We start from the raw sequence: 131810 nt of genomic DNA, 5'->3' as shown, positions 1-131810 counted from the left end.
TCGGTGTCAGCGGGCCAAGGGTGCGGGGGCAAATAGCTGGCAGGTGGTCAGGCTGCGGGGGCCAGTCCCTTTGAGCGGGTCAGGGCTGAGGGGGCAAATCGCTGTGAGCGGGTCAGGGGTGCGGGGGACAGTCGCGGTGAGTGGGTCAGGGCTGCGGGGGCCAGTCCCCGTGAGCGGGTCAGGGCTGCGGGGCCTAGTCCCTACGAGCGGGTCAGGGCCCCGGGGGCCAGTCCCCGTGAGCGGGTCAGGGCTGCGGGTGCCAGACCCTGTGAGCGCGATACGGCCGCGCGGGGCAGCACGCTGTCAGCGGGACAGGGCTGTGGGGCCCAGTCCCTGTGAGCGGGTCAGGGCTGCGGGGGACAGTCCCTGTGAGCGGGTCAGGGCTGCGGGGGACAGTCCCTGTGAGCGGGTCAGGGCTGCGGGGGACAGTCCCTACGAGCCGGTCAGGGCTGCGGGGCCTAGTCCCTACGAGCCGGTCAGGGCTGCGGGGCCTAGTCCCTACGAGCGGGTCTGGGCTGCGGGGGACAGTCCCTACGAGCGGGTCTGGGCTGCGGGGGACAGTCCCTACGAGCGGGTATGGGCTGTGGGGGACGGTCCCCGCGAGCGGGTCTGGGCTGCGGGGGACGGTCCCCGCGAGCGGGTCGGGGCTGCGGGGACCGGTCCCCGCGAGCGGGTTGGGGCTGCGGGGGCCGGTCCCCGCGAGCGGGTCGGGGCTGCGGGGGCCGGTCCCCGCGAGCGGGTCGGGGCTGCGGGGGCCGGTCCCAGCGAGCGGGTCGGGGCTGCGGGGGACAGTCCCTGTGAGCGGGTCTGGGCTGCGGGGGACAGCCCCTGTGAGCGGGTCTGGGCTGCGGGGGACAGTCCCTGTGAGCGGGTCTGGGCTGCGGGGGACGGTCCCCGTGAGCGGGTCGGGGCTGCGGGGGCCGGTCCCCGTGAGCAGGTCGGGGCTGCGGGGGCCGGTCCCCGTGAGCGGGTCGGGGCTGCGGGGGACGGTCCCCGTGAGCGGGTCGGGGCTGCGGGGGCAATTAGCCGTCAGCGGGACGGGGCTGCGAGGGCCGGTCCCCGTGAGCGGGTCGGGGCTGCGGGGGCCGGTCCCCGTGAGCGGGTCGGGGCTGCGGGGGACGGTCCCCGTGAGCGGGTCGGGGCTGCGGGGGCAATTAGCCGTGAGCGGGACGGGGCTGCGGGGGCCGGTCCCCGTGAGCGGGTCGGGGCTGCGGGGGACGGTCCCCGTGAGCGGGTCTAGGCTGCGGGGGCAATTAGCCGTGAGCGGGACGGGGCTGCGGGGGCCGGTCCCCGTGAGCGGGTCGGGGCTGCGGGGGCCGGTCCCCGTGAGCGGGTCTGGGCTGCGGGGGACAGTCCCCGTGAGCGGGTCTGGGCTGCGGGGGACAGTCCCCGTGAGCGGGTCAGGGCTGCGGGGGCCAGACCCTGTGAGCGCGATACGGCCGCGCGGGGCAGCACGCTGTCAGCGGGACAGGGCTGTGGGGCCCAGTCCCTGTGAGCGGGTCAGGGCTGCGGGGGACAGTCCCTACGAGCGGGTCAGGGCTGCGGGGCCTCGTCCCTACGAGCGGGTCAGGGCTGCGGGGCCTAGTCCCTACGAGCGGGTCAGGGCTGCGGGGCCTAGTCCCTACGAGCGGGTCAGGGCTGCGGGGCCTAGTTCCTACGAGCGGGTCAGGGCTGCGGGGCCTAGTCCCTACGAGCGGGTCAGGGCTGCGGGGGACAGTCCCTGTGAGCGGGTCAGGGCTGCGGGGGACAGTCCCTACGAGCGGGTCAGGGCTGCGGGGCCTAGTCCCTACGAGCGGGTCAGGGCTGCGGGGCCTAGTCCCTACGAGCGGGTCAGGGCTGCGGGGCCTAGTCCCTACGAGCGGGTCAGGGCTGCGGGGGACAGTCCCTACGAGCGGGTATGGGCTGTGGGGGACGGTCCCTGTGAGCGGGTCTGGGCTGCGGGGGACGGCCCCTGTGAGCGGGTCTGGGCTGCGTGGGACAGTCCCTGTGAGCGGGTCTGGGCTGCGGGGGACAGTCCCTGTGAGCGGGTCTGGGCTGCGGGGGACAGTCCCTGTGAGCGGGTCTGGGCTGCGGGGGACAGTCCCTGTGAGCGGGTCTGCGCTGCGGGGGACAGTCCCTGTGAGCGGGTCTTGGCTGCGGGGGACAGTCCCTGTGAGCGGGTCTGGGCTGCGGGGGACAGTCCCTGTGAGCGGGTCTGGGCTGCGGGTGACAGTCCCTGTGAGCGGGTCTCGGCTGCGGGGGACAGTCCCTGTGAGCGGGTCTGGGCTGCGGGGGACAGTCCCTGTGAGCGGGTCTGCGCTGCGGGGGACAGTCCCTGTGAGCGGGTCTGGGCTGCGGGGGACAGTCCCTGTGAGCGGGTCTGGGCTGCGGGGGACAGTCCCTGTGAGCGGGTCTGGGCTGCGGGTGACAGTCCCTGTGAGCGGGTCTGGGCTGCGGGGGACAGTCCCTGTGAGCGGGTCTGGGCTGCGGGGGACAGTCCCTGTGAGCGGGTCTGGGCTGCGGGGGACAGTCCCTGTGACCGGGTCTGGGCTGCGGGGGACAGTCCCTGTGAGCGGGTCTGGGCTGCGGGAGACAGTCCCTGTGAGCGGGTCTGGGCTGCGGGGGACAGTCCCTGTGAGCGGGTCTGGGCTGCGGGGGACAGTCCCTGTGAGCGGGTCTGGGCTGCGGGGGACAGTCCCTGTGAGCGGGTCTGGGCTGCGGGGGACAGTCCCTGTGAGCGGGTCTGGGCTGCGGGGGACAGTCCCTGTGAGCGGGTCTGGGCTGCGGGGGACAGTCCCTGTGAGCGGGTCTGGGCTGCGGGGGAGAGTCCCTGTGAGCGGGTCTGAGCTGCGGGGGACAGTCCCTGTGAGCGGGTCTGGGCTGCGGGGGACAGTCCCTGTGAGCGGGTCTGGGCTGCGGGGGACAGTCCCTGTGAGCGGGTCTGGGCTGCGGGGGACAGTCACAGTGAGCGGGTCAGGGCTGCGGGGGCCAGTCACTGTGAGCGGGTCAGGGCCGAGGTGGCAAATCGGTGTCAGCGGGCCAAGGGTGCGGGGGCAAATAGCTGGCAGGTGGTCAGGCTGCGGGGGCCAGTCCCTTTGAGCGGGTCAGGGCTGAGGGGGCAAATCGCTGTGAGCGGGTCAGGGGTGCGGGGGACAGTCGCGGTGAGTGGGTCAGGGCTGCGGGGGCCAGTCCCCGTGAGCGGGTCAGGGCTGCTGGGCCTAGTCCCTACGAGCGGGTCAGGGCCCCGGGGGCCAGTCCCCGTGAGCGGGTCAGGGCTGCGGGTGCCAGACCCTGTGAGCGCGATACGGCCGCGCGGGGCAGCACGCTGTCAGCGGGACAGGGCTGTGGGGCCCAGTCCCTGTGAGCGGGTCAGGGCTGCGGGGGACAGTCCCTGTGAGCGGGTCAGGGCTGCGGGGGACAGTCCCTGTGAGCGGGTCAGGGCTGCGGGGGACAGTCCCTACGAGCCGGTCAGGGCTGCGGGGCCTAGTCCCTACGAGCCGGTCAGGGCTGCGGGGCCTAGTCCCTACGAGCGGGTCTGGGCTGCGGGGGACAGTCCCTACGAGCGGGTCTGGGCTGCGGGGGACAGTCCCTACGAGCGGGTATGGGCTGTGGGGGACGGTCCCCGCGAGCGGGTCTGGGCTGCGGGGGACGGTCCCCGCGAGCGGGTCGGGGCTGCGGGGACCGGTCCCCGCGAGCGGGTTGGGGCTGCGGGGGCCGGTCCCCGCGAGCGGGTCGGGGCTGCGGGGGCCGGTCCCCGCGAGCGGGTCGGGGCTGCGGGGGCCGGTCCCAGCGAGCGGGTCGGGGCTGCGGGGGACAGTCCCTGTGAGCGGGTCTGGGCTGCGGGGGACAGCCCCTGTGAGCGGGTCTGGGCTGCGGGGGACAGTCCCTGTGAGCGGGTCTGGGCTGCGGGGGACGGTCCCCGTGAGCGGGTCGGGGCTGCGGGGGCCGGTCCCCGTGAGCAGGTCGGGGCTGCGGGGGCCGGTCCCCGTGAGCGGGTCGGGGCTGCGGGGGACGGTCCCCGTGAGCGGGTCGGGGCTGCGGGGGCAATTAGCCGTCAGCGGGACGGGGCTGCGAGGGCCGGTCCCCGTGAGCGGGTCGGGGCTGCGGGGGCCGGTCCCCGTGAGCGGGTCGGGGCTGCGGGGGACGGTCCCCGTGAGCGGGTCGGGGCTGCGGGGGCAATTAGCCGTGAGCGGGACGGGGCTGCGGGGGCCGGTCCCCGTGAGCGGGTCGGGGCTGCGGGGGACGGTCCCCGTGAGCGGGTCTAGGCTGCGGGGGCAATTAGCCGTGAGCGGGACGGGGCTGCGGGGGCCGGTCCCCGTGAGCGGGTCGGGGCTGCGGGGGCCGGTCCCCGTGAGCGGGTCTGGGCTGCGGGGGACAGTCCCCGTGAGCGGGTCTGGGCTGCGGGGGACAGTCCCCGTGAGCGGGTCAGGGCTGCGGGGGCCAGACCCTGTGAGCGCGATACGGCCGCGCGGGGCAGCACGCTGTCAGCGGGACAGGGCTGTGGGGCCCAGTCCCTGTGAGCGGGTCAGGGCTGCGGGGGACAGTCCCTACGAGCGGGTCAGGGCTGCGGGGCCTCGTCCCTACGAGCGGGTCAGGGCTGCGGGGCCTAGTCCCTACGAGCGGGTCAGGGCTGCGGGGCCTAGTCCCTACGAGCGGGTCAGGGCTGCGGGGCCTAGTTCCTACGAGCGGGTCAGGGCTGCGGGGCCTAGTCCCTACGAGCGGGTCAGGGCTGCGGGGGACAGTCCCTGTGAGCGGGTCAGGGCTGCGGGGGACAGTCCCTACGAGCGGGTCAGGGCTGCGGGGCCTAGTCCCTACGAGCGGGTCAGGGCTGCGGGGCCTAGTCCCTACGAGCGGGTCAGGGCTGCGGGGCCTAGTCCCTACGAGCGGGTCAGGGCTGCGGGGGACAGTCCCTACGAGCGGGTATGGGCTGTGGGGGACGGTCCCTGTGAGCGGGTCTGGGCTGCGGGGGACGGCCCCTGTGAGCGGGTCTGGGCTGCGGGGGACAGTCCCTGTGAGCGGGTCTGGGCTGCGGGGGACAGTCCCTGTGAGCGGGTCTGGGCTGCGGGGGACAGTCCCTGTGAGCGGGTCTGGGCTGCGGGGGACAGTCCCTGTGAGCGGGTCTGCGCTGCGGGGGACAGTCCCTGTGAGCGGGTCTTGGCTGCGGGGGACAGTCCCTGTGAGCGGGTCTGGGCTGCGGGGGACAGTCCCTGTGAGCGGGTCTGGGCTGCGGGTGACAGTCCCTGTGAGCGGGTCTGGGCTGCGGGGGACAGTCCCTGTGAGCGGGTCTGGGCTGCGGGGGACAGTCCCTGTGAGCGGGTCTGGGCTGCGGGGGACAGTCCCTGTGAGCGGGTCTGGGCTGCGGGGGACAGTCCCTGTGAGCGGGTCTGGTCTGCGGGGGCCAGTCACTGTGAGCGGGTCAGGGCCGAGGTGGCAAATCGGTGTCAGCGGGCCAAGGGTGCGGGGGCAAATAGCTGGCAGGTGGTCAGGCTGCGGGGGCCAGTCCCTTTGAGCGGGTCAGGGCTGAGGGGGCAAATCGCTGTGAGCGGGTCAGGGGTGCGGGGGACAGTCGCGGTGAGTGGGTCAGGGCTGCGGGGGCCAGTCCCCGTGAGCGGGTCAGGGCTGCGGGGCCTAGTCCCTACGAGCGGGTCAGGGCCCCGGGGGCCAGTCCCCGTGAGCGGGTCAGGGCTGCGGGTGCCAGACCCTGTGAGCGCGATACGGCCGCGCGGGGCAGCACGCTGTCAGCGGGACAGGGCTGTGGGGCCCAGTCCCTGTGAGCGGGTCAGGGCTGCGGGGGACAGTCCCTGTGAGCGGGTCAGGGCTGCGGGGGACAGTCCCTGTGAGCGGGTCAGGGCTGCGGGGGACAGTCCCTACGAGCCGGTCAGGGCTGCGGGGCCTAGTCCCTACGAGCCGGTCAGGGCTGCGGGGCCTAGTCCCTACGAGCGGGTCTGGGCTGCGGGGGACAGTCCCTACGAGCGGGTCTGGGCTGCGGGGGACAGTCCCTACGAGCGGGTATGGGCTGTGGGGGACGGTCCCCGCGAGCGGGTCTGGGCTGCGGGGGACGGTCCCCGCGAGCGGGTCGGGGCTGCGGGGACCGGTCCCCGCGAGCGGGTCGGGGCTGCGGGGGCCGGTCCCCGCGAGCGGGTCGGGGCTGCGGGGGCCGGTCCCCGCGAGCGGGTCGGGGCTGCGGGGGCCGGTCCCAGCGAGCGGGTCAGGGCTGCGGGGGACAGTCCCTGCGAGCGGGTCTGGGCTGCGGGGGACAGCCCCTGTGAGCGGGTCTGGGCTGCGGGGGACAGTCCCTGTGAGCGGGTCTGGGCTGCGGGGGACAGTCCCTGTGAGCGGGTCTGGGCTGCGGGGGACAGTCCCTGTGAGCGGGTCTGGGCTGCGGGGGACAGTCCCTGTGAGCGGGTCTGGGCTGCGGGGGACAGTCCCCGTGAGCGGGTCTGGGCTGCGGGTGACAGTCCCCGTGAGCGGGTCTGGGCTGCGGGGGACAGTCCCCGTGAGCGGGTCTGGGCTGCGGGGGACAGTCCCCGTGAGCGGGTCTGGGCTGCGGGGGACAGTCCCCGTGAGCGGGTCTGGGCTGCGGGGGACAGTCCCCGTGAGCGGGTCTGGGCTGCGGGGGACAGTCCCCGTGAGCGGGTCTGGGCTGCGGGGGACAGTCCCCGTGAGCGGGTCTGGGCTGCGGGGGACAGTCCCCGTGAGCGGGTCTGAGCTGCGGGGGACAGTCCCCGTGAGCGGGTCTGGGCTGCGGGGGACAGTCCCCGTGAGCGGGTCTGGGCTGCGGGGGACAGTCCCTGTGAGCGGGTCTGGGCTGCGGGGGACAGTCCCTGTGAGCAGGTCTGGGATGCGGGGGACAGTCACTGTGAGCGGGTCAGGGCTGCGGGGGCCAGTCACTGTGAGCGGGTCAGGGCCGAGGTGGCAAATCGGTGTCAGCGGGCCAAGGGTGCGGGGGCAAATAGCTGGCACGTGGTCAGGGCTGCGGGGGCCAGTCCCTTTGAGCGGGTCAGGGCTGAGGGGGCAAATCGCTGTGAGCGGGTCAGGGGTGCGGGGGACAGTCGCGGTGAGCGGGTCAGGGCTGCGGGGGCCAGTCCCCGTGAGCGGGTCAGGGCTGCGGGGCCTAGTCCCTACGAGCGGGTCAGGGCCCCGGGGGCCAGTCCCCGTGAGCGGGTCAGGGCTGCGGGTGCCAGACCCTGTGAGCGCGATACGGCCGCGCGGGGCAGCACGCTGTCAGCGGGACAGGGCTGTGGGGCCCAGTCCCTGTGAGCGGGTCAGGGCTGCAGGGGACAGTCCCTGTGAGCGGGTCAGGGCTGCGGGGGACAGTCGCTGTGAGCGGGTCAGGGCTGCGGGGCCTAGTCCCTACGAGGCGGTCAGGGCTGCGGGGCCTAGTCCCTACGAGCGGGTCTGGGCTGCGGGGGACAGTCCCTACGAGCGGGTCTGGGCTGCGGGGGACAGTCCCCGCGAGCGGGTCGGGGCTGCGGGGGACGGTCCCCGCGAGCGGGTCGGGGCTGCAGGGGACGGTCCCCGCGAGCGGGTCGGGGCTGCGGGGGCAATTAGCCGTGAGCGGGTCGGGGCTGCGGGGGCCGGTCCCCGTGAGCGGGTCGGGGCTGCGGGGGACGGTCCCCGTGAGCGGGTCGGGGCTGCGGGGGCAATTAGCCGTGAGCGGGACGGGGCTGCGGAGGCCGGTCCCCGTGAGCGGGTCGGTCTGGGCTGCGGGGGACGGTCCCCGTGAGCGGGTCGGGGCTGCGGGGGACGGTCCCCGTGAGCGGGTCGGGGCTGCGGGGGCCGGTCCCCGTGAGCGGGTCGGGGCTGCGGGGGCCGGTCCCCGTGAGCGGGTCGGGGCTGCGGGGGCCGGTCCCCGTGAGCGGGTAGGGGCTGCGGGGGCCGGTCCCCGTGAGCGGGTCGGGGCTGCGGGGGCCAGTCCCCGTGAGCGGGTCGGGGCTGCGGGGGCCGGTCCCCGTGAGCGGGTCGGGGCTGCGGGGGACGGTCCCCGTGAGCGGGTCGGGACTGCGGGGGACGGTCCCCGTGAGCGGGTCGGGGCTGCGGGGGCAATTAGCCGTGAGCGGGACGGGGCTGCGGGGGCCGGTCCCCGTGAGCGGGTCGGGGCTGCGGGGGCCGGTCCCCGTGAGCGGGTCGGGGCTGCGGGGGACGGTCCCCGTGAGCGGGTCGGGGCTGCGGGGGCAATTAGCCGTCAGCGGGACGGGGCTGCGGGGGCCGGTCCCCGTGAGCGGGTCGGGGCTGCGGGGGCCGGTCCCCGTGAGCGGGTCGGGGCTGCGGGGGCCGGTCCCCGTGAGCGGGTCGGGGCTGCGGGGGCCGGTCCCCGTGAGCGGGTCGGGGCTGCGGGGGCCGGTCCCCGTGAGCGGGTCGGGGCTGCGGGGGCCGGTCCCCGTGAGCGGGTCGGGGCTGCGGGGGACGGTCCCCGTGAGCGGGTCGGGGCTGCGGGGGACGGTCCCCGTGAGCGGGTCGGGGCTGCGGGGGCAATTAGCCGTGAGCGGGACGGGGCTGCGGGGGCCGGTCCCCGTGAGCGGGTCGGGGCTGCGGGGGCCGGTCCCCGTGAGCGGGTCGGGGCTGCGGGGGACGGTCCCCGTGAGCGGGTCGGGGCTGCGGGGGCAATTAGCCGTCAGCGGGACGGGGCTGCGGGGGCCGGGCCCCGTGAGCGGGTCGGGGCTGCGGGGGACGGTCCCCGTGAGCGGGACGGGGCTGCGGGGGCCGGTCCCTGTGAGCGGGTCGGGGCTGCGGGGGACGGTCCCCGTGAGCGGGACGGGGCTGCGGGGGCCGGTCCCCGTGAGCGGGTCGGGGCTGCGGGGGACGGTCCCCGTGAGCGGGTCGGGGCTGCGGGGGACGGTCCCCGTGAGCGGGTCGGGGCTGCGGGGGAACGGTCCCCGTGAACGGGTCTAGGCTGCGGGGGACGGTCCCCGTGAGCGGGTCTGGGCTGCGGGGGACGGTCCCCGTGAGCGGGTCGGGGCTGCGGGGGCCGGTCCCCGTGAGCGGGTCGGGGCTGCGGGGGACGGTCCCCGTGAGCGGGTCGGGGCTGCGGGGGCAATTAGCCGTGAGCGGGACGGGGCTGCGGGGGCCGGTCCCCGTGAGCGGGTCGGGGCTGCGGGGGACGGTCCCCGTGAGCGGGTCTGGGCTGCGGGGGACGGTCCCCGTGAGCGGGTCGGGGCTGCGGGGGCAATTAGCCGTGAGCGGGACGGGGCTGCGGGGGCCGGACCCCGTGAGCGGGTCGGGGCTGCGGGGGCCGGTCCCCGTGAGCGGGTCGGGGCTGCGGGGGCCGGTCCCCGTGAGCGGGTCGGGGCTGCGGGGGACGGTCCCCGTGAGCGGGTCGGGGCTGCGGGGGCAATTAGCCGTGAGCGGGTCGAGGCTGCGGGGGACGGTCCCCGTGAGCGGGTCGGGGCTGCGGGGGACGGTCCCCGTGAGCGGGTCGGGGCTGCGGGGGCCGGTCCCCGTGAGCGGGTCGGGGCTGCGGGGGACGGTCCCCGTGAGCGGGTCGGGGCTGCGGGGGCAATAGGCCGTGAGCGGGACGGGGCTGCGGGGGCCGGTCCCCGTGAGCGGGTCGGGGCTGCGGGGGACGGTCCCCGTGAGCGGGTCTGGGCTGCGGGGGACAGTCCGCGTGAGCGGGTCGGGGCTGCGGGGGCCGGTCCCCGTGAGCGGGTCGGGCCTGCGGGGGCAATTAGCCGTGAGCGGGACGGGGCTGCGGGGGCCGGACCCCGTGAGCGGGTCGGGGCTGCGGGGGCCGGTCCCCGTGAGCGGGTCGGGGCTGCGGGGGCCGGTCCCCGTGAGCGGGACGGGGCTGCGGGGGCAATTAGCCGTGAGCGGGACGGGGCAGCGGGGGCAATTAGCCGTGAGCGGGACGGGGCTGCGGGGGCCGGACCCCGTGAGCGGGTCGGGGCTGCGGGGGCCGGTCCCCGTGAGCGGGTCGGGGCTTCGGGGGCCGGTCCCCGTGAGCGGTTCTGGCCTGCGGGGGACGGTCCCCGTGAGCGGGTCGGGGCTGCGGGGGACGGTCCCCGTGAGCGGGTCGGGGCTGCGGGGGCCGGTCCCCGTGAGCGGGTCGGGGCTGCGGGGGCCGGTCCCCGTGAGCGGGTCGGGGCTGCGGGGGCAATAAGCCGTGAGCGGGACGGGGCTGCGGGGGCCGGTCCCCGTGAGCGGGTCGGGGCTGCGGGGGCCGGTACCCGTGAGCGGGTCGGGGCTGCGGGGGCAATTAGCCGTGAGCGGGACGGGGCTGCGGGGGCCGGTCCCCGTGAGCGGGTCTGGGCTGCGGGGGACAGTCCCCGTGAGCGGGTCAGGGCTGCGGGGGCCAGACCCTGTGAGCGCGATACGGCCGCGCGGGGCAGCACGCTGTCAGCGGGCCAGGGCTGTGGGGCCCAGTCCCTGTGAGCGGGTCAGGGCTGCGGGGGACAGTCCCTACGAGCGGGTCAGGGCTGCGGGGCCTCGTCCCTACGAGCGGTTCAGGGCTGCGGGGCCTAGTCCCTACGAGCGGGTCAGGGCTGCGGGGGCCGGTCCCCGTGAGCGGGTCGGGGCTGCGGGGGCCGGTCCCCGTGAGCGGGTCGGGGCTGCGGGGGCCGGTCCCCGTGATCGGGTCGGGGGTGCGGGTGACGGTCCCCGTGAGCGGGTCTGGGCTGCGGGGGACGGTCCCCGTGAGCGGGTCTGGGCTGCGGGGGCCGGTCCCCGTGAGCGGGTCTGGGCTGCGGGGGACGGTCCCCGTGAGCGGGTCGGGGCTGCGGGGGCCGGTCCCCGTGAGCGGGTCGGGGCTGCGGGGGCCGGTCCCCGTGAGCGGGTCGGGGCTGCGGGGGCCGGTCCCCGTGAGCGGGTCGGGGCTGCCGGGGACGGTCCCCGTGAGCGGGTCGGGGCTGCGGGGGCCGGTCCCCGTGAGCGGGTCGGGGCTGCGGGGGCCGGTCCCCGTGAGCGGGTCGGGGCTGCGGGGGCCGGTCCCCGTGAGCGGGTCGGGGCTGCGGGGGACGGTCCCCGTGAGCGGGTCGGGGCTGCGGGGGACGGTCCCCGTGAGCGGGTCGGGGCTGCGGGGGCAATTAGCCGTGAGCGGGACGGGGCTGCGGGGGCCGGTCCCCGTGAGCGGGTCGGGGCTGCGGGGGCCGGTCCCCGTGAGCGGGTCGGGGCTGCGGGGGACGGTCCCCGTGAGCGGGTCGGGGCTGCGGGGGCAATTAGCCGTCAGCGGGACGGGGCTGCGGGGGCCGGTCCCCGTGAGCGGGTCGGGGCTGCGGGGGCCGGTCCCCGTGAGCGGGTCGGGGCTGCGGGGGACGGTCCCCGTGAGCGGGTCGGGGCTGCGGGGGCAATTAGCCGTGAGCGGGACGGGGCTGCGGGGGCCGGTCCCCGTGAGCGGGTCGGGGCTGCGGGGGCCGGTCCCCGTGAGCGGGTCGGGGCTGCGGGGGACGGTCCCCGTGAGCGGGTCGGGGCTGCGGGGGCAATTAGCCGTCAGCGGGACGGGGCTGCGGGGGCCGGTCCCCGTGAGCGGGTCGGGGCTGCGGGGGACGGTCCCCGTGAGCGGGACGGGGCTGCGGGGGCCGGTCCCCGTGAGCGGGTCGGGGCTGCGGGAGACGGTCCCCGTGAGCGGGTCGGGGCTGCGGGGGACGGTCCCCGTGAGCGGGTCGGGGCTGCGGGGGACGGTCCCCGTGAACGGGTCTGGGCTGCGGGGGACGATCCCCGTGAGCGGGTCTGGGCTGCGGGGGACGGTCCCCGTGAGCGGGTCGGGGCTGCGGGGGCCGGTCCCCGTGAGCGGGACGGGGCTGCGGGGGACGGTCCCCGTGAGCGGGTCGGGGCTGCGGGGGCAATTAGCCGTGAGCGGGACGGGGCTGCGGGGGCCGGTCCCCGTGAGCGGGTCGGGGCTGCGGGGGACGGTCCCCGTGAGCGGGTCTGGGCTGCGGGGGACGGTCCCCGTGAGCGGGTCGGGGCTGCGGGGGCCGGTCCCCGTGAGCGGGTCGGGGCTGCGGGGGCAATTAGCCGTGAGCGGGATGGGGCTGCGGGGGCCGGACCCCGTGAGAGGGTCGGGGCTGCGGGGGCCGGTCCCCGTGAGCGGGTCGGGGCTGCGGGGGCCGGTCCCCGTGAGCGGGTCGGGGCTGCGGGGGACGGTCCCCGTGAGCGGGTCGGGGCTGCGGGGGCAATTAGCCGTGAGCGGGACGGGGCTGCGGGGGCCGGACCCCGTGAGCGGGTCGGGGCTGCGGGGGCCGGTCCCCGTGAGCGGGTCGGGGCTGCGGGGGCCGGTCCCCGTGAGCGGGTCGGGGCTGCGGGGGACGGTCCCCGTGAGCGGGTCGGGGCTGCGGGGGCCGGTCCCCGTGAGCGGGTCGGGGCTGCGGGGGACGGTCCCCGTGAGCGGGTCGGGGCTGCGGGGGCAATTAGCCGTCAGCGGGACGGGGCTGCGGGGGCCGGTCCCCGTGAGCGGGTCGGGGCTGCGGGGGCCGGTCCCCGTGAGCGGGTCGGGGCTGCGGGGGACGGTCCCCGTGAGCGGGTCGGGGCTGCGGGGGCAATTAGCCGTGAGCGGGACGGGGCTGCGGGGGCCGGTCCCCGTGAGCGGGTCGGGGCTGCGGGGGCCGGTCCCCGTGAGCGGGTCGGGGCTGCGGGGGACGGTCCCCGTGAGCGGGTCGGGGCTGCGGGGGCAATTAGCCGTCAGCGGGACGGGGCTGCGGGGGCCGGTCCCCGTGAGCGGGTCGGGGCTGCGGGGGACGGTCCCCGTGAGCGGGACGGGGCTGCGGGGGCCGGTCCCCGTGAGCGGGTCGGGGCTGCGGGAGACGGTCCCCGTGAGCGGGTCGGGGCTGCGGGGGACGGTCCCCGTGAGCGGGTCGGGGCTGCGGGGGACGGTCCCCGTGAACGGGTCTGGGCTGCGGGGGACGATCCCGTGAGCGGGTCTGGGCTGCGGGGGACGGTCCCCGTGAACGGGTCGGGGCTGCGGGGGCCGGTCCCCGTGAGCGGGTCGGGGCTGCGGGGGACGGTCCCCGTGAGCGGGTCGGGGCTGCGGGGGCAATTAGCCGTGAGCGGGACGGGGCTGCGGGGGCCGGTCCCCGTGAGCGGGTCGGGGCTGCGGGGGACGGTCCCCGTGAGCGGGTCTGGGCTGCGGGGGACGGTCCCCGTGAGCGGGTCGGGGCTGCGGGGGCCGGTCCCCGTGAGCGGGTCGGGGCTGCGGGGGCAATTAGCCGTGAGCGGGATGGGGCTGCGGGGGCCGGACCCCGTGAGAGGGTCGGGGCTGCGGGGGCCGGTCCCCGTGAGCGGGTCGGGGCTGCGGGGGCCGGTCCCCGTGAGCGGGTCGGGGCTGCGGGGGACGGTCCCCGTGAGCGGGTCGGGGCTGCGGGGGCAATTAGCCGTGAGCGGGACGGGGCTGCGGGGGCCGGACCCCGTGAGCGGGTCGGGGCTGCGGGGGCCGGTCCCCGTGAGCGGGTCGGGGCTGCGGGGGCCGGTCCCCGTGAGCGGGTCGGGGCTGCGGGGGACGGTCCCCGTGAGCGGGTCGGGGCTGCGGGGGCAATTAGCCGTGAGCGGGTCTGGGCTGCGGGGGACGGTCCCCGTGAGCGGGTCTGGGCTGCGGGGGACGGTCCCCGTGAGCGGGTCGGGGCTGCGGGGGCCGGTCCCCGTGAGCGGGTCGGGGCTGCGGGGGACGGTCCCCGTGAGCGGGTCGGGGCTGCGGGGGCAATTAGCCGTGAGCGGGACGGGACTGCGGGGGCCGGTCCCCGTGAGCGGGTCGGGGCTGCGGGGGACGGTCCCCGTGAGCGGGTCTGGGCTGCGGGGGCGGTCCGCGTGAGCGGGTCGGGGCTGCGGGGGCCGGTCCCCGTGAGCGGGTCGGGGCTGCGGGGGCAATTAGCCGTGAGCGGGACGGGGCTGCGGGGGCCGGACCCCGTGAGCGGGTCGGGGCTGCGGGGGCCGGTCCCCGTGAGCGGGTCGGGGCTGCGGGGGCCGGTCCCCGTGAGCGGGACGGGCTGCGGGGGCAATTAGCCGTGAGCGGGACGGGGCTGCGGGGGCCGGACCCCGTGAGCGGGTCGGGGCTGCGGGGGCCGGTCCCCGTGAGCGGGTCGGGGCTGCGGGGGCCGGTCCCCGTGAGCGGTTCTGGCCTGCGGGGGACGGTCCCCGTGAGCGGGTCGGGGCTGCGGGGGACGGTCCCCGTGAGCGGGTCGGGGCTGCGGGGGCCGGTCCCCGTGAGCGGGTCGGGGCTGCGGGGGCCGGTCCCCGTGAGCGGGTCGGGGCTGCGGGGGCAATAAGCCGTGAGCGGGACGGGGCTGCGGGGGCCGGTCCCCGTGAGCGGGTCGGGGCTGCGGGGGCCGGTACCCGTGAGCGGGTCGGGGCTGCGGGGGCAATTAGCCGTGAGCGGGACGGGGCTGCGGGGGCCGGTACCCGTGAGCGGGTCTGGGCTGCGGGGGACAGTCCCCGTGAGCGGGTCAGGGCTGCGGGGGCCAGACCCTGTGAGCGCGATACGGCCGCGCGGGGCAGCACGCTGTCAGCGGGCCAGGGCTGTGGGGCCCAGTCCCTGTGAGCGGGTCAGGGCTGCGGGGGACAGTCCCTACGAGCGGGTCAGGGCTGCGGGGCCTCGTCCCTACGAGCGGGTCAGGGCTGCGGGGCCTAGTCCCTACGAGCGGGTCAGGGCTGCGGGGGCCGGTCCCCGTGAGCGGGTCGGGGCTGCGGGGGCCGGTCCCCGTGAGCGGGTCGGGGCTGCGGGGGCCGGTCCCCGTGAGCGGGTCGGGGCTGCGGGGGACGGTCCCCGTGAGCGGGGTCTTGGCTGCGGGGGACGGTCCCCGTGAGCGGGTCTGGGCTGCGGGGGCCGGTCCCCGTGAGCGGGTCGGGGCTGCGGGGGCCGGTCCCCGTGAGCGGGTCGGGGCTGCGGGGGCCGGTCCCGTGAGCGGGTCGGGGCTGCGGGGGACGGTCCCCGTGAGCGGGTCGGGGCTGCGGGGGCCGCTCCCCGTGAGCGGGTCGGGGCTGCGGGGGCCGGTCCCCGTGAGCGGGTCGGGGCTGCGGGGGCCGGTCCCCGTGAGCGGGTCGGGGCTGCGGGGGACGGTCCCCGTGAGCGGGTCGGGGCTGCGGGGGACGGTCCCGTGAGCGGGTCGGGGCTGCGGGGGCAATTAGCCGTGAGCGGGACGGGGCTGCGGGGGCCGGTCCCCGTGAGCGGGTCGGGGCTGCGGGGGCCGGTCCCCGTGAGCGGGTCGGGGCTGCGGGGGACGGTCCCCGTGAGCGGGTCGGGGCTGCGGGGGCAATTAGCCGTCAGCGGGACGGGGCTGCGGGGGCCGGTCCCCGTGAGCGGGTCGGGGCTGCGGGGGCCGGTCCCCGTGAGCGGGTCGGGGCTGCGGGGGCCGGTCCCGGTGAGCGGGTCGGGGCTGCGGGGGACGGTCCCCGTGAGCGGGTTGGGGCTGCGGGGGACGGTCCCCGTGAGCGGGTCGGGGCTGCGGGGGCAATTAGCCGTGAGCGGGACGGGGCTGCGGGGGCCGGTCCCCGTGAGCGGGTCGGGGCTGCGGGGGCCGGTCCCCGTGAGCGGGTCGGGGCTGCGGGGGACGGTCCCCGTGAGCGGGACGGGGCTGCGGGGGCAATTAGCCGTCAGCGGGACGGGGCTGCGGGGGCCGGTCCCCGTGAGCGGGTCGGGGCTGCGGGGGACGGTCCCCGTGAGCGGGACGGGGCTGCGGGGGGCCGGTCCCCGTGAGCGGGTCGGGGCTGCGGGGACGGTCCCCGTGAGCGGGTCGGGGCTGCGGGGGACGGTCCCCGTGAGCGGGTCGGGGCTGCGGGGGACGGTCCCCGTGAGCGGGTCGGGGCTGCGGGGGCAATTAGCCGTGAGCGGGACGGGGCTGCGGGGGCCGGTCCCCGTGAGCGGGTCGGGGCTGCGGGGGACGGTCCCCGTGAGCGGGTCTGGGCTGCGGGGGACGGTCCCCGTGAGCGGGTCGGGGCTGCGGGGGCCGGTCCCCGTGAGCGGGTCGGGCTGCGGGGGCAATTAGCCGTGAGCGGGACGGGGCTGCGGGGGCCGGACCCCGTGAGCGGGTCGGGGCTGCGGGGGCCGGTCCCCGTGAGCGGGTCGGGGCTGCGGGGGCCGGTCCCCGTGAGCGGGTCGGGGCTGCGGGGGACGGTCCCCGTGAGCGGGTCGGGGCTGCGGGGGCAATTAGCCGTGAGCGGGTCTAGGCTGCAGGGGACGGTCCCCGTGAGCGGGTCTGGGTTGCGGGGGACGGTCCCCGTGAGCGGGACGGGGCAGCGGGGGCCGGTCCCCGTGAGCGGGTCGGGGATGCGGGGGACGGTCCCCGTGAGCGGGTCTGGGCTGCGGGGGACGGTCCCCGTGAGCGGGTCGGGGCTGCAGGGGCCGGTCCCCGTGAGCGGGTCGGGGCTGCGGGGGCAATTAGCCGTGAGCGGAACGGGGCTGCGGGGGCCGGACCCCGTGAGCGGGTCGGGGCTGCGGGGGGCCGGTCCCCGTGAGCGGGTCGGGGCTGCGGGGGCCGGTCCCCGTGAGCGGGAAGGGGCTGCGGGGGCAATTAGCCGTGAGCGGGACGGGGCTGCGGGGGCAATTAGCCGTGAGCGGGACGGGGCTGCGGGGGCCGGACCCCGTGAGCGGGTCGGGGCTGCGGGGGCCGGTCCCCGTGAGCGGGTCGGGGCTGCGGGGGCCGGTCCCCGTGAGCGGTTCTGGCCTGCGGGGGACGGTCCCCAGTGAGCGGGTTGGGGCTGCTGGGAACGGTCCCCGTGAGCGGGTCGGGGCTGCGGGGGCCGGTCCCCGTGAGCGGGTCGGGGCTGCGGGGGCCGGTCCCCGTGAGCGGGTCGGGGCTGCGGGGGCAATAAGCCGTGAGCGGGACGGGGCTGCGGGGGGCCGGTCCCCGTGAGCGGGTCGGGGCTGCGGGGGCCGGTCCCCGTGAGCGGGTCGGGGCTGCGGGAGCAATTAGCCGTGAGCGGGACGGGGCTGCGGGGGCCGGTCCCCGTGAGCGGGTCTGGGCTGCGGGGGACAGTCCCCGTGAGCCGGTCAGGGCTGCGGGGGCCAGACCCTGTGAGCGCGATACGGCCGCGCGGGGCAGCACGCTGTCAGCGGGCCAGGGCTGTGGGGCCCAGTCCCTGTGAGTGGGTCAGGGCTGCCGGGGACAGTCCCTACGAGCGGGTCAGGGCTGCGGGGCCTCGTCCCTACGAGCGGGTCAGGGCTGCGGGGCCTAGTCCCTACGAGCGGTCAGAGCTGCGGGGGCCGGTCCCCGTGAGCGGGTCGGGGCTGCGGGGGCCGGTCCCCGTGAGCGGGTCGGGGCTGCGGGGGCCGGTCCCCGTGAGCGGGTCGGGGCTGCGGGGGACGGTCCCCGTGAGCGGGTCTGGGCTGCGGGGGACGGTCCCCGTGAGCGGGTCTGGGCTGCGGGGGACGGTCCCCGTGAGCGGGGTCGGGGCTGCGGGGGCCGGTCCCCGTGAGGGGTCGGGGCTGCGGGGGCCGGTCCCCGTGAGCGGGTCGGGGCTGCGGGGGCCGGTCCCCGTGAGCGGGTCGGGGCTGCGGGGGACGGTCCCCGTGAGCGGGTCGGGGCTGCGGGGGCCGGTCCCCGTGAGCGGGTCGGGGCTGCGGCGGGGGGCCGGTCCCCGTGAGCGGGTCGGGGCTGCGGGGGCCGGTCCCCGTGAGCGGGTCGGGGCTGCGGGGGACGGTCCCCGTGAGCGGGTCGGGGCTGCGGGGGCAATTAGCCGTGAGCGGGACGGGGCTGCGGGGGGCCGGTCCCGTGAGCGGGTCGGGGCTGCGGGGGCCGGTCCCCGTGAGCGGGTCGGGGCTGCGGGGGACGGTCCCCGTGAGCGGGTCGGGGCTGCGGGGGCAATTAGCCGTCAGCGGGACGGGGCTGCGGGGGCCGGTCCCCGTGAGCGGGTCGGGGCTGCGGGGGCCGGTCCCCGTGAGCGGGTCGGGGCTGCGGGGGACGGTCCCCGTGAGCGGGTCGGGGCTGCGGGGGACGGTCCCCGTGAGCGGGTCGGGGCTGCGGGGGCAATTAGCCGTGAGCGGGACGGGGCTGCGGGGGCCGGTCCCCGTGAGCGGGTCGGGGCTGCGGGGGCCGGTCCCCGTGAGCGGGTCGGGGCTGCGGGGGACGGTCCCCGTGAGCGGGTCGGGCTGCGGGGGCAATTAGCCGTCAGCGGGACGGGGCTGCGGGGGCCGGTCCCCGTGAGCGGGTCGGGGCTGCGGGGGACGGTCCCCGTGAGCGGGACGGGGCTGCGGGGGCCGGTCCCCGTGAGCGGGTTGGGGCTGCGGGAGACGGTCCCCGTGAGCGGGTCGGGGCTGCGGGGGACGGTCCCCGTGAGCGGGTCGGGGCTGCGGGGGACGGTCCCCGTGAACGGTCTGGGCTGCGGGGGACGATCCCCGTGAGCGGGTCTGGGCTGCGGGGGACGGTCCCCGTGAGCGGGTCGGGGCTGCGGGGGCCGGTCCCCGTGAGCGGGTCGGGGCTGCGGGGGACGGTCCCCGTGAGCGGGTCGGGGCTGCGGGGGCAATTAGCCGTGAGCGGGACGGGGCTGCGGGGGCCGGTCCCCGTGAGCGGGTCGGGGCTGCGGGGGACGGTCCCCGTGAGCGGGTCTGGGCTGCGGGGGACGGTCCCCGTGAGCGGGTCGGGGCTGCGGGGGCCGGTCCCCGTGAGCGGGTCGGGGCTGCGGGGGCAATTAGCCGTGAGCGGGATGGGGCTGCGGGGGCCGGACCCCGTGAGCGGGTCGGGGCTGCGGGGGCCGGTCCCCGTGAGCGGGTCGGGGCTGCGGGGCCGGTCCCCGTGAGCGGGTCGGGGGCTGCGGGGGACGGTCCCCGTGAGCGGGTCGGGGGGCTGCGGGGGCAATTAGCCGTGAGCGGGACGGGGCTGCGGGGGCCGGACCCCGTGAGCGGGTCGGGGCTGCGGGGGCCGGTCCCCGTGAGCGGGTCGGGGCTGCGGGGGCCGGTCCCCGTGAGCGGGTCGGGGCTGCGGGGGACGGTCCCCGTGAGCGGGTCGGGGCTGCGGGGGGCCGGACACCGTGAGCGGGTCGGGGCTGCGGGGGCCGGTCCCCGTGAGCGGGTCAGGACTGCGGGGGCCGGTCCCCGTGAGCGGTTCTGGCCTGCGGGGGACGGTCCCCGTGAGCGGGTCGGGGCTGCGGGGAACGGTCCCCGTGAGCGGGTCGGGGCTGCGGGGGCCGGTCCCCGTGAGCGGGTCGGGGCTGCGGGGGCCGGTCCCCGTGAGCGGGTCGGGGCTGCGGGGGCAATAAGCCGTGAGCGGGACGGGGCTGCGGGGGCCGGTCCCCGTGAGCGGGTCGGGGCTGCGGGGGCCGGTCCCCGTGAGCGGGTCGGGGCTGCGGGGGCAATTAGCCGTGAGCGGGACGGGGCTGCGGGGCCGGTCCCCGTGAGCGGGTCTGGGCTGCGGGGGACAGTCCCCGTGAGCCGGTCAGGGCTGCGGGGGCCAGACCCTGTGAGCGCGATACGGCCGCGCGGGGCAGCACGCTGTCAGCGGGCCAGGGCTGTGGGGCCCAGTCCTGTGAGTGGGTCAGGGCTGCCGGGGACAGTCCCTACGAGCGGGTCAGGGCTGCGGGGCCTCGTCCCTACGAGCGGGTCAGGGCTGCGGGGCCTAGTCCCTACGAGCGGGTCAGAGCTGCGGGGGCCGATCCCCGTGAGCGGGTCGGGGCTGCGGGGGCCGGTCCCCGTGAGCGGGTTGGGGCTGCGGGGGCCGGTCCCCGTGAGCGGGTCGGGGCTGCGGGGGACGGTCCCCGTGAGCGGGTCTGGGCTGCGGGGGACGGTCCCCGTGAGCGGGTCTGGGCTGCGGGGGACGGTCCCCGTGAGCGGGTCTGGGCTGCGGGGGCCGGTCCCCGTGAGCGGGTCGGGGCTGCGGGGGCCGGTCCCCGTGAGCGGGTCGGGGCTGCGGGGGCCGGTCCCCGTGAGCGGGTCGGGGCTGCGGGGGCCGGTCCCGTGAGCGGGTCGGGGCTGCGGGGGACGGTCCCCGTGAGCGGGTCGGGGCTGCGGGGGCCGGTCCCCGTGAGCGGGTCGGGGCTGCGGGGGCCGGTCCCCGTGAGCGGGTCGGGGCTGCGGGGGCCGGTCCCCGTGAGCGGGTCGGGGCTGCGGGGGTCGGTCCCCGTGAGCGGGTCGGGGCTGCGGGGGACGGTCCCCGTGAGCGGGTCGGGGCTGCGGGGGACGGTCCCCGTGAGCGGGTCGGGGCTGCGGGGGCAATTAGCCGTGAGCGGGACGGGGCTGCGGGGGCCGGTCCCCGTGAGCGGGTCGGGGCTGCGGGGGCCGGTCCCCGTGAGCGGGTCGGGGCTGCGGGGGACGGTTCCCGTGAGCGGGTCGGGGCTGCTGGTGACGGTCCCCGTGAGAGGGTCGGGGCTGCGGGGGCAATTAGCCGTGAGCGGGGACGGGGCTGCGGGGGCCGGTTCCCGTGAGCGGGTCGGGGCTGCGGGGGCCGGTCCCCGTGAGCGGGGTCGGGGCTGCGGCGGACGGTCCCCGTGAGCGGGTCGGGGCTGCGGGGGCAATTAGCCATGAGCGGGACAGGGCTGCGGGGGCCGGTCCCCGTGAGCGGGTCGGGGCTGCGGGGGACGGTCCCCGTGAGCGGGTCGGGGCTGCGGGGGACGGTCCCCGTGAGCGGGTCGGGGCTGCGGGGGACGGTCCCCGTGAGCGGGTCGGGGATGCGGGGGACGGTCCCCGTGAGCGGGACGGGGCTGCGGGGGCCGGTCCCCGTGAGCGGGTCGGGGCTGCGGGGGACGGTCCCCGTGAGCGGGTCGGGGCTGCGGGGGACGGTCCCCGTGAGCGGGTCGGGGCTGCGGGGGACGGTCCCCGTGAGCGGGTCGGGGCTGCGGGGGCAATTAGCCGTGAGCGGGACGGGGCTGCGGGGGCCGATCCCCGTGAGCGGGTCGGGGCTGCGGGGGACGGTCCCCGTGAGCGGGTCGGGGCTGCGGGGGCAATTAGCCGTGAGCGGGACGGGGCTGCGGGGGCCGGTCCCCGTGAGCGGGTCGGGGCTGCGGGGGCCGGTCCCCGTGAGCGGGTCGGGGCTGCGGGGGCCGGTCCCCGTGAGCGGGTCTGGGCTGCGGGGGACGGTCCCCGTGAGCGGGTCTGGGCTGCGGGGGACGGTCCCCGTGAGCGGGTCGGGGCTGCGGGGGCCGGTCCCCGTGAGCGGGTCGCGGCTGCGGGGGCCGGTCCCCGTGAGCGGGTCGGGGCTGCGGGGGCCGGTCCCCGTGAGCGGGTCGGGGCTGCGGGGGCCGGTCCCCGTGAGCGGGTCGGGGCTGCGGGGGCCGGTCCCCGTGAGCGGGTCGGGGCTGCGGGGGCCGGTCCCCGTGAGCGGGTCGGGGCTGCGGGGGCCGGTCCCCGTGAGCGGGTCGGGGCTGCGGGGGACGGTCCCCGTGAGCGGGTCGGGGCTGCGGGGGACGGTCCCCGTGAGCGGGTCGGGGCTGCGGGGGACGGTCCCCGTGAGCGGGTCTGGGCTGCGGGGGACGGTCCCCGTGAGCGGGTCGGGGCTGCGGGGGCCGGTCCCCGTGAGCGGGTCGGGGCTGCGGGGGCCGGTCCCCGTGAGCGGGTCGGGGCTGCGGGGGCCGGTCCCCGTGAGCGGGTCGGGGCTGCGGGGGCCGGTCCCCGTGAGCGGGTCGGGGCTGCGGGGGCCGGTCCCCGTGAGCGGGTCGGGGCTGCGGGGGCCGGTCCCCGTGAGCGGGTCGGGGCTGCGGGGGCCGGTCCCCGTGAGCGGGTCGGGGCTGCGGGGGACGGTCCCCGTGAGCGGGTCGGGGCTGCGGGGGCAATTAGCCGTCAGCGGGACGGGGCTGCGGGGGCCGGTCCCCGTGAGCGGGTCGGGGCTGCGGGGGACGGTCCCCGTGAGCGGGACGGGGCTGGGGGGGCCGGTCCCCGTGAGCGGGTCGGGGCTGCGGGGGACGGTCCCCGTGAGCGGGTCGGGGCTGCGGGGGACGGTCCCCGTGAGCTGGTCGGGGCTGCGGGGGACGGTCCCCGTGAGCGGGTGTGGGCTGCGGGGGACGGTCCCCGTGAGCGGGTCTGGGCTGCGGGGGACGGTCCCCCGTGAGCGGGTCGGGGCTGCGGGGGATGGTCCCCGTGAGCGGGTCTGGGCTGCGGGGGACGGTCCCCGTGAGCGGGTCTGGGCTGCGGGGGACGGGCCCCGTGAGCGGGTCGGGGCGGCGGGGGCAATTAGCCGTGAGCGGGACGGGGCTGCGGGGGCCGGTCCCCGTGAGCGGGACGGGGCTGCGGGGGCCGGACCCCGTGAGCGGGTCGGGGCTGCGGGGGCCGGTCCCCGTGAGCAGGTCGGGGCTGCGGGGGCCGGTCCCCGTGAGCGGGTCGGGGCTGCGGGGGCAATTAGCCGTGAGCGGGACGGGGCTGCGGGGGCCGGACCCCGTGAGCGGGTCGGGGCTGCGGGGGCCGGTCCCCGTGAGCGGGTCGGGGCTGCGGGGGACGGTCCCCGTGAGCGGGTCGGGGCTGCGGGGGACGGTCCCCGTGAGCGGGTCGGGGCTGCGGGGGACGGTCCCCGTGAGCGGGTCGGGGCTGCGGGGGACGGTCCCCGTGAGCGGGTCGGGGCTGCGGGGGACGGTCCCCGTGAGCGGGTCGGGGCTGCGGGGGACGGTCCCCGTGAGCGGGTCGGGGCTCCGGGGGCCGGTCCCTGTGAGCGGGCCAGGGCCGCGGGGGCCGGTCCCTGTGTGCGGGCCAGGGCCGCGGGGGCCGGTCCCTGTGAGCGGGCCAGGGCCGCGGGGGCCGGTCCCTGTGAGCGTGCCAGGTCCGCGGGGGCCGGTCCCTGTGAGCGGGCCAGGGCCGCGGGGGCCGGTCCCTGTGAGTGGGTCAGGGCCGCGGGAGGCGGTCCCAGTGAGCGGGTCAGGGCCGCGGGGGCCGGTCCCTGTGAGCGGGTCAGGGCTGTGGGGGCCGGTCCCCGTGAGCGGGTCGGGGCTGCGGGGGACGGTCCCCGTGAGCGGGTCGGGGCTGCGGGGGACGGTCCCCGTGAGCGGGTCGGGGCTGCGGGGGACGGTCCCCGTGAGCGGGTCGGGGCTGCGGGGGACGGTCCCCGTGAGCGGGTCGGGGCTGCGGGGGACGGTCCCCGTGAGCGGGTCGGGGCTCCGGGGGCCGGTCCCTGTGAGCGGGCCAGGGCCGCGGGGGCCGGTCCCTGTGTGCGGGCCAGGGCCGCGGGGGCCGGTCCCTGTGAGCGGGCCAGGGCCGCGGGGGCCGGTCCCTGTGAGCGTGCCAGGTCCGTGGGGGCCGGTCCCTGTGAGCGGGCCAGGGCCGCGGGGGCCGGTCCCTGTGAGCGGGTCAGGGCCGCGGGAGCCGGTCCCAGTGAGCGGGTCAGGGCCGCGGGGGCCGGTCCCTGTGAGCGGGTCAGGGCTGCGGGGGCCGGTCCCTGTGAGCGGGTCAGGGCTGCGGGGGCCGGTCCCTGTGAGCGGGTCAGGGCTGCGGGGGCCGGTCCCTGTGAGCGGGTCAGGGCTGCGGGGGCCAGTCCCTGTGAGCGGGTCAGGGCTGCGGGGGCCAGTCCCTGTGAGCGGGCGAGGGCTGCGGGAGACAGTCGCTGTGAGCGGGTCAGGGCTGCGGGGACCAGTCCCTGTGAGCGGGCCAGGGCCGCGGGGGCCGGTCCCTGTGAGCGGGCGAGGGCTGCGGTGGCAAATAGCTGTCAGGGGGTCAGGGCTGCGGCGGCCAGTCCATGTCAGCAGGACAGGGCTGCGGGGGACAGTGCCTGTGATCAGGTCATGGCTGCGGTGGCAAATAGCTGAGAGTATGTCAGGGCTGCGGGGGCCAGTCCCTGTGAGCAGGCCAGGGCCGCGGGGAGCGGTCCCTGTGAGCGGTTCAGGCCGCGGGGGCCGGTCCCTGTGAGCGGGACAGGGCCGCGGGGGCCGGTCCTAGTGAGCGATCCAGGGCCGCGGGGGCCGGTCCATGTGAGCGGGACAGGGCTGCGGGGGCCGGTCCCTGTGAGCGGGTCAGGGCTGCGGGGGCCGGTCCCTGTGAGCGGGTCAGGGCTGCGGGGGCCGGTCCCTGTGAGCGGGTCAGGGCTGCGGGAGCCGGTCCCTGTGAGCGGGTCAGGGCTGCGGGGGCCGGTCCCTGTGAGCGGGCCAGGGCCGCGGGGGCCGGTCCCTGGGAGCGGGCCAGGGCCGCGGGGGCCGGTCCCTGTGAGCGGGCCAGGGCCGCGGGGGCCGGTCCCTGTGAGCGGGCCAGGGCCGCGGGGGCCGGTCCCTGTGAGCGGGTCAGGGCGGTGGGGGCCAGTCCCTGTGAGCGGGCGAGGGCTGCGGTGGCAAATCGCTGTCAGGGGGTCAGGGCTGCGGCGGCCAGTCCATGTCAGCGGGACAGGGCTGCGGGGGACAGTGCCTGTGATCGGGTCACGGCTGCGGTGGCAAATAGCTGTGAGCAGGTCAGGGCTGCGGGGGCCAGTCCGTGTGAGCGGGCCAGGGCTGCGGGGACCAGTCCCTGTGAGCGGGTCAGGGCTGCGGGGGCCGGTCCCTGTGAGCGGGCCAGGGCTGCGGGGGCCGGTCGCTGTGAGCGGGCGAGGGCTGCGGTGGCAAATAGCTGTCAGGGGGTCAGGGCTGCGGCGGCCAGTCCATGTCAGCGGGACAGGGCTGCGGGGGACAGTGCCTGTGATCGGGTCATGGCTGCGGTGGCAAATAGCTGTGAGCAGGTCAGGGCTGCGGGGGCCAGTCCCTGTGAGCGGGCCAGGGCCACGGGGACCAGTCCCAGTGAGCGGGCCAGGGCCGCGGGGGCCGGTCCCTGTGAGCGGGCCAGGGCCGCGGGGGCCGGTCCCTGTGAGCGGGCCAAGGCCGCGGGGGCCGGTCCCTGTGAGCGGGCCAGGGCCGCGGGGGCCGGTCCCTGTGAGCGGGCCAGGGCCGCCGGGGCCGGTCCCTGTGAGCGGGACAGGGCCGCGGGGGCCGGTCCCTGTGAGCAAGCCAGGGCTGCGGGGACCAGTCCCTGTGAGCGGGCTAGGGCTGCGGGGGCCAGTCCCTGTGAGCGGGTCAGGGCTGCGGGGGCCAGTCCCTGTGAGCGGGTCAGGGCTGCGGTGGCAAATAGCTGTCAGGGGGTCAGGGCTGCGGCGGCCAGTCCATGTCAGCGGGACAGGGCTGCGGGGGACAGTGCCTGTGATCGGGTTATGGCTGCGGTGGCAAATAGCTGTGAGCAGGTCAGGGCTGCGGGGGCCAGTCCCTGTGAGCGGGCCAGGGCTGCGGGGACCAGTCCCTGTGAGCGGGTCAGGGCTGCGGGGGCCGGTCCCTGTGAGCGGGCCAGGGCTGCGGGGGCCAGTCCCTGTGAGCGGGTCAGGGCTGCGGGGGCCAGTCCCTGTGAGCGGGTCAGGGCTGCGGGGGCCAGTCCCTGTGAGCGGGCGAGGGCTGCGGTGGCAAATAGCTGTCAGGGGGTCAGGGCTGCGGCGGCCAGTCCATGTCAGCGGGACAGGGCTGCGGGGGACAGTGCCTGTGATCGGGTCATGGCTGCGGTGGCAAATAGCTGTGAGCAGGTCAGGGCTGCAGGGGCCAGTCCCTGTGAGCGGGTCAGGGCTGCGGGGGCCAGTCCCTGTGAGCGGGCGAGGGCTGCGGTGGCTAATAGCTGTCAGGGGGTCAGGGCTGCGGCGGACAGTCCATGTCAGCGGGACAGGGCTGCTGGGAACAGTGCCTGTGATCGGGTCATGGCTGCGTGGGCCAGTCCCTGTGAGCGGGTCAGGGCTGCGGGGGCCAGTCCCTGTTAGCGGGCCAGGGCTGCGTGGGCCAGTCCCTGTGAGCGGGTCAGGGCAGCGGGGGCCAGTCCCTGTGAGCGGGTCAGGGCTGCGGGGGCCAGTCCCTGTGAGCGGGTCAGGGCTGCGGGGGCCAGTCCCTGTGAGCGGGTCAGGGCTGCGGGGGCCAGTCCCTGTGAGCAGGCGAGGGCTGCGGTGGCAAATAGCTGTCAGGGGGTCAGGGCTGCGGCGGCCAGTCCATGTCAGCAGGACAGGGCTGCGGGGGACAGTGCTGTGATCAGGTCATGGCTGCGGTGGCAAATAGCTGAGAGTAGGTCAGGGCTGCGGGGGCCAGTCCCTGTGAGCAGGCCAGGGCCGCGGGGAGCGGTCCCTGTGAGCGGTTCAGGCCGCGGGGTCCGGTCCCTGTGAGCGGGACAGGGCCGCGGGGGCCGGTCCCTGTGAGCGGGCCAGGGCCGCGGGGGCCGGTCCATGTGAGCGGGACAGGGCTGCGGGGGCCGGTCCCTGTGAGCGGGTCAGGGCTGCGGGGGCCGGTCCCTGTGAGCGGGTCAGGGCTGCGGGGGCCGGTCCCTGTGAGCGGGTCAGGGCTGCGGGGGCCGGTCCCTGTGAGCGGGTCAGGGCTGCGGGGGCCGGTCCCTGTGAGCGGGTCAGGGCTGCGGGGGCCGGTCCCTGTGAGCGGGCGAGGGCTGCGGTGGCAAATAGCTGTCAGGGGGTCAGGGCTGCGGCGGCCAGTCCATGTCAGCGGGACAGGGCTGCGGGGGACAGTGCCTGTGATCGGGTCATGGCTGCGGTGGCAAATAGCTGTGAGCAGGTCAGGGCTGCGGGGGCCAGTCCCTGTGAGCGGGCCAGGGCCGCGGGGACCGGTCCCTGTGAGCGGGCCAGGGCCGCGGGGGCCGGTCCCTGTGAGCGGGCCAGGGCCGCGGGGGCCGGTCCCTGTGAGCGGGCCAGGGCCGCGGGGGCCGGTCCCTGTGAGCGGGCCAGGGCCGCGGGGGCCGGTCCCTGTGAGCGGGCCAGGGCCGCGGGGGCCGGTCCCTGTGAGCGGGCCAGGGCCGCGGGGGCCGGTCCCTGTGAGCGGGTCAGGGCGGTGGGGGCCAGTCCCTGTGAGCGGGCGAGGGCTGCGGTGGCAAATAGCTGTCAGGGGGTCAGGGCTGCGGCGGCCAGTCCATGTCAGCGGGACAGGGCTGCGGGGGACAGTGCCTGTGATCGGGTCATGGCTGCGGTGGCAAATAGCTGTGAGCAGGTCAGGGCTGCGGGGGCCAGTCCCTGTGAGAGGGCCAGGGCTGCGGGGACCAGTCCCTGTGAGCGGGTTAGGGCTGCGGGGGCCGGTCCCTGTGAGCGGGCCAGGGTTGCGGGGGCCGGTCGCTGTGAGCGGGCGAGGGCTGCGGTGGCAAATAGCTGTCAGGGGGTCAGGGCTGCGGCGGCCAGTCCATGTCAGCGGGACAGGGCTGCGGGGGACAGTGCCTGTGATCGGGTCATGGCTGCGGTGGCAAATAGCTGTGAGCAGGTCAGGGCTGCCGGGGCCAGTCCCTGTGAGCGGGCCAGGGCCGCGGGGACCAGTCCCTGTGAGCGGGCCAGGGCCGCGGGGGCCGTTCCCTGTGAGCGGGCCAGGGCCGCGGGGGCCGGTCCCTGTGAGCGGGCCAGGGCCGCGGGGGCCGGTCCCTGTGAGCGGGCCAGGGCCGCGGGGGCCGGTCCCTGTGAGCGGGCCAGGGCCGCGGGGGCCGGTCCCTGTGAGCGGGCCAGGGCCGCCGGGGCCGGTCCCTGTGAGCGGGACAGGGCCGCGGGGGCCGGTCCCTGTGAGCAAGCCAGGGCTGCGGGGACCAGTCCCTGTGAGCGGGCTAGGGCTGCGGGGGCCAGTCCCTGTGAGCGGGTCAGGGCTGCGGGGGCCAGTCCCTGTGAGCGGGTCAGGGCTGCGGTGGCAAATAGCTGTCAGGGGGTCAGGGCTGCGGCGGCCAGTCCATGTCAGCGGGACAGGGCTGCGGGGGACAGTGCCTGTGATCGGGTTATGGCTGCGGTGGCAAATAGCTGTGAGCAGGTCAGGGCTGCGGGGGCCAGTCCCTGTGAGCGGGCCAGGGCTGCGGGGACCAGTCCCTGTGAGCGGGTCAGGGCTGCGGGGGCCGGTCCCTGTGAGCGGGCCAGGGCTGCGGGGGCCAGTCCCTGTGAGCGGGTCAGGGCTGCGGGGGCCAGTCCCTGTGAGCGGGTCAGGGCTGCGGGGGCCAGTCCCTGTGAGCGGGCGAGGGCTGCGGTGGCAAATAGCTGTCAGGGGGTCAGGGCTGCGGCGGCCAGTCCAAGTCAGCGGGACAGGGCTGCGGGGGACAGGGCCTGTGATCGGGTCATGGCTGCGGTGGCAAATAGCTGTGAGCAGGTCAAGGCTGCAGGGGCCAGTCCCTGTGAGCGGGTCAGGGCTGCGGGGGCCAGTCCCTGTGAGCAGGCGAGGGCTGCGGTGGCTAATAGCTGTCAGGGGGTCAGGGCTGCGGCGGACAGTCCATGTCAGCGGGACAGGGCTGCTGGGGACAGTGCCTGTGATCGGGTCATGGCTGCGTGGGCCAGTCCCTGTGAGCGGGTCAGGGCTGCGGGGGCCAGTCCCTGTGAGCGGGCCAGGGCTGCGGGGACCAGTCCCTGTGAGCGGGTCAGGGCTGCGGGGGCCGGTCCCTGTGAGCGGGCCAGGGCTGCGGGGGCCGGTCGCTGTGAGCGGGCGAGGGCTGCGGGGGCAAATAGCTGTCAGGGGGTCAGGGCTGCGGCGGCCAGTCCATGTCAGCGGGACAGGGCTGCGGGAGACAGTCGCTGTGAGCGGGTCAGGGCCGCGGGGGCCGGTCCCTGTGAGCGGGCCAGGGCCGCGGGGGCCGGTCCCTGTGAGCGGGCCAGGGCCGCGGGGGCCGGTCCCTGTGAGCGGGCCAGGGCCGCGGGTGCCGGTACCTGTGTGCGGGCCAGGGCCGCGGGGGCCGGTCCCTGTGAGCGGGCCAGGGCCGCGGGGGCCGGTCCCTGTGAGCGGGCCAGGGCCGGGGGGGCCGGTCCCTGTGAGCGGGCCAGGGCCGCGGGGGCCGGTCCCTGTGTGCGGGCCAGGGCCGCGGGGGCCGGTCCCTGTGAGCGGGCCAGGGCCGCGGGGGCCGGTCCCTGTGAGCGGGCCAGGGCCGCGGGGGCCGGTCCCTGTGAGCGTGCCAGGTCCGCGGGGGCCGGTCCCTGTGAGCGGGCCAGGGCCGCGGGGGCCGGTCCCTGTGAGCGGGTCAGGGCCGCGGGGGCCGGTCCCAGTGAGCGGGTCAGGGCCGCGGGGGCCGGTCCCTGTGAGCGGGTCAGGGCCGCGGGGGCCGGTCCCTGTGAGCGGGTCAGGGCCGCGGGGTCCGGTCCCTGTGAGCGGGTCAGGGCCGCGGGGGCCGGTCCCTGTGAGCGGGTCAGGGCCGCGGGGGCCGGTCCCTGTGAGCGGGTCACGGCTGCGGGGGCCGGTCCCTGTGAGCGGGTCAGGGCTGCGGGGGCCAGTCCCTGTGAGCGGGTCAGGGCTGCGGGGTCCAGTCCCTGTGAGCGGGTCAGGGCTGCGGGGGCCAGTCCCTGTGAGCGGGCGAGGGCTGCGGGAGACAGTCGCTGTGAGCGGGTCAGGGCTGCGGGGACCAGTCCCTGTGAGCGGGCCAGGGCCGCGGGGTCCGGTCCCTGTGAGCGGGCGAGGGCCGCGGGGGCCGGTCCCTGTGAGCGGGCCAGGGCCGCGGGGGCCGGTCCCTGTGAGCGGGCGAGGGCTGCGGTGGCAAATAGCTGTCAGGGGGTCAGGGCTGCGGCGGCCAGTCCATGTAAGCAGGACAGGGCTGCGGGGGACAGTGCCTGTGATCGGGTCATGGCTGCGGTGGCAAATAGCTGTGAGCCGGTCAGGGCTTCGGGGGCCAGTCCATGTGAGCGGGCCAGGGCTGCGGGGACCAGTCCCTCTGAGCGGGTCAGGGATGCGGGGGCCAGTCCCTGTGAGCAGGCCAGGGCTGCGGGGACAAGTCCCTGTGAGCGGGCCAGGTCTGCGGGGGCCAGCCCCTGTGAGCAGGCCAGGGCTGCGGGGGCCAGTCCCTGTGAGCGGGCCAGGGCTGCAGGGGCCAGTCCCTGTGAGCGGGCCAGGGCTGCGGGGACCAGTCCCTGTGAGCGGGCTAGGGCTGCGGGGGCCAGTCCCTGTGAGCGGGCCAGGGCTGCGGGGGCCATTCCCTGTGAGCGGGTCAGAGCTGCGGGGGTCAGGGCTGCGGGGGCCAGTCCCTGTGAGCGGGTCAGGGCTGCGGGGGCCAGTCCCTGTGAGCGGATCAGGGCTGCGGGGGCCAGTCCCTGTGAGCGGGTCAGGGCTGCGTGGGCCAGTCCCTGTGAGCGGGTCAGGGCTGCGGGGGCCAGTCCCTGTGAGCAGGTCAGGGCTGCGGGGGCCAGTCCCTGTGAGCGGGTCAGGGCTGCGGGGGCCAGTCCCTGTGAGCGGGTCAGGGCTGCGGGGGCCAGTCCCTGTGAGCGGGCGAGGGCTGCGGTGGCAAATAGCTGTCAGGGGGTCAGGGCTGCGGGGGACAGTGCCTGTGATCGGGTCATGGCTGCGGTGGCAAATAGCTGAGAGTAGGTCAGGGCTGCGGGGGCCAGTCCCTGTGAGCAGGCCAGGGCCGCGGGGACCGGTCCCTGTGAGCGGGTCAGGGCCGCGGGGGCCGGTCCCTGTGAGCTGGACAGGGCCGCGGGGGCCGGTCCCTGTGAGCGGGCCAGGGCCGCGGGGGGCCGGTCCCTGTGAGCGGGACAGGGCCGCGGGGGCCGGTCCCTGTGAGCGGGCCAGGGCCGCGGGGGCCGGTCCCTGTGAGCGGGCCAGGGCCGCGGGGGCCGGTCCATGTGAGCGGGTCAGGGCCGCGGGGGCCGGTCCCTGTGAGCGGGTCAGGGCCGCGGGGGCCGGTCCATGTGAGCGGGTCAGGGCCGCGGGGGCCGGTCCCTGTGAGCGGGTCAGGGCTGCGGGGGCCGGTCCCTGTGAGCGGGTCAGGGCTGCGGGGACCGGTCCCTGTGAGCGGGTCAGGGCTGCGGGGGCCAGTCCCTGTGAGCGGGCGAGGGCTGCGGTGGCAAATAGCTGTCAGGGGGTCAGGGCTGCGGCGGCCAGTCCCTGTGAGCGGGCGAGGGCTGCGGGAGACCGTCGCTGTGAGCGGGTCAGGGCCGCGGGGGCCGGTCCCTGTGAGCGGGCCAGGGCCGCGGGGGCCGGTCCCTGTGAGCGGGCCAGGGCCGCGGGGGCCGGTCCCTGTGAGCGGGCCAGGGCCGCGGGTGCCGGTACCTGTGTGCGGGCCAGGGCCGCGGGGGCCGGTCGCTGTGAGCGGGCGAGGGCTGCGGTGGCAAATAGCTGTCAGGGGGTCAGGGCTGCGGCGGCCAGTCCATGTCAGCGGGACAGGGCTGCGGGGGACAGTGCCTGTGATCGGGTCATGGCTGCGGTGGCAAATAGCTGAGAGTAGGCCAGGGCCGCGGGGACCGGTCCCTGTGAGCGGGTCAGGGCCGCGGGGGCCGGTCCCTGTGAGCGGGACAGGGCCGCGGGGGCCGGTCCCTGTGAGCGGGCCAGGGCCGCGGGGGCCGGTCCATGTGAGCGGGACAGGGCCGCGGGGGCCGGTCCCTGTGAGCGGGCCAGGGCCGCGGGGGCCGGTCCATGTGAGCGGGACAGGGCTGCGGGGGCCGGTCCCTGTGAGCGGGTCAGGGCGGCGGGGGCCAGTCCCTGTGAGCGGGCGAGGGCTGCGGTGGCAAATAGCTGTCAGGGGGTCAGGGCTGCGGCGGCCAGTCCATGTCAGCGGGACAGGGCTGCGGGGGACAGTGCCTGTGATCGGGTCATGGCTGCGGTGGCAAATAGCTGTGAGCAGGTCAGGGCTGCGGGGGCCAGTCCCTGTGAGCGGGTCAGGGCTGCGGGGGCCAGTCCCTGTGAGCGGGCGAGGGCTGCGGTGGCAAATAGCTGTCAGGGGGTCAGGGCTGCGGCGGCCTGTCCATGTCAGCGGGACAGGGCTGCTGGGGACAGTGCCTGTGATCGGGTCATGGCTGCGTGGGCCAGTCCCTGTGAGCGGGTCAGGGCTGCGGGGGCCAGTCCCTGTGAGCGGGCCAGGGCTGCGGGGACCAGTCCCTGTGAGCGGGTCAGGGCTGCGGGGGCCGGTCCCTGTGAGCGGGTCAGGGCTGCGGGGGCCGGTCGCTGTGAGCGGGCGAGGGCTGCGGTGGCAAATAGCTGTCAGGGGGTCAGGGCTGCGGCGGCCAGTCCATGTCAGCGGGACAGGGCTGCGGGGGACAGTGCCTGTGATCGGGTCATGGCTGCGGTGGCAAATAGCTGAGAGTAGGTCAGGGCTGCGGGGGCCAGTCCCTGTGAGCAGGCCAGGGCCGCGGGGACCGGTCCCTGTGAGCGGGTCAGGGCCGCGGGGGCCGGTCCCTGTGAGCGGGACAGGGCCGCGGGGGCCGGTCCCTGTGAGCGGGCCAGGGCCGCGGGGGCCGGTCCCTGTGAGCGGGCCAGGGCCGCGGGGGCCGGTCCATGTGAGCGGGTCAGGGCCGCGGGGGCCGGTCCCTGTGAGCTGGTCAGGGCTGCGGGGGCCGGTCCCTGTGAGCGGGTCAGGGCTGCGGGGGCCGGTCCCTGTAAGCGGGTCAGGGCTGCGGGGGCCGGTCCCTGTGAGCGGGTCAGGGCTGCGGGGACCGGTCCCTGTGAGCGGGTCAGGGCTGCGGGGGCCAGTCCCTGTGAGCGGGCGAGGGCTGCGGTGGCAAATAGCTGTCAGGGGGTCAGGGCTGCGGCGGCCAGTCCCTGTGAGCGGGCGAGGGCTGCGGGAGACAGTCGCTGTGAGCGGGTCAGGGCTGCGGGGGCCAGTCCCTGTGAGCGGGCGAGGGCTGCGGTGGCAAATAGCTGTCAGGGGGTCAGGGCTGCGGCGGCCAGTCCCTGTGAGCGGGCGAGGGCTGCGGGAGACAGTCGCTGTGAGCGGGTCAGGGCCGCGGGGGCCGGTCCCTGTGAGCGGGCCAGGGCCGCGGGGGCCGGTCCCTGTGAGCGGGCCAGGGCCGCGGGGGCCGGTCCCTGTGAGCGGGCCAGGGCCGCGGGGGCCGGTCCCTGTGAGCGGGCCAGGGCCGCGGGTGCCGGTACCTGTGTGCGGGCCAGGGCCGCGGGGGCCGGTCCCTGTGAGCGGGCCAGGGCCGCGGGGGCCGGTCCCTGTGAGCGGGCCAGGGCCGCGGGGGCCGGTCCCTGTGAGCGGGCCAGGGCCGCGGGGGCCGGTCCCTGTGTGCGGGCCAGGGCCGCGGGGGCCGGTCCCTGTGAGCGGGCCAGGGCCGCGGGGGCCGGTCCCTGTGAGCGTGCCAGGTCCGCGGGGGCCGGTCCCTGTGAGCGGGTCAGGGCTGCGGGGGCCGGTCCCTGTGAGCGGGTCAGGGCTGCGGGGGCCAGTCCCTGTGAGCGGGCGAGGGCTGCGGTGGCAAATAGCTGTCAGGGGGTCAGGGCTGCGGCGGCCAGTCCCTGTTAGCGGGCGAGGGCTGCGGGAGACAGTCGCTGTGAGCGGGTCAGGGCTGCGGGGGCCGGACCCTGTGAGCGGGCCAGGGCCGCGGGGGCCGGTACCTGTGTGCGGGCCAGGGCCGCGGGGGCCGGTCCCTGTGAGCGGGCCAGGGCCGCGGGGGCCGGTCCCTGTGAGCGGGCCAGGGCCGCGGGGGCCGGTCCCTGTGAGCGGGCAAGGGCCGCGGGGGCCGGTCCCTGTGTGCGGGCCAGGGCCGCGGGGGCCGGTCCCTGTGAGCGGGCCAGGGCCGCGGGGGCCGGTCCCTGTGAGCGTGCCAGGTCCGCGGGGGCCGGTCCCTGTGAGCGGGACAGGGCTGCGGGGACCAGTCCCTGTGAGCGGGCTAGGGCTGCGGGGGCCAGTCCCTGTGAGCGGGTCAGGGCTGCGGGGGCCAGTCCCTGTGAGCGGGTCAGGGCTGCGGTGGCAAATAGCTGTCAGGGGGTCAGGGCTGCGGCGGCCAGTCCATGTCAGCGGGACAGGGCTGCGGGGGACAGTGCCTGTGATCGGGTTATGGCAGCGGTGGCAAATAGCTGTGAGCAGGTCAGGGCTGCGGGGACCAGTCCCTGTGAGCGGGTCAGGGCTGCGGGGGCCGGTCCCTGTGAGCGGGCCAGGGCTGCGGGGGCCAGTCCCTGTGAGCGGGTCAGGGCTGCGGGGGCCAGTCCCTGTGAGCGGGTCAGGGCTGCGGGGGCCAGTCCCTGTGAGCGGGTCAGGGCTGCGGGGGCCAGTCCCTGTGAGCGGGCGAGGGCTGCGGTGTCAAATAGCTGTCAGGGGGTCAGGGCTGCGGCGGCCAGTCCATGTCAGCGGGACAGGGCTGCGGGGGACAGTGCCTGTGATCGGGTCATGGCTGCGGTGGCAAATAGCTGTGAGCAGGTCAGGGCTGCAGGGGCCAGTCCCTGTGAGCGGGTCAGGGCTGCGGGGGCCAGTCCCTGTGAGCGGGCGAGGGCTGCGGTGGCTAATAGCTGTCAGGGGGTCAGGGCTGCGGCGGACAGTCCATGTCAGCGGGACAGGGCTGCTGGGGACAGTGCCTGTGATCGGGTCATGGCTGCGTGGGCCAGTCCCTGTGAGCGGGTCAGGGCTGCGGGGGCCAGTCCCTGTGAGCGGGCCAGGGCTGCGGGGACCAGTCCCTGTGAGCGGGTCAGGGCTGCGGGGGCCGGTCCCTGTGAGCGGGCCAGGGCTGCGGGGGCCGGTCGCTGTGAGCGGGCGAGGGCTGCGGGGGCAAATAGCTGTCAGGGGGTCAGGGCTGCGGCGGCCAGTCCATGTCAGCGGGACAGGGCTGCGGGAGACAGTCGCTGTGAGCGGGTCAGGGCCGCGGGGGCCGGTCCCTGTGAGCGGGCCAGGGCCGCGGGGGCCGGTGCCTGTGAGCGGGCCAGGGCCGCGGGGGCCGGTCCCTGTGAGCGGGCCAGGGCCGCGGGTGCCGGTACCTGTGTGCGGGCCAGGGCCGCGGGGGCCGGTCCCTGTGAGCGGGCCAGGGCCGCGGGGGCCGGTCCCTGTGAGCGGGCCAGGGCCGCGGGGGCCGGTCCCTGTGAGCGGGCCAGGGCCGCGGGGGCCGGTCCCTGTGTGCGGGCCAGTGCCGTGGGGGCCGGTCCCTGTGAGCGGGCCAGGGCCGCGGGGGCCGGTCCCTGTGAGCGGGCCAGGGCCGCGGGGGCCGGTCCCTGTGAGCGTGCCAGGTCCGCGGGGGCCGGTCCCTGTGAGCGGGCCAGGGCCGCGGGGGCCGGTCCCTGTGAGCGGGTCAGGGCCGCGGGGGCCGGTCCCAGTGAGCGGGTCAGGGCCGCGGGGGCCGGTCCCTGTGAGCGGGTCAGGGCCGCGGGGGCCGGTCCCTGTGAGCGGGTCAGGGCCGCGGGGGCCGGTCCCTGTGAGCGGGTCAGGGCCGCGGGGGCCGGTCCCTGTGAGCGTGCCAGGTCCGCGGGGGCCGGTCCCTGTGAGCGGGCCAGGGCCGCGGGGGCCGGTCCCTGTGAGCGGGTCAGGGCTGCGGGGGCCGGTCCCAGTGAGCGGGTCAGGGCCGCGGGGGCCGGTCCCTGTGAGCGGGTCAGGGCTGCGGGGGCCTGTCCCTGTGAGCGGGTCAGGGCTGCGGGGGCCAGTCCCTGTGAGCGGGTCAGGGCTGCGGGGGCCAGTCCCTGTGAGCGGGCGAGGGCTGCGGGAGACAGTCGCTGTGAGCGGGTCAGGGCTGCGGGGACCAGTCCCTGTGAGCGGGCCAGGGCCGCGGGGACCGGTCCCTGTGAGCGGGTCAGGGATGCGGGGGCCAGTCCCTGTGAGCAGGCCAGGGCTGCGGGGACAAGTCCCTGTGAGCGGGCCAGGTCTGCGGGGGCCAGCCCCTGTGAGCAGGCCAGGGCTGCGGGGGCCAGTCCCTGTGAGCGGGCCAGGGCTGCAGGGGCCAGTCCCTGTGAGCGGGCCAGGGCTGCGGGGACCAGTCCCTGTGAGCGGGCTAGGGCTGCGGGGGCCAGTCCCTGTGAGCGGGCCAGGGCTGCGGGGGCCATTCCCTGTGAGCGGGTCAGAGCTGCGGGGGTCAGGGCTGCGGGGGCCAGTCCCTGTGAGCGGGTCAGGGCTGCGGGGGCCAGTCCCTGTGAGCGGATCAGGGCTGCGGGGGCCAGTCCCTGTGAGCGGGTCAGGGCTGCGTGGGCCAGTCCCTGTGAGCGGGTCAGGGCTGCGGGGGCCAGTCCCTGTGAGCAGGTCAGGGCTGCGGGGGCCAGTCCCTGTGAGCGGGTCAGGGCTGCGGGGGCCAGTCCCTGTGAGCGGGTCAGGGCTGCGGGGGCCAGTCCCTGTGAGCGGGCGAGGGCTGCGGTGGCAAATAGCTGTCAGGGGGTCAGGGCTGCGGGGGACAGTGCCTGTGATCGGGTCATGGCTGCGGTGGCAAATAGCTGAGAGTAGGTCAGGGCTGCGGGGGCCAGTCCCTGTGAGCAGGCCAGGGCCGCGGGGACCGGTCCCTGTGAGCGGGTCAGGGCCGCGGGGGCCGGTCCCTGTGAGCTGGACAGGGCCGCGGGGGCCGGTCCCTGTGAGCGGGCCAGGGCCGCGGGGGGCCGGTCACTGTGAGCGGGACAGGGCCGCGGGGGCCGGTCCCTGTGAGCGGGCCAGGGCCGCGGGGGCCGGTCCCTGTGAGCGGGCCAGGGCCGCGGGGGCCGGTCCATGTGAGCGGGTCAGGGCCGCGGGGGCCGGTCCCTGTGAGCGGGTCAGGGCCGCGGGGGCCGGTCCATGTGAGCGGGTCAGGGCCGCGGGGGCCGGTCCCTGTGAGCGGGTCAGGGCTGCGGGGGCCGGTCCCTGTGAGCGGGTCAGGGCTGCGGGGACCGGTCCCTGTGAGCGGGTCAGGGCTGCGGGGGCCAGTCCCTGTGAGCGGGCGAGGGCTGCGGTGGCAAATAGCTGTCAGGGGGTCAGGGCTGCGGCGGCCAGTCCCTGTGAGCGGGCGAGGGCTGCGGGAGACCGTCGCTGTGAGCGGGTCAGGGCCGCGGGGGCCGGTCCCTGTGAGCGGGCCAGGGCCGCGGGGGCCGGTCCCTGTGAGCGGGCCAGGGCCGCGGGGGCCGGTCCCTGTGAGCGGGCCAGGGCCGCGGGTGCCGGTACCTGTGTGCGGGCCAGGGCCGCGGGGGCCGGTCGCTGTGAGCGGGCGAGGGCTGCGGTGGCAAATAGCTGTCAGGGGGTCAGGGCTGCGGCGGCCAGTCCATGTCAGCGGGACAGGGCTGCGGGGGACAGTGCCTGTGATCGGGTCATGGCTGCGGTGGCAAATAGCTGAGAGTAGGCCAGGGCCGCGGGGACCGGTCCCTGTGAGCGGGTCAGGGCCGCGGGGGCCGGTCCCTGTGAGCGGGACAGGGCCGCGGGGGCCGGTCCCTGTGAGCGGGCCAGGGCCGCGGGGGCCGGTCCATGTGAGCGGGACAGGGCCGCGGGGGCCGGTCCCTGTGAGCGGGCCAGGGCCGCGGGGGCCGGTCCATGTGAGCGGGACAGGGCTGCGGGGGCCGGTCCCTGTGAGCGGGTCAGGGCGGCGGGGGCCAGTCCCTGTGAGCGGGCGAGGGCTGCGGTGGCAAATAGCTGTCAGGGGGTCAGGGCTGCGGCGGCCAGTCCATGTCAGCGGGACAGGGCTGCGGGGGACAGTGCCTGTGATCGGGTCATGGCTGCGGTGGCAAATAGCTGTGAGCAGGTCAGGGCTGCGGGGGCCAGTCCCTGTGAGCGGGTCAGGGCTGCGGGGGCCAGTCCCTGTGAGCGGGCGAGGGCTGCGGTGGCAAATAGCTGTCAGGGGGTCAGGGCTGCGGCGGCCTGTCCATGTCAGCGGGACAGGGCTGCTGGGGACAGTGCCTGTGATCGGGTCATGGCTGCGTGGGCCAGTCCCTGTGAGCGGGTCAGGGCTGCGGGGGCCAGTCCCTGTGAGCGGGCCAGGGCTGCGGGGACCAGTCCCTGTGAGCGGGTCAGGGCTGCGGGGGCCGGTCCCTGTGAGCGGGTCAGGGCTGCGGGGGCCGGTCGCTGTGAGCGGGCGAGGGCTGCGGTGGCAAATAGCTGTCAGGGGGTCAGGGCTGCGGCGGCCAGTCCATGTCAGCGGGACAGGGCTGCGGGGGACAGTGCCTGTGATCGGGTCATGGCTGCGGTGGCAAATAGCTGAGAGTAGGTCAGGGCTGCGGGGGCCAGTCCCTGTGAGCAGGCCAGGGCCGCGGGGACCGGTCCCTGTGAGCGGGTCAGGGCCGCGGGGGCCGGTCCCTGTGAGCGGGACAGGGCCGCGGGGGCCGGTCCCTGTGAGCGGGCCAGGGCCGCGGGGGCCGGTCCCTGTGAGCGGGCCAGGGCCGCGGGGGCCGGTCCATGTGAGCGGGTCAGGGCCGCGGGGGCCGGTCCCTGTGAGCTGGTCAGGGCTGCGGGGGCCGGTCCCTGTGAGCGGGTCAGGGCTGCGGGGGCCGGTCCCTGTAAGCGGGTCAGGGCTGCGGGGGCCGGTCCCTGTGAGCGGGTCAGGGCTGCGGGGACCGGTCCCTGTGAGCGGGTCAGGGCTGCGGGGGCCAGTCCCTGTGAGCGGGCGAGGGCTGCGGTGGCAAATAGCTGTCAGGGGGTCAGGGCTGCGGCGGCCAGTCCCTGTGAGCGGGCGAGGGCTGCGGGAGACAGTCGCTGTGAGCGGGTCAGGGCCGCGGGGGCCGGTCCCTGTGAGCGGGCCAGGGCCGCGGGGGCCGGTCCCTGTGAGCGGGCCAGGGCCGCGGGGGCCGGTCCCTGTGAGCGGGCCAGGGCCGCGGGGGCCGGTCCCTGTGAGCGGGCCAGGGCCGCGGGTGCCGGTACCTGTGTGCGGGCCAGGGCCGCGGGGGCCGGTCCCTGTGAGCGGGCCAGGGCCGCGGGGGCCGGTCCCTGTGAGCGGGCCAGGGCCGCGGGGGCCGGTCCCTGTGAGCGGGCCAGGGCCGCGGGGGCCGGTCCCTGTGTGCGGGCCAGGGCCGCGGGGGCCGGTCCCTGTGAGCGGGCCAGGGCCGCGGGGGCCGGTCCCTGTGAGCGTGCCAGGTCCGCGGGGGCCGGTCCCTGTGAGCGGGTCAGGGCTGCGGGGGCCGGTCCCTGTGAGCGGGTCAGGGCTGCGGGGGCCAGTCCCTGTGAGCGGGCGAGGGCTGCGGTGGCAAATAGCTGTCAGGGGGTCAGGGCTGCGGCGGCCAGTCCCTGTTAGCGGGCGAGGGCTGCGGGAGACAGTCGCTGTGAGCGGGTCAGGGCTGCGGGGGCCGGACCCTGTGAGCGGGCCAGGGCCGCGGGGGCCGGTACCTGTGTGCGGGCCAGGGCCGCGGGGGCCGGTCCCTGTGAGCGGGCCAGGGCCGCGGGGGCCGGTCCCTGTGAGCGGGCCAGGGCCGCGGGGGCCGGTCCCTGTGAGCGGGCAAGGGCCGCGGGGGCCGGTCCCTGTGTGCGGGCCAGGGCCGCGGGGGCCGGTCCCTGTGAGCGGGCCAGGGCCGCGGGGGCCGGTCCCTGTGAGCGTGCCAGGTCCGCGGGGGCCGGTCCCTGTGAGCGGGACAGGGCTGCGGGGACCAGTCCCTGTGAGCGGGCTAGGGCTGCGGGGGCCAGTCCCTGTGAGCGGGTCAGGGCTGCGGGGGCCAGTCCCTGTGAGCGGGTCAGGGCTGCGGTGGCAAATAGCTGTCAGGGGGTCAGGGCTGCGGCGGCCAGTCCATGTCAGCGGGACAGGGCTGCGGGGGACAGTGCCTGTGATCGGGTTATGGCAGCGGTGGCAAATAGCTGTGAGCAGGTCAGGGCTGCGGGGACCAGTCCCTGTGAGCGGGTCAGGGCTGCGGGGGCCGGTCCCTGTGAGCGGGCCAGGGCTGCGGGGGCCAGTCCCTGTGAGCGGGTCAGGGCTGCGGGGGCCAGTCCCTGTGAGCGGGTCAGGGCTGCGGGGGCCAGTCCCTGTGAGCGGGTCAGGGCTGCGGGGGCCAGTCCCTGTGAGCGGGCGAGGGCTGCGGTGTCAAATAGCTGTCAGGGGGTCAGGGCTGCGGCGGCCAGTCCATGTCAGCGGGACAGGGCTGCGGGGGACAGTGCCTGTGATCGGGTCATGGCTGCGGTGGCAAATAGCTGTGAGCAGGTCAGGGCTGCAGGGGCCAGTCCCTGTGAGCGGGTCAGGGCTGCGGGGGCCAGTCCCTGTGAGCGGGCGAGGGCTGCGGTGGCTAATAGCTGTCAGGGGGTCAGGGCTGCGGCGGACAGTCCATGTCAGCGGGACAGGGCTGCTGGGGACAGTGCCTGTGATCGGGTCATGGCTGCGTGGGCCAGTCCCTGTGAGCGGGTCAGGGCTGCGGGGGCCAGTCCCTGTGAGCGGGCCAGGGCTGCGGGGACCAGTCCCTGTGAGCGGGTCAGGGCTGCGGGGGCCGGTCCCTGTGAGCGGGCCAGGGCTGCGGGGGCCGGTCGCTGTGAGCGGGCGAGGGCTGCGGGGGCAAATAGCTGTCAGGGGGTCAGGGCTGCGGCGGCCAGTCCATGTCAGCGGGACAGGGCTGCGGGAGACAGTCGCTGTGAGCGGGTCAGGGCCGCGGGGGCCGGTCCCTGTGAGCGGGCCAGGGCCGCGGGGGCCGGTGCCTGTGAGCGGGCCAGGGCCGCGGGGGCCGGTCCCTGTGAGCGGGCCAGGGCCGCGGGTGCCGGTACCTGTGTGCGGGCCAGGGCCGCGGGGGCCGGTCCCTGTGAGCGGGCCAGGGCCGCGGGGGCCGGTCCCTGTGAGCGGGCCAGGGCCGCGGGGGCCGGTCCCTGTGAGCGGGCCAGGGCCGCGGGGGCCGGTCCCTGTGTGCGGGCCAGTGCCGTGGGGGCCGGTCCCTGTGAGCGGGCCAGGGCCGCGGGGGCCGGTCCCTGTGAGCGGGCCAGGGCCGCGGGGGCCGGTCCCTGTGAGCGTGCCAGGTCCGCGGGGGCCGGTCCCTGTGAGCGGGCCAGGGCCGCGGGGGCCGGTCCCTGTGAGCGGGTCAGGGCCGCGGGGGCCGGTCCCAGTGAGCGGGTCAGGGCCGCGGGGGCCGGTCCCTGTGAGCGGGTCAGGGCCGCGGGGGCCGGTCCCTGTGAGCGGGTCAGGGCCGCGGGGGCCGGTCCCTGTGAGCGGGTCAGGGCCGCGGGGGCCGGTCCCTGTGAGCGTGCCAGGTCCGCGGGGGCCGGTCCCTGTGAGCGGGCCAGGGCCGCGGGGGCCGGTCCCTGTGAGCGGGTCAGGGCTGCGGGGGCCGGTCCCAGTGAGCGGGTCAGGGCCGCGGGGGCCGGTCCCTGTGAGCGGGTCAGGGCTGCGGGGGCCTGTCCCTGTGAGCGGGTCAGGGCTGCGGGGGCCAGTCCCTGTGAGCGGGTCAGGGCTGCGGGGGCCAGTCCCTGTGAGCGGGCGAGGGCTGCGGGAGACAGTCGCTGTGAGCGGGTCAGGGCTGCGGGGACCAGTCCCTGTGAGCGGGCCAGGGCCGCGGGGACCGGTCCCTGTGAGCGGGCCAGGGCCGCGGGGGCCGGTCCCTGTGAGCGGGCCAGGGCCGCGGGGGCCGGTCCCTGTGAGCGGGCGAGGGCTGCGGTGGCAAATAGCTGTCAGGGGGTCAGGGCTGCGGCGGCCAGTCCATGTAAGCAGGACAGGGCTGCGGGGGACAGTGCCTGTGATCGGGTCATGGCTGCGGTGGCAAATAGCTGTGAGCCGGTCAGGGCTTCGGGGGCCAATCCCTGTGAGCGGGCCAGGGCTGCGGGGACCAGTCCCTGTGAGCGGGTCAGGGATGCGGGGGCCAGTCCCTGTGAGCAGGCCAGGGCTGCGGGGACAAGTCCCTGTGAGCGGGCCAGGTCTGCGGGGGCCAGCCCCTGTGAGCAGGCCAGGGCTGCGGGGGCCAGTCCCTGTGAGCGGGCCAGGGCTGCAGGGGCCAGTCCCTGTGAGCGGGCCAGGGCTGCAGGGACCAGTCCCTGTGAGCGGGCTAGGGCTGCGGGGGCCAGTCCCTGTGAGCGGGCCAGGGCTGCGGGGGCCAATCCCTGTGAGCGGGTCAGAGCTGCGGGGGTCAGGGCTGCGGGGGCCAGTCCCTGTGAGCGGGTCAGGGCTGCGGGGGCCAGTCCCTGTGAGCGGATCAGGGCTGCGGGGGCCAGTCCCTGTGAGCGGGTCAGGGCTGCGTGGGCCAGTCCCTGTGAGCGGGTCAGGGCTGCGGGGGCCAATCCCTGTGAGCGGGTCAGGGCTGCGGGGGCCAGTCCCTGTGAGCGGGTCAGGGCTGCGGGGGCCAGTCCCTGTGAGCGGGTCAGGGCTGCGGGGGCCAGTCCCTGTGAGCGGGCGAGGGCTGCGGTGGCAAATAGCTGTCAGGGGGTCAGGGCTGCGGCGGCCAGTCCATGTCAGCGGGACAGGGCTGCGGGGGACAGTGCCTGTGATCGGGTCATGGCTGCGGTGGCAAATAGCTGAGAGTAGGTCAGGGCTGCGGGGGCCAGTCCCTGTGAGCAGGCCAGGGCCGCGGGGACCGGTCCCTGTGAGCGGGTCAGGGCCGCGGGGGCCGGTCCCTGTGAGCGGGACAGGGCCGCGGGGGCCGGTCCCTGTGAGCGGGCCAGGGCCGCGGGGGCCGGGCCCTGTGAGCGGGACAGGGCCGCGGGGGCCGGTCCCTGTGAGCGGGCCAGGGCCGCGGGGGCCGGTCCCTGTGAGCGGGCCAGGGCTGCGGGGGCCGGTCCATGTGAGCGGGTCAGGGCCGCGGGGGCCGGTCCCTGTGAGCGGGTCAGGGCCGCGGCGGCCGGTCCATGTGAGCGGGTCAGGGCCGCGGGGGCCGGTCCCTGTGAGCGGGTCAGGGCCGCGGGGGCCGGTCCCTGTGAGCGGGTCAGGGCTGCGGGGACCGGTCCCTGTGAGCGGGTCAGGGCTGCGGGGGCCAGTCCATGTGAGCGGGCGAGGGCTGCGGTGGCAAATAGCTGTCAGGGGGGCAGGGCTGCGGCGGCCAGTCCCTGTGAGCGAGCGAGGGCTGCGGGAGACAGTCGCTGTGAGCGGGTCAGGGCCGCGGGGGCCGGTCCCTGTGAGCGGGCCAGGGCCGCGGGGGCCGGTCCCTGTGAGCGGGCCAGGGCCGCGGGGGCCGGTCCCTGTGAGCGGGCCAGGGCCGCGGGTGCCGGTACCTGTGTGCGGGCCAGGGCCGCGGGGGCCGGTCGCTGTGAGGGGGCGAGGGCTGCGGTGGCAAATAGCTGTCAGGGGGTCAGGGCTTCGGCGGCCAGTCCATGTCAGCGGGACAGGGCTGCGGGGGACAGTGCCTGTGATCGGGTCATGGCTGCGGTGGCAAATAGCTGAGAGTAGGCCAGGGCCGCGGGGACCGGTCCCTGTGAGCGGGTCAGGGCCGCGGGGGCCGGTCCCTGTGAGCGGGACAGGGCCGCGGGGGCCGGTCCCTGTGAGCGGGCCAGGGCCGCGGGGGCCGGTCCATGTGAGCGGGACAGGGCCGCGGGGGCCGGTCCCTGTGAGCGGGCCAGGGCCGCGGGGGCCGGTCCATGTGAGCGGGACAGGGCTGCGGGGGCCGGTCACTGTGAGCGGGTCAGGGCGGCGGCGGCCAGTCCCTGTGAGCGGGCGAGGGCTGCGGTGGCAAATAGCTGTCAGGGGGTCAGGGCTGCGGCGGCCAGTCCATGTCAGCGGGACAGGGCTGCGGGGGACAGTGCCTGTGATCGGGTCATGGCTGCGGTGGCAAATAGCTGTGAGCAGGTCAGGGCTGCGGGGGCCAGTCCCTGTGAGCGGGTCAGGGCTGCGGGGGCCAGTCCCTGTGAGCGGGCGAGGGCTGCGGTGGCAAATAGCTGTCAGGGGGTCAGGGCTGCGGCGGCCTGTCCATGTCAGCGGGACAGGGCTGCTGGGGACAGTGCCTGTGATCGGGTCATGGCTGCGTGGGCCAGTCCCTGTGAGCGGGTCAGGGCTGCGGGGGCCAGTCCCTGTGAGCGGGCCAGGGCTGCGGGGACCAGTCCCTGTGAGCGGGTCAGGGCAGCGGGGGCCGGTCCCTGTGAGCGGGCCAGGGCTGCGGAGGCCGGTCGCTGTGAGCGGGCGAGGGCTGCGGTGGCAAATAGCTGTCAGGGGGTCAGGGCTGCGGCGGCCAGTCCCTGTGAGCGGGCGAGGGCTGCGGGAGACAGTCGCTGTGAGCGGGTCAGGGCTGCGGTGGCAAATAGCTGAGAGTAGGTCAGCGCTGCGGGGGCCAGTCCCTGTGAGCAGGCCAGGGCCGCGGGGACCGGTCCCTGTGAGCGGGTCAGGGCCGCAGGGGCCGGTCCCTGTGAGCGGGACAGGGCCGCGGGGGCCGGTCCCTGTGAGCGGGCCAGGGCCGCGGGGGCCGGTCCCTGTGAGCGGGCCAGGGCCGCGGGGGGCGGTCCATGTGAGCGGGTCAGGGCTGCGGGGGCCGGTCCCTGTGAGCGGGTCAGGGCTGCGGGGGCCGGTCCCTGTGAGCGGGTCAGGGCTGCGGGGGCCGGTCCCTGTGAGCGGGTCAGGGCTGCGGGGGCCGGTCCCTGTGAGCGGGTCAGGGCTGCGGGGACCGGTCCCTGTGAGCGGGTCAGGGCTGCGGGGGCCAGTCCCTGTGAGCGGGAGAGGGCTGCGGTGGCAAATAGCTGTCAGGGGGTCAGGGCTGCGGCGGCCAGTCCCTGTGAGCGGGCGAGGGCTGCGGGAGACAGTCGCTGTGAGCGGGTCAGGGCCGCGGGGGCCGGTCCCTGTGAGCGGGCCAGGGCCGCGGGGGCCGGTCCCTGTGAGCGGGCCAGGGCCGCGGGGGCCGGTCCCTGTGAGCGGGCCAGGGCCGCGGGTGCCGGTACCTGTGTGTGGGCCAGGGCCGCGGGGGCCGGTCCCTGTGAGCGGGCCAGGGCCGCGGGGGCCGGTCCCTGTGAGCGGGCCAGGGCCGCGGGGGCCGGTCCCTGTGAGCGGGCCAGGGCCGCGGGGGCCGGTCCCTGTGTGCGGGCCAGGGCCGCGGGGGCCGGTCCCTGTGAGCGGGCCAGGGCCGCGGGGGCCGGTCCCTGTGAGCGTGCCAGGTCCGCGGGGGCCGGTCCCTGTGAGCGGGCCTGGGCCGCGGGGGCCGGTCCCTGTGAGCGGGTCAGGGCCGCGGGGGCCGGTCCCAGAGAGCGGGTCAGGGCCGCGGGGGCCGGTCCCTGTGAGCGGGTCAGGGCTGCGGGGGCCGGTCCCTGTGAGCGGGTCAGGGCTGCGGGGGCCGGTCCCTGTGAGCGGGTCAGGGCTGCGGGGGCCGGTCCCTGTGAGCGGGTCAGGGCTGCGGGGGCCAGTCCCTGTGAGCGGGCGAGGGCTGCGGTGGCAAATAGCTGTCAGGGGGTCAGGGCTGCGGCGGCCAGTCCCTGTTAGCGGGCGAGGGCTGCGGGAGACAGTCGCTGTGAGCGGGTCAGGGCTGCGGGGGCCGGTCCATGTGAGCGGGCCAGGGCCGCGGGGGCCGGTCCCTGTGAGCGGGCCAGGGCCGCGGGGGCCGGTCCCTGTGAGCGGGCCAGGGCCGCGGGGGCCGGTCCCTGTGAGCGGGCGAGGGCTGCGGTGGCAAATAGCTGTCAGGGGGTCAGGGCTGCGGCGGCCAGTCCATGTCAGCAGGACAGGGCTGCGGGGGACAGTGCCTGTGATCGGGTCATGGCTGCGGTGGCAAATAGCTGTGAGCGGGTCATGGCTTCGGGGGCCAGTCCCTGTGAGCGGGCCAGGGCTGCGGGGACCAGTCCCTGTGAGCGGGTCAGGGATGCGGGGGCCAGTCCCTGTGAGCAGGCCAGGGCTGCGGGGACAAGTCCCTGTGAGCGGGCCAGGTCTGCGGGGGCCAGTCCCTGTGAGCGGGCCAGGGCTGCAGGGGCCAGTCCCTGTGAGCGGGCCAGGGCTGCGGGGACCAGTCCCTGTGAGCGGGTCAGGGCTGCGGGGGCCAGTCCCTGTGAGCGGGCGAGGGCTGCGGGAGACAGTCGCTGTGAGCGGGTCAGGGCTGCGGGGACCAGTCCCTGTGAGCGGGCCAGGGCCGCAGGGTCCGGTCCCTGTGAGCGGGCCAGGGCCGCGGGGGCCGGTCCCTGAGAGCGGGCCAGGGCCGCGGGGGCCGGTCCCTGTGAGCGGGCGAGGGCTGCGGTGGCAAATAGCTGTCAGGGGGTCAGGGCTGCGGCGGCCAGTCCATGTCAGCAGGACAGGGCTGCGGGGGACAGTGCCTGTGATCGGGTCATGGCTGCGGTGGCAAATAGCTGTGAGCGGGTCATGGCTTCGGGGGCCAGTCCCTGTGAGCGGGCCAGGGCTGCGGGGACCAGTCCCTGTGAGCGGGTCAGGGATGCGGGGGCCAGTCCCTGTGAGCAGGCCAGGGCTGCGGGGACAAGTCCCTGTGAGCGGGCCAGGTCTGCGGGGGCCAGTCCCTGTGAGCGGGCCAGGGCTGCAGGGGCCAGTCCCTGTGAGCGGGCCAGGGCTGCGGGGACCAGTCCCTGTGAGCGGGCTAGGGCTGCGGGGGCCAGTCCCTGTGAGCGGGCCAGGGCTGCGGGGGCCAATCCCTGTGAGCGGGTCAGAGCTGCGGGGGCCAGGGCTGCGGGGGCCAGTCCCTGTGAGCGGGTCAGGGCTGCGTGGGCCAGTCCCTGTGAGCGGGTCAGGGCAGCGGGGGCCAGTCCCTGTGAGCGGGTCAGGGCTGCGGGGGCCAGTCCCTGTGAGCGGGTCAGGGCTGCGGGGGCCAGTCCCTGTGAGCGGGTCAGGGCTGCGGGGGCCAGTCCCTGTGGGCGGGCGAGGGCTGCGGTGGCAAATAGCTGTCAGGGGGTCAGGGCTGCGGCGGCCAGTCCATGTCAGCAGGACAGGGATGCGGGGGACAGTGCCTGTGATCGGGTCATCGCTGCGGTGGCAAATAGCTGTGAGCGGGTCAGGGCTTCGGGGGCCAGTCCCTGTGACCGGGCCAGGGCTGCGGGGACCAGTCCCTGTGAGCGGGTCAGGGATGCGGGGGCCAGTCCCTGAGAGCGGGCCAGGGCCGCAGGGTCCGGTCCCTGTGAGCGGGCCAGGGCTGCGGGGACCAGTCCCTGTGAGCGGGTCAGGGCTGCGGGGGCCGGTCCCTGTGAGCGGGCCAGGGCTGCGGGGGCCGTTCGCTGTGAGCGGGCGAGGGCTGCGGTGGCAAATAGCTGTCAGGGGGTCAGGGCTGCGGCGGCCAGTCCATGTCAGCGGGACAGGGCTGCGGGGGACAGTGCCTGTGATCGGGTCATGGCTGCGGTGGCAAATAGCTGAGAGTAGGTCACGGCTGCGGGGGCCAGTCCCTGTGAGCAGGCCAGGGCCGCGGAGACCGGTCCCTGTGAGCGGGTCAGGGCCGCGGGGGCCGGTCCCTGTGAGCGGGACAGGGCCGCGGGGGCCGGTCCCTGTGAGCGGGCCAGGGCCGCGGGGGCCGGTCCCTGAGAGCGGGCCAGGGCCGCGGGGGCCGGTCCCTGTGAGCGGGCCATGGCCGCGGGGGCCGGTCCATGTGAGCGGGTCAGGGCCGCGGGGGCCGGTCCCTGTGAGCGGGTCAGGGCTGCGGGGGCCGGTCCCTGTGAGCGGGTCAGGGCTGCGGGGGCCGGTCCCTGTGAGCGGGTCACGGCTGCGGGGGCCGGTCCCTGTGAGCGGGTCACGGCTGCGGGGGCCGGTCCCTGTGAGCGGGTCAGGGCTGCGGGGGCCGGTCCCTGTGAGCGGGTCACGGCTGCGGGGGTCAGTCCCTGTGAGCGGGTCAGGGCTGCGGGGGCCAGTCCCTGTGAGCGGGCGAGGGCTGCGGTGGCTAATAGCTGTCAGGGGGTCAGGGCTGCGGCGGCCAGTCCATGTCAGCGGGACAGGGCTGCTGGGGACAGTGCCTGTGATCGGGTCATGGCTGCGTGGGCCAGTCCCTGTGAGCGGGTCAGGGCTGCGGGGGCCAGTCCCTGTGAGCGGGCCAGGGCTGCGGGGACCAGTCCCTGTGAGCGGGTCAGGGCTGCGGGGTCCGGTCCCTGTGAGCGGGCCAGGGCTGCGGGGGCCGGTCGCTGTGAGCGGGCGAGGGCTGCGGTGGCAAATAGCTGTCAGGGGGTCAGGGCTGCGGCGGCCAGTCCATGTCAGCGGGACAGGGCTGCGGGGGACAGTGCCTGTGATCGGGTCATGGCTGCGGTGGCAAATAGCTGAGAGTAGGTCAGGGTTGCGGGGGCCAGTCCCTGTGAGCAGGCCAGGGCCGCGGGGACCGGTCCCTGTGAGCGGGTCAGCGCCGCGGGGGCCGGTCCCTGTGAGCCGGACAGGGCCGCGGGGGCCGGTCCCTGTGAGCGGGTCAGGGCTGCGGGGGCCGGTCCCTGTGAGCGGGTCACGGCTGCGGGGGTCAGTCCCTGTGAGCGGGTCAGGGCTGCGGGGGCCAGTCCCTGTGAGCGGGCGAGGGCTGCGGTGGCTAATAGCTGTCAGGGGGTCAGGGCTGCGGCGGCCAGTCCATGTCAGCGGGACAGGGCTGCTGGGGACAGTGCCTGTGATCGGGTCATGGCTGCGTGGGCCAGTCCCTGTGAGCGGGTCAGGGCTGCGGGGGCCAGTCCCTGTGAGCGGGCCAGGGCTGCGGGGACCAGTCCCTGTGAGCGGGTCAGGGCTGCGGGGTCCGGTCCCTGTGAGCGGGCCAGGGCTGCGGGGGCCGGTCGCTGTGAGCGGGCGAGTGCTGCGGTGGCAAATAGCTGTCAGGGGGTCAGGGCTGCGGCGGCCAGTCCATGTCAGCGGGACAGGGCTGCGGGGGACAGTGCCTGTGATCGGGTCATGGCTGCGGTGGCAAATAGCTGAGAGTAGGTCAGGGCTGCGGGGGCCAGTCCCTGTGAGCAGGCCAGGGCCGCGGGGACCGGTCCCTGTGAGCGGGTCAGCGCCGCGGGGGCCGGTCCCTGTGAGCCGGACAGGGCCGCGGGGGCCGGTCCCTGTGAGCGGGCCAGGGCCGCGGGGGCCGGTCCCTGTGAGCGGGCCAGGGCCGCGGGGGCCGGTCCATGTGAGCGGGTCAGGGCTGCGGGGGCCGGTCCCTGTGAGCGGGTCAGGGCTGCGGGGGCCGGTCCCTGTGAGCGGGTCAGGGCTGCGGGGGCCGGTCCCTGTGAGCGGGTCAGGGCTGCGCGTGCCGGTCCCTGTGAGCGGGTCAGGGCTGCGGGGGCCGGTCCCTGTGAGCGGGTCAGGGCTGCGGGGGCCGGTCCCTGTGAGCGGGCGAGGGCTGCGGTGGCAAATAGCTGTCAGGGGGTCAGGGCTGCGGCGGCCAGTCCCTGTGAGCGGGCGAGGGCTGCGGGAGACAGTCGCTGTGAGCGGGTCAGGGCCGCGGGGGCCGGTCCCTGTGAGCGGGCCAGGGCCGCGGGGGCCGGTCCCTGTGAGCGGGCCAGGGCCGCGGGGGCCGGTCCCTGTGAGCGGGCCAGGGCCGCGGGTGCCGGTACCTGTGTGCGGGCCAGGGCCGCGGGGGCCGGTCCCTGTGAGCGGGCCAGGGCCGCGGGGGCCAGTCCCTGTGAGCGGGTCAGGGCTGCGGGGGCCAGTCCCTGTGAGCGGGTCAGGGCTGCGGGGGCCAGTCCCTGTGAGCGGGTCAGGGCTGCGGGGGCCAGTCCCTGTGAGCGGGCGGGGGCTGTGGGAGACAGTCGCTGTGAGCGGGTCAGGGCTGCGGGGACCAGTCCCTGTGAGCCGGCCAGGGCCGCAGGGTCCGGTCCCTGTGAGCGGGCCAGGGCCGCGGGGGCCGGTCCCTGTGAGCGGGCCAGGGCCGCGGGGGCCGGTCCCTGTGAGCGGGCGAGGGCTGCGGTGGCAAATAGCTGTCAGGGGGTCAGGGCTGCGGCGGCCAGTCCATGTCAGCAGGACAGGGCTGCGGGGGACAGTGCCTGTGATCGGGTCATGGCTGCGGTGGCAAATAGCTGTGAGCGGGTCAGGGCTGCGGGGGCCAGTCCCTGTGAGCGGGTCAGGGCTGCGGGGGCCAGTCCCTGTGAGCGGGTCAGGGCTGCGGGGGCCAGTCCCTGTGAGCGGGTCACGGCTGCGGGGGCCAGTCCCTGTGAGCGGGTCAGGGCTGCGGGGGCCAGTCCCTGTGAGCGGGTCAGGGCTGCGGGGGCCAGTCCCTGTGAGCGGGTCAGGGCTGCGGGGGCCAGTCCCTGTGAGCGGGTCAGGGCTGCGGGGGCCAGTCCCTGTGAGCGGGCGAGGGCTGTGGGAGACAGTCGCTGTGAGCGGGTCAGGGCTGCGGGGACCAGTCCCTGTGAGCGGGCCAGGGCCGCAGGGTCCGGTCCCTGTGAGTGGGCCAGGGCCGCGGGGGCCGGTCCCTGTGAGCGGGCCAGGGCCGCGGGGGCCGGTCCCTGTGAGCGGGCGAGGGCTGCGGTGGCAAATAGCTGTCAGGGGGTCAGGGCTGCGGCGGCCAGTCCATGTCAGCGGGACAGGGCTGCGGGGGACAGTGCCTGTGATCGGGTCATGGCTGCGGTGGCAAATAGCTGTGAGCAGGTCAGGGCTGCGGGGGCCAGTCCCTGTGAGCGGGCCAGGGCTGCTGGGACCAGTCCCTGTGAGCGGGTCAGGGCCGCGGGGGCCGGTCCCTGTGAGCGGGACAGGGCCGCGGGGGCCGGTCCCTGTGAGCGGGCCAGGGCCGCGGGGGCCGGTCCCTGAGAGCGGGCCAGGGCCGCGGGGGCCGGTCGCTGTGAGCGGGCCAGGGCCGCGGGGGCCGGTCCATGTGAGCGGGTCAGGGCTGCGGGGGCCGGTCCCTGTGAGCGGGTCAGGGCTGCGGGGGCCGGTCCCTGTGAGCGGGTCAGGGCTGCGGGGGCCGGTCCCTGTGAGCGGGTCAGGGATGCGGGGGCCGGTCCCTGTGAGCGGGTCAGGGCTGTGGGGGCCGGTCCCTGTGAGGGGGTCAGGGCTGCGGGGGCCAGTCCCTGTGAGCGGGCGAGGGCTGCGGTGGCAAATAGCTGTCAGGGGGTCAGGCCTGCGGCGGCCAGTCCCTGTGAGCGGGCGAGGGCTGCGGGAGAGAGTCGCTGTGAGCGGGTCAGGGCTGCGGGGACCAGTCCCTGTGAGCGGGCCAGGGCTGCGGGGGCCGGTCCCTGTGAGCGGGTCAGGGCTGCGGGGGCCGGTCCCTGTGAGCGGGTCACGGCTGCGGGGGCCGGTCCCTGTGAGCGGGTCAGGGCTGCGGGGGCCGGTCCCTGTGAGCGGGTCAGGGCTGCGGGGGCCAGTCCCTGTGAGCGGGCGAGGGCTGCGGTGGCAAATAGCTGTCAGGGGGTCAGGGCTGCGGCGGCCAGTCCCTGAGAGCGGGCGAGGGGCTGCGGGGGCGGTCCCTGTGAGCGGGCCAGGGCCGCGGGGGCCGGTCCCTGTGAGCGGGCCAGGGCCGCGGGGGCCGGTCCCTGTGAGCGGGCCAGGGCTGCGGGGGCCAGTCCCTGTGAGCGGGTCACGGCTGCGGGGGCCAGTCCCTGTCAGCGGGTCAGGGCTGCGGGGGCCAGTCCCTGTGAGCGGGTCAGGGCTGCGGGGGCCAGTCCCTGTGAGCGGGTCAGGGCTGCGGGGGCCAGTCCCTGTGAGCGGGCGAGGGCTGTGGGAGACAGTCGCTGTGAGCGTGTCAGGGCTGCGGGGACCAGTCCCTGTGAGCGGGCCAGGGCCGCAGGGTCCGGTCCCTGTGAGCGGGCCAGGGCCGCGGGGGCCGGTCCCTGTGAGCGGGCCAGGGCCGCGGGGGCCGGTCCCTGTGAGCGGGCGAGGGCTGAGGTGGCAAATAGCTGTCAGGGGGTCAGGGCTGCGGCGGTCAGTCAATGTCAGCAGGACAGGGCTGCGGGGGACAGTGCCTGTGATCGGGTCATGGCTGCGGTGGCAAATAGCTGTGAGCGGGTCAGGGCTGCGGGGGCCAGTCCCTGTGAGCGGGTCAGGGCTGCGGGGGCCAGTCCCTGTGAGCGGGTCAGGGCTGCGGGGGCCAGTCCCTGTGAGCGGGTCACGGCTGCGGGGGCCAGTCCCTGTGAGCGGGTCAGGGCTGCGAGGGCCAGTCCCTGTGAGCGGGTCAGGGCTGCGGGGGCCAGTCCCTGTGAGCGGGTCAGGGCTGCGGGGGCCAGTCCCTGTGAGCGGGTCAGGGCTGCGGGGGCCAGTCCCTGTGAGCGGGCGGGGGCTGTGGGAGACAGTCGCTGTGAGCGGGTCAGGGCTGCGGGGACCAGTCCCTGTGAGCCGGCCAGGGCCGCAGGGTCCGGTCCCTGTGAGCGGGCCAGGGCCGCGGGGGCCGGTCCCTGTGAGCGGGCCAGGGCCGCGGGGGCCGGTCCCTGTGAGCGGGCGAGGGCTGCGGTGGCAAATAGCTGTCAGGGGGTCAGGGCTGCGGCGGCCAGTCCATGTCAGCAGGACAGGGCTGCGGGGGACAGTGCCTGTGATCGGGTCATGGCTGCGGTGGCAAATAGCTGTGAGCGGGTCAGGGCTGCGGGGGCCAGTCCCTGTGAGCGGGTCAGGGCTGCGGGGGCCAGTCCCTGTGAGCGGGTCAGGGCTGCGGGGGCCAGTCCCTGTGAGCGGGTCACGGCTGCGGGGGCCAGTCCCTGTGAGCGGGTCAGGGCTGCGGGGGCCAGTCCCTGTGAGCGGGTCAGGGCTGCGGGGGCCAGTCCCTGTGAGCGGGTCAGGGCTGCGGGGGCCAGTCCCTGTGAGCGGGTCAGGGCTGCGGGGGCCAGTCCCTGTGAGCGGGCGAGGGCTGTGGGAGACAGTCGCTGTGAGCGGGTCAGGGCTGCGGGGACCAGTCCCTGTGAGCGGGCCAGGGCCGCAGGGTCCGGTCCCTGTGAGCGGGCCAGGGCCGCGGGGGCCGGTCCCTGTGAGCGGGCCAGGGCCGCGGGGGCCGGTCCCTGTGAGCGGGCGAGGGCTGCGGTGGCAAATAGCTGTCAGGGGGTCAGGGCTGCGGCGGCCAGTCCATGTCAGCGGGACAGGGCTGCGGGGGACAGTGCCTGTGATCGGGTCATGGCTGCGGTGGCAAATAGCTGTGAGCAGGTCAGGGCTGCGGGGGCCAGTCCCTGTGAGCGGGCCAGGGCTGCTGGGACCAGTCCCTGTGAGCGGGTCAGGGCCGCGGGGGCCGGTCCCTGTGAGCGGGACAGGGCCGCGGGGGCCGGTCCCTGTGAGCGGGCCAGGGCCGCGGGGGCCGGTCCCTGAGAGCGGGCCAGGGCCGCGGGGGCCGGTCCCTGTGCGCGGGCCAGGGCCGCGGGGGCCGGTCCATGTGAGCGGGTCAGGGCTGCGGGGGCCGGTCCCTGTGAGCGGGTCAGGGCTGCGGGGGCCGGTCCCTGTGAGCGGGTCAGGGCTGCGGGGGCCGGTCCCTGTGAGCGGGTCAGGGCTGCGGGGGCCGGTCCCTGTGAGCGGGTCAGGGCTGCGGGGGCCGGTCCCTGTGAGCGGGTCAGGGCTGCGGGGGCCGGTCCCTGTGAGCGGGCGAGGGCTGCGGTGGCAAATAGCTGTCAGGGGGTCAGGGCTGCGGCGGCCAGTCCCTGTGAGCGGGCGAGGGCTGCGGGAGACAGTCGCTGTGAGCGGGTCAGGGCTGCGGGGACCAGTCCCTGTGAGCGGGCCAGGGCTGCGGGGGCCGGTCCCTGTGAGCGGGTCAGGGCTGCGGGGGCCGGTCCCTGTGAGCGGGTCACGGCTGCGGGGGCCGGTCCCTGTGAGCGGGTCAGGGCTGCGGGGGCCGGTCCCTGTGAGCGGGTCAGGGCTGCGGGGGCCAGTCCCTGTGAGCGGGCGAGGGCTGCGGTGGCAAATAGCTGTCAGGGGGTCAGGGCTGCGGCGGCCAGTCCCTGTGAGCGGGCGAGGGCTGCGGGAGACATTCGCTGTGAGCGGGTCAGGGCTGCGGGGGCCGGTCCCTGTGAGCGGGCCAGGGCCGCGGGGGCCGGTCCCTGTGAGCGGGCCAGGGCCGCGGGGGCCGGTCCCTGTGAGCGGGCCAGGGCCGCGGGGGCCGGTACCTGTGTGCGGGCCAGGGCCGCGGGGGCCGGTCCCTGTGAGCGGGCCAGGGCCGCGGGGGCCGGTCCCTGTGAGCGGGCCAGGGCCGCGGGGGCCGGTCCCTGTGAGCGGGCCAGGGCCGCGGGGGCCGGTCCCTGTGAGCGGGCCAGGGCCGCGGGGGCCGGTCCCTGTGAGCGGGCGAGGGCTGCGGTGGCAAATAGCTGTCAGGGGGTCAGGGCTGCGGCGGCCAGTCCATGTCAGCAGGACAGGGCTGCGGGGGACAGTGCCTGTGATCGGGTCATGGCTGCGGTGGCAAATAGCTGTGAGCGGGTCAGGGCTTCGGGGGCCAGTCCCTGTGACCGGGCCAGGGCTGCGGGGACCAGTCCCTGTGAGCGGGTCAGGGATGCGGGGGCCAGTCCCTGTGAGCAGGCCAGGGCTGCGGGGACAAGTCCCTGTGAGCGGGCCAGGTCTGCGGGGGCCAGTCCCTGTGAGCGGGCCAGGGCTGCAAAGGCCAGTCCCTGTGAGCGGGCCAGGGCTGCGGGGACCAGTCCCTGTGAGCGGGCCAGGGCTGCGGGGGCCAATCCCTATGAGCGGGCCAGGGCCGCGGGGGCCGGTCCCTGTGAGCGGGTCAGAGCTGCGGGGGCCAGGGCTGCGGGGGCCAGTCCATGTCAGCGGGACAGGGCTGCGGGGGACAGTGCCTTTGATCGGGTCATGGCTGCGGTGGCAAATAGCTGTGAGCAGGTCAGGGCTTCGGGGGCCAGTCCCTGTGATCGGGTCATGGCTGCAGTGGCAAATAGCTGTGAGCGGGCAAGGGCTGCGGGGGCCAGTCCCTGTGAGCGGGCCAGGGCCGCGCGGGCCTGTCCCTGTGAGCGGGCCAGGGCCGCGGGGGCCGGTCCCTGTGAGCGAGTCAGAGCTGCGGGGGCCAGGGCTGCGGGGGCCAGTCCCTGTGAGCGGTCCAGGGCCGCGGGGGCCGGTCCCTGTGAGCGGGTCTGGGCCGCGGGGGCCGGTCCCTGTGAGCGGGCCAGGGCCGCGGGGTCCGGTCCCTGTGAGCGGGCCAGGGCCGCCGGTGCCGGTCCCTGTGAGCGGGCCAGGGCCGCGGGGGCCAGTCCCTGTGAGCGGGCCAGGGCCGCGGGGGCCGGTCCCTGTGAGCGGGCCAGGGCCGCGGGGTCCGGTCCCTGTGAGCGGGCCAGGGCCGCGGGGTCCGGTCCCTGTGAGCGGGCCAGGGCCGCGGGGTCCGGTCCCTGTGAGCGGGCCAGGGCCGCGGGGGCCGGTCCCTGTGAGCGGGCCAGGGCCGCGGGGGCCGGTCCCTGTGAGCGGGCCAGGGCCGCGGGGGCCGGTCCCTGTGAGCGGGCCAGGGCCGCGGGGGCCGGTCCCTGTGAGCGGGCCAGGGCCGCGGGGGCCGGTCCCAGTGAGCGGGTCAGGGCAGCGGGGGCCGGTCCCTGTGAGCGGGTCAGGGCTGCGGGGGCCGGTCCCTGTGAGCGGGTCAGGGCTGCGGGGGCCAGTCCCTGTGAGCGGGTCAGGACTGCGGGGGCCGGTCCCTGTGAGCGGGTCAGGGCTGCGGGGGCCGGTCCCTGTGAGCGGGCGAGGGCTGCGGTGGCAAATAGCTGTCAGGGGGTCAGGGCCGCGGCGACCAGTCCCTGTGAGCGGGCGAGGGCTGCGGGAGACAGTCGCTGTGAGCGGGCCAGGGCCGCGGGGGCCGGTCCCTGTGAGCGGGTCAGGGCTGCGGGGACCAGTCCCTCTGAGCGGGTCAGGGCTGCGGGGACCAGTGCCTGTGAGCGGGTCTGGGCTGCGGGGACCAGTGCCTGTGAGCGGGCCAGGGCTGCGGGGTCCAGTCCCTGTGAGCGGGTCAGGGCTGCGGGGGCCAGTCCCTGTGAGCGGGTCAGGGCTGCGGTGGCAAATAGCTGTCAGGGGGTCAGGGCTGCGGCGGCCAGTCCATGTCAGCGGGCCAGGGCCGCGGGGGCCGGTCCCTGTGAGCGGGCCAGGGCCGCCGGGGCCGGTCCCTGTGAGCGGGACAGGGCCGCGGGGGCCGGTCCCTGTGAGCAAGCCAGGGCTGCGGGGACCAGTCCCTGTGAGCGGGCTAGGGCTGCGGGGGCCAGTCCCTGTGAGCAGGCCAGGGCCGCGCGGGCCTGTCCCTGTGAGCGGGCCAGGGCCGCGGGGGCCGGTCCCTGTGAGCGGGTCAGAGCTGCGGGGGCCAGGGCTGCGGGGGCCAGTCCCTGTGAGCGGGTCAGGGCTGCGGGGGCCGGTCACTGTGAGCGGGTCAGGGCTGCGGGGACCAGTCCCTCTGAGCGGGTCAGGGCTGCGGGGGCCGGTCCCTGTGAGCGGGCCAGGGCCGCGGGGGCCGGTCCCTGTGAGCGGGCCAGGGCCGCCGGGGCCGGTCCCTGTGAGCGGGACAGGGCCGCGGGGGCCGGTCCCTGTGAGCAAGCCAGGGCTGCGGGGACCAGTCCCTGTGAGCGGGCTAGGGCTGCGGGGGCCAGTCCCTGTGAGCGGGTCAGGGCTGCGGGGGCCAGTCCCTGTGAGCGGGTCAGGGCTGCGGTGGCAAATAGCTGTCAGGGGGTCAGGGCTGCGGCGGCCAGTCCATGTCAGCGGGACAGGGCTGCGGGGGACAGTGCCTGTGATCGGGTTATGGCTGCGGTGGCAAATAGCTGTGAGCAGGTCAGGGCTGCGGGGGCCAGTCCCTGTGAGCGGGCCAGGGCTGCGGGGACCAGTCCCTGTGAGCGGGTCAGGGCTGCGGGGGCCGGTCCCTGTGAGCGGGCCAGGGCTGCGGGGGCCAGTCCCTGTGAGCGGGTCAGGGCTGCGGTGGCAAATAGCTGTCAGGGGGTCAGGGCTGCGGCGGCCAGTCCATGTCAGCGGGACAGGGCTGCGGGGGACAGTGCCTGTGATCGGGTCATGGCTGCGGTGGCAAATAGCTGTGAGCAGGTCAGGGCTGCAGGGGCCAGTCCCTGTGAGCGGGTCAGGGCTGCGGGGGCCAGTCCCTGTGAGCGGGCCAGGGCTGCGGTGGCTAATAGCTGTCAGGGGGTCAGGGCTGCGGCGGACAGTCCATGTCAGCGGGACAGGGCTGCTGGGGACAGTGCCTGTGATCGGGTCATGGCTGCGTGGGCCAGTCCCTGTGAGCGGGTCAGGGCTGCGGGGGCCAGTCCCTGTGAGCGGGCCAGGGCTGCGGGGACCAGTCCCTGTGAGCGGGTCAGGGCTGCGGGGGCCGGTCCCTGTGAGCGGGCCAGGGCTGCGGGGGCCGGTCGCTGTGAGCGGGCGAGGGCTGCGGGGGCAAATAGCTGTCAGGGGGTCAGGGCTGCGGTGGCCAGTCCATGTCAGCGGGACAGGGCTGCGGGAGACAGTCGCTGTGAGCGGGTCAGGGCCGCGGGGGCCGGTCCCTGTGAGCGTGCCAGGTCCGCGGGGGCCGGTCCCTGTGAGCGGGCCTGGGCCGCGGGGGCCGGTCCCTGTGAGCGGGTCAGGGCCGCGGGGGCCGGTCCCAGAGAGCGGGTCAGGGCCGCGGGGGCCGGTCCCTGTGAGCGGGTCAGGGCTGCGGGGGCCGGTCCCTGTGAGCGGGTCAGGGCTGCGGGGGCCGGTCCCTGTGAGCGGGTCAGGGCTGCGGGGGCCGGTCCCTGTGAGCGGGTCAGGGCTGCGGGGGCCAGTCCCTGTGAGCGGGCGAGGGCTGCGGTGGCAAATAGCTGTCAGGGGGTCAGGGCTGCGGCGGCCAGTCCCTGTTAGCGGGCGAGGGCTGCGGGAGACAGTCGCTGTGAGCGGGTCAGGGCTGCGGGGGCCGGTCCATGTGAGCGGGCCAGGGCCGCGGGGGCCGGTCCCTGTGAGCGGGCCAGGGCCGCGGGGGCCGGTCCCTGTGAGCGGGCCAGGGCCGCGGGGGCCGGTCCCTGTGAGCGGGCGAGGGCTGCGGTGGCAAATAGCTGTCAGGGGGTCAGGGCTGCGGCGGCCAGTCCATGTCAGCAGGACAGGGCTGCGGGGGACAGTGCCTGTGATCGGGTCATGGCTGCGGTGGCAAATAGCTGTGAGCGGGTCATGGCTTCGGGGGCCAGTCCCTGTGAGCGGGCCAGGGCTGCGGGGACCAGTCCCTGTGAGCGGGTCAGGGATGCGGGGGCCAGTCCCTGTGAGCAGGCCAGGGCTGCGGGGACAAGTCCCTGTGAGCGGGCCAGGTCTGCGGGGGCCAGTCCCTGTGAGCGGGCCAGGGCTGCAGGGGCCAGTCCCTGTGAGCGGGCCAGGGCTGCGGGGACCAGTCCCTGTGAGCGGGTCAGGGCTGCGGGGGCCAGTCCCTGTGAGCGGGCGAGGGCTGCGGGAGACAGTCGCTGTGAGCGGGTCAGGGCTGCGGGGACCAGTCCCTGTGAGCGGGCCAGGGCCGCAGGGTCCGGTCCCTGTGAGCGGGCCAGGGCCGCGGGGGCCGGTCCCTGAGAGCGGGCCAGGGCCGCGGGGGCCGGTCCCTGTGAGCGGGCGAGGGCTGCGGTGGCAAATAGCTGTCAGGGGGTCAGGGCTGCGGCGGCCAGTCCATGTCAGCAGGACAGGGCTGCGGGGGACAGTGCCTGTGATCGGGTCATGGCTGCGGTGGCAAATAGCTGTGAGCGGGTCATGGCTTCGGGGGCCAGTCCCTGTGAGCGGGCCAGGGCTGCGGGGACCAGTCCCTGTGAGCGGGTCAGGGATGCGGGGGCCAGTCCCTGTGAGCAGGCCAGGGCTGCGGGGACAAGTCCCTGTGAGCGGGCCAGGTCTGCGGGGGCCAGTCCCTGTGAGCGGGCCAGGGCTGCAGGGGCCAGTCCCTGTGAGCGGGCCAGGGCTGCGGGGACCAGTCCCTGTGAGCGGGCTAGGGCTGCGGGGGCCAGTCCCTGTGAGCGGGCCAGGGCTGCGGGGGCCAATCCCTGTGAGCGGGTCAGAGCTGCGGGGGCCAGGGCTGCGGGGGCCAGTCCCTGTGAGCGGGTCAGGGCTGCGTGGGCCAGTCCCTGTGAGCGGGTCAGGGCAGCGGGGGCCAGTCCCTGTGAGCGGGTCAGGGCTGCGGGGGCCAGTCCCTGTGAGCGGGTCAGGGCTGCGGGGGCCAGTCCCTGTGAGCGGGTCAGGGCTGCGGGGGCCAGTCCCTGTGGGCGGGCGAGGGCTGCGGTGGCAAATAGCTGTCAGGGGGTCAGGGCTGCGGCGGCCAGTCCATGTCAGCAGGACAGGGATGCGGGGGACAGTGCCTGTGATCGGGTCATCGCTGCGGTGGCAAATAGCTGTGAGCGGGTCAGGGCTTCGGGGGCCAGTCCCTGTGACCGGGCCAGGGCTGCGGGGACCAGTCCCTGTGAGCGGGTCAGGGATGCGGGGGCCAGTCCCTGAGAGCGGGCCAGGGCCGCAGGGTCCGGTCCCTGTGAGCGGGCCAGGGCTGCGGGGACCAGTCCCTGTGAGCGGGTCAGGGCTGCGGGGGCCGGTCCCTGTGAGCGGGCCAGGGCTGCGGGGGCCGTTCGCTGTGAGCGGGCGAGGGCTGCGGTGGCAAATAGCTGTCAGGGGGTCAGGGCTGCGGCGGCCAGTCCATGTCAGCGGGACAGGGCTGCGGGGGACAGTGCCTGTGATCGGGTCATGGCTGCGGTGGCAAATAGCTGAGAGTAGGTCACGGCTGCGGGGGCCAGTCCCTGTGAGCAGGCCAGGGCCGCGGAGACCGGTCCCTGTGAGCGGGTCAGGGCCGCGGGGGCCGGTCCCTGTGAGCGGGACAGGGCCGCGGGGGCCGGTCCCTGTGAGCGGGCCAGGGCCGCGGGGGCCGGTCCCTGAGAGCGGGCCAGGGCCGCGGGGGCCGGTCCCTGTGAGCGGGCCATGGCCGCGGGGGCCGGTCCATGTGAGCGGGTCAGGGCAGCGGGGGCCGGTCCCTGTGAGCGGGTCAGGGCTGCGGGGGCCGGTCCCTGTGAGCGGGTCAGGGCTGCGGGGGCCGGTCCCTGTGAGCGGGTCACGGCTGCGGGGGCCGGTCCCTGTGAGCGGGTCACGGCTGCGGGGGCCGGTCCCTGTGAGCGGGTCAGGGCTGCGGGGGCCGGTCCCTGTGAGCGGGTCACGGCTGCGGGGGTCAGTCCCTGTGAGCGGGTCAGGGCTGCGGGGGCCAGTCCCTGTGAGCGGGCGAGGGCTGCGGTGGCTAATAGCTGTCAGGGGGTCAGGGCTGCGGCGGCCAGTCCATGTCAGCGGGACAGGGCTGCTGGGGACAGTGCCTGTGATCGGGTCATGGCTGCGTGGGCCAGTCCCTGTGAGCGGGTCAGGGCTGCGGGGGCCAGTCCCTGTGAGCGGGCCAGGGCTGCGGGGACCAGTCCCTGTGAGCGGGTCAGGGCTGCGGGGTCCGGTCCCTGTGAGCGGGCCAGGGCTGCGGGGGCCGGTCGCTGTGAGCGGGCGAGGGCTGCGGTGGCAAATAGCTGTCAGGGGGTCAGGGCTGCGGCGGCCAGTCCATGTCAGCGGGACAGGGCTGCGGGGGACAGTGCCTGTGATCGGGTCATGGCTGCGGTGGCAAATAGCTGAGAGTAGGTCAGGGTTGCGGGGGCCAGTCCCTGTGAGCAGGCCAGGGCCGCGGGGACCGGTCCCTGTGAGCGGGTCAGCGCCGCGGGGGCCGGTCCCTGTGAGCCGGACAGGGCCGCGGGGGCCGGTCCCTGTGAGCGGGTCAGGGCTGCGGGGGCCGGTCCCTGTGAGCGGGTCACGGCTGCGGGGGTCAGTCCCTGTGAGCGGGTCAGGGCTGCGGGGGCCAGTCCCTGTGAGCGGGCGAGGGCTGCGGTGGCTAATAGCTGTCAGGGGGTCAGGGCTGCGGCGGCCAGTCCATGTCAGCGGGACAGGGCTGCTGGGGACAGTGCCTGTGATCGGGTCATGGCTGCGTGGGCCAGTCCCTGTGAGCGGGTCAGGGCTGCGGGGGCCAGTCCCTGTGAGCGGGCCAGGGCTGCGGGGACCAGTCCCTGTGAGCGGGTCAGGGCTGCGGGGTCCGGTCCCTGTGAGCGGGCCAGGGCTGCGGGGGCCGGTCGCTGTGAGCGGGCGAGTGCTGCGGTGGCAAATAGCTGTCAGGGGGTCAGGGCTGCGGCGGCCAGTCCATGTCAGCGGGACAGGGCTGCGGGGGACAGTGCCTGTGATCGGGTCATGGCTGCGGTGGCAAATAGCTGAGAGTAGGTCAGGGCTGCGGGGGCCAGTCCCTGTGAGCAGGCCAGGGCCGCGGGGACCGGTCCCTGTGAGCGGGTCAGCGCCGCGGGGGCCGGTCCCTGTGAGCCGGACAGGGCCGCGGGGGCCGGTCCCTGTGAGCGGGCCAGGGCCGCGGGGGCCGGTCCCTGTGAGCGGGCCAGGGCCGCGGGGGCCGGTCCATGTGAGCGGGTCAGGGCTGCGGGGGCCGGTCCCTGTGAGCGGGTCAGGGCTGCGGGGGCCGGTCCCTGTGAGCGGGTCAGGGCTGCGGGGGCCGGTCCCTGTGAGCGGGTCAGGGCTGCGCGTGCCGGTCCCTGTGAGCGGGTCAGGGCTGCGGGGGCCGGTCCCTGTGAGCGGGTCAGGGCTGCGGGGGCCGGTCCCTGTGAGCGGGCGAGGGCTGCGGTGGCAAATAGCTGTCAGGGGGTCAGGGCTGCGGCGGCCAGTCCCTGTGAGCGGGCGAGGGCTGCGGGAGACAGTCGCTGTGAGCGGGTCAGGGCCGCGGGGGCCGGTCCCTGTGAGCGGGCCAGGGCCGCGGGGGCCGGTCCCTGTGAGCGGGCCAGGGCCGCGGGGGCCGGTCCCTGTGAGCGGGCCAGGGCCGCGGGTGCCGGTACCTGTGTGCGGGCCAGGGCCGCGGGGGCCGGTCCCTGTGAGCGGGCCAGGGCCGCGGGGGCCAGTCCCTGTGAGCGGGTCAGGGCTGCGGGGGCCAGTCCCTGTGAGCGGGTCAGGGCTGCGGGGGCCAGTCCCTGTGAGCGGGTCAGGGCTGCGGGGGCCAGTCCCTGTGAGCGGGCGGGGGCTGTGGGAGACAGTCGCTGTGAGCGGGTCAGGGCTGCGGGGACCAGTCCCTGTGAGCCGGCCAGGGCCGCAGGGTCCGGTCCCTGTGAGCGGGCCAGGGCCGCGGGGGCCGGTCCCTGTGAGCGGGCCAGGGCCGCGGGGGCCGGTCCCTGTGAGCGGGCGAGGGCTGCGGTGGCAAATAGCTGTCAGGGGGTCAGGGCTGCGGCGGCCAGTCCATGTCAGCAGGACAGGGCTGCGGGGGACAGTGCCTGTGATCGGGTCATGGCTGCGGTGGCAAATAGCTGTGAGCGGGTCAGGGCTGCGGGGGCCAGTCCCTGTGAGCGGGTCAGGGCTGCGGGGGCCAGTCCCTGTGAGCGGGTCAGGGCTGCGGGGGCCAGTCCCTGTGAGCGGGTCACGGCTGCGGGGGCCAGTCCCTGTGAGCGGGTCAGGGCTGCGGGGGCCAGTCCCTGTGAGCGGGTCAGGGCTGCGGGGGCCAGTCCCTGTGAGCGGGTCAGGGCTGCGGGGGCCAGTCCCTGTGAGCGGGTCAGGGCTGCGGGGGCCAGTCCCTGTGAGCGGGCGAGGGCTGTGGGAGACAGTCGCTGTGAGCGGGTCAGGGCTGCGGGGACCAGTCCCTGTGAGCGGGCCAGGGCCGCAGGGTCCGGTCCCTGTGAGTGGGCCAGGGCCGCGGGGGCCGGTCCCTGTGAGCGGGCCAGGGCCGCGGGGGCCGGTCCCTGTGAGCGGGCGAGGGCTGCGGTGGCAAATAGCTGTCAGGGGGTCAGGGCTGCGGCGGCCAGTCCATGTCAGCGGGACAGGGCTGCGGGGGACAGTGCCTGTGATCGGGTCATGGCTGCGGTGGCAAATAGCTGTGAGCAGGTCAGGGCTGCGGGGGCCAGTCCCTGTGAGCGGGCCAGGGCTGCTGGGACCAGTCCCTGTGAGCGGGTCAGGGCCGCGGGGGCCGGTCCCTGTGAGCGGGACAGGGCCGCGGGGGCCGGTCCCTGTGAGCGGGCCAGGGCCGCGGGGGCCGGTCCCTGAGAGCGGGCCAGGGCCGCGGGGGCCGGTCGCTGTGAGCGGGCCAGGGCCGCGGGGGCCGGTCCATGTGAGCGGGTCAGGGCTGCGGGGGCCGGTCCCTGTGAGCGGGTCAGGGCTGCGGGGGCCGGTCCCTGTGAGCGGGTCAGGGCTGCGGGGGCCGGTCCCTGTGAGCGGGTCAGGGATGCGGGGGCCGGTCCCTGTGAGCGGGTCAGGGCTGCGGGGGCCGGTCCCTGTGAGGGGGTCAGGGCTGCGGGGGCCAGTCCCTGTGAGCGGGCGAGGGCTGCGGTGGCAAATAGCTGTCAGGGGGTCAGGGCTGCGGCGGCCAGTCCCTGTGAGCGGGCGAGGGCTGCGGGAGAGAGTCGCTGTGAGCGGGTCAGGGCTGCGGGGACCAGTCCCTGTGAGCGGGCCAGGGCTGCGGGGGCCGGTCCCTGTGAGCGGGTCAGGGCTGCGGGGGCCGGTCCCTGTGAGCGGGTCACGGCTGCGGGGGCCGGTCCCTGTGAGCGGGTCAGGGCTGCGGGGGCCGGTCCCTGTGAGCGGGTCAGGGCTGCGGGGGCCAGTCCCTGTGAGCGGGCGAGGGCTGCGGTGGCAAATAGCTGTCAGGGGGTCAGGGCTGCGGCGGCCAGTCCCTGAGAGCGGGCGAGGGGCTGCGGGGGCGGTCCCTGTGAGCGGGCCAGGGCCGCGGGGGCCGGTCCCTGTGAGCGGGCCAGGGCCGCGGGGGCCGGTCCCTGTGAGCGGGCCAGGGCTGCGGGGGCCAGTCCCTGTGAGCGGGTCACGGCTGCGGGGGCCAGTCCCTGTCAGCGGGTCAGGGCTGCGGGGGCCAGTCCCTGTGAGCGGGTCAGGGCTGCGGGGGCCAGTCCCTGTGAGCGGGTCAGGGCTGCGGGGGCCAGTCCCTGTGAGCGGGTCAGGGCTGCGGGGGCCAGTCCCTGTGAGCGGGCGAGGGCTGTGGGAGACAGTCGCTGTGAGCGTGTCAGGGCTGCGGGGACCAGTCCCTGTGAGCGGGCCAGGGCCGCAGGGTCCGGTCCCTGTGAGCGGGCCAGGGCCGCGGGGGCCGGTCCCTGTGAGCGGGCCAGGGCCGCGGGGGCCGGTCCCTGTGAGCGGGCGAGGGCTGAGGTGGCAAATAGCTGTCAGGGGGTCAGGGCTGCGGCGGTCAGTCAATGTCAGCAGGACAGGGCTGCGGGGGACAGTGCCTGTGATCGGGTCAGGGCTGCGGGGGCCAGTCCCTGTGAGCGGGTCAGGGCTGCGGGGGCCAGTCCCTGTGAGCGGGTCAGGGCTGCGGGGGCCAGTCCCTGTGAGCGGGTCACGGCTGCGGGGGCCAGTCCCTGTGAGCGGGTCAGGGCTGCGAGGGCCAGTCCCTGTGAGCGGGTCAGGGCTGCGGGGGCCAGTCCCTGTGAGCGGGTCAGGGCTGCGGGGGCCAGTCCCTGTGAGCGGGTCAGGGCTGCGGGGGCCAGTCCCTGTGAGCGGGCGGGGGCTGTGGGAGACAGTCGCTGTGAGCGGGTCAGGGCTGCGGGGACCAGTCCCTGTGAGCCGGCCAGGGCCGCAGGGTCCGGTCCCTGTGAGCGGGCCAGGGCCGCGGGGGCCGGTCCCTGTGAGCGGGCCAGGGCCGCGGGGGCCGGTCCCTGTGAGCGGGCGAGGGCTGCGGTGGCAAATAGCTGTCAGGGGGTCAGGGCTGCGGCGGCCAGTCCATGTCAGCAGGACAGGGCTGCGGGGGACAGTGCCTGTGATCGGGTCATGGCTGCGGTGGCAAATAGCTGTGAGCGGGTCAGGGCTGCGGGGGCCAGTCCCTGTGAGCGGGTCAGGGCTGCGGGGGCCAGTCCCTGTGAGCGGGTCAGGGCTGCGGGGGCCAGTCCCTGTGAGCGGGTCACGGCTGCGGGGGCCAGTCCCTGTGAGCGGGTCAGGGCTGCGGGGGCCAGTCCCTGTGAGCGGGTCAGGGCTGCGGGGGCCAGTCCCTGTGAGCGGGTCAGGGCTGCGGGGGCCAGTCCCTGTGAGCGGGTCAGGGCTGCGGGGGCCAGTCCCTGTGAGCGGGCGAGGGCTGTGGGAGACAGTCGCTGTGAGCGGGTCAGGGCTGCGGGGACCAGTCCCTGTGAGCGGGCCAGGGCCGCAGGGTCCGGTCCCTGTGAGCGGGCCAGGGCCGCGGGGGCCGGTCCCTGTGAGCGGGCCAGGGCCGCGGGGGCCGGTCCCTGTGAGCGGGCGAGGGCTGCGGTGGCAAATAGCTGTCAGGGGGTCAGGGCTGCGGCGGCCAGTCCATGTCAGCGGGACAGGGCTGCGGGGGACAGTGCCTGTGATCGGGTCATGGCTGCGGTGGCAAATAGCTGTGAGCAGGTCAGGGCTGCGGGGGCCAGTCCCTGTGAGCGGGCCAGGGCTGCTGGGACCAGTCCCTGTGAGCGGGTCAGGGCCGCGGGGGCCGGTCCCTGTGAGCGGGACAGGGCCGCGGGGGCCGGTCCCTGTGAGCGGGCCAGGGCCGCGGGGGCCGGTCCCTGAGAGCGGGCCAGGGCCGCGGGGGCCGGTCCCTGTGCGCGGGCCAGGGCCGCGGGGGCCGGTCCATGTGAGCGGGTCAGGGCTGCGGGAGCCGGTCCATGTGAGCGGGTCAGGGCTGCGGGGGCCGGTCCCTGTGAGCGGGTCAGGGCTGCGGTGGCAAATAGCTGTGAGCAGGTCAGGGCTGCGGGGGCCAGTCCCTGTGAGCGGGCCAGGGCTGCTGGGACCAGTCCCTGTGAGCGGGTCAGGGCCGCGGGGGCCGGTCCCTGTGAGCGGGACAGGGCCGCGGGGGCCGGTCCCTGTGAGCGGGCCAGGGCCGCGGGGGCCGGTCCCTGAGAGCGGGCCAGGGCCGCGGGGGCCGGTCCCTGTGCGCGGGCCAGGGCCGCGGGGGCCGGTCCATGTGAGCGGGTCAGGGCTGCGGGGGCCGGTCCCTGTGAGCGGGTCAGGGCTGCGGGGGCCGGTCCCTGTGAGCGGGTCAGGGCTGCGGGGGCCGGTCCCTGTGAGCGGGTCAGGGCTGCGGGGGCCGGTCCCTGTGAGCGGGTCAGGGCTGCTGGGGCCGGTCCCTGTGAGCGGGTCAGGGCTGCGGGGGCCAGTCCCTGTGAGCGGGCGAGGGCTGCGGTGGCAAATAGCTGTCAGGGGGTCAGGGCTGCGGCGGCCAGTCCCTGTGAGCGGGCGAGGGCTGCGGGAGACAGTCGCTGTGAGCGGGTCAGGGCTGCGGGGACCAGTCCCTGTGAGCGGGCCAGGGCTGCGGGGGCCGGTCCCTGTGAGCGGGTCAGGGCTGCGGGGGCCGGTCCCTGTGAGCGGGTCACGGCTGCGGGGGCCGGTCCCTGTGAGCGGGTCAGGGCTGCGGGGGCCGGTCCCTGTGAGCGGGTCAGGGCTGCGGGGGCCAGTCCCTGTGAGCGGGCGAGGGCTGCGGTGGCAAATAGCTGTCAGGGGGTCAGGGCTGCGGCGGCCAGTCCCTGTGAGCGGGCGAGGGCTGCGGGAGACATTCGCTGTGAGCGGGTCAGGGCTGCGGGGGCCGGTCCCTGTGAGCGGGCCAGGGCCGCGGGGGCCGGTCCCTGTGAGCGGGCCAGGGCCGCGGGGGCCGGTCCCTGTGAGCGGGCCAGGGCCGCGGGGGCCGGTACCTGTGTGCGGGCCAGGGCCGCGGGGGCCGGTCCCTGTGAGCGGGCCAGGGCCGCGGGGGCCGGTCCCTGTGAGCGGGCCAGGGCCGCGGGGGCCGGTCCCTGTGAGCGGGCCAGGGCCGCGGGGGCCGGTCCCTGTGAGCGGGCCAGGGCCGCGGGGGCCGGTCCCTGTGAGCGGGCGAGGGCTGCGGTGGCAAATAGCTGTCAGGGGGTCAGGGCTGCGGCGGCCAGTCCATGTCAGCAGGACAGGGCTGCGGGGGACAGTGCCTGTGATCGGGTCATGGCTGCGGTGGCAAATAGCTGTGAGCGGGTCAGGGCTTCGGGGGCCAATCCCTGTGACCGGGCCAGGGCTGCGGGGACCAGTCCCTGTGAGCGGGTCAGGGATGCGGGGGCCAGTCCCTGTGAGCAGGCCAGGGCTGCGGGGACAAGTCCCTGTGAGCGGGCCAGGTCTGCGGGGGCCAGTCCCTGTGAGCGGGCCAGGGCTGCAAAGGCCAGTCCCTGTGAGCGGGCCAGGGCTGCGGGGACCAGTCCCTGTGAGCGGGCCAGGGCTGCGGGGGCCAATCCCTATGAGCGGGCCAGGGCCGCGGGGGCCGGTCCCTGTGAGCGGGTCAGAGCTGCGGGGGCCAGGGCTGCGGGGGCCAGTCCATGTCAGCGGGACAGGGCTGCGGGGGACAGTGCCTTTGATCGGGTCATGGCTGCGGTGGCAAATAGCTGTGAGCAGGTCAGGGCTTCGGGGGCCAGTCCCTGTGATCGGGTCATGGCTGCAGTGGCAAATAGCTGTGAGCGGGCAAGGGCTGCGGGGGCCAGTCCCTGTGAGCGGGCCAGGGCCGCGCGGGCCTGTCCCTGTGAGCGGGCCAGGGCCGCGGGGGCCGGTCCCTGTGAGCGAGTCAGAGCTGCGGGGGCCAGGGCTGCGGGGGCCAGTCCCTGTGAGCGGTCCAGGGCCGCGGGGGCCGGTCCCTGTGAGCGGGTCTGGGCCGCGGGGGCCGGTCCCTGTGAGCGGGCCAGGGCCGCGGGGTCCGGTCCCTGTGAGCGGGCCAGGGCCGCCGGTGCCGGTCCCTGTGAGCGGGCCAGGGCCGCGGGGGCCAGTCCCTGTGAGCGGGCCAGGGCCGCGGGGGCCGGTCCCTGTGAGCGGGCCAGGGCCGCGGGGTCCGGTCCCTGTGAGCGGGCCAGGGCCGCGGGGTCCGGTCCCTGTGAGCGGGCCAGGGCCGCGGGGTCCGGTCCCTGTGAGCGGGCCAGGGCCGCGGGGGCTGGTCCCTGTGAGCGGGCCAGGGCCGCGGGGGCCGGTCCCTGTGAGCGGGCCAGGGCCGCGGGGGCCGGTCCCTGTGAGCGGGCCAGGGCCGCGGGGGCCGGTCCCTGTGAGCGGGCCAGGGCCGCGGGGGCCGGTCCCTGTGAGCGGGCCAGGGCCGCGGGGGCCGGTCCCAGTGAGCGGGTCAGGGCAGCGGGGGCCGGTCCCTGTGAGCGGGTCAGGGCTGCGGGGGCCGGTCCCTGTGAGCGGGTCAGGGCTGCGGGGGCCGGTCCCTGTGAGCGGGTCACGGCTGCGGGGGCCGGTCCCTGTGAGCGGGTCAGGGCTGCGGGGGCCGGTCCCTGTGAGCGGGTCAGGGCTGCGGGGGCCAGTCCCTGTGAGCGGGCGAGGGCTGCGGTGGCAAATAGCTGTCAGGGGGTCAGGGCTGCGGCGGCCAGTCCCTGTGAGCGGGCGAGGGCTGCGGGAGACATTCGCTGTGAGCGGGTCAGGGCTGCGGGGGCCGGTCCCTGTGAGCGGGCCAGGGCCGCGGGGGCCGGTCCCTGTGAGCGGGCCAGGGCCGCGGGGGCCGGTCCCTGTGAGCGGGCCAGGGCCGCGGGGGCCGGTACCTGTGTGCGGGCCAGGGCCGCGGGGGCCGGTCCCTGTGAGCGGGCCAGGGCCGCGGGGGCCGGTCCCTGTGAGCGGGCCAGGGCCGCGGGGGCCGGTCCCTGTGAGCGGGCCAGGGCCGCGGGGGCCGGTCCCTGTGAGCGGGCCAGGGCCGCGGGGGCCGGTCCCTGTGAGCGGGCGAGGGCTGCGGTGGCAAATAGCTGTCAGGGGGTCAGGGCTGCGGCGGCCAGTCCATGTCAGCAGGACAGGGCTGCGGGGGACAGTGCCTGTGATCGGGTCATGGCTGCGGTGGCAAATAGCTGTGAGCGGGTCAGGGCTTCGGGGGCCAGTCCCTGTGACCGGGCCAGGGCTGCGGGGACCAGTCCCTGTGAGCGGGTCAGGGATGCGGGGGCCAGTCCCTGTGAGCAGGCCTGGGCTGCGGGGACAAGTCCCTGTGAGCGGGCCAGGTCTGCGGGGGCCAGTCCCTGTGAGCGGGCCAGGGCTGCAAAGGCCAGTCCCTGTGAGCGGGCCAGGGCTGCGGGGACCAGTCCCTGTGAGCGGGCCAGGGCTGCGGGGGCCAATCCCTATGAGCGGGCCAGGGCCGCGGGGGCCGGTCCCTGTGAGCGGGTCAGAGCTGCGGGGGCCAGGGCTGCGGGGGCCAGTCCATGTGAGCGGGTCAGGGCTGCGGGGGCCAGTCCCTGTGAGCGGGCCAGGGCTGCGGGGGCCAGTCCCTGTGAGCGGGTCAGGGCTGCGGGGGCCAGTCCCTGTGAGCGGGCCAGGGCTGCGGGGGCCAGTCCCTGTGAGCGGGTCAGGGCTGCGGTGGCAAATAGCTGTCAGGGGGTCAGGGCTGCGGCGGCCAGTCCATGTCAGCGGGACAGGGCTGCGGGGGACAGTGCCTGTGATCGGGTCATGGCTGCGGTGGCAAATAGCTGTGAGCAGGTCAGGGCTGCAGGGGCCAGTCCCTGTGAGCGGGTCAGGGCTGCGGGGGCCAGTCCCTGTGAGCGGGCCAGGGCTGCGGTGGCTAATAGCTGTCAGGGGGTCAGGGCTGCGGCGGACAGTCCATGTCAGCGGGACAGGGCTGCTGGGGACAGTGCCTGTGATCGGGTCATGGCTGCGTGGGCCAGTCCCTGTGAGCGGGTCAGGGCTGCGGGGGCCAGTCCCTGTGAGCGGGCCAGGGCTGCGGGGACCAGTCCCTGTGAGCGGGTCAGGGCTGCGGGGGCCGGTCCCTGTGAGCGGGCCAGGGCTGCGGGGGCCGGTCGCTGTGAGCGGGCGAGGGCTGCGGGGGCAAATAGCTGTCAGGGGGTCAGGGCTGCGGTGGCCAGTCCATGTCAGCGGGACAGGGCTGCGGGAGACAGTCGCTGTGAGCGGGTCAGGGCCGCGGGGGCCGGTCCCTGTGAGCGTGCCAGGTCCGCGGGGGCCGGTCCCTGTGAGCGGGCCTGGGCCGCGGGGGCCGGTCCCTGTGAGCGGGTCAGGGCCGCGGGGGCCGGTCCCAGAGAGCGGGTCAGGGCCGCGGGGGCCGGTCCCTGTGAGCGGGTCAGGGCTGCGGGGGCCGGTCCCTGTGAGCGGGTCAGGGCTGCGGGGGCCGGTCCCTGTGAGCGGGTCAGGGCTGCGGGGGCCGGTCCCTGTGAGCGGGTCAGGGCTGCGGGGGCCAGTCCCTGTGAGCGGGCGAGGGCTGCGGTGGCAAATAGCTGTCAGGGGGTCAGGGCTGCGGCGGCCAGTCCCTGTTAGCGGGCGAGGGCTGCGGGAGACAGTCGCTGTGAGCGGGTCAGGGCTGCGGGGGCCGGTCCATGTGAGCGGGCCAGGGCCGCGGGGGCCGGTCCCTGTGAGCGGGCCAGGGCCGCGGGGGCCGGTCCCTGTGAGCGGGCCAGGGCCGCGGGGGCCGGTCCCTGTGAGCGGGCGAGGGCTGCGGTGGCAAATAGCTGTCAGGGGGTCAGGGCTGCGGCGGCCAGTCCATGTCAGCAGGACAGGGCTGCGGGGGACAGTGCCTGTGATCGGGTCATGGCTGCGGTGGCAAATAGCTGTGAGCGGGTCATGGCTTCGGGGGCCAGTCCCTGTGAGCGGGCCAGGGCTGCGGGGACCAGTCCCTGTGAGCGGGTCAGGGATGCGGGGGCCAGTCCCTGTGAGCAGGCCAGGGCTGCGGGGACAAGTCCCTGTGAGCGGGCCAGGTCTGCGGGGGCCAGTCCCTGTGAGCGGGCCAGGGCTGCAGGGGCCAGTCCCTGTGAGCGGGCCAGGGCTGCGGGGACCAGTCCCTGTGAGCGGGTCAGGGCTGCGGGGGCCAGTCCCTGTGAGCGGGCGAGGGCTGCGGGAGACAGTCGCTGTGAGCGGGTCAGGGCTGCGGGGACCAGTCCCTGTGAGCGGGCCAGGGCCGCAGGGTCCGGTCCCTGTGAGCGGGCCAGGGCCGCGGGGGCCGGTCCCTGAGAGCGGGCCAGGGCCGCGGGGGCCGGTCCCTGTGAGCGGGCGAGGGCTGCGGTGGCAAATAGCTGTCAGGGGGTCAGGGCTGCGGCGGCCAGTCCATGTCAGCAGGACAGGGCTGCGGGGGACAGTGCCTGTGATCGGGTCATGGCTGCGGTGGCAAATAGCTGTGAGCGGGTCATGGCTTCGGGGGCCAGTCCCTGTGAGCGGGCCAGGGCTGCGGGGACCAGTCCCTGTGAGCGGGTCAGGGATGCGGGGGCCAGTCCCTGTGAGCAGGCCAGGGCTGCGGGGACAAGTCCCTGTGAGCGGGCCAGGTCTGCGGGGGCCAGTCCCTGTGAGCGGGCCAGGGCTGCAGGGGCCAGTCCCTGTGAGCGGGCCAGGGCTGCGGGGACCAGTCCCTGTGAGCGGGCTAGGGCTGCGGGGGCCAGTCCCTGTGAGCGGGCCAGGGCTGCGGGGGCCAATCCCTGTGAGCGGGTCAGAGCTGCGGGGGCCAGGGCTGCGGGGGCCAGTCCCTGTGAGCGGGTCAGGGCTGCGTGGGCCAGTCCCTGTGAGCGGGTCAGGGCAGCGGGGGCCAGTCCCTGTGAGCGGGTCAGGGCTGCGGGGGCCAGTCCCTGTGAGCGGGTCAGGGCTGCGGGGGCCAGTCCCTGTGAGCGGGTCAGGGCTGCGGGGGCCAGTCCCTGTGGGCGGGCGAGGGCTGCGGTGGCAAATAGCTGTCAGGGGGTCAGGGCTGCGGCGGCCAGTCCATGTCAGCAGGACAGGGATGCGGGGGACAGTGCCTGTGATCGGGTCATCGCTGCGGTGGCAAATAGCTGTGAGCGGGTCAGGGCTTCGGGGGCCAGTCCCTGTGACCGGGCCAGGGCTGCGGGGACCAGTCCCTGTGAGCGGGTCAGGGATGCGGGGGCCAGTCCCTGAGAGCGGGCCAGGGCCGCAGGGTCCGGTCCCTGTGAGCGGGCCAGGGCTGCGGGGACCAGTCCCTGTGAGCGGGTCAGGGCTGCGGGGGCCGGTCCCTGTGAGCGGGCCAGGGCTGCGGGGGCCGTTCGCTGTGAGCGGGCGAGGGCTGCGGTGGCAAATAGCTGTCAGGGGGTCAGGGCTGCGGCGGCCAGTCCATGTCAGCGGGACAGGGCTGCGGGGGACAGTGCCTGTGATCGGGTCATGGCTGCGGTGGCAAATAGCTGAGAGTAGGTCACGGCTGCGGGGGCCAGTCCCTGTGAGCAGGCCAGGGCCGCGGAGACCGGTCCCTGTGAGCGGGTCAGGGCCGCGGGGGCCGGTCCCTGTGAGCGGGACAGGGCCGCGGGGGCCGGTCCCTGTGAGCGGGCCAGGGCCGCGGGGGCCGGTCCCTGAGAGCGGGCCAGGGCCGCGGGGGCCGGTCCCTGTGAGCGGGCCATGGCCGCGGGGGCCGGTCCATGTGAGCGGGTCAGGGCAGCGGGGGCCGGTCCCTGTGAGCGGGTCAGGGCTGCGGGGGCCGGTCCCTGTGAGCGGGTCAGGGCTGCGGGGGCCGGTCCCTGTGAGCGGGTCACGGCTGCGGGGGCCGGTCCCTGTGAGCGGGTCACGGCTGCGGGGGCCGGTCCCTGTGAGCGGGTCAGGGCTGCGGGGGCCGGTCCCTGTGAGCGGGTCACGGCTGCGGGGGTCAGTCCCTGTGAGCGGGTCAGGGCTGCGGGGGCCAGTCCCTGTGAGCGGGCGAGGGCTGCGGTGGCTAATAGCTGTCAGGGGGTCAGGGCTGCGGCGGCCAGTCCATGTCAGCGGGACAGGGCTGCTGGGGACAGTGCCTGTGATCGGGTCATGGCTGCGTGGGCCAGTCCCTGTGAGCGGGTCAGGGCTGCGGGGGCCAGTCCCTGTGAGCGGGCCAGGGCTGCGGGGACCAGTCCCTGTGAGCGGGTCAGGGCTGCGGGGTCCGGTCCCTGTGAGCGGGCCAGGGCTGCGGGGGCCGGTCGCTGTGAGCGGGCGAGGGCTGCGGTGGCAAATAGCTGTCAGGGGGTCAGGGCTGCGGCGGCCAGTCCATGTCAGCGGGACAGGGCTGCGGGGGACAGTGCCTGTGATCGGGTCATGGCTGCGGTGGCAAATAGCTGAGAGTAGGTCAGGGTTGCGGGGGCCAGTCCCTGTGAGCAGGCCAGGGCCGCGGGGACCGGTCCCTGTGAGCGGGTCAGCGCCGCGGGGGCCGGTCCCTGTGAGCCGGACAGGGCCGCGGGGGCCGGTCCCTGTGAGCGGGTCAGGGCTGCGGGGGCCGGTCCCTGTGAGCGGGTCACGGCTGCGGGGGTCAGTCCCTGTGAGCGGGTCAGGGCTGCGGGGGCCAGTCCCTGTGAGCGGGCGAGGGCTGCGGTGGCTAATAGCTGTCAGGGGGTCAGGGCTGCGGCGGCCAGTCCATGTCAGCGGGACAGGGCTGCTGGGGACAGTGCCTGTGATCGGGTCATGGCTGCGTGGGCCAGTCCCTGTGAGCGGGTCAGGGCTGCGGGGGCCAGTCCCTGTGAGCGGGCCAGGGCTGCGGGGACCAGTCCCTGTGAGCGGGTCAGGGCTGCGGGGTCCGGTCCCTGTGAGCGGGCCAGGGCTGCGGGGGCCGGTCGCTGTGAGCGGGCGAGTGCTGCGGTGGCAAATAGCTGTCAGGGGGTCAGGGCTGCGGCGGCCAGTCCATGTCAGCGGGACAGGGCTGCGGGGGACAGTGCCTGTGATCGGGTCATGGCTGCGGTGGCAAATAGCTGAGAGTAGGTCAGGGCTGCGGGGGCCAGTCCCTGTGAGCAGGCCAGGGCCGCGGGGACCGGTCCCTGTGAGCGGGTCAGCGCCGCGGGGGCCGGTCCCTGTGAGCCGGACAGGGCCGCGGGGGCCGGTCCCTGTGAGCGGGCCAGGGCCGCGGGGGCCGGTCCCTGTGAGCGGGCCAGGGCCGCGGGGGCCGGTCCATGTGAGCGGGTCAGGGCTGCGGGGGCCGGTCCCTGTGAGCGGGTCAGGGCTGCGGGGGCCGGTCCCTGTGAGCGGGTCAGGGCTGCGGGGGCCGGTCCCTGTGAGCGGGTCAGGGCTGCGCGTGCCGGTCCCTGTGAGCGGGTCAGGGCTGCGGGGGCCGGTCCCTGTGAGCGGGTCAGGGCTGCGGGGGCCGGTCCCTGTGAGCGGGCGAGGGCTGCGGTGGCAAATAGCTGTCAGGGGGTCAGGGCTGCGGCGGCCAGTCCCTGTGAGCGGGCGAGGGCTGCGGGAGACAGTCGCTGTGAGCGGGTCAGGGCCGCGGGGGCCGGTCCCTGTGAGCGGGCCAGGGCCGCGGGGGCCGGTCCCTGTGAGCGGGCCAGGGCCGCGGGGGCCGGTCCCTGTGAGCGGGCCAGGGCCGCGGGTGCCGGTACCTGTGTGCGGGCCAGGGCCGCGGGGGCCGGTCCCTGTGAGCGGGCCAGGGCCGCGGGGGCCAGTCCCTGTGAGCGGGTCAGGGCTGCGGGGGCCAGTCCCTGTGAGCGGGTCAGGGCTGCGGGGGCCAGTCCCTGTGAGCGGGTCAGGGCTGCGGGGGCCAGTCCCTGTGAGCGGGCGGGGGCTGTGGGAGACAGTCGCTGTGAGCGGGTCAGGGCTGCGGGGACCAGTCCCTGTGAGCCGGCCAGGGCCGCAGGGTCCGGTCCCTGTGAGCGGGCCAGGGCCGCGGGGGCCGGTCCCTGTGAGCGGGCCAGGGCCGCGGGGGCCGGTCCCTGTGAGCGGGCGAGGGCTGCGGTGGCAAATAGCTGTCAGGGGGTCAGGGCTGCGGCGGCCAGTCCATGTCAGCAGGACAGGGCTGCGGGGGACAGTGCCTGTGATCGGGTCATGGCTGCGGTGGCAAATAGCTGTGAGCGGGTCAGGGCTGCGGGGGCCAGTCCCTGTGAGCGGGTCAGGGCTGCGGGGGCCAGTCCCTGTGAGCGGGTCAGGGCTGCGGGGGCCAGTCCCTGTGAGCGGGTCACGGCTGCGGGGGCCAGTCCCTGTGAGCGGGTCAGGGCTGCGGGGGCCAGTCCCTGTGAGCGGGTCAGGGCTGCGGGGGCCAGTCCCTGTGAGCGGGTCAGGGCTGCGGGGGCCAGTCCCTGTGAGCGGGTCAGGGCTGCGGGGGCCAGTCCCTGTGAGCGGGCGAGGGCTGTGGGAGACAGTCGCTGTGAGCGGGTCAGGGCTGCGGGGACCAGTCCCTGTGAGCGGGCCAGGGCCGCAGGGTCCGGTCCCTGTGAGTGGGCCAGGGCCGCGGGGGCCGGTCCCTGTGAGCGGGCCAGGGCCGCGGGGGCCGGTCCCTGTGAGCGGGCGAGGGCTGCGGTGGCAAATAGCTGTCAGGGGGTCAGGGCTGCGGCGGCCAGTCCATGTCAGCGGGACAGGGCTGCGGGGGACAGTGCCTGTGATCGGGTCATGGCTGCGGTGGCAAATAGCTGTGAGCAGGTCAGGGCTGCGGGGGCCAGTCCCTGTGAGCGGGCCAGGGCTGCTGGGACCAGTCCCTGTGAGCGGGTCAGGGCCGCGGGGGCCGGTCCCTGTGAGCGGGACAGGGCCGCGGGGGCCGGTCCCTGTGAGCGGGCCAGGGCCGCGGGGGCCGGTCCCTGAGAGCGGGCCAGGGCCGCGGGGGCCGGTCGCTGTGAGCGGGCCAGGGCCGCGGGGGCCGGTCCATGTGAGCGGGTCAGGGCTGCGGGGGCCGGTCCCTGTGAGCGGGTCAGGGCTGCGGGGGCCGGTCCCTGTGAGCGGGTCAGGGCTGCGGGGGCCGGTCCCTGTGAGCGGGTCAGGGATGCGGGGGCCGGTCCCTGTGAGCGGGTCAGGGCTGCGGGGGCCGGTCCCTGTGAGGGGGTCAGGGCTGCGGGGGCCAGTCCCTGTGAGCGGGCGAGGGCTGCGGTGGCAAATAGCTGTCAGGGGGTCAGGGCTGCGGCGGCCAGTCCCTGTGAGCGGGCGAGGGCTGCGGGAGAGAGTCGCTGTGAGCGGGTCAGGGCTGCGGGGACCAGTCCCTGTGAGCGGGCCAGGGCTGCGGGGGCCGGTCCCTGTGAGCGGGTCAGGGCTGCGGGGGCCGGTCCCTGTGAGCGGGTCACGGCTGCGGGGGCCGGTCCCTGTGAGCGGGTCAGGGCTGCGGGGGCCGGTCCCTGTGAGCGGGTCAGGGCTGCGGGGGCCAGTCCCTGTGAGCGGGCGAGGGCTGCGGTGGCAAATAGCTGTCAGGGGGTCAGGGCTGCGGCGGCCAGTCCCTGAGAGCGGGCGAGGGGCTGCGGGGGCGGTCCCTGTGAGCGGGCCAGGGCCGCGGGGGCCGGTCCCTGTGAGCGGGCCAGGGCCGCGGGGGCCGGTCCCTGTGAGCGGGCCAGGGCTGCGGGGGCCAGTCCCTGTGAGCGGGTCACGGCTGCGGGGGCCAGTCCCTGTCAGCGGGTCAGGGCTGCGGGGGCCAGTCCCTGTGAGCGGGTCAGGGCTGCGGGGGCCAGTCCCTGTGAGCGGGTCAGGGCTGCGGGGGCCAGTCCCTGTGAGCGGGTCAGGGCTGCGGGGGCCAGTCCCTGTGAGCGGGCGAGGGCTGTGGGAGACAGTCGCTGTGAGCGTGTCAGGGCTGCGGGGACCAGTCCCTGTGAGCGGGCCAGGGCCGCAGGGTCCGGTCCCTGTGAGCGGGCCAGGGCCGCGGGGGCCGGTCCCTGTGAGCGGGCCAGGGCCGCGGGGGCCGGTCCCTGTGAGCGGGCGAGGGCTGAGGTGGCAAATAGCTGTCAGGGGGTCAGGGCTGCGGCGGTCAGTCAATGTCAGCAGGACAGGGCTGCGGGGGACAGTGCCTGTGATCGGGTCAGGGCTGCGGGGGCCAGTCCCTGTGAGCGGGTCAGGGCTGCGGGGGCCAGTCCCTGTGAGCGGGTCAGGGCTGCGGGGGCCAGTCCCTGTGAGCGGGTCACGGCTGCGGGGGCCAGTCCCTGTGAGCGGGTCAGGGCTGCGAGGGCCAGTCCCTGTGAGCGGGTCAGGGCTGCGGGGGCCAGTCCCTGTGAGCGGGTCAGGGCTGCGGGGGCCAGTCCCTGTGAGCGGGTCAGGGCTGCGGGGGCCAGTCCCTGTGAGCGGGCGGGGGCTGTGGGAGACAGTCGCTGTGAGCGGGTCAGGGCTGCGGGGACCAGTCCCTGTGAGCCGGCCAGGGCCGCAGGGTCCGGTCCCTGTGAGCGGGCCAGGGCCGCGGGGGCCGGTCCCTGTGAGCGGGCCAGGGCCGCGGGGGCCGGTCCCTGTGAGCGGGCGAGGGCTGCGGTGGCAAATAGCTGTCAGGGGGTCAGGGCTGCGGCGGCCAGTCCATGTCAGCAGGACAGGGCTGCGGGGGACAGTGCCTGTGATCGGGTCATGGCTGCGGTGGCAAATAGCTGTGAGCGGGTCAGGGCTGCGGGGGCCAGTCCCTGTGAGCGGGTCAGGGCTGCGGGGGCCAGTCCCTGTGAGCGGGTCAGGGCTGCGGGGGCCAGTCCCTGTGAGCGGGTCACGGCTGCGGGGGCCAGTCCCTGTGAGCGGGTCAGGGCTGCGGGGGCCAGTCCCTGTGAGCGGGTCAGGGCTGCGGGGGCCAGTCCCTGTGAGCGGGTCAGGGCTGCGGGGGCCAGTCCCTGTGAGCGGGTCAGGGCTGCGGGGGCCAGTCCCTGTGAGCGGGCGAGGGCTGTGGGAGACAGTCGCTGTGAGCGGGTCAGGGCTGCGGGGACCAGTCCCTGTGAGCGGGCCAGGGCCGCAGGGTCCGGTCCCTGTGAGCGGGCCAGGGCCGCGGGGGCCGGTCCCTGTGAGCGGGCCAGGGCCGCGGGGGCCGGTCCCTGTGAGCGGGCGAGGGCTGCGGTGGCAAATAGCTGTCAGGGGGTCAGGGCTGCGGCGGCCAGTCCATGTCAGCGGGACAGGGCTGCGGGGGACAGTGCCTGTGATCGGGTCATGGCTGCGGTGGCAAATAGCTGTGAGCAGGTCAGGGCTGCGGGGGCCAGTCCCTGTGAGCGGGCCAGGGCTGCTGGGACCAGTCCCTGTGAGCGGGTCAGGGCCGCGGGGGCCGGTCCCTGTGAGCGGGACAGGGCCGCGGGGGCCGGTCCCTGTGAGCGGGCCAGGGCCGCGGGGGCCGGTCCCTGAGAGCGGGCCAGGGCCGCGGGGGCCGGTCCCTGTGCGCGGGCCAGGGCCGCGGGGGCCGGTCCATGTGAGCGGGTCAGGGCTGCGGGAGCCGGTCCATGTGAGCGGGTCAGGGCTGCGGGGGCCGGTCCCTGTGAGCGGGTCAGGGCTGCGGTGGCAAATAGCTGTGAGCAGGTCAGGGCTGCGGGGGCCAGTCCCTGTGAGCGGGCCAGGGCTGCTGGGACCAGTCCCTGTGAGCGGGTCAGGGCCGCGGGGGCCGGTCCCTGTGAGCGGGACAGGGCCGCGGGGGCCGGTCCCTGTGAGCGGGCCAGGGCCGCGGGGGCCGGTCCCTGAGAGCGGGCCAGGGCCGCGGGGGCCGGTCCCTGTGCGCGGGCCAGGGCCGCGGGGGCCGGTCCATGTGAGCGGGTCAGGGCTGCGGGGGCCGGTCCCTGTGAGCGGGTCAGGGCTGCGGGGGCCGGTCCCTGTGAGCGGGTCAGGGCTGCGGGGGCCGGTCCCTGTGAGCGGGTCAGGGCTGCGGGGGCCGGTCCCTGTGAGCGGGTCAGGGCTGCGGGGGCCGGTCCCTGTGAGCGGGTCAGGGCTGCGGGGGCCAGTCCCTGTGAGCGGGCGAGGGCTGCGGTGGCAAATAGCTGTCAGGGGGTCAGGGCTGCGGCGGCCAGTCCCTGTGAGCGGGCGAGGGCTGCGGGAGACAGTCGCTGTGAGCGGGTCAGGGCTGCGGGGACCAGTCCCTGTGAGCGGGCCAGGGCTGCGGGGGCCGGTCCCTGTGAGCGGGTCAGGGCTGCGGGGGCCGGTCCCTGTGAGCGGGTCACGGCTGCGGGGGCCGGTCCCTGTGAGCGGGTCAGGGCTGCGGGGGCCGGTCCCTGTGAGCGGGTCAGGGCTGCGGGGGCCAGTCCCTGTGAGCGGGCGAGGGCTGCGGTGGCAAATAGCTGTCAGGGGGTCAGGGCTGCGGCGGCCAGTCCCTGTGAGCGGGCGAGGGCTGCGGGAGACATTCGCTGTGAGCGGGTCAGGGCTGCGGGGGCCGGTCCCTGTGAGCGGGCCAGGGCCGCGGGGGCCGGTCCCTGTGAGCGGGCCAGGGCCGCGGGGGCCGGTCCCTGTGAGCGGGCCAGGGCCGCGGGGGCCGGTACCTGTGTGCGGGCCAGGGCCGCGGGGGCCGGTCCCTGTGAGCGGGCCAGGGCCGCGGGGGCCGGTCCCTGTGAGCGGGCCAGGGCCGCGGGGGCCGGTCCCTGTGAGCGGGCCAGGGCCGCGGGGGCCGGTCCCTGTGAGCGGGCCAGGGCCGCGGGGGCCGGTCCCTGTGAGCGGGCGAGGGCTGCGGTGGCAAATAGCTGTCAGGGGGTCAGGGCTGCGGCGGCCAGTCCATGTCAGCAGGACAGGGCTGCGGGGGACAGTGCCTGTGATCGGGTCATGGCTGCGGTGGCAAATAGCTGTGAGCGGGTCAGGGCTTCGGGGGCCAATCCCTGTGACCGGGCCAGGGCTGCGGGGACCAGTCCCTGTGAGCGGGTCAGGGATGCGGGGGCCAGTCCCTGTGAGCAGGCCAGGGCTGCGGGGACAAGTCCCTGTGAGCGGGCCAGGTCTGCGGGGGCCAGTCCCTGTGAGCGGGCCAGGGCTGCAAAGGCCAGTCCCTGTGAGCGGGCCAGGGCTGCGGGGACCAGTCCCTGTGAGCGGGCCAGGGCTGCGGGGGCCAATCCCTATGAGCGGGCCAGGGCCGCGGGGGCCGGTCCCTGTGAGCGGGTCAGAGCTGCGGGGGCCAGGGCTGCGGGGGCCAGTCCATGTCAGCGGGACAGGGCTGCGGGGGACAGTGCCTTTGATCGGGTCATGGCTGCGGTGGCAAATAGCTGTGAGCAGGTCAGGGCTTCGGGGGCCAGTCCCTGTGATCGGGTCATGGCTGCAGTGGCAAATAGCTGTGAGCGGGCAAGGGCTGCGGGGGCCAGTCCCTGTGAGCGGGCCAGGGCCGCGCGGGCCTGTCCCTGTGAGCGGGCCAGGGCCGCGGGGGCCGGTCCCTGTGAGCGAGTCAGAGCTGCGGGGGCCAGGGCTGCGGGGGCCAGTCCCTGTGAGCGGTCCAGGGCCGCGGGGGCCGGTCCCTGTGAGCGGGTCTGGGCCGCGGGGGCCGGTCCCTGTGAGCGGGCCAGGGCCGCGGGGTCCGGTCCCTGTGAGCGGGCCAGGGCCGCCGGTGCCGGTCCCTGTGAGCGGGCCAGGGCCGCGGGGGCCAGTCCCTGTGAGCGGGCCAGGGCCGCGGGGGCCGGTCCCTGTGAGCGGGCCAGGGCCGCGGGGTCCGGTCCCTGTGAGCGGGCCAGGGCCGCGGGGTCCGGTCCCTGTGAGCGGGCCAGGGCCGCGGGGTCCGGTCCCTGTGAGCGGGCCAGGGCCGCGGGGGCTGGTCCCTGTGAGCGGGCCAGGGCCGCGGGGGCCGGTCCCTGTGAGCGGGCCAGGGCCGCGGGGGCCGGTCCCTGTGAGCGGGCCAGGGCCGCGGGGGCCGGTCCCTGTGAGCGGGCCAGGGCCGCGGGGGCCGGTCCCTGTGAGCGGGCCAGGGCCGCGGGGGCCGGTCCCAGTGAGCGGGTCAGGGCAGCGGGGGCCGGTCCCTGTGAGCGGGTCAGGGCTGCGGGGGCCGGTCCCTGTGAGCGGGTCAGGGCTGCGGGGGCCGGTCCCTGTGAGCGGGTCACGGCTGCGGGGGCCGGTCCCTGTGAGCGGGTCAGGGCTGCGGGGGCCGGTCCCTGTGAGCGGGTCAGGGCTGCGGGGGCCAGTCCCTGTGAGCGGGCGAGGGCTGCGGTGGCAAATAGCTGTCAGGGGGTCAGGGCTGCGGCGGCCAGTCCCTGTGAGCGGGCGAGGGCTGCGGGAGACATTCGCTGTGAGCGGGTCAGGGCTGCGGGGGCCGGTCCCTGTGAGCGGGCCAGGGCCGCGGGGGCCGGTCCCTGTGAGCGGGCCAGGGCCGCGGGGGCCGGTCCCTGTGAGCGGGCCAGGGCCGCGGGGGCCGGTACCTGTGTGCGGGCCAGGGCCGCGGGGGCCGGTCCCTGTGAGCGGGCCAGGGCCGCGGGGGCCGGTCCCTGTGAGCGGGCCAGGGCCGCGGGGGCCGGTCCCTGTGAGCGGGCCAGGGCCGCGGGGGCCGGTCCCTGTGAGCGGGCCAGGGCCGCGGGGGCCGGTCCCTGTGAGCGGGCGAGGGCTGCGGTGGCAAATAGCTGTCAGGGGGTCAGGGCTGCGGCGGCCAGTCCATGTCAGCAGGACAGGGCTGCGGGGGACAGTGCCTGTGATCGGGTCATGGCTGCGGTGGCAAATAGCTGTGAGCGGGTCAGGGCTTCGGGGGCCAGTCCCTGTGACCGGGCCAGGGCTGCGGGGACCAGTCCCTGTGAGCGGGTCAGGGATGCGGGGGCCAGTCCCTGTGAGCAGGCCTGGGCTGCGGGGACAAGTCCCTGTGAGCGGGCCAGGTCTGCGGGGGCCAGTCCCTGTGAGCGGGCCAGGGCTGCAAAGGCCAGTCCCTGTGAGCGGGCCAGGGCTGCGGGGACCAGTCCCTGTGAGCGGGCCAGGGCTGCGGGGGCCAATCCCTATGAGCGGGCCAGGGCCGCGGGGGCCGGTCCCTGTGAGCGGGTCAGAGCTGCGGGGGCCAGGGCTGCGGGGGCCAGTCCATGTCAGCGGGACAGGGCTGCGGGGGACAGTGCCTTTGATCGGGTCATGGCTGCGGTGGCAAATAGCTGTGAGCAGGTCAGGGCTTCGGGGGCCAGTCCCTGTGATCGGGTCATGGCTGCAGTGGCAAATAGCTGTGAGCGGGCAAGGGCTGCGGGGGCCAGTCCCTGTGAGCGGGCCAGGGCCGCGCGGGCCTGTCCCTGTGAGCGGGCCAGGGCCGCGGGGGCCGGTCCCTGTGAGCGAGTCAGAGCTGCGGGGGCCAGGGCTGCGGGGGCCAGTCCCTGTGAGCGGTCCAGGGCCGCGGGGGCCGGTCCCTGTGAGCGGGTCTGGGCCGCGGGGGCCGGTCCCTGTGAGCGGGCCAGGGCCGCGGGGTCCGGTCCCTGTGAGCGGGCCAGGGCCGCCGGTGCCGGTCCCTGTGAGCGGGCCAGGGCCGCGGGGGCCAGTCCCTGTGAGCGGGCCAGGGCCGCGGGGGCCGGTCCCTGTGAGCGGGCCAGGGCCGCGGGGTCCGGTCCCTGTGAGCGGGCCAGGGCCGCGGGGTCCGGTCCCTGTGAGCGGGCCAGGGCCGCGGGGTCCGGTCCCTGTGAGCGGGCCAGGGCCGCGGGGGCCGGTCCCTGTGAGCGGGCCAGGGCCGCGGGGGCCGGTCCCTGTGAGCGGGCCAGGGCCGCGGGGGCCGGTCCCTGTGAGCGGGCCAGGGCCGCGGGGGCCGGTCCCTGTGAGCGGGCCAGGGCCGCGGGGGCCGGTCCCTGTGAGCGGGCCAGGGCCGCGGGGGCCGGTCCCTGTGAGCGGGCCAGGGCCGCGGGGGCCGGTCCCAGTGAGCGGGTCAGGGCAGCGGGGGCCGGTCCCTGTGAGCGGGTCAGGGCTGCGGGGGCCGGTCCCTGTGAGCGGGTCAGGGCTGCGGGGGCCAGTCCCTGTGAGCGGGTCAGGACTGCGGGGGCCGGTCCCTGTGAGCGGGTCAGGGCTGCGGGGGCCAGTCCCTGTGAGCGGGCGAGGGCTGCGGTGGCAAATAGCTGTCAGGGGGTCAGGGCCGCGGCGACCAGTCCCTGTGAGCGGGCGAGGGCTGCGGGAGACAGTCGCTGTGAGCGGGCCAGGGCCGCGGGGGCCGGTCCCTGTGAGCGGGTCAGGGCTGCGGGGACCAGTCCCTCTGAGCGGGTCAGGGCTGCGGGGACCAGTGCCTGTGAGCGGGTCTGGGCTGCGGGGACCAGTGCCTGTGAGCGGGCCAGGGCTGCGGGGTCCAGTCCCTGTGAGCGGGTCAGGGCTGCGGGGGCCAGTCCCTGTGAGCGGGTCAGGGCTGCGGTGGCAAATAGCTGTCAGGGGGTCAGGGCTGCGGCGGCCAGTCCATGTCAGCGGGCCAGGGCCGCGGGGGCCGGTCCCTGTGAGCGGGCCAGGGCCGCCGGGGCCGGTCCCTGTGAGCGGGACAGGGCCGCGGGGGCCGGTCCCTGTGAGCAAGCCAGGGCTGCGGGGACCAGTCCCTGTGAGCGGGCTAGGGCTGCGGGGGCCAGTCCCTGTGAGCAGGCCAGGGCCGCGCGGGCCTGTCCCTGTGAGCGGGCCAGGGCCGCGGGGGCCGGTCCCTGTGAGCGGGTCAGAGCTGCGGGGGCCAGGGCTGCGGGGGCCAGTCCCTGTGAGCGGGTCAGGGCTGCGGGGGCCGGTCCCTGTGAGCGGGTCAGGGCTGCGGGGACCAGTCCCTCTGAGCGGGTCAGGGCTGCGGGGGCCGGTCCCTGTGAGCGGGCCAGGGCCGCGGGGGCCGGTCCCTGTGAGCGGGCCAGGGCCGCCGGGGCCGGTCCCTGTGAGCGGGACAGGGCCGCGGGGGCCGGTCCCTGTGAGCAAGCCAGGGCTGCGGGGACCAGTCCCTGTGAGCGGGCTAGGGCTGCGGGGGCCAGTCCCTGTGAGCGGGTCAGGGCTGCGGGGGCCAGTCCCTGTGAGCGGGTCAGGGCTGCGGTGGCAAATAGCTGTCAGGGGGTCAGGGCTGCGGCGGCCAGTCCATGTCAGCGGGACAGGGCTGCGGGGGACAGTGCCTGTGATCGGGTTATGGCTGCGGTGGCAAATAGCTGTGAGCAGGTCAGGGCTGCGGGGGCCAGTCCCTGTGAGCGGGCCAGGGCTGCGGGGACCAGTCCCTGTGAGCGGGTCAGGGCTGCGGGGGCCGGTCCCTGTGAGCGGGCCAGGGCTGCGGGGGCCAGTCCCTGTGAGCGGGTCAGGGCTGCGGTGGCAAATAGCTGTCAGGGGGTCAGGGCTGCGGCGGCCAGTCCATGTCAGCGGGACAGGGCTGCGGGGGACAGTGCCTGTGATCGGGTCATGGCTGCGGTGGCAAATAGCTGTGAGCAGGTCAGGGCTGCAGGGGCCAGTCCCTGTGAGCGGGTCAGGGCTGCGGGGGCCAGTCCCTGTGAGCGGGCCAGGGCTGCGGTGGCTAATAGCTGTCAGGGGGTCAGGGCTGCGGCGGACAGTCCATGTCAGCGGGACAGGGCTGCTGGGGACAGTGCCTGTGATCGGGTCATGGCTGCGTGGGCCAGTCCCTGTGAGCGGGTCAGGGCTGCGGGGGCCAGTCCCTGTGAGCGGGCCAGGGCTGCGGGGACCAGTCCCTGTGAGCGGGTCAGGGCTGCGGGGGCCGGTCCCTGTGAGCGGGCCAGGGCTGCGGGGGCCGGTCGCTGTGAGCGGGCGAGGGCTGCGGGGGCAAATAGCTGTCAGGGGGTCAGGGCTGCGGTGGCCAGTCCATGTCAGCGGGACAGGGCTGCGGGAGACAGTCGCTGTGAGCGGGTCAGGGCCGCGGGGGCCGGTCCCTGTGAGCGGGCCAGGGCCGCGGGGGCCGGTCCCTGTGAGCGGGCCAGGGCCGCGGGGGCCGGTCCCTGTGAGCGGGCCAGGGCCGCGGGTGCCGGTACCTGTGTGCGGGCCAGGGCCACGGGGGCCGGTCCCTGTGAGCGGGTCAGGGCCGCGGGGGCCGGTCCCTGTGAGCGGGACAGGGCCGCGGGGGCCGGTCCCTGTGAGCGGGCCAGGGCCGCTGGGGCCGGTCCATGTGAGCGGGACAGGGCCGCGGGGGCCGGTCCCTGTGAGCGGGCCAGGGCCGCGGGGGCCGGTCCATGTGAGCGGGACAGGGCTGCGGGGGCCGGTCCCTGTAAGCGGGTCAGGGCGGCGGGGGCCAGTCCCTGTGAGCGGGCGAGGGCTGCGGTGGCAAATAGCTGTCAGGGGGTCAGGGCTGCGGCGGCCAGTCCATGTCAGCGGGACAGGGCTGCGGGGGACAGTGCCTGTGATCGGGTCATGGCTGCGGTGGCAAATAGCTGTGAGCAGGTCAGGGCTGCGGGGGCCAGTCCCTGTGAGCGGGTCAGGGCTGCGGGGGCCAGTCCCTGTGAGCGGGCGAGGGCTGCGGTGGCAAATAGCTGTCAGGGGGTCAGGGCTGCGGCGGCCTGTCCATGTCAGCGGGACAGGGCTGCTGGGGACAGTGCCTGTGATCGGGTCATGGCTGCGTGGGCCAGTCCCTGTGAGCGGGTCAGGGCTGCGGGGGCCAGTCCCTGTGAGCGGGCCAGGGCTGCGGGGACCAGTCCCTGTGAGCGGGTCAGGGCTGCGGGGGCCGGTCCCTGTGAGCGGGCCAGGGCTGCGGGGGCCGGTCGCTGTGAGCGGGCGAGGGCTGCGGTGGCAAATAGCTGTCAGGGGGTCAGGGCTGCGGCGGCCAGTCCATGTCAGCGGGACAGGGCTGCGGGGGACAGTGCCTGTGATCGGGTCATGGCTGCGGTGGCAAATAGCTGAGAGTAGGTCAGGGCTGCGGGGGCCAGTCCCTGTGAGCGGGCCAGGGCCGCGGGGACCGGTCCCTGTGAGCGGGTCAGGGCCGCGGGGGCCGGTCCCTGTGAGCGGGACAGGGCCGCGGGGGCCGGTCCCTGTGAGCGGGCCAGGGCCGCGGGGGCCGGTCCCTGTGAGCGGGCCAGGGCCGCGGGGGCCGGTCCATGTGAGCGGGTCAGGGCTGCGGGGGCCGGTCCCTGTGAGCGGGTCAGGGCTGCGGGGGCCGGTCCCTGTGAGCGGGTCAGGGCTGCGGGGGCCGGTCCCTGTGAGCGGGTCAGGGCTGCGGGGGCCGGTCCCTGTGAGCGGGTCAGGGCTGCGGGGACCGGTCCCTGTGAGCGGGTCAGGGCTGCGGGGGCCGGTCCCTGTGAGCGGGCGAGGGCTGCGGTGGCAAATAGCTGTCAGGGGGTCAGGGCTGCGGCGGCCAGTCCCTGTGAGCGGGCGAGGGCTGCGGGAGACAGTCGCTGTGAGCGGGTCAGGGCCGCGGGGGCCGGTCCCTGTGAGCGGGCCAGGGCCGCGGGGGCCGGTCCCTGTGAGCGGGCCAGGGCCGCGGGGGCCGGTCCCTGTGAGCGGGCCAGGGCCGCGGGGGCCGGTCCCTGTGAGCGGGCCAGGGCCGCGGGGGCCGGTCCCAGTGAGCGGGTCAGGGCAGCGGGGGCCGGTCCCTGTGAGCGGGTCAGGGCTGCGGGGGCCGGTCCCTGTGAGCGGGTCAGGGCTGCGGGGGCCAGTCCCTGTGAGCGGGTCAGGACTGCGGGGGCCGGTCCCTGTGAGCGGGTCAGGGCTGCGGGGGCCAGTCCCTGTGAGCGGGCGAGGGCTGCGGTGGCAAATAGCTGTCAGGGGGTCAGGGCCGCGGCGACCAGTCCCTGTGAGCGGGCGAGGGCTGCGGGAGACAGTCGCTGTGAGCGGGCCAGGGCCGCGGGGGCCGGTCCCTGTGAGCGGGTCAGGGCTGCGGGGACCAGTCCCTCTGAGCGGGTCAGGGCTGCGGGGACCAGTGCCTGTGAGCGGGTCTGGGCTGCGGGGACCAGTGCCTGTGAGCGGGCCAGGGCTGCGGGGTCCAGTCCCTGTGAGCGGGTCAGGGCTGCGGGGGCCAGTCCCTGTGAGCGGGTCAGGGCTGCGGTGGCAAATAGCTGTCAGGGGGTCAGGGCTGCGGCGGCCAGTCCATGTCAGCGGGCCAGGGCCGCGGGGGCCGGTCCCTGTGAGCGGGCCAGGGCCGCCGGGGCCGGTCCCTGTGAGCGGGACAGGGCCGCGGGGGCCGGTCCCTGTGAGCAAGCCAGGGCTGCGGGGACCAGTCCCTGTGAGCGGGCTAGGGCTGCGGGGGCCAGTCCCTGTGAGCAGGCCAGGGCCGCGCGGGCCTGTCCCTGTGAGCGGGCCAGGGCCGCGGGGGCCGGTCCCTGTGAGCGGGTCAGAGCTGCGGGGGCCAGGGCTGCGGGGGCCAGTCCCTGTGAGCGGGTCAGGGCTGCGGGGGCCGGTCCCTGTGAGCGGGTCAGGGCTGCGGGGACCAGTCCCTCTGAGCGGGTCAGGGCTGCGGGGGCCGGTCCCTGTGAGCGGGCCAGGGCCGCGGGGGCCGGTCCCTGTGAGCGGGCCAGGGCCGCCGGGGCCGGTCCCTGTGAGCGGGACAGGGCCGCGGGGGCCGGTCCCTGTGAGCAAGCCAGGGCTGCGGGGACCAGTCCCTGTGAGCGGGCTAGGGCTGCGGGGGCCAGTCCCTGTGAGCGGGTCAGGGCTGCGGGGGCCAGTCCCTGTGAGCGGGTCAGGGCTGCGGTGGCAAATAGCTGTCAGGGGGTCAGGGCTGCGGCGGCCAGTCCATGTCAGCGGGACAGGGCTGCGGGGGACAGTGCCTGTGATCGGGTTATGGCTGCGGTGGCAAATAGCTGTGAGCAGGTCAGGGCTGCGGGGGCCAGTCCCTGTGAGCGGGCCAGGGCTGCGGGGACCAGTCCCTGTGAGCGGGTCAGGGCTGCGGGGGCCGGTCCCTGTGAGCGGGCCAGGGCTGCGGGGGCCAGTCCCTGTGAGCGGGTCAGGGCTGCGGTGGCAAATAGCTGTCAGGGGGTCAGGGCTGCGGCGGCCAGTCCATGTCAGCGGGACAGGGCTGCGGGGGACAGTGCCTGTGATCGGGTCATGGCTGCGGTGGCAAATAGCTGTGAGCAGGTCAGGGCTGCAGGGGCCAGTCCCTGTGAGCGGGTCAGGGCTGCGGGGGCCAGTCCCTGTGAGCGGGCCAGGGCTGCGGTGGCTAATAGCTGTCAGGGGGTCAGGGCTGCGGCGGACAGTCCATGTCAGCGGGACAGGGCTGCTGGGGACAGTGCCTGTGATCGGGTCATGGCTGCGTGGGCCAGTCCCTGTGAGCGGGTCAGGGCTGCGGGGGCCAGTCCCTGTGAGCGGGCCAGGGCTGCGGGGACCAGTCCCTGTGAGCGGGTCAGGGCTGCGGGGGCCGGTCCCTGTGAGCGGGCCAGGGCTGCGGGGGCCGGTCGCTGTGAGCGGGCGAGGGCTGCGGGGGCAAATAGCTGTCAGGGGGTCAGGGCTGCGGTGGCCAGTCCATGTCAGCGGGACAGGGCTGCGGGAGACAGTCGCTGTGAGCGGGTCAGGGCCGCGGGGGCCGGTCCCTGTGAGCGGGCCAGGGCCGCGGGGGCCGGTCCCTGTGAGCGGGCCAGGGCCGCGGGGGCCGGTCCCTGTGAGCGGGCCAGGGCCGCGGGTGCCGGTACCTGTGTGCGGGCCAGGGCCACGGGGGCCGGTCCCTGTGAGCGGGTCAGGGCCGCGGGGGCCGGTCCCTGTGAGCGGGACAGGGCCGCGGGGGCCGGTCCCTGTGAGCGGGCCAGGGCCGCTGGGGCCGGTCCATGTGAGCGGGACAGGGCCGCGGGGGCCGGTCCCTGTGAGCGGGCCAGGGCCGCGGGGGCCGGTCCATGTGAGCGGGACAGGGCTGCGGGGGCCGGTCCCTGTAAGCGGGTCAGGGCGGCGGGGGCCAGTCCCTGTGAGCGGGCGAGGGCTGCGGTGGCAAATAGCTGTCAGGGGGTCAGGGCTGCGGCGGCCAGTCCATGTCAGCGGGACAGGGCTGCGGGGGACAGTGCCTGTGATCGGGTCATGGCTGCGGTGGCAAATAGCTGTGAGCAGGTCAGGGCTGCGGGGGCCAGTCCCTGTGAGCGGGTCAGGGCTGCGGGGGCCAGTCCCTGTGAGCGGGCGAGGGCTGCGGTGGCAAATAGCTGTCAGGGGGTCAGGGCTGCGGCGGCCTGTCCATGTCAGCGGGACAGGGCTGCTGGGGACAGTGCCTGTGATCGGGTCATGGCTGCGTGGGCCAGTCCCTGTGAGCGGGTCAGGGCTGCGGGGGCCAGTCCCTGTGAGCGGGCCAGGGCTGCGGGGACCAGTCCCTGTGAGCGGGTCAGGGCTGCGGGGGCCGGTCCCTGTGAGCGGGCCAGGGCTGCGGGGGCCGGTCGCTGTGAGCGGGCGAGGGCTGCGGTGGCAAATAGCTGTCAGGGGGTCAGGGCTGCGGCGGCCAGTCCATGTCAGCGGGACAGGGCTGCGGGGGACAGTGCCTGTGATCGGGTCATGGCTGCGGTGGCAAATAGCTGAGAGTAGGTCAGGGCTGCGGGGGCCAGTCCCTGTGAGCGGGCCAGGGCCGCGGGGACCGGTCCCTGTGAGCGGGTCAGGGCCGCGGGGGCCGGTCCCTGTGAGCGGGACAGGGCCGCGGGGGCCGGTCCCTGTGAGCGGGCCAGGGCCGCGGGGGCCGGTCCCTGTGAGCGGGCCAGGGCCGCGGGGGCCGGTCCATGTGAGCGGGTCAGGGCTGCGGGGGCCGGTCCCTGTGAGCGGGTCAGGGCTGCGGGGGCCGGTCCCTGTGAGCGGGTCAGGGCTGCGGGGGCCGGTCCCTGTGAGCGGGTCAGGGCTGCGGGGGCCGGTCCCTGTGAGCGGGTCAGGGCTGCGGGGACCGGTCCCTGTGAGCGGGTCAGGGCTGCGGGGGCCGGTCCCTGTGAGCGGGCGAGGGCTGCGGTGGCAAATAGCTGTCAGGGGGTCAGGGCTGCGGCGGCCAGTCCCTGTGAGCGGGCGAGGGCTGCGGGAGACAGTCGCTGTGAGCGGGTCAGGGCCGCGGGGGCCGGTCCCTGTGAGCGGGCCAGGGCCGCGGGGGCCGGTCCCTGTGAGCGGGCCAGGGCCGCGGGGGCCGGTCCCTGTGAGCGGGCCAGGGCCGCGGGTGCCGGTACCTGTGTGTGGGCCAGGGCCGCGGGGGCCGGTCCCTGTGAGCGGGCCAGGGCCGCGGGGGCCGGTCCCTGTGAGCGGGCCAGGGCCGCGGGGGCCGGTCCCTGTGAGCGGGCCAGGGCCGCGGGGGCCGGTCCCTGTGTGCGGGCCAGGGCCGCGGGGGCCGGTCCCTGTGAGCGGGCCAGGGCCGCGGGGGCCGGTCCCTGTGAGCGTGCCAGGTCCGCGGGGGCCGGTCCCTGTGAGCGGGCCTGGGCCGCGGGGGCCGGTCCCTGTGAGCGGGTCAGGGCCGCGGGGGCCGGTCCCTGTGAGCGGGCCAGGGCCGCGGGGGCCGGTACCTGTGTGCGGGCCAGGGCCGCAGGGGCCGGTCCCTGTGAGCGGGCCAGGGCCGCGGGGGCCGGTCCCTGTGAGCGGGCCAGGGCCGCGGGGGCCGGTCCCTGTGAGCGGGCCAGGGCCGCGGGGGCCGGTCCCTGTGTGCGGGCCAGGGCCGCGGGGGCCGGTCCCTGTGAGCGGGCCAGGGCCGCGGGGGCCGGTCCCTGTGAGCGTGCCAGGTCCGCGGGGGCCGGTCCCTGTGAGCGGGACAGGGCCGCGGGGGCCGGTCCCTGTGAGCAAGCCAGGGCTGTGGGGACCAGTCCCTGAGAGCGGGCTAGGGCTGCGGGGGCCAGTCCCTGTGAGCGGGTCAGGGCTGCGGGGGCCAGTCCCTGTGAGCGGGTCAGGGCTGCGGGGACCAGTCCCTCTGAGCGGGTCAGGGCTGCGGGGACCAGTGCCTGTGAGCGGGTCTGGGCTGCGGGGGCCAGTCCCTGTGAGCGGGTCAGGGCTGCGGGGGCCAGTCCCTGTGAGCGGGTCAGGGCTGCGGTGGCAAATAGCTGTCAGGGGGTCAGGGCTGCGGCGGCCAGTCCATGTCAGCGGGCCAGGGCCGCGGGGGCCGGTCCCTGTGAGCGGGCCAGGGCCGCCGGGGCCGGTCCCTGTGAGCGGGACAGGGCCGCGGGGGCCGGTCCCTGTGAGCAAGCCAGGGCTGCGGGGACCAGTCCCTGTGAGCGGGCTAGGGCTGCGGGGGCCAGTCCCTGTGAGCAGGCCAGGGCCGCGCGGGCCTGTCCCTGTGAGCGGGCCAGGGCCGCCGGGGCCGGTCCCTGTGAGCGGGTCAGAGCTGCGGGGGCCAGGGCTGCGGGGGCCAGTCCCTGTGAGCGGGTCAGGGCTGCGGGGGCCGGTCCCTGTGAGCGGGTCAGGGCTGCGGGGACCAGTCCCTCTGAGCGGGTCAGGGCTGCGGGGGCCGGTCCCTGTGAGCGGGCCAGGGCCGCGGGGGCCGGTCCCTGTGAGCGGGCCAGGGCCGCCGGGGCCGGTCCCTGTGAGCGGGACAGGGCCGCGGGGGCCGGTCCCTGTGAGCAAGCCAGGGCTGCGGGGACCAGTCCCTGTGAGCGGGCTAGGGCTGCGGGGGCCAGTCCCTGTGAGCGGGTCAGGGCTGCGGGGGCCAGTCCCTGTGAGCGGGTCAGGGCTGCGGTGGCAAATAGCTGTCAGGGGGTCAGGGCTGCGGCGGCCAGTCCATGTCAGCGGGACAGGGCTGCGGGGGACAGTGCCTGTGATCGGGTTATGGCTGCGGTGGCAAATAGCTGTGAGCAGGTCAGGGCTGCGGGGGCCAGTCCCTGTGAGCGGGCCAGGGCTGCGGGGACCAGTCCCTGTGAGCGGGTCAGGGCTGCGGGGGCCGGTCCCTGTGAGCGGGCCAGGGCTGCGGGGGCCAGTCCCTGTGAGCGGGTCAGGGCTGCGGGGGCCAGTCCCTGTGAGCGGGTCAGGGCTGCGGGGGCCAGTCCCTGTGAGCGGGTCAGGGCTGCGGGGGCCAGTCCCTGTGAGCGGGCGAGGGCTGCGGTGGCAAATAGCTGTCAGGGGGTCAGGGCTGCGGCGGCCAGTCCATGTCAGCGGGACAGGGCTGCGGGGGACAGTGCCTGTGATCGGGTCATGGCTGCGGTGGCAAATAGCTGTGAGCAGGTCAGGGCTGCAGGGGCCAGTCCCTGTGAGCGGGTCAGGGCTGCGGGGGCCAGTCCCTGTGAGCGGGCGAGGGCTGCGGTGGCTAATAGCTGTCAGGGGGTCAGGGCTGCGGCGGACAGTCCATGTCAGCGGGACAGGGCTGCTGGGGACAGTGCCTGTGATCGGGTCATGGCTGCGTGGGCCAGTCCCTGTGAGCGGGTCAGGGCTGCGGGGGCCAGTCCCTGTGAGCGGGCCAGGGCTGCGGGGACCAGTCCCTGTGAGCGGGTCAGGGCTGCGGGGGCCGGTCCCTGTGAGCGGGCCAGGGCTGCGGGGGCCGGTCGCTGTGAGCGGGCGAGGGCTGCGGGGGCAAATAGCTGTCAGGGGGTCAGGGCTGCGGTGGCCAGTCCATGTCAGCGGGACAGGGCTGCGGGAGACAGTCGCTGTGAGCGGGTCAGGGCCGCGGGGGCCGGTCCCTGTGAGCGGGCCAGGGCCGCGGGGGCCGGTCCCTGTGAGCGGGCCAGGGCCGCGGGGGCCGGTCCCTGTGAGCGGGCCAGGGCCGCGGGTGCCGGTACCTGTGTGCGGGCCAGGGCCGCGGGGGCCGGTCCCTGTGAGCGGGCCAGGGCCGCGGGGGCCGGTCCCTGTGAGCGGGCCAGGGCCGCGGGGGCCGGTCCCTGTGTGCGGGCCAGGGCCGCGGGGGCCGGTCCCTGTGAGCGGGCCAGGGCCGCGGGGGCCGGACCCTGTGAGCGGGCCAGGGCCGCGGGGGCCGGTCCCTGTGAGCGTGCCAGGTCCGCGGGGGCCGGTCCCTGTGAGCGGGCCAGGGCCGCGGGGGCCGGTCCCTGTGAGCGGGTCAGGGCCGCGGGGGCCGGTCCCTGTGAGCGGGTCAGGGCCGCGGGGGCCGGTCCCTGTGAGCGGGTCAGGGCCGCGGGGGCCGGTCCCTGTGAGCGGGTCAGGGCCGCGGGGGCCGGTCCCTGTGAGCGGGTCAGGGCTGCGGGGGCCGGTCCCTGTGAGCGGGTCACGGCTGCGGGGGCCGGTCCCTGTGAGCGGGTCAGGGCTGCGGGGGCCAGTCCCTGTGAGCGGGTCAGGGCTGCGGGGGCCAGTCCCTGTGAGCGGGTCAGGGCTGCGGGGGCCAGTCCCTGTGAGCGGGCGTGGGCTGCGGGAGACAGTCGCTGTGAGCGGGTCAGGGCTGCGGGGACCAGTCCCTGTGAGCGGGCCAGGGCCGCGGGGTCCGGTCCCTGTGAGCGGGCCAGGGCCGCGGGGGCCGGTCCCTGTGAGCGGGCCAGGGCCGCGGGGGCCGGTCCCTGTGAGCGGGCGAGGGCTGCGGTGGCAAATAGCTGTCAGGGGGTCAGGGCTGCGGCGGCCAGTCCATGTAAGCAGGACAGGGCTGCGGGGGACAGTGCCTGTGATCGGGTCATGGCTGCGGTGGCAAATAGCTGTGAGCCGGTCAGGGCTTCGGGGGCCAGTCCCTGTGAGCGGGCCAGGGCTGCGGGGACCAGTCCCTGTGAGCGGGTCAGGGATGCGGGGGCCAGTCCCTGTGAGCAGGCCAGGGCTGCGGGGACAAGTCCCTGTGAGCGGGCCAGGTCTGCGGGGGCCAGCCCCTGTGAGCAGGCCAGGGCTGCGGGGGCCAGTCCCTGTGAGCGGGCCAGGGCTGCAGGGGCCAGTCCCTGTGAGCGGGCCAGGGCTGCGGGGACCAGTCCCTGTGAGCGGGCTAGGGCTGCGGGGGCCAGTCCCTGTGAGCGGGCCAGGGCTGCGGGGGCCAATCCCTGTGAGCGGGTCAGAGCTGCGGGGGTCAGGGCTGCGGGGGCCAGTCCCTGTGAGCGGGTCAGGGCTGCGGGGGCCAGTCCCTGTGAGCGGATCAGGGCTGCGGGGGCCAGTCCCTGTGAGCGGGTCAGGGCTGCGTGGGCCGGTCCCTGTGAGCGGGTCAGGGCTGCGGGGGCCAGTCCCTGTGAGCGGGTCAGGGCTGCGGGGGCCAGTCCCTGTGAGCGGGTCAGGGCTGCGGGGGCCAGTCCCTGTGAGCGGGTCAGGGCTGCGGGGGCCAGTCCCTGTGAGCGGGTCAGGGCTGCGGGGGCCAGTCCCTGTGAGCGGGTCAGGGTTGCGGGGGCCAGTCCCTGTGAGCGGGTCAGGGCCGCGGGGGCCGGTCCCAGAGAGCGGGTCAGGGCCGCGGGGGCCGGTCCCTGTGAGCGGGTCAGGGCTGCGGGGGCCGGTCCCTGTGAGCGGGTCAGGGCTGCGGGGGCCGGTCCCTGTGAGCGGGTCAGGGCTGCGGGGGCCAGTCCCTGTGAGCGGGCGAGGGCTGCGGTGGCAAATAGCTGTCAGGGGGTCAGGGCTGCGGCGGCCAGTCCCTGTTAGCGGGCGAGGGCTGCGGGAGACAGTCGCTGTGAGCGGGTCAGGGCTGCGGGGGCCGGTCCCTGTGAGCGGGCCAGGGCCGCGGGGGCCGGTACCTGTGTGCGGGCCATGGCCGCGGGGGCCGGTCCCTGTGAGCGGGCCAGGGCAGCGGGGGCCGGTCCCTGTGAGCGGGCCAGGGCCGCGGGGGCCGGTCCCTGTGAGCGGGCCAGGGCCGCGGGGGCCGGTCCCTGTGTGCGGGCCAGGGCCGCGGGGGCCGGTCCCTGTGAGCGGTCCAGGGCCGCGGGGGCCGGTCCCTGTGAGCGTGCCAGGTCCGCGGGGGCCGGTCCCTGTGAGCGGGACAGGGCCGCGGGGGCCGGTCCCTGTGAGCAAGCCAGGGCTGCGGGGACCAGTCCCTGTGAGCGGGCTAGGGCTGCGGGGGCCAGTCCCTGTGAGCGGGTCAGGGCTGCGGGGGCCAGTCCCTGTGAGCGGGTCAGGGCTGCGGTGGCAAATAGCTGTCAGGGGGTCAGGGCTGCGGCGGCCAGTCCATGTCAGCGGGACAGGGCTGCGGGGGACAGTGCCTGTGATCGGGTTATGGCTGCGGTGGCAAATAGCTGTGAGCAGGTCAGGGCTGCGGGGGCCAGTCCCTGTGAGCGGGCCAGGGCTGCTGGGACCAGTCCCTGTGAGCGGGTCAGGGCTGCGGGGGCCGGTCCCTGTGAGCGGGCCAGGGCTGCGGGGGCCAGTCCCTGTGAGCGGGTCAGTGCTGCGGGGGCCAGTCCCTGTGAGCGGGTCAGGGCTGCGGGGGCCAGTCCCTGTGAGCGGGTCAGGGCTGCGGGGGCCAGTCCCTGTGAGCGGGCGAGGGCTGCGGTGTCAAATAGCTGTCAGGGGGTCAGGGCTGCGGCGGCCAGTCCATGTCAGCGGGACAGGGCTGCGGGGGCCAGTCCCTGTGAGCGGGTCAGGGCTGCGGGGGCCAGTCCCTGTGAGCGGGCCAGGGCCGCGGGGGCCGGTCCCTGTGAGCGTGCCAGGTCCGCGGGGGCCGGTCCCTGTGAGCGGGCCAGGGCCGCGGGGGCCGGTCCCTGTGAGCGGGTCAGGGCCGCGGGGGCCGGTCCCTGTGAGCGGGTCAGGGCCGCGGGGGACGGTCCCTGTGAGCGGGTCAGGGCCGCGGGGGACGGTCCCTGTGAGCGGGTCAGGGCCGCAGGGGCCGGTCCCTGTGAGCGGGTCAGGGCCGCGGGGGCCGGTCCCTGTGAGCGGGTCACGGCTGCGGGGGCCGGTCCCTGTGAGCGGGTCAGGGCCGCGGGGGCCGGTCCCTGTGAGCGGGCCTGGGACGCGGGGGCCGGTCCCTGTGAGCGGGTCAGGGCCGCGGGGGCCGGTCCCTGTGAGCGGGCCAGGGCCGCGGGGGCCGGTACCTGTGTGCGGGCCAGGGCCGCAGGGGCCGGTCCCTGTGAGCGGGCCAGGGCCGCGGGGGCCGGTCCCTGTGAGCGGGCCAGGGCCGCGGGGGCCGGTCCCTGTGAGCGGGCCAGGGCCGCGGGGGCCGGTCCCTGTGTGCGGGCCAGGGCCGCGGGGGCCGGTCCCTGTGAGCGGGCCAGGGCCGCGGGGGCCGGTCCCTGTGAGCGTGCCAGGTCCGCGGGGGCCGGTCCCTGTGAGCGGGACAGGGCCGCGGGGGCCGGTCCCTGTGAGCAAGCCAGGGCTGTGGGGACCAGTCCCTGAGAGCGGGCTAGGGCTGCGGGGGCCAGTCCCTGTGAGCGGGTCAGGGCTGCGGGGGCCAGTCCCTGTGAGCGGGTCAGGGCTGCGGGGACCAGTCCCTCTGAGCGGGTCAGGGCTGCGGGGACCAGTGCCTGTGAGCGGGTCTGGGCTGCGGGGGCCAGTCCCTGTGAGCGGGTCAGGGCTGCGGGGGCCAGTCCCTGTGAGCGGGTCAGGGCTGCGGTGGCAAATAGCTGTCAGGGGGTCAGGGCTGCGGCGGCCAGTCCATGTCAGCGGGCCAGGGCCGCGGGGGCCGGTCCCTGTGAGCGGGCCAGGGCCGCCGGGGCCGGTCCCTGTGAGCGGGACAGGGCCGCGGGGGCCGGTCCCTGTGAGCAAGCCAGGGCTGCGGGGACCAGTCCCTGTGAGCGGGCTAGGGCTGCGGGGGCCAGTCCCTGTGAGCAGGCCAGGGCCGCGCGGGCCTGTCCCTGTGAGCGGGCCAGGGCCGCCGGGGCCGGTCCCTGTGAGCGGGTCAGAGCTGCGGGGGCCAGGGCTGCGGGGGCCAGTCCCTGTGAGCGGGTCAGGGCTGCGGGGGCCGGTCCCTGTGAGCGGGTCAGGGCTGCGGGGACCAGTCCCTCTGAGCGGGTCAGGGCTGCGGGGGCCGGTCCCTGTGAGCGGGCCAGGGCCGCGGGGGCCGGTCCCTGTGAGCGGGCCAGGGCCGCCGGGGCCGGTCCCTGTGAGCGGGACAGGGCCGCGGGGGCCGGTCCCTGTGAGCAAGCCAGGGCTGCGGGGACCAGTCCCTGTGAGCGGGCTAGGGCTGCGGGGGCCAGTCCCTGTGAGCGGGTCAGGGCTGCGGGGGCCAGTCCCTGTGAGCGGGTCAGGGCTGCGGTGGCAAATAGCTGTCAGGGGGTCAGGGCTGCGGCGGCCAGTCCATGTCAGCGGGACAGGGCTGCGGGGGACAGTGCCTGTGATCGGGTTATGGCTGCGGTGGCAAATAGCTGTGAGCAGGTCAGGGCTGCGGGGGCCAGTCCCTGTGAGCGGGCCAGGGCTGCGGGGACCAGTCCCTGTGAGCGGGTCAGGGCTGCGGGGGCCGGTCCCTGTGAGCGGGCCAGGGCTGCGGGGGCCAGTCCCTGTGAGCGGGTCAGGGCTGCGGGGGCCAGTCCCTGTGAGCGGGTCAGGGCTGCGGGGGCCAGTCCCTGTGAGCGGGTCAGGGCTGCGGGGGCCAGTCCCTGTGAGCGGGCGAGGGCTGCGGTGGCAAATAGCTGTCAGGGGGTCAGGGCTGCGGCGGCCAGTCCATGTCAGCGGGACAGGGCTGCGGGGGACAGTGCCTGTGATCGGGTCATGGCTGCGGTGGCAAATAGCTGTGAGCAGGTCAGGGCTGCAGGGGCCAGTCCCTGTGAGCGGGTCAGGGCTGCGGGGGCCAGTCCCTGTGAGCGGGCGAGGGCTGCGGTGGCTAATAGCTGTCAGGGGGTCAGGGCTGCGGCGGACAGTCCATGTCAGCGGGACAGGGCTGCTGGGGACAGTGCCTGTGATCGGGTCATGGCTGCGTGGGCCAGTCCCTGTGAGCGGGTCAGGGCTGCGGGGGCCAGTCCCTGTGAGCGGGCCAGGGCTGCGGGGACCAGTCCCTGTGAGCGGGTCAGGGCTGCGGGGGCCGGTCCCTGTGAGCGGGCCAGGGCTGCGGGGGCCGGTCGCTGTGAGCGGGCGAGGGCTGCGGGGGCAAATAGCTGTCAGGGGGTCAGGGCTGCGGTGGCCAGTCCATGTCAGCGGGACAGGGCTGCGGGAGACAGTCGCTGTGAGCGGGTCAGGGCCGCGGGGGCCGGTCCCTGTGAGCGGGCCAGGGCCGCGGGGGCCGGTCCCTGTGAGCGGGCCAGGGCCGCGGGGGCCGGTCCCTGTGAGCGGGCCAGGGCCGCGGGTGCCGGTACCTGTGTGCGGGCCAGGGCCGCGGGGGCCGGTCCCTGTGAGCGGGCCAGGGCCGCGGGGGCCGGTCCCTGTGAGCGGGCCAGGGCCGCGGGGGCCGGTCCCTGTGTGCGGGCCAGGGCCGCGGGGGCCGGTCCCTGTGAGCGGGCCAGGGCCGCGGGGGCCGGACCCTGTGAGCGGGCCAGGGCCGCGGGGGCCGGTCCCTGTGAGCGTGCCAGGTCCGCGGGGGCCGGTCCCTGTGAGCGGGCCAGGGCCGCGGGGGCCGGTCCCTGTGAGCGGGTCAGGGCCGCGGGGGCCGGTCCCACTGAGCGGGTCAGGGCCGCGGGGGCCGGTCCCTGTGAGCGGGTCAGGGCCGCGGGGGCCGGTCCCTGTGAGCGGGTCAGGGCCGCGGGGGCCGGTCCCTGTGAGCGGGTCAGGGCCGCGGGGGCCGGTCCCTGTGAGCGGGTCAGGGCTGCGGGGGCCGGTCCCTGTGAGCGGGTCACGGCTGCGGGGGCCGGTCCCTGTGAGCGGGTCAGGGCTGCGGGGGCCAGTCCCTGTGAGCGGGTCAGGGCTGCGGGGGCCAGTCCCTGTGAGCGGGTCAGGGCTGCGGGGGCCAGTCCCTGTGAGCGGGCGTGGGCTGCGGGAGACAGTCGCTGTGAGCGGGTCAGGGCTGCGGGGACCAGTCCCTGTGAGCGGGCCAGGGCCGCGGGGTCCGGTCCCTGTGAGCGGGCCAGGGCCGCGGGGGCCGGTCCCTGTGAGCGGGCCAGGGCCGCGGGGGCCGGTCCCTGTGAGCGGGCGAGGGCTGCGGTGGCAAATAGCTGTCAGGGGGTCAGGGCTGCGGCGGCCAGTCCATGTAAGCAGGACAGGGCTGCGGGGGACAGTGCCTGTGATCGGGTCATGGCTGCGGTGGCAAATAGCTGTGAGCCGGTCAGGGCTTCGGGGGCCAGTCCCTGTGAGCGGGCCAGGGCTGCGGGGACCAGTCCCTGTGAGCGGGTCAGGGATGCGGGGGCCAGTCCCTGTGAGCAGGCCAGGGCTGCGGGGACAAGTCCCTGTGAGCGGGCCAGGTCTGCGGGGGCCAGCCCCTGTGAGCAGGCCAGGGCTGCGGGGGCCAGTCCCTGTGAGCGGGCCAGGGCTGCAGGGGCCAGTCCCTGTGAGCGGGCCAGGGCTGCGGGGACCAGTCCCTGTGAGCGGGCTAGGGCTGCGGGGGCCAGTCCCTGTGAGCGGGCCAGGGCTGCGGGGGCCAATCCCTGTGAGCGGGTCAGAGCTGCGGGGGTCAGGGCTGCGGGGGCCAGTCCCTGTGAGCGGGTCAGGGCTGCGGGGGCCAGTCCCTGTGAGCGGATCAGGGCTGCGGGGGCCAGTCCCTGTGAGCGGGTCAGGGCTGCGTGGGCCGGTCCCTGTGAGCGGGTCAGGGCTGCGGGGGCCAGTCCCTGTGAGCGGGTCAGGGCTGCGGGGGCCAGTCCCTGTGAGCGGGTCAGGGCTGCGGGGGCCAGTCCCTGTGAGCGGGTCAGGGCTGCGGGGGCCAGTCCCTGTGAGCGGGTCAGGGCTGCGGGGGCCAGTCCCTGTGAGCGGGTCAGGGTTGCGGGGGCCAGTCCCTGTGAGCGGGTCAGGGCCGCGGGGGCCGGTCCCAGAGAGCGGGTCAGGGCCGCGGGGGCCGGTCCCTGTGAGCGGGTCAGGGCTGCGGGGGCCGGTCCCTGTGAGCGGGTCAGGGCTGCGGGGGCCGGTCCCTGTGAGCGGGTCAGGGCTGCGGGGGCCAGTCCCTGTGAGCGGGCGAGGGCTGCGGTGGCAAATAGCTGTCAGGGGGTCAGGGCTGCGGCGGCCAGTCCCTGTTAGCGGGCGAGGGCTGCGGGAGACAGTCGCTGTGAGCGGGTCAGGGCTGCGGGGGCCGGTCCCTGTGAGCGGGCCAGGGCCGCGGGGGCCGGTACCTGTGTGCGGGCCATGGCCGCGGGGGCCGGTCCCTGTGAGCGGGCCAGGGCAGCGGGGGCCGGTCCCTGTGAGCGGGCCAGGGCCGCGGGGGCCGGTCCCTGTGAGCGGGCCAGGGCCGCGGGGGCCGGTCCCTGTGTGCGGGCCAGGGCCGCGGGGGCCGGTCCCTGTGAGCGGTCCAGGGCCGCGGGGGCCGGTCCCTGTGAGCGTGCCAGGTCCGCGGGGGCCGGTCCCTGTGAGCGGGACAGGGCCGCGGGGGCCGGTCCCTGTGAGCAAGCCAGGGCTGCGGGGACCAGTCCCTGTGAGCGGGCTAGGGCTGCGGGGGCCAGTCCCTGTGAGCGGGTCAGGGCTGCGGGGGCCAGTCCCTGTGAGCGGGTCAGGGCTGCGGTGGCAAATAGCTGTCAGGGGGTCAGGGCTGCGGCGGCCAGTCCATGTCAGCGGGACAGGGCTGCGGGGGACAGTGCCTGTGATCGGGTTATGGCTGCGGTGGCAAATAGCTGTGAGCAGGTCAGGGCTGCGGGGGCCAGTCCCTGTGAGCGGGCCAGGGCTGCTGGGACCAGTCCCTGTGAGCGGGTCAGGGCTGCGGGGGCCGGTCCCTGTGAGCGGGCCAGGGCTGCGGGGGCCAGTCCCTGTGAGCGGGTCAGTGCTGCGGGGGCCAGTCCCTGTGAGCGGGTCAGGGCTGCGGGGGCCAGTCCCTGTGAGCGGGTCAGGGCTGCGGGGGCCAGTCCCTGTGAGCGGGCGAGGGCTGCGGTGTCAAATAGCTGTCAGGGGGTCAGGGCTGCGGCGGCCAGTCCATGTCAGCGGGACAGGGCTGCGGGGGCCAGTCCCTGTGAGCGGGTCAGGGCTGCGGGGGCCAGTCCCTGTGAGCGGGCCAGGGCCGCGGGGGCCGGTCCCTGTGAGCGTGCCAGGTCCGCGGGGGCCGGTCCCTGTGAGCGGGCCAGGGCCGCGGGGGCCGGTCCCTGTGAGCGGGTCAGGGCCGCGGGGGCCGGTCCCTGTGAGCGGGTCAGGGCCGCGGGGGACGGTCCCTGTGAGCGGGTCAGGGCCGCGGGGGACGGTCCCTGTGAGCGGGTCAGGGCCGCAGGGGCCGGTCCCTGTGAGCGGGTCAGGGCCGCGGGGGCCGGTCCCTGTGAGCGGGTCAGGGCTGCGGGGGCCGGTCCCTGTGAGCGGGTCACGGCTGCGGGGGCCGGTCCCTGTGAGCGGGTCAGGGCCGCGGGGGCCGGTCCCTGTGAGCGGGACAGGGCCGCGGGGGCCGGTCCCTGTGAGCGGGCCAGGGCCGCGGGGGCCGGTCCCTGTGAGCGGGACAGGGCCGCGGGGGCCGGTCCCTGTGAGCGGGCCAGGGCCGCGGGGGCCGGTCCCTGTGAGCGGGCCAGGGCCGCGGGGGCCGGTCCATGTGAGCGGGTCAGGGCAGCGGGGGCCGGTCCCTGTGAGCGGGTCAGGGCTGCGGGGGCCAGTCCCTGTGAGCGGGCCAGGGCCGCGGGGTCCGGTCCCTGTGAGCGGGCCAGGGCCGCGGGGGCCGGTCCCTGTGAGCGGGCCAGGGCCGCGGGGGCCGGTCCCTGTGAGCGGGCGAGGGCTGCGGTGGCAAATAGCTGTCAGGGGGTCAGGGCTGCGGCGGCCAGTCCATGTAAGCAGGACAGGGCTGCGGGGGACAGTGCCTGTGATCGGGTCATGGCTGCGGTGGCAAATAGCTGTGAGCCGGTCAGGGCTTCGGGGGCCAGTCCCTGTGAGCGGGCCAGGGCTGCGGGGACCAGTCCCTGTGAGCGGGCCAGGTCTGCGGGGGCCAGCCCCTGTGAGCAGGCCAGGGCTGCGGGGGCCAGTCCCTGTGAGCGGGCCAGGGCTGCAGGGGCCAGTCCCTGTGAGCGGGCCAGGGCTGCGGGGACCAGTCCCTGTGAGCGGGCTAGGGCTGCGGGGGCCAGTCCCTGTGAGCGGGCCAGGGCTGCGGGGGCCAATCCCTGTGAGCGGGTCAGAGCTGCGGGGGTCAGGGCTGCGGGGGCCAGTCCCTGTGAGCGGGTCAGGGCTGCGGGGGCCAGTCCCTGTGAGCGGATCAGGGCTGCGGGGGCCAGTCCCTGTGAGCGGGTCAGGGCTGCGTGGGCCAGTCCCTGTGAGCGGGTCAGGGCTGCGGGGGCCAATCCCTGTGAGCGGGTCAGGGCTGCGGGGGCCAGTCCCTGTGAGCGGGTCAGGGCTGCGGGGGCCAGTCCCTGTGAGCGGGTCAGGGCTGCGGGGGCCAGTCCCTGTGAGCGGGCGAGGGCTGCGGTGGCAAATAGCTGTCAGGGGGTCAGGGCTGCGGCGGCCAGTCCATGTCAGCGGGACAGGGCTGCGGGGGACAGTGCCTGTGCTCGGGTCATGGCTGCGGTGGCAAATAGCTGAGAGTAGGTCAGGGCTGCGGGGGCCAGTCCCTGTGAGCAGGCCAGGGCCGCGGGGACCGGTCCCTGTGAGGGGGTCAGGGCCGCGGGGGCCGGTCCCTGTGAGCGGGACAGGGCCGCGGGGGCCGGTCCCTGTGAGCGGGCCAGGGCCGCGGGGGCCGGTCCCTGTGAGCGGGACAGGGCCGCGGGGGCCGGTCCCTGTGAGCGGGCCAGGGCCGCGGGGGCCGGTCCCTGTGAGCGGGCCAGGGCCGCGGGGGCCGGTCCATGTGAGCGGGTCAGGGCCGCGGGGGCCGGTCCATGTCAGCGGGACAGGGCTGCGGGGGCCAGTCCCTGTGAGCGGGTCAGGGCTGCGGGGGCCAGTCCCTGTGAGCGGGCCAGGGCCGCGGGGGCCGGTCCCTGTGAGCGTGCCAGGTCCGCGGGGGCCGGTCCCTGTGAGCGGGCCAGGGCCGCGGGGGCCGGTCCCTGTGAGCGGGTCAGGGCCGCGGGGGCCGGTCCCTGTGAGCGGGTCAGGGCCGCGGGGGACGGTCCCTGTGAGCGGGTCAGGGCCGCGGGGGACGGTCCCTGTGAGCGGGTCAGGGCCGCAGGGGCCGGTCCCTGTGAGCGGGTCAGGGCCGCGGGGGCCGGTCCCTGTGAGCGGGTCAGGGCTGCGGGGGCCGGTCCCTGTGAGCGGGTCACGGCTGCGGGGGCCGGTCCCTGTGAGCGGGTCAGGGCCGCGGGGGCCGGTCGCTGTGAGCGGGACAGGGCCGCGGGGGCCGGTCCCTGTGAGCGGGCCAGGGCCGCGGGGGCCGGTCCCTGTGAGCGGGACAGGGCCGCGGGGGCCGGTCCCTGTGAGCGGGCCAAGGCCGCGGGGGCCGGTCCCTGTGAGCGGGCCAGGGCCGCGGGGGCCGGTCCATGTGAGCGGGTCAGGGCAGCGGGGGCCGGTCCCTGTGAGCGGGTCAGGGCTGCGGGGGCCAGTCCCTGTGAGCGGGCCAGGGCCGCGGGGTCCGGTCCCTGTGAGCGGGCCAGGGCCGCGGGGGCCGGTCCCTGTGAGCGGGCCAGGGCCGCGGGGGCCGGTCCCTGTGAGCGGGCGAGGGCTGCGGTGGCAAATAGCTGTCAGGGGGTCAGGGCTGCGGCGGCCAGTCCATGTAAGCAGGACAGGGCTGCGGGGGACAGTGCCTGTGATCGGGTCATGGCTGCGGTGGCAAATAGCTGTGAGCCGGTCAGGGCTTCGGGGGCCAGTCCCTGTGAGCGGGCCAGGGCTGCGGGGACCAGTCCCTGTGAGCGGGCCAGGTCTGCGGGGGCCAGCCCCTGTGAGCAGGCCAGGGCTGCGGGGGCCAGTCCCTGTGAGCGGGCCAGGGCTGCAGGGGCCAGTCCCTGTGAGCGGGCCAGGGCTGCGGGGACCAGTCCCTGTGAGCGGGCTAGGGCTGCGGGGGCCAGTCCCTGTGAGCGGGCCAGGGCTGCGGGGGCCAATCCCTGTGAGCGGGTCAGAGCTGCGGGGGTCAGGGCTGCGGGGGCCAGTCCCTGTGAGCGGGTCAGGGCTGCGGGGGCCAGTCCCTGTGAGCGGATCAGGGCTGCGGGGGCCAGTCCCTGTGAGCGGGTCAGGGCTGCGTGGGCCAGTCCCTGTGAGCGGGTCAGGGCTGCGGGGGCCAATCCCTGTGAGCGGGTCAGGGCTGCGGGGGCCAGTCCCTGTGAGCGGGTCAGGGCTGCGGGGGCCAGTCCCTGTGAGCGGGTCAGGGCTGCGGGGGCCAGTCCCTGTGAGCGGGCGAGGGCTGCGGTGGCAAATAGCTGTCAGGGGGTCAGGGCTGCGGCGGCCAGTCCATGTCAGCGGGACAGGGCTGCGGGGGACAGTGCCTGTGCTCGGGTCATGGCTGCGGTGGCAAATAGCTGAGAGTAGGTCAGGGCTGCGGGGGCCAGTCCCTGTGAGCAGGCCAGGGCCGCGGGGACCGGTCCCTGTGAGGGGGTCAGGGCCGCGGGGGCCGGTCCCTGTGAGCGGGACAGGGCCGCGGGGGCCGGTCCCTGTGAGCGGGCCAGGGCCGCGGGGGCCGGTCCCTGTGAGCGGGACAGGGCCGCGGGGGCCGGTCCCTGTGAGCGGGCCAGGGCCGCGGGGGCCGGTCCCTGTGAGCGGGCCAGGGCCGCGGGGGCCGGTCCATGTGAGCGGGTCAGGGCCGCGGGGGCCGGTCCCTGTGAGCGGGTCAGGGCCGCGGGGGCCGGTCCATGTGAGCGGGTCAGGGCCGCGGGGGCCGGTCCCTGTGAGCGGGTCAGGGCTGCGGGGGCCGGTCCCTGTGAGCGGGTCAGGGCTGCGGGGACCGGTCCCTGTGAGCGGGTCAGGGCTGCGGGGACCGGTCCCTGTGAGCGGGCGAGGGCTGCGGTGGCAAATAGCTGTCAGGGGGTCAGGGCTGCGGCGGCCAGTCCATGTCAGCGGGACAGGGCTGCGGGGGACAGTGCCTGTGATCGGGTCATGGCTGCGGTGGCAAATAGCTGAGAGTAGGCCAGGGCCGCGGGGACCGGTCCCTGTGAGCGGGTCAGGGCCGCGGGGGCCGGTCCCTGTGAGCGGGACAGGGCCGCGGGGGCCGGTCCCTGTGAGCGGGCCAGGGCCGCGGGGGCCGGTCCATGTGAGCGGGACAGGGCCGCGGGGGCCGGTCCCTGTGAGCGGGCCAGGGCCGCGGGGGCCGGTCCATGTGAGCGGGACAGGGCTGCGGGGGCCGGTCCCTGTGAGCGGGTCAGGGCGGCGGGGGCCAGTCCCTGTGAGCGGGCGAGGGCTGCGGTGGCAAATAGCTGTCAGGGGGTCAGGGCTGCGGCGGCCAGTCCATGTCAGCGGGACAGGGCTGCGGGGGACAGTGCCTGTGATCGGGTCATGGCTGCGGTGGCAAATAGCTGTGAGCAGGTCAGGGCTGCGGGGGCCAGTCCCTGTGAGCGGGTCAGGGCTGCGGGGGCCAGTCCCTGTGAGCGGGCGAGGGCTGCGGTGGCAAATAGCTGTCAGGGGGTCAGGGCTGCGGCGGCCTGTCCATGTCAGCGGGACAGGGCTGCTGGGGACAGTGCCTGTGATCGGGTCATGGCTGCGTGGGCCAGTCCCTGTGAGCGGGTCAGGGCTGCGGGGGCCAGTCCCTGTGAGCGGGCCAGGGCTGCGGGGACCAGTCCCTGTGAGCGGGTCAGGGCTGCGGGGGCCGGTACCTGTGAGCGGGCCAGGGCTGCGGGGGCCGGTCGCTGTGAGCGGGCGAGGGCTGCGGTGGCAAATAGCTGTCAGGGGGTCAGGGCTGCGGCGGCCAGTCCATGTCAGCGGGACAGGGCTGCGGGGGACAGTGCCTGTGATCGGGTCATGGCTGCGGTGGCAAATAGCTGAGAGTAGGTCAGGGCTGCGGGGGCCAGTCCCTGTGAGCGGGCCAGGGCCGCGGGGACCGGTCCCTGTGAGCGGGTCAGGGCCGCGGGGGCCGGTCCCTGTGAGCGGGACAGGGCCGCGGGGGCCGGTCCCTGTGAGCGGGCCAGGGCCGCGGGGGCCGGTCCCTGTGAGCGGGCCAGGGCCGCGGGGGCCGGTCCATGTGAGCGGGTCAGGGCTGCGGGGGCCGGTCCCTGTGAGCGGGTCAGGGCTGCGGGGGCCGGTCCCTGTGAGCGGGTCAGGGCTGCGGGGGCCGGTCCCTGTGAGCGGGTCAGGGCTGCGGGGGCCGGTCCCTGTGAGCGGGTCAGGGCTGCGGGGACCGGTCCCTGTGAGCGGGTCAGGGCTGCGGGGGCCAGTCCCTGTGAGCGGGCGAGGGCTGCGGTGGCAAATAGCTGTCAGGGGGTCAGGGCTGCGGCGGCCAGTCCATGTCAGCAGGACAGGGCTGCGGGGGACAGTGCCTGTGATCGGGTCATGGCTGCGGTGGCAAATAGCTGTGAGCGGGTCAGGGCTGCGGGGGCCAGTCCCTGTGAGCGGGTCAGGGCTGCGGGGGCCAGTCCCTGTGAGCGGGTCAGGGCTGCGGGGGCCAGTCCCTGTGAGCGGGTCACGGCTGCGGGGGCCAGTCCCTGTGAGCGGGTCAGGGCTGCGGGGGCCAGTCCCTGTGAGCGGGTCAGGGCTGCGGGGGCCAGTCCCTGTGAGCGGGTCAGGGCTGCGGGGGCCAGTCCCTGTGAGCGGGTCAGGGCTGCGGGGGCCAGTCCCTGTGAGCGGGCGAGGGCTGTGGGAGACAGTCGCTGTGAGCGGGTCAGGGCTGCGGGGACCGGTCCCTGTGAGCGGGCCAGGGCCGCAGGGTCCGGTCCCTGTGAGTGGGCCAGGGCCGCGGGGGCCGGTCCCTGTGAGCGGGCCAGGGCCGCGGGGGCCGGTCCCTGTGAGCGGGCGAGGGCTGCGGTGGCAAATAGCTGTCAGGGGGTCAGGGCTGCGGCGGCCAGTCCATGTCAGCAGGACAGGGCTGCGGGGGACAGTGCCTGTGATCGGGTCATGGCTGCGGTGGCAAATAGCTGTGATCGGGTCATGGCTGCGGTGGCAAATAGCTGTGAGCGGGTCAGGGCTGCGGGGGCCAGTCCCTGTGAGCGGGTCAGGGCTGCGGGGGCCAGTCCCTGTGAGGGGGTCAGGGCTGCGGGGGCCAGTCCCTGTGAGCGGGTCACGGCTGCGGGGGCCAGTCCCTGTGAGCGGGTCAGGGCTGCGGGGGCCAGGCCCTGTGAGCGGGTCAGGGCTGCGGGGGCCAGTCCCTGTGAGCGGGTCAGGGCTGCGGGGGCCAGTCCCTGTGAGCGGGTCAGGGCTGCGGGGGCCAGTCCCTGTGAGCGGGCGAGGGCTGTGGGAGACAGTCGCTGTGAGCGGGTCAGGGCTGCGGGGACCAGTCCCTGTGAGCGGGCCAGGGCCGCAGGGTCCGGTCCCTGTGAGCGGGCCAGGGCCGCGGGGGCCGGTCCCTGTGAGCGGGCGAGGGCTGCGGTGGCAAATAGCTGTCAGGGGGTCAGGGCTGCGGCGGCCAGTCCATGTCAGCAGGTCAGGGATGCGGGGCACAGTGCCTGTGATCGGGTCATGGCTGCGGTGGCAAATAGCTGTGAGCGGGTCAGGGCTTCGGGGGCCAGTCCCTGTGACCGGGCCAGGGCTGCGGGGACCAGTCCCTGTGAGCGGGTCAGGGATGCGGGGGCCAGTCCCTGTGAGCGGGCCAGGGCCGCAGGGTCCGGTCCCTGTGAGCGGGCGAGGGCTGCGGGGACCAGTCCCTGTGAGCGGGTCAGGGCTGCGGGGGCCAGTCCATGTGAGCGGGCCAGGGCTGCGGGGGCCGTTCGCTGTGAGCGGGCGAGGGCTGCGGTGGCAAATAGCTGTCAGGGGGTCAGGGCTGCGGCGGCCAGTCCATGTCAGCGGGACAGGGCTGCGGGGGACAGTGCCTGTGATCGGGTCATGGCTGCGGTGGCAAATAGCTGAGAGTAGGTCACGGCTGCGGGGGCCAGTCCCTGTGAGCAGGCCAGGGCCGCGGAGACCGGTCCCTGTGAGCGGGTCAGGGCCGCGGGGGCCGGTCCCTGTGAGCGGGACAGGGCCGCGGGGGCCGGTCCCTGTGAGCGGGCCAGGGCCGCGGGGGCCGGTCCCTGAGAGCGGGCCAGGGCCGCGGGGGCCGGTCCATGTGAGCGGGTCAGGGCCGCGGGGGCCGGTCCCTGTGAGCGGGTCAGGGCTGCGGGGGCCGGTCCCTGTGAGCGGGTCAGGGCTGCGGGGGCCGGTCCCTGTGAGCGGGTCACGGCTGCGGGGGCCGGTCCCTGTGAGCGGGTCACGGCTGCGGGGGCCGGTCCCTGTGAGCGGGTCAGGGCTGCGGGGGCCGGTCCCTGTGAGCGGGTCACGGCTGCGGGGGCCAGTCCCTGTGAGCGGGTCAGGGCTGCGGGGGCCAGTCCCTGTGAGCGGGCGAGGGCTGCGGTGGCTAATAGCTGTCAGGGGGTCAGGGCTGCGGCGGCCAGTCCATGTCAGCGGGACAGGGCTGCTGGGGACAGTGCCTGTGATCGGGTCATGGCTGCGTGGGCCAGTCCCTGTGAGCGGGTCAGGGCTGCGGGGGCCAGTCCCTGTGAGCGGGCCAGGGCTGCGGGGGCCAGTCCCTGTGAGCGGGTCAGGGCTGCGGGGGCCGGTCCCTGTGAGCGGGCCAGGGCTGCGGGGGCCGGTCGCAGTGAGCGGGCGAGGGCTGCGGTGGCAAATAGCTGTCAGGGGGTCAGGGCTGCGGCGGCCAGTCCATGTCAGCGGGACAGGGCTGCGGGGGACAGTGCCTGTGATCGGGTCATGGCTGCGGTGGCAAATAGCTGAGAGTAGGTCAGGGCTGCGGGGGCCAGTCCCTGTGAGCAGGCCAGGGCCGCGGGGACCGGTCCCTGTGAGCGGGTCAGCGCCGCGGGGGCCGGTCCCTGTGAGCGGGACAGGGCCGCGCGGGCCGGTCCCTGTGAGCGGGCCAGGGCCGCGGGGGCCGGTCCCTGTGAGCGGGCCAGGGCCGCGGGGGCCGGTCCATGTGAGCGGGTCAGGGCTGCGGGGGCCGGTCCCTGTGAGCGGGTCAGGGCTGCGGGGGCCGGTCCCTGTGAGCGGGTCAGGGCTGCGGGGGCCGGTCCCTGTGAGCGGGTCAGGGCTGCGCGGGCCGGTCCCTGTGAGCGGGTCAGGGCTGCGGGGGCCGGTCCCTGTGAGCGGGTCAGGGCTGCGGGGGCCGGTCCCTGTGAGCGGGCGAGGGCTGCGGTGGCAAATAGCTGTCAGGGGGTCAGGGCTGCGGCGGCCAGTCCCTGTGAGCGGGCGAGGGCTGCGGGAGACAGTCGCTGTGAGCGGGTCAGGGCCGCGGGGGCCGGTCCCTGTGAGCGGGCCAGGGCCGCGGGGGCCGGTCCCTGTGAGCGGGCCAGGGCCGCGGGGGCCGGTCCCTGTGAGCGGGCCAGGGCAGCGGGTGCCGGTACCTGTGTGCGGGCCAGGGCCGCGGGGGCCGGTCCCTGTGAGCGGGCCAGGGCCGCGGGGGCCGGTCCCTGTGAGCGGGCCAGGGCCGCGGGGGCCGGTCCCTGTGAGCGGGCCAGGGCCGCGGGGGCCGGTCCCTGTGTGCGGGCCAGGGCCGCGGGGGCCGGTCCCTGTGAGCGGGCCAGGGCCGCGGGGGCCGGTCCCTGTGAGCGTGCCAGGTCCGCGGGGGCCGGTCCCTGTGAGCGGGCCAGGGCCGCGGGGGCCGGTCCCTGTGAGCGGGTCAGGGCCGCGAGGGCCGGTCCCAGTGAGCGGGTCAGGGCCGCGGGGGCCGGTCCCTGTGAGCGGGTCAGGGCTGCAGGGGCCGGTCCCTGTGAGCGGGTCAGGGCTGCGGGGGCCGGTCTCTGTGAGCGGGTCAGGGCTGCGGGGGCCGGTCCCTGTGAGCGGGTCAGGGCTGCGGGGGCCGGTCCCTGTGAGCGGGCGAGGGCTGCGGTGGCTAATAGCTGTCAGGGGGTCAGGGCTGCGGCGGCCAGTCCATGTCAGCGGGACAGGGCTGCTGGGGACAGTGCCTGTGATCGGGTCATGGCTGCGTGGGCCAGTCCCTGTGAGCGGGTCAGGGCTGCGGGGGCCAGTCCCTGTGAGCGGGCCAGGGCTGCGGGGACCAGTCCCTGTGAGCGGGTCAGGGCTGCGGGGGCCGGTCCCTGTGAGCGGGCCAGGGCTGCGGGGGCCGGTCGCTGTGAGCGGGCGAGGGCTGCGGTTGCAAATAGCTGTCAGGGGGTCAGGGCTGCGGCGGCCAGTCCATGTCAGCGGGACAGGGCTGCGGGGGACAGTGCCTGTGATCGGGTCATGGCTGCGGTGGCAAATAGCTGAGAGTAGGTCAGGGCTGCGGGGGCCAGTCCCTGTGAGCAGGCCAGGGCCGCGGGGACCGGTCCCTGTGAGCGGGTCAGCGCCGCGGGGGCCGGTCCCTGTGAGCGGGACAGTTCCGCGGGGGCCGGTCCCTGTGAGCGGGCCAGGGCCGCGGGGGCCGGTCCCTGTGAGCGGGCCAGGGCCGCGGGGGCCGGTCCATGTGAGCGGGTCAGGGCTGCGGGGGCCGGTCCCTGTGAGCGGGTCAGGGCTGCGGGGGCCGGTCCCTGTGAGCGGGTCAGGGCTGCGGGGGCCGGTCCCTGTGAGCAGGTCAGGGCTGCGCGGGCCGGTCCCTGTGAGCGGGTCAGGGCTGCGGGGGCCGGTCCCTGTGAGCGGGTCAGGGCTGCGGGGGCCGGTCCCTGTGAGCGGGCGAGGGCTGCGGTGGCAAATAGCTGTCAGGGGGTCAGGGCTGCGGCGGCCAGTCCCTGTGAGCGGGCGAGGGCTGCGGGAGACAGTCGCTGTGAGCGGGTCAGGGCCGCGGGGGCCGGTCCCTGTGAGCGGGCCAGGGCCGCGGGGGCCGGTCCCTGTGAGCGGGCCAGGGCCGCGGGGGCCGGTCCCTGTGAGCGGGCCAGGGCCGCGGGCGCCGGTACCTGTGTGCGGGCCAGGGCCGCGGGGGCCGGTCCCTGTGAGCGGGCCAGGGCCGCGGGGGCCGGTCCCTGTGAGCGGGCCAGGGCCGCGGGGGCCGGTCCCTGTGAGCGGGCAAGGGCCGCGGGGGCCGGTCCCTGTGTGCGGGCCAGGGCCGCGGGGGCCGGTCCCTGTGAGCGGGCCAGGGCCGCGGGGGCCGGTCCCTGTGAGCGTGCCAGGTCCGCGGGGGCCGGTCCCTGTGAGCGGGCCAGGGCCGCGGGGGCCGGTCCCTGTGAGCGGGTCAGGGCCGCGAGGGCCGGTCCCAGTGAGCGGGTCAGGGCTGCGGGGGCCAGTCCCTGTGAGCGGGTCACGGCTGCGGGGGCCAGTCCCTGTGAGCGGGTCAGGGCTGCGGGGGCCAGTCCCTGTGAGCGGGCGAGGGCTGCGGGAGACAGTCGCTGTGAGCGGGTCAGGGCTGCGGGGACCGGTCCCTGTGAGCGGGCCAGGGCCGCGGGGTCCGGTCCCTGTGAGCGGGCCAGGGCCGCGGGGGCCGGTCCCTGTGAGCGGGTCAGGGCTGCGGGGTCCGGTCCCTGTGAGCGGGTCAGGGCTGCGGGGGCCGGTCCCTGTGAGCGGGTCACGGCTGCGGGGGCCAGTCCCTGTGAGCGGGTCAGGGCTGCGGGGGCCGGTCCCTGTGAGCGGGTCAGGGCTGCGGGGGCCAGTCCCTGTGAGCGTGCCAGGTCCGCGGGGGCCGGTCCCTGTGAGCGGGCCAGGGCCGCGGGGGCCGGTCCCTGTGAGCGGGTCAGGGCCGCGAGGGCCGGTCCCAGTGAGCGGGTCAGGGCCGCGGGGGCCGGTCCCTGTGAGCGGGTCAGGGCTGCAGGGGCCGGTCCCTGTGAGCGGGTCAGGGCTGCGGGGGCCGGTCCCTGTGAGCGGGTCAGGGCTGCGGGGGCCGGTCCCTGTGAGCGGGTCAGGGCTGCGGGGGCCGGTCCCTGTGAGCGGGCGAGGGCTGCGGTGGCTAATAGCTGTCAGGGGGTCAGGGCTGCGGCGGCCAGTCCATGTCAGCGGGACAGGGCTGCTGGGGACAGTGCCTGTGATCGGGTCATGGCTGCGTGGGCCAGTCCCTGTGAGCGGGTCAGGGCTGCGGGGGCCAGTCCCTGTGAGCGGGCCAGGGCTGCGGGGACCAGACCCTGTGAGCGGGTCAGGGCTGCGGGGGCCGGTCCCTGTGAGCGGGCCAGGGCTGCGGGGGCCGGTCGCTGTGAGCGGGCGAGGGCTGCGGTTGCAAATAGCTGTCAGGGGGTCAGGGCTGCGGCGGCCAGTCCATGTCAGCGGGACAGGGCTGCGGGGGACAGTGCCTGTGATCGGGTCATGGCTGCGGTGGCAAATAGCTGAGAGTAGGTCAGGGCTGCGGGGGCCAGTCCCTGTGAGCAGGCCAGGGCCGCGGGGACCGGTCCCTGTGAGCGGGTCAGCGCCGCGGGGGCCGGTCCCTGTGAGCGGGACAGGGCCGCGGGGGCCGGTCCCTGTGAGCGGGCCAGGGCCGCGGGGGCCGGTCCCTGTGAGCGGGCCAGGGCCGCGGGGGCCGGTCCATGTGAGCGGGTCAGGGCTGCGGGGGCCGGTCCCTGTGAGCGGGTCAGGGCTGCGGGGGCCGGTCCCTGTGAGCGGGTCAGGGCTGCGGGGGCCGGTCCCTGTGAGCAGGTCAGGGCTGCGCGGGCCGGTCCCTGTGAGCGGGTCAGGGCTGCGGGGGCCGGTCCCTGTGAGCGGGTCAGGGCTGCGGGGGCCGGTCCCTGTGAGCGGGCGAGGGCTGCGGTGGCAAATAGCTGTCAGGGGGTCAGGGCTGCGGCGGCCAGTCCCTGTGAGCGGGCGAGGGCTGCGGGAGACAGTCGCTGTGAGCGGGTCAGGGCCGCGGGGGCCGGTCCCTGTGAGCGGGCCAGGGCCGCGGGGGCCGGTCCCTGTGAGCGGGCCAGGGCCGCGGGGGCCGGTCCCTGTGAGCGGGCCAGGGCCGCGGGCGCCGGTACCTGTGTGCGGGCCAGGGCCGCGGGGGCCGGTCCCTGTGAGCGGGCCAGGGCCGCGGGGGCCGGTCCCTGTGAGCGGGCCAGGGCCGCGGGGGCCGGTCCCTGTGAGCGGGCCAGGGCCGCGGGGGCCGGTCCCTGTGTGCGGGCCAGGGCCGCGGGGGCCGGTCCCTGTGAGCGGGCCAGGGCCGCGGGGGCCGGTCCCTGTGAGCGTGCCAGGTCCGCGGGAACCGGTCCCTGTGAGCGGGCCAGGGCCGCGGGGGCCGGTCCCTGTGAGCGGGTCAGGGCCGCGAGGGCCGGTCCCAGTGAGCGGGTCAGGGCCGCGGGGGCCGGTCCCTGTGAGCGGGTCAGGGCCGCGGGGGCCGGTCCCTGTGAGCGGGTCAGGGCTGCGGGGGCCGGTCCCTGTGAGCGGGTCAGGGCCGCGGGGGCCGGTCCCTGTGAGCGGGTCAGGGCTGCGGGGGCCGGTCCCTGTGAGCGGGTCACGGCTGCGGGGGCCGGTCCCTGTGAGCGGGTCAGGGCTGCGGGGGCCGGTCCCTGTGAGCGGGTCAGGGCTGCGGGGGCCGGTCCCTGTGAGCGGGTCACGGCTGCTTGGGCCAGTCCCTGTGAGCGGGTCAGGGCTGCGGGGGCCAGTCCCTGTGAGCGGGCGAGGGCTGCGGGAGACAGTCGCTGTGAGCGGGTCAGGGCTGCGGGGACCGGTCCCTGTGAGCGGGCCAGGGCCGCGGGGTCCGGTCCCTGTGAGCGGGCCAGGGCCGCGGGGGCCGGTCCCTGTGAGCGGGCCAGGGCCGCGGGGGCCGGTCCCTGTGAGCGGGTCACGGCTGCGGGGGCCAGTCCCTGTGAGCGGGTCAGGGCTGCGGGGGCCAGTCCCTGTGAGCGGGTCAGGGCTGCGGGGGCCAGTCCCTTGTGAGCGGGTCAGGGCTGCGGGGGCCAGTCCCTGTGAGCGGGCGAGGGCTGCGGGAGATAGTCGCTGTGAGCGGGTCAGGGCTGCGGGGACCGGTCCCTGTGAGCGGGCCAGGGCCGCGGGGTCCGGTCCCTGTGAGCGGGCCAGGGCTGCGGGGGCCGGTCCCTGTGAGCGGGCCAGGGCCGCGGGGGCCGGTCCCTGTGAGCGGGCCAGGGCCGCGGGGGCCGGTCCCTGTGAGCGGGCCAGGGCTGCGGGGGCCAGTCCCTGTGAGCGGGTCACGGCTGCGGGGGCCAGTCCCTGTCAGCGGGTCAGGGCTGCGGGGGCCAGTCCCTGTGAGCGGGTCAGGGCTGCGGGGGCCAGTCCCTGTGAGCGGGTCAGGGCTGCGGGGGCCAGTCCCTGTGAGCGGGTCAGGGCTGCGGGGGCCAGTCCCTGTGAGCGGGCGAGGGCTGTGGGAGACAGTCGCTGTGAGCGGGTCAGGGCTGCGGGGACCAGTCCCTGTGAGCGGGCCAGGGCCGCAGGGTCCGGTCCCTGTGAGCGGGCCAGGGCCGCGGGGGCCGGTCCCTGTGAGCGGGCCAGGGCCGCGGGGGCCGGTCCCTGTGAGCGGGCGAGGGCTGCGGTGGCAAATAGCTGTCAGGGGGTCAGGGCTGCGGCGGTCAGTCAATGTCAGCAGGACAGGGCTGCGGGGGACAGTGCCTGTGATCGGGTCATGGCTGCGGTGGCAAATAGCTGTGAGCGGGTCAGGGCCGCGGGGGCCGGTCCCTGTGAGCGGGTCAGGGCCGCGAGGGCCGGTCCCAGTGAGCGGGTCAGGGCCGCGGGGGCCGGTCCCTGTGAGCGGGTCAGGGCTGCAGGGGCCGGTCCCTGTGAGCGGGTCAGGGCTGCGGGGGCCGGTCCCTGTGAGCGGGTCAGGGCTGCGGGGGCCGGTCCCTGTGAGCGGGTCAGGGCTGCGGGGGCCGGTCCCTGTGAGCGGGTCAGGGCCGCGAGGGCCGGTCCCTGTGAGCCGGCCAGGGCCGCAGGGTCCGGTCCCTGTGAGCGGGCCAGGGCCGCGGGGGCCGGTCCCTGTGAGCGGGCCAGGGCCGCGGGGGCCGGTCCCTGTGAGCGGGCGAGGGCTGCGGTGGCAAATAGCTGTCAGGGGGTCAGGGCTGCGGCGGCCAGTCCATGTCAGCAGGACAGGGCTGCGGGGGACAGTGCCTGTGATCGGGTCATGGCTGCGGTGGCAAATAGCTGTGAGCGGGTCAGGGCTGCGGGGGCCAGTCCCTGTGAGCGGGTCAGGGCTGCGGGGGCCAGTCCCTGTGAGCGGGTCACGGCTGCGGGGGCCAGTCCCTGTGAGCGGGTCAGGGCTGCGGGGGCCAGTCCCTGTGAGCGGGTAAGGGCTGCGGGGGCCAGTCCCTGTGAGCGGGTCAGGGCTGCGGGGGCCAGTCCCTGTGAGCGGGTCAGGGCTGCGGGGGCCAGTCCCTGTGAGCGGGCGAGGGCTGTGGGAGACAGTCGCTGTGAGCGGGTCAGGGCTGCGGGGACCAGTCCCTGTGAGCGGGCCAGGGCCGCAGGGTCCGGTCCCTGTGAGCGGGCCAGGGCCGCGGGGGCCGGTCCCTGTGAGCGGGCCAGGGCCGCGGGGGCCGGTCCCTGTGAGCGGGCGAGGGCTGCGGTGGCAAATAGCTGTCAGGGGGTCAGGGCTGCGGCGGCCAGTCCATGTCAGCGGGACAGGGCTGCGGGGGACAGTGCCTGTGATCGGGTCATGGCTGCGGTGGCAAATAGCTGTGAGCAGGTCAGGGCTGCGGGGGCCAGTCCCTGTGAGCGGGCCAGGGCTGCTGGGACCAGTCCCTGTGAGCGGGTCAGGGCGCGGGGGCCGGTCCCTGTGAGCGGGACAGGGCCGCGGGGGCCGGTCCCTGTGAGCGGGCCAGGGCCGCGGGGCCCGGTCCCTGAGAGCGGGCCAGGGCCGCGGGGGCCGGTCCCTGTGAGCGGGCCAGGGCCGCGGGGGCCGGTCCCTGTGAGCGGGTCAGGGCTGCGGGGGCCGGTCCCTGTGAGCGGGTCAGGGCTGCGGGGGCCGGTCCCTGTGAGCGGGTCAGGGCTGCGGGGGCCGGTCCCTGTGAGCGGGTCAGGGCTGCGGGGGCCGGTCCCTGTGAGCGGGTCAGGGCTGCGGGGGCCAGTCCCTGTGAGCGGGCGAGGGCTGCGGTGGCAAATAGCTGTCAGGGGGTCAGGGCTGCGGCGGCCAGTCCCTGTGAGCGGGCGAGGGCTGCGGGAGACAGTCGCTGTGAGCGGGTCAGGGCTGCGGGGACCAGTCCCTGTGAGCGGGCCAGGGCTGCGGGGGCCGGTCCCTGTGAGCGGGTCAGGGCTGCGGGGGCCGGTCCCTGTGAGCGGGTCAGGGCTGCGGGGGCCGGTCCCTGTGAGCGGGTCAGGGCTGCGGGGGCCGGTCCCTGTGAGCGGGTCAGGGCTGCGGGGGCCAGTCCCTGTGAGCGGGCGAGGGCTGCGGTGGCAAATAGCTGTCAGGGGGTCAGGGCTGCGGCGGCCAGTCCCTGTGAGCGGGCGAGGGCTGCGGGAGACAGTCGCTGTGAGCGGGTCAGGGCCGCGGGGGCCGGTCCCTGTGAGCGGGCCAGGGCCGCGGGGGCCGGTCCCTGTGAGCGGGCCAGGGCCGCGGGGGCCGGTCCCTGTGAGCGGGCCAGGGCCGCGGGGGCCGGTACCTGTGTGCGGGCCAGGCCCGCGGGGGCCGGTCCCTGTGAGCGGGCCAGGGCCGCGGGGGCCGGTCCCTGTGAGCGGGCCAGGGCCGCGGGGGCCGGTCCCTGTGAGCGGGCCAGGGCCGCGGGGGCCGGTCCCTGTGAGCGGGCCAGGGCCGCGGGGGCCGGTCCCTGTGAGCGGGCGAGGGCTGCGGTGGCAAATAGCTGTCAGGGGGTCAGGGCTGCGGCGGCCAGTCCATGTCAGCAGGACAGGGCTGCGGGGGACAGTGCCTGTGATCGGGTCATGGCTGCGGTGGCAAATAGCTGTGAGCGGGTCAGGGCTTCGGGGGCCAGTCCCTGTGACCGGGCCAGGGCTGCGGGGACCAGTCCCTGTGAGCGGGTCAGGCATGCGGGGGCCAGTCCCTGTGAGCAGGCCAGGGCTGCGGGGACAAGTCCCTGTGAGCGGGCCAGGTCTGCGGGGGCCAGTCCCTGTGAGCGGGCCAGGGCTGCAGGGGCCAGTCCCTGTGAGCGGGCCAGGGCTGCGGGGACCAGTCCCTGTGAGCGGGCCAGGGCTGCGGGGGCCAGTCCCTGTGAGCGGGCCAGGGCTGCGGGGGCCAATCCCTGTGAGCGGGCCAGGTCCGCGGGGGCCGGTCCCTGTGAGCGGTTCAGAGCTGCGGGGGCCAGGGCTGCGGGGGCCAGTCCATGTCAGCGGGACAGGGCTGCGGGGGACAGTGCCTTTGATCGGGTCATGGCTGCGGTGGCAAATAGCTGTGAGCAGGTCAGGGCTTCGGGGGCCAGTCCCTGTGATCGGGTCATGGCTGCGGTGGCAAATAGCTGTGAGCGGGCCAGGGCTGCGGGGGCCAGTCCCTGTGAGCGGGCCAGGGCCGCGCGGGCCTGTCCCTGTGAGCGGGCCAGGGCCGCGGGGGCCGGTCCCTGTGAGCGGGTCAGAGCTGCGGGGGCCAGGGCTGCGGGGGCCAGTCCCTGTGAGCGGGCCAGGGCCGCGGGGGCCGGTCCCTGTGAGCGGGTCAGGGCCGCGGGGGCCGGTCCCTGTGAGCGGGCCAGGGCCGCGGGGTCCGGTCCCTGTGAGCGGGCCAGGGCCGCCGGTGCCGGTCCCTGTGTGCGGGCCAGGGCCGCGGGGGCCAGTCCCTGTGAGCGGGCCAGGGCCGCGGGGGCCGGTCCCTGTGAGCGGGCCAGGGCCGCGGGGTCCGGTCCCTGTGAGCGGGCCAGGGCCGCGGGGTCCGGTCCCTGTGAGCGGGCCAGGGCCGCGGGGGCCGGTCCCTGTGAGCGGGCCAGGGCCGCGGGGGCCGGTCCCTGTGAGCGGGCCAGGGCCGCGGGGGCCGGTCCCTGTGAGCGGGCCAGGGCCGCGGGGGCCGGTCCCTGTGAGCGGGCCAGGGCCGCGGGGGCCGGTCCCTGTGAGCGGGCCAGGGCCGCGGGGGCCGGTCCCAGTGAGCGGGTCAGGGCCGCGGGGGCCGGTCCCTGTGAGCGGGTCAGGGCTGCGGGGGCCGGTCCCTGTGAGCGGGTCAGGGCTGCGGGGGCCAGTCCCTGTGAGCGGGTCAGGACTGCGGGGGCCGGTCCCTGTGAGCGGGTCAGGGCTGCGGGGGCCAGTCCCTGTGAGCGGGCGAGGGCTGCGGTGGCAAATAGCTGTCAGGGGGTCAGGGCTGCGGCAGCCAGTCCCTGTGAGCGGGCGAGGGCTGCGGGAGACAGTCGCTGTGAGCGGGCCAGGGCCGCGGGGGCCGGTCCCTGTGAGCGGGTCAGGGCTGCGGGGACCAGTCCCTCTGAGCGGGTCAGGGCTGCGGGGACCAGTGCCTGTGAGCGGGTCTGGGCTGCGGGGACCAGTGCCTGTGAGCGGGCCAGGGCCGCGGGGGCCAGTCCCTGTGAGCGGGTCAGGGCTGCGGGGGCAAGTCCCTCTGCGCGGGTCAGGGCTGCGGGGGGCTTGTCGCAGTGAGCGGGTCAGGACTGCAGGGGGCAGGTCCCTGTGAGCGGGTCAGGACTGCAGGGGGCAAGTCGCAGTGAGCGAGTCAGGTCTGCGGGGGGCTAGTCGCAGTGAGGAGGTCAGTGCTGCGGGGGCAAGTCCCTGTCAGCGGGACAGGACTGCAGGGGGCAGGTCCCTGTGAGCGGGTCAGGACTGCAGGGGGCAAGTCGCAGTGAGCTAGTCAGGTCTGCGGGGGGCAAGTCGCAGTGAGGAGGTCAGTGCTGCGGGGGCAAGTCCCTGTCAGCGGGACAGGACTGCAGGGGGCAGGTCCCTGTGAGCGGGTCAGGACTGCAGGGGGCAAGTCGCAGTGAGCGGGTCAGGTCTGCGGGGGGTAAGTCGCAGTGAGCAGGTCAGGGCTGCTGGGGGGCCAGTCCCTGTGAGCGGGTCAGGGCTGCAGGGGCCAGTCCCTGTCAGCGGGACAGGACTGCGGGGGGCAAATCGCAGTGAGCGGGTCAGGTCTGCGGGGAGCAAGTCGCAGTGAGCGGGTCAGGGCTGCGGGGGGCAAGTCGAAGTGAGTGGGTCAGGGCTGCGGGGGGCAGTGTCGCAGTGAGCGGGTCATGGCTGCGGGGGGCCAGTCCCTGTGAGCGAGTCAGGGCTGCGGGGGGCCAGACCCTGCGAGCGGGTCAGAGCTGCGGGGGCCAGTCCCTGTCAACGGGACAGGATTGCGGGGGGCAAGTCGCAGTGAGCGGGTCAGGACTGTGGGGGCCAGTCCCTGTGAGCTGGTCAGGGCTGCGGGGGCCAGTCTCTGTCACCGGGTCAGGGCTGCGGGGGGCAAGTCGCAGTGAGCGGGTCAGGGCTGTGGGGGGCCGGTCCCCGTGAGCGGGTCAGGGCTGCGGGGGGCTGGTCGCCCTGAGCGGGTCAGGGCTGCGGGGGGCAGGTCGCAGTGTTCGGGTGAGGTCTGCGGGTGGCAAGTCGCAGTGAGCGGGTCAGGGCAGCGGGGGGCCAGTTGCAGTGAGCGGGTCAGGGCTGCGTGGGGCAAGTCGCAGTGAGCGGGTCAGGACTGCGGGGGGGCAAGTCGCAGTGAGCGGGTCAGGGCTTCGGGGGGCAGGTCGGAGTGAGCGGGTCAGGGCTGTGGGGGGCAGGTCGGAGTGAGCGGGTCAGGGCTGTGGGGGGCAGGTCGCAGTGCCCGGGTCAGGGCTGCGGGGGCCATTTGCAGTGAGCGGGTCAGGACTGCGGGGGGCAAGTCGCAGTGAGCGGGTCAGGTGTGCGGGGTCAAGTCGCAGTGAGCGGGTCAGGGCGGCGGGGGGGCCAGTCCCTGTGAGCGGGTCCGGGCTGCAGGGGCCAGTCCCTATCAGCGGAACAGGACTGCGGGGGCAAATCGCAGTGAGCGGGTCAGGTCTGCGGGGAGCAAGTCGAAGTGAGCGGGTCAGGGCTGAGGGGGGCAGTGTCGCAGTGAGCGGGTCATGGCTGCGGGGGGCCAGTCACTGTGCGCGAGTCAGGGCTGCGGGGGGCCAGTCCCTGTGAGCGAGTCAGGGCTGCGGCGGCCAGTCCCTGTGAGCGGGTCAGGGCTGCGGCGGGCCAGTCCCTGTGAGCGAGTCAGGGCGCGGGGGGCAAGTCGCAGTGAGCGCGTCAGGGCTGCGGGGGGCAGTGTCGCAGTGAGTGGGTCAGGGCTGCGGGGGCCAGTCCATGTGAGCGGGTCAGGGCTGACGGGGGGGCCGGTCCCCCTGAGCGGGTGAGGACTGCGGGGGGGAAGTCGCAGTGAGCGGGTCAGGGCTGCGGGGGCAAGTCCCTGTCACGGGACAGGACTGCGGGGGCAAAGTCCCTGTCAGCGGGACAGGACTGCGGGGGGCAAGTCGCAGTGAGCGGGTCAGGACTGCGGGGGGCAAGTCGCAGTGAGCGGGTCAGGTGTGCGGGGGGCAAGTCGCAGTTAGCGGGTCAGGTGTGCGGGGGGCAAGTCACAGTGAGCGGGTCAGGGCTGCGGGGGGCCAGTCCCTCTGAGCGGGTCAGGGCTGCAGGGGCCAGTCCATGTCAGCGGGTTGGACTGCGGGGGGCTAGTCGCAGTGAGCGGGTCAGGGTTGCGGGGTGCAAGTCGCAGTGAGCGGGTCAGGGCTGCGGGGGCAAGTCCCTGTCAGCGGGTGAGGTCTGCGGGGGGCAAGTCGCAGTGAGCGGGTCAGGGCAGCAGGGGGCCAGTCGCAGGGAGCGGGTCAGGACTGCGGGGGGCAAGTCGCAGTGAGCGGGTCACGTCTGCGGGGGGTAAGTCACAGTCAGCGGGTCACGGCTGCGGGGGGCCAGTCGCTGTGAGCGGGTCAGGGCTGTGGGGGTAAGTCCCTGTCAGCGGGTCAGGGCTGCGGATGGCAAGTCGCAGTGAGCGAGTCAGGGCTGCGAGGGGCAGTGTCGCAATGAGCGGGACAGGGCTGTGGGGGGCCGGTACCCCTGAGCGGGTCAGGGCTGCGGGGGGCCGGTCCCCCTGAGCGGGTCAGGGCTGCGTGGGGAAAGTCGCAGTGAGCGGGTCAGGGCCGCGGCAGGCAAGTCCCTGTCAGCGGCACAGGGCTGCGGGGGGCAAGTCGCAGTGAGCGGGTCAGGGCTGCGGGGTGCAGTGTCGCACTGAGCGGGTCAGGGCTGCGGGGGCAAGTACCTGTCAGCGGGACAGGATTGCGGGGGGCAAGTCGCAGTGAGCGGGTCAGGGCTGTGGGGGGCCGGTCCCCGTGAGCGGTTCAGGGCTGCGGGGGGCCAGTCCCCCTGAGCGGGTCAGGGCTGCGGGGGGCAGGTCGCAGTGTTTGGGTGAGGTCTGCGGGTGGCAAGTCGCAGTGAGCGGGTCAGGGCAGCGGGGGGCCAGTTGCAGGGAGCGGGTCAGGGCTTCGGGGGGCAGGTCGGAGTGAGCGGGTCAGGGCTGTGGGGGGCAGGTCGCAGTGCCCGGGTCAGGGCTGCGAGGGCCATTTGCAGTGAGCGGGTTAGGACTGCGGGGGGCAAGTCGCAGTGAGCGGGTCAGGGCGGCGGGGGGGGCCAGTCCCTGTGAGCGGGACAGGACTGCGGGGCTAAGTCGCAGTGAGCAGGTCAGGACTGCGGGGGGCAAATCGCAGTGAGCGGGTCAGGTCTGCGGGGAGCAAGTCGCAGTGAGCGGGTCAGGGCTGCGGGGGGCAAGTCAAAGTGAGCGGGTCATGGCTGTGGCGGGCCAGTCCCTGTGAGCGAGTCAGGGCTGCGGGGGGCAGTGTCGCAGTGAGTGGGTCAGGGCTGCGGCGGGCCAGTCCATGTGAGCGGGTCAGGGCTGACGGGGGGGCCGGTCCCCCTGAGCGGGTGAGGACTGCGGGGGGGAAGTCGCAGTGAGCGGGTCAGGGCTGCGGGGGGCAGTGTCACAGTGAGCGGGTCAGGGCTGCAGGGGCAAGTCCCTGTCACGGGACAGGACTGCGGAGGGCAAGTGGCAGTGAGCGGGTCAGGGCTGCGGGGGGCCAGTCCCTGTGAGCTGGTCAGGGCTGCGGGGGCCAGTCACTGTCACCGGGTCAGGGCTGCAGGGGGGCCGGTCCCCCTGAGCGGGTCAGGGCTGCGGGGGGCAAATCGCAGTGAGCGGGTGAGGTCTGCGGGGGTCAAGTCGCAGTGAGCGGGTCAGGGCTGCGGGGACAAATCCCTGTCAGCGGGACAGGACTGCGGAGGGCAAGTCACAGTGAGCGGGTCAGGGCTGCGGGGGCCGGTCACTGTCAGCGGGATAGGACTGCGGGGGGCAAGTCCCTGTCAGCGGGTCAGGGCAGCGGGGGGGCAAGTCGCAGTGAGCGGGTGAGGTCTGTGGGGGTCAAGTCGCAGTGAGCGGGTCAGCGCAGCGGGGGGCCAGTCGCAGGGAGCAGGTCAGGACTGCGGGGGGCAAGCCGCAGCGAGCGGTTCAGCGCTGCGGGGGCAAGTCCCTGTCAGCGGGACAGGACTGCGGGGGGCAAGTCGCAGTGAGGGGGTCAGGGCTGCCGGGGCCAGTCGCTGTGAGCGGATCAGGGCTGCGGGTGGCAAGTCGCAGTGAGCGGGTCAGGTCTGCGGGTGGCAAGTCGCAGTGAAATGGGTCAGGTCTGCAGGGGGCAAGTCGCAGTGAGCGGGTCAGGTCTGCGGGGGCCAGTCCCTGTGAGCAGTTCAGGGCTGCAGGCACCAGTCCCTCTGAGAGGGTCAGGACTGCGGGGGGCAGTGTCGCAGTGAGCGTGTCAGGGCAGCGGGGGGCAAGTCGCAGTGAGCGGGTCAGGGCTGCCGGGGCCAGTCGCTGTGAGCGGATCAGGGCTGCGGGGGGCAAGTAGCAGTGAGCGGGTCAGGTCTGCGGGTGGCAAGTCGAAGTGAAATGGGTCAGGTCTGCAGGGGGCAAGTCGCAGTGAGCGGGTCAGGTCTGCGGGTGCCAGTACCTGTGAGCAGTTCAGGGCTGCAGGGACCAGTCCCTCTGAGGGGGTCAGGACTGCGGGGGACAGTGTCGCAGTGAGTGTGTCAGGGCAGCGGGGGCCAGTTGCAGTGAGCGGGTCAGGACTGCGGGGGACAAGTCCCAGTGAGCGGGTCAGGACTGCGGGGGGCAAGTCGCAGTGAGCGGGTCAGGGCCAGTCCCTGTGAGCTGGTCAGGGCGGCGGGGGCCAGTCCCTTTCACCGGGTCAGGCCTGCGGGGGGCAAGTCGCAGTGAGCGGGTCAGGGCTGCGGGGGCCAGTCCCTGTCAGCGTGTCAGGGCTGCGGGGCCAAGTCCCTGTCAGCGGGACAGGGCTGAGGGGGGCAAGTCGCAGTGAGCGGGTCAGGGCTGCGTGGTGCAAGTTGCAGTGAGCGGGTCAGGGCTGTGGGGGGGCCAGTCGCAGTGAGCGGGTCAGGGCTGCGGGGGTAAGTCCCTGTCAGCGGGACAGGACAGCGGGGGGCAAGTCGCAGTGAGCGGGTCAGGGCTGCAGGGGGCCAGTCGCAGTGAGCAGGACAGGACTGCGGGGGGCCAGTTGCAGTGAGCGGGTCACGTCTGCGAGGGGTAAGTCGCAGTGAGCGGGACAGGACTGCGGGGGCAAGTCCCCGTGAGCGGGTCGGGGTTCGGGGGTCCGGACCCCCTGAGCGGATCAGGGCTGCGGGGGGCAAGTAGCAGTGAGCGGGTCAGGTCTGCGGGTGGCAAGTCGAAGTGAAATGGGTCAGGTCTGCAGGGGGCAAGTCGCAGTGAGCGGGTCAGGTCTGCGGGGGCCAGTCCCTGTGAGCAGTTCAGGGCTGCAGGGACCAGTCCCTCTGAGGGGGTCAGGACTGCGGGGGACAGTGTCGCAGTGAGCGTGTCAGGGCAGCGGGGGGCCAGTACCCGTGAGCGGGTCTCGGCTGCGGGGGGGCGGGTCGCAGTGAGCGGGTCAGGGCTGCGGGGGGGCCAGTCGCAGTGAGCAGGCCAGGGCTGCGGGGGCAAATCCCTGTCAGCGGGACAGGACTGCGGGGGCAAGTCGCAGTGAGCGGGTCAGGGCTGCGGGGGGGCAGTGTCGCAGTGAGCGGGTCAGGGCTGCGGGGGCCAGTCCCACTCAGCGGGTCAGGGCTGCGGGGGGGAGTGGCGCAGTGAGCGGGTCAGGATGCGGGGGCCAGTCACTGTCAGCGGGATAGGACTGCGGGGGGCAAGTCCCTGTCAGCGGGTCAGGGCAGCGGGGGGCAAGTCGCAGTGAGCGGGTCAGGGCTGCGAGTGGCAGTGTCGCAGTGAGCGGGTCAGGGCTGCGGGGGGCAAGTCGCAGTCAGCGGGTCAGGGCTGCGGGGGGCAGTCGCAGTGAGCGGGTCAGGGCTGCGGGGGCAAGTCAATGTGAGCGGGACAGGACTGCGGGGGCAAGTCCCCGTGAGCGGGTCAGGGCTGCGGGGTGCAAGTCACAGTGAGCGGGTCAGGGCTGCGGGGGGCCAGTCGCAGCGAGTGGGTCAGGGCTGCGGGGGCCAGTTGCAGTGAGCGGGTCAGGACTGCGGAGGGGAAAGTCGCAGTGAGCGGGTCAGGGCTGCGGGGGCAAGTCAATGTGAGCGGGACAGGACTGCGGGGGCAAGTCCCCGTGAGCGGGTCAGGGCTGCGGGGGGCCAGTCGCAGCGAGCGGGTCAGGGCTGCGGGGGCCAGTTGCAGTGAGCGGGTCAGGACTGCGGAGGGGAAAGTCGCAGTGAGCGGGTCACGTCTGCGGGGGACAAGTCCCTGTGAGCGGGTCAGGACTGCGGGGGGCAAGTCGCAGTGAGCGGGTCAGGGCCAGTCCCTGTGAGCTGGTCAGGGCGGCGGGGGCCAGTCCCTTTCACCGGGTCAGGCCTGCGGGGGGCAAGTCGCAGTGAGCGGGTCAGGGCTGCGGGGGCCAGTCCCTGTCAGCGTGTCAGGGCTGCGGGGGGCAAGTCGCAGTGAGCGGGTCAGGGCTGCGTGGTGCAAGTCGCAGTGAGCGGGTCAGGGCTGCGGGGGCAAGTCCCTGTCAGCGGGACAGGACAGCGGGGGGCAAGTCGCAGTGAGCGGGTCAGGGCTGCGGGGGGCCAGTCGCAGTGAGCGGGACAGGACTGCGGGGGGCCAGTTGCAGTGAGCGGGTCACATCTGCGGGGGATAAGTCGCAGTGAGCGGGACAGGACTGCGGGGGCAAGTCCCCGTGAGCGGGTCGGGGTTCGGGGGTCCGGACCCCCTGAGCGGATGAGGACTGCGGGGGGCAAGTCGCAGTGAGCGGGTCAGGGCTGCGTGGTGCAAGTTGCAGTGAGCGGGTCAGGACTGCGGGGGGCAAGTCGCAGTGAGCGGGTCAGGGCTGCGGGGGCCGGTCCCCGTGAGCGGGTCGGGGTTCGGGGGTCCGGACCCCCTGAGCGGATGAGGACTGCGGGGGGCAAGTCGCAGTGAGCGGGTCAGGGCAGCAGGGGGCCGGTCCCCGTGAGCGGGTCGGGGTTCGGGGGTCCGGACCCCCTGAGCGGGTGAGGACTGCGGGGGTCAAGTCGCAGTGAGCGGGTCAGGGCTGCGGGGGGCAGTGTTGCAATGAGCGGGTCAGGGCTGCGGGGGACCGGTCCCCTGAGCGGGACAGGACTGCGGGGGCCAGTCTCTGTCACCGGGTCAGGGCTGCGGGGGGCCGGTCCCCGTGAGCGGGTCAGGGCTGCGGGGGTCAAGTCGCAGTGAGCGGGTCAGCGCAGCGGGGGGCCAGTCGCAGGGAGCAGGTCAGGACTGCGGGAGGCAAGCCACAGCGAGCGGGTCAGGGCTGCGGGGGCAAGTCCCTGTCAGCAGGACAGGACTGCGGGGGGCAAGTCGCAGTGAGTGGGTCAGGGCTGCCGGGGCCAGTCGCTGTGAGCAGATCAGGGCTGCGGGGGGCAAGTCGCAGTGAAATGGGTCAGGTCTGCAGGGGGCAAGTCGCAGTGAGCGGGTCAGGTCTGCGGGGGCCAGTCCCTGTGAGCAGTTCAGGGCTGCAGGGACCAGTCCCTCTGAGGGGGTCAGGACTGCGGGGGGCAGTGTCGCAGTGAGCGGGTCAGGGCTGCGGGGGCAAGTCCCTGTCAGCGGGACAGGACTGCGGGGGCAAGTCGCAGTGAGCGGTTCAGGGCTGCGGGGGGCAGTGTCGCAGTGAGCGGGTCAGGGCTGCGGGGGGGCCAGTCGCAGTGAGCAGGCCAGGGCTGCGGGGGCAAGTCCCTGTCAGCGGGACAGGACTGCGGGGGCAAGTCGCAGTGAGCGGGTCAGGGCTGCGGGGGGCAGTGTCGCAGTGAGCGGGTCAGGGCTGCGGGGGGCAGTGTCGCAGTGAGCGGGTCAGGGCTGCGGGGGCCAGTCCCTGTGAGCGGGTCAGGGCTGCGGGGGCCAGTCCCACTCAGCGGGTCAGGCCTGCGGGGGGCAAGTCGCAGTGAGCGGGTCAGGGCTGCGGGGGGCAGCGTCGCAGTGAGCGGGTCAGGGCTGCGGGGGACAAGTCCCTGTGAGCGGGTCAGGACTGCGGGGGGCAAGTCGCAGTGAGCGGGTCAGGGCTGTGGGGGCAAGTCCCTGTGAGCTGGTCAGGGCTGCGGGGGCCAGTCCCTTTCACCGGGTCAGGCCTGCGGGGGAAAAGTTCCTGTGAGCGGGTCAGGACTGCGGGGGGCAAGTCGCAGTGAGCGGGTCAGGGCTGTGGGGGCCAGTTCCTGTGAGCGGGTCAGGGTGCGGGGACCAGTCCCTGTGAGTGGGTCAGGGCTGCGGGGGAAAAGTCGGTGAGTGGGTCAGGGCTGCCGGGGGCAGTGTCGCAGTGAGCTGTTCAGGGCTGCGGGGGGCCAGTCCCCATGAGCGGATCTGGGCTGCGGGGGCTGGTCGCAGTGAGCGGTTCAGGGCTGCGGGGGGGCAGGTCGCAGTGAGCGGGTCAGGGCTGCGGGGGGGCCAGTCGCAGTGAGCGGGTCAGGGCTGCGGGGGGCCAGTCGCAGTGAGCGGGTCAGGGCTGCGGGGGGCCAGTCGCAGTGAGCGGGTCAGGGCTGCTGGGGGCCTGTCCCTGTGAGCGGGTCTGGGCTGCGGGAACCAGTCCCTGTGAGCGGGTCAGGGCTGCGGGGGGCCAGTCCCTGTGAGCGGGTCAGGGCTGCGGGGGGCCAGTCCCTGTGAGCGGGTCAGGGCTGTGGGGGGCAAGTGACAGTGAGTGGGACAGGACTGCAAGGGGCAAGTCCCTGTCAGCAGGTCAGGACTGCGGGGGGCAAGTCGCAGTGAGCGGGTCAGGGCTGCGGGGGGAAAGTCGCAGTGAGCGGGTCAGGGCTGCGGGGGGCAGTGTCGCAGTGAGCCGGTCAGGGCTGTGGGCGGACAGCCCGCGTGAGCGGGTCAGGGCTGCGGGGGGCAGTGTTGCAGTGAGCGGGTCAGGGCTGCGGGGGCAAGTCGCTTTGAGCGGTTCAGGACTGCAGGGGGCAAGTCACAGTGAGTGGGTCAGGTCTGCGGGGGGCAAGTCGCAGTGAGCGGGTCAGGGCTGCGGGGGCAAGTCCCTGTCAGCGGGACAGGACTGCAAGGGGGAAGTCCCTGTCAGCGGGTCAGGTCTGCGGGGGGCAGGTCGCAGTGAGCGGGTCAGGACTGTCGGGGGCAAGTCGCAGTGAGCGGGTCAGGACTGCAGGGGGCAAGTCGCAGTGAGCGGGTCAGGACTGCAGGGGGCAAGTCGCAGTGAGCGGGTCAGGGCTGCGGGGGCTCGTCCCTCTGAGCGGATCTGGCTGCGGGGGCAAGTCCCTCTGAGCGGGTCAGGGCTGCGGGGGCCACTCCCTCTGAGCGGGTCAGGGCGGCGGGCGCCAGTCCCTCTGAGCGGTTCAGGGCTGCAGGGGCCAGTCCCTCTGAGCAGGAGACAGTGACACCTGTCCAAGTCAGGCAGGGAATCCACTTCCATCAGTCACCACCCCTATTCCCCACAGTCACGGCATCACATTGCACTCAGTCACTGCATCCCATTTCCCTCAGTCAGTGCATCCCATTACATTCAGTCACTGCATCCCATTTCACTCAGTCACTGCATCCCATTTCACTCAGTCACTGCATCCCATTTCACTCAGTCACCGCCCCTTTTCACTCAGTCACTGCATCCCATTACACTCAGTCACTGCATCCCATTTCACTCAGTCACTGCATCCCATTACACTCAGTCACTGCATCCCACTACACTCAGTCACTGCATCCCACTACACTCAGTCACTGCATCCCATTACAATCAGTCACAGCATCACAGTTCCCTCAGTCACTGCATCCCATTTCACTCAGTCACTGCACCCCATTTCACTCAGTCACTGCATCACATTTCACTCAGTCACTGCGTCCTATTTCCCTCAGTCACTGCGTCCCATTACCCTCAGTCACTGCGTCCCATTTCCCTCAGTCACTGCGTCCCATTTCCCTCAGTCACTGTATCCCGTTTCTCACTGACACTTCATCAAATTTCCGTCAGATACTGCATCCCACTTGCGCAGTCACTGCATCCCATTTCACTCAGTCACTGCAGCTCATGTCACTCTCTTACTGCATGCAATTTCCATCAGTCTCTGCATCTCATGTCACTCATTCAGTGCATCCCATTTCACTCAGTCACTGCATCCCATTTCCCTCAGTCACTGCATCCCAATTCCCTCAGTCACTACATCCCATTTCAGTCAGTCACTCCCTCCCATTTCTGTCAGTCACTCCCTCCCATTTCAGTCAGTCACTGCATCCCATTTCACTCAGTCACTGCATCCCATTTCACTCAGTCACGGCATCCCATTTCACTCAGTCACGGCATCCCATTTCACTCAGTCACTCCCTCCCATTTCAGTCAGTCACTCCCATTTCAGTCAGTCACTGCATCCCATTTCACGCAGTCACTGCATCCCATATCCCATAGTCACTGCATCTCCTTTCCTCAGTCACTGCATCCCATTTCACTCAGTCACTGTGTCCCGTTTCTCACTGACACTTCATCAAATTTCCATCAGATACTGCATCCCACTTGCGCAGTCACTGCATCCCATTTCACTCAGTCACTGCAGCTGATGTCACTCTCTTACTGCATGCGATTTCCATCAGTCTCTGCATCTCATTTCTCACAATCACTGCATCCCATTTCACTCAGTGAGTTAATCACATTTCACTCAGTCACTGCATCCCATTTCCCTCAGTCACTGTATCCCGTTTCTCACTGACGCTGCATTCAATTTCCGTCAGGTACTGCAACCCATTTCCTCAGTCACTGCCTCCCATTTTCCACATTCACTGCATCTCCTTTCCCACATTCACTGCATCTCCTGTCCCTCAGTCACTGCATCCCACTTAACAGAGACAGTGAGTACTATTCAGCTGAGACAGTGCATCCGTTTCCGTCAGTCACCGCACCCTATTCCCCACAGTCACCACATTCCATTTCCCTCAGTCACCGCATCCCATTTCACTCAGTCACTTGATCCCATTTCCCTCAATCACTGCATCCCATTGCCCTCAGTCACTGCATCCCATTGCCCTCAGTCACTGCATCCCATTTCACTCAGTCACTCCCATTTCAGTCAGTCACTGCATCCCATTTCCCTCAGTCACTGCATCCCATTCCCCACATTCACTGCATCTCCTGTCCCTCAGTCACTGCATCCCACTTAACAGAGACAGTGAGTACTATTCAGCTGAGACAGTGCATCCGTTTCCGTCAGTCACCGCACCCTATTCCCCACAGTCACCACATTCCATTTCCCTCAGTCACCGCATCCCATTTCACTCAGTCACTTGATCCCATTTCCCTCAATCACTGCATCCCATTGCCCTCAGTCACTGCATCCCATTGCCCTCAGTCACTGCATCCCATTTCACTCAGTAACTGCATCCCATTTCACTCAGCCACTGCGTCCCATTTCCCCCAGTCACTGCGTCCCATTTCCCTCAGTCACTGCGTCCCATTTCTCTCAGTCACTACATCCCATTTCCCTCAGCCACCGCATCCCATTTCACTCAGTCACTGCATCCCATTTCACTCAGTCACTGCATCCCATTACACTCAGTCACTGCATCCCATTTCACTCAGTCACTGCATCCCATTTCACTCAGTCACTGCGTCCCATTTCACTCAGTCACTGCACCCCATTTCACTCAGTCACTGCACCCCATTTCACTCAGTCACTGCATCCCATTTCACTCAGTCACTGCATCCCATTTCACGAAGTCACTGCCTCCCATTTCACTCAGTCACTGACTCCCATTTCACTCAGTCACTGACTCCCATTTCACTCAGTCACTCCATCCCATTTCACTCAGACACTCCATCCCATTTCAGTCAGTCACTGCATCCCATTTCACTCAGTCACTGCACCCCATTTCACTCAGTCACTGCATCCATTTCCCATATTCAGTGCGTCTCCTTTCCCTCTGTCACAGCATCCCATTTCACTCAGTCATTGCAACCCATTTCCCACAGTCACTGCATCTCCATTCCCTCAGTCACTGCATCGCATTATCCTCAGTCACAGCATCCCATGTCCCTAAGTCACAGCATCCCACTTCACTCAGTCAGAGCATCCCATTTCACTCAGTCACTGCCTCCCACTTCACGCAATCACTGCATCCCATTTCACCGAGTCACTGCCTCCCACTTCACCCAGTCACTGCCACCCATTTCACTCAGTCACTGCCACCCACTTCACTCAGTCTCTGCATCCCATTTCACCGAGTCACTGCCTCCCACTTCACACAGTCACTGCCTCCCACTTCACCCAGTCACTGCCACCCATTTCACTCAGTCACTGCCACCCACTTCACTCAGTCACTGCATCTCCTTTTGGCAGTAACTGCATCGCATTTCACTCAGTCACTGCATTACATTACCCTCAGTCACAGCATCCCATTTCACTCAGTGACTGCCACCCATTTCACTCAGTCACTGTAACCTACTTCACTCAGTCACTGCCTCCCACTTCACTCAGTCACTGCCTCCCAATTCACTCAGTCACTGCCTCCCATTTCAGTCAGTCACTGCCTCCCATTTCAGTCAGTCACTCCCTCCCATTTCAGTCAGTCACTCCCTCCCATTTCAGACAGTCACTCCCTCCCATTTCCCTCAGTCACTGCATCCAATTTCCCACATTCACTGCATGTCCTTTCCCTCAGTCACTGCATCCCATTTAACGAAGACAGTGAACACTATTCAGCTGAGGCAGTGCATCCGTTTCCGTTAGTCACCGCACCCTATTCCCCACAGTCACCGCATTCCATTTCCCTCAGTCACCGCACCCCATTTCATTCAGTCACTACATCCCATTTCATTCCGTCACTGCATCCCATTTCACTCAGTCACTGCATCCCATTACCATCCATCACTGCATCCCATTTCACTCAGTCACTGCCTCCCATTTCACTCAGCCACTGCCTCCCATTTCACTCAGCCACTGCCTCCCATTTCACTCAGTCACTGCCTGCCTTTTCACTCAGTCACTGCATCCCATTTCCCTCGGTCACTGCACCCCGTTTCACTCGGTCACTGCGTCCGTTTCACTCGGTCACTGCGTCCCATTTCACTCAGTCACTGCCTCCCATATCACTAAGTCACTGCAACCCATTTCCATCAGCCACTGCATCCCATTACCCTCAGTCACTGCATCACATTTCACACAGACACTGCATCGCATTTCCCTCAGTCACAGCATCCCATTTCACTCAGTGACTGCGTCCCATTACACTCAGTCACTGCGTCCCATTTCCCTCAGTCACTGCAACCCATTTCCCACAGTCACTGCATCCCATTTCCCACAGTCACTGCATCCCATTACCCTCAGTCACAGTATCCCATTTCCATCAGTCACAGCATCCCAATTCACTCAGTGAGTGCATCCCATTTCACTCAGTCACTGCCTCCCACTTCATGCAATCACTGCATCCCATTTCACCGAGTCACTGCCTCCCACTTCACCCAGTCACTGCCACCCATTTCACTCAGTCACTGCCACCCACTTCACTCAGTCTCTGCATCCCATTTCACCGAGTCACTGCCTCCCATTTCACTCAGTCACTGCCTCCCATTTCACTAAGTCACTGCAACCCATTTCCATCAGCCACTGCATCCCATTTCACTCAGCCACGGCATCCCATTTCACTCAGCCACGGCATCCCATTTCACTCAGCCACGGCATCCCATTTCACTCAGTGACTGCATCCCATTTCACTGAGCCACTGCATCCCATTTCACTCAGTCACTGCGTCCCATTTTCCTCCGTCATTGTGTCCCATTTCCCACAGTCACTGCATCTCCTTTCCTCAGTCACAGCTTGCCATTTCCCACAGTCACTGAATCACCTTTCCCACAGTCACTGCATCCCATTCCACTGAGTCACAGCATCCCATTTCCCTCAGTCCCTGCATCGCATTTCACTCAGTCACTGCACCCCATTTCACTCAGCCACTGCATCCCATTTCACTCAGTCACTGCATCGCATTTCACTCAATCACTGCAACCCGTTTCCAAAAGTCACTGCGTCTCCTTTCCTTCAGCCACTGCATCCCAATTCCCTCAGTCACTGCATCCCATTTCACTCAGTCACTGCATCACATTTCACTCAGCCACTGCTTCCCATTTCACTCAGCCACTGCTTCCCATTTCACTCAGCCACTGCTTCCCATTTCACTCAGCCACTGCATCCCATTTCACTCAGCGACTGCATCCCATTTCACTCCGTCCACTGCATCACATTTCACTCAGTCACTGCATCCCATTTCACTCAGTCACTGCCTCCCATTTCACTCAGTCACTGCATCCTATTTCACTCAATCACTGCAACCCGTTTCCAAAAGTCACTGCGTCTCCTTTCCTTCAGCCACTGCATCCCAATTCCCTCAGTCACTGCATCCCATTTCACTCAGTCACTGCATCCCATTTCACTCAGTCACTGCATCCCATTTCACTCAGCCACTGCATCCCATTTCACTCAGCGACTGCATCCCATTTCACTCCGTCCACTGCATCACATTTCACTCAGTCACTGCATCCCATTTCACGCAGTCACTGCATCCCATTTCACTCAGTCACTGCATCCCATTTCACTCAGCGACTGCATCACATTTCACTCAGTCACTGCATCCCATTTCACTCAGTCACTGCCTCCCATTTCACTCAGTCACTGCATCCCATTTCCCAAAGTCAGTGCCTCCCATTTCACTCAGTCACTGCCTCCCATTTCACTCAGTCACTGCCTCCCATTTCACTCAGTCACTGCATCCCATTCCCCACATTCACTGCATCTCCTGTCCCTCAGTCACTGCATCCCACTTAACAGAGACAGTGAGTACTATTCAGCTGAGACAGTGCATCCGTTTCCGTCAATCACCGCACCCTATTCCCCACAGTCACCACATTCCATTTCCCTCAGTCACCGCATCCCATTTCACTCAGTCACTTGATCCCATTTCCCTCAATCACTGCATCCCATTGCCCTCAGTCACTGCATCCCATTGCCCTCAGTCACTGCATCCCATTTCACTCAGTAACTGCATCCCATTTCACTCAGCCACTGCGTCCCATTTCCCCCAGTCACTGCGTCCCATTTCCCTCAGTCACTGCGTCCCATTTCTCTCAGTCACTACATCCCATTTCCCTCAGCCACCGCATCCCATTTCACTCAGTCACTGCATCCCATTTCACTCAGTCACTGCATCCCATTACACTCAGTCACTGCATCCCATTTCACTCAGTCACTGCATCCCATTTCACTCAGTCACTGCACCCCATTTCACTCAGTCACTGCACCCCATTTCACTCAGTCACTGCATCCCATTTCACTCAGTCACTGCATCCCATTTCACGAAGTCACTGCCTCCCATTTCACGAAGTCACTGACTCCCATTTCACTCAGTCACTGACTCCCATTTCACTCAGTCACTCCATCCCATTTCACTCAGACACTCCATCCCATTTCACTCAGTCACTGCATCCCATTTCCCACATTCAGTGCGTCTCCTTTCCCTCTGTCACAGCATCCCATTTCACTCAGTCACTGCATCTCCATTCCCTCAGTCACTGCATCGCATTATCCTCAGTCACTGCATCCCATGTCCCTAAGTCACAGCATCCCACTTCACTTAGTCAGAGCATCCCATTTCACTCAGTCACTGCATCCCATTTAACTGAGACAGTGAATCTTATTGAACTGAGACAGTGCATCCCATTACACTCAGACACAGCATTCCATTTCCCACAGTCACTGCATCTCCTTCCCCTCAGTCACTACATCTCCTTCCCCTCAGCCGCTGCATCCCATTCCCCTCAGTCACTGCCTCCCATTTCCATCAGCCACTGCATCCCATTCCCCTCAGTCACTGCCTCCCATTTCACTCAGTCACTGCCTCCCATTTCACTAAGT

Source organism: Stegostoma tigrinum, unplaced genomic scaffold, assembly GCF_030684315.1.
Source record: "Stegostoma tigrinum isolate sSteTig4 unplaced genomic scaffold, sSteTig4.hap1 scaffold_243, whole genome shotgun sequence".
Classification (NCBI taxonomy): domain Eukaryota; kingdom Metazoa; phylum Chordata; class Chondrichthyes; order Orectolobiformes; family Stegostomatidae; genus Stegostoma; species Stegostoma tigrinum.
This window is presented reverse-complemented; position numbering follows the sequence as displayed.